The sequence below is a fragment of the Colletes gigas genome, unplaced genomic scaffold, assembly GCF_013123115.1.
Source record: "Colletes gigas isolate AHSC1104 unplaced genomic scaffold, ASM1312311v1 Colletes_gigas_Sc00013, whole genome shotgun sequence".
NCBI lineage: Eukaryota > Metazoa > Arthropoda > Insecta > Hymenoptera > Colletidae > Colletes > Colletes gigas.
In genome coordinates this window covers 68,854-213,032 of record NW_025106642.1, presented here as the reverse complement: position 1 = coordinate 213,032, position 144,179 = coordinate 68,854, and the positions used below count along the sequence as shown (strand labels likewise).

General features: G+C 42.4%; 6 protein-coding genes across 10 annotated transcripts; 2 read left to right on the top strand and 4 right to left on the bottom strand.

Moving 5' to 3' along the window:
• Window positions 1–6,724: 6,724 nt before the first annotated feature.
• Window positions 6,725–10,725, bottom strand: LOC122399362 (cysteine--tRNA ligase, cytoplasmic). The gene is made up of 10 exons (XM_043399999.1): window positions 10,411–10,725; window positions 10,125–10,310; window positions 9,684–10,026; window positions 9,436–9,576; window positions 9,140–9,350; window positions 8,612–9,081; window positions 8,081–8,225; window positions 7,811–8,019; window positions 7,369–7,743; window positions 6,725–7,027 (listed from the first exon to the last, which is right to left on the bottom strand). The coding sequence occupies exons 2-10, from the start codon at window positions 10,301–10,303 to the stop codon at window positions 6,899–6,901; spliced, it is 2,202 nt and encodes a 733-aa protein (XP_043255934.1). The 5' UTR covers window positions 10,304–10,310; window positions 10,411–10,725; the 3' UTR covers window positions 6,725–6,898.
• Window positions 10,726–11,864: 1,139 nt separating this feature from the next.
• On the bottom strand, window positions 11,865–21,064 carry LOC122399407 (carboxypeptidase D-like). Its single transcript, XM_043400075.1, has 15 exons — window positions 20,493–21,064; window positions 20,167–20,411; window positions 19,828–19,983; window positions 19,570–19,745; window positions 19,348–19,495; window positions 18,900–18,994; window positions 16,763–17,271; window positions 16,170–16,643; window positions 15,818–16,089; window positions 15,168–15,342; window positions 14,699–15,078; window positions 14,374–14,515; window positions 12,676–14,158; window positions 12,428–12,604; window positions 11,865–12,311 (listed from the first exon to the last, which is right to left on the bottom strand). Exons 1-15 carry the CDS (start codon window positions 20,949–20,951, stop codon window positions 12,175–12,177), a joined length of 5,028 nt encoding a protein of 1,675 aa, XP_043256010.1. The 5' UTR covers window positions 20,952–21,064; the 3' UTR covers window positions 11,865–12,174.
• Window positions 21,065–21,876: 812 nt separating this feature from the next.
• LOC122399527 (dosage compensation regulator) lies at window positions 21,877–27,424 on the bottom strand. Of its 5 annotated transcripts, XM_043400268.1 has the most exons (10): window positions 27,235–27,424; window positions 26,657–27,152; window positions 26,177–26,223; window positions 25,512–25,738; window positions 23,699–25,340; window positions 23,191–23,558; window positions 22,841–23,110; window positions 22,511–22,756; window positions 22,257–22,425; window positions 21,877–22,214 (listed from the first exon to the last, which is right to left on the bottom strand). In XM_043400268.1, exons 1-10 carry the CDS (start codon window positions 27,311–27,313, stop codon window positions 22,063–22,065), a joined length of 3,696 nt encoding a protein of 1,231 aa, XP_043256203.1. In that variant the 5' UTR covers window positions 27,314–27,424; the 3' UTR covers window positions 21,877–22,062. The 5 variants fall into 5 exon arrangements, with proteins under 5 accessions (XP_043256203.1, XP_043256202.1, XP_043256201.1 ...); XM_043400267.1 differs by having other exon boundaries at window positions 21,878–22,425; XM_043400266.1 differs by having other exon boundaries at window positions 21,879–22,425; window positions 25,506–25,738.
• Window positions 27,425–27,988: 564 nt separating this feature from the next.
• Window positions 27,989–30,080, bottom strand: LOC122399279 (protein regulator of cytokinesis 1-like). Its single transcript, XM_043399847.1, has one exon. The coding sequence runs from the start codon at window positions 29,961–29,963 to the stop codon at window positions 28,005–28,007; it is 1,959 nt and encodes a 652-aa protein (XP_043255782.1). The 5' UTR covers window positions 29,964–30,080; the 3' UTR covers window positions 27,989–28,004.
• Window positions 30,081–30,408: 328 nt separating this feature from the next.
• On the top strand, window positions 30,409–32,792 carry LOC122399280 (probable deoxyhypusine synthase). The gene is made up of 7 exons (XM_043399848.1): window positions 30,409–31,006; window positions 31,084–31,358; window positions 31,432–31,650; window positions 31,723–31,915; window positions 32,300–32,403; window positions 32,464–32,589; window positions 32,665–32,792. Exons 1-7 carry the CDS (start codon window positions 30,898–30,900, stop codon window positions 32,761–32,763), a joined length of 1,125 nt encoding a protein of 374 aa, XP_043255783.1. The 5' UTR covers window positions 30,409–30,897; the 3' UTR covers window positions 32,764–32,792.
• Window positions 32,793–47,982: 15,190 nt separating this feature from the next.
• On the top strand, window positions 47,983–136,439 carry LOC122399298 (ecdysone-induced protein 78C). The gene is made up of 7 exons (XM_043399886.1): window positions 47,983–48,265; window positions 113,287–113,411; window positions 133,545–133,686; window positions 134,632–135,023; window positions 135,268–135,567; window positions 135,672–136,068; window positions 136,363–136,439. The coding sequence occupies exons 1-6, from the start codon at window positions 47,983–47,985 to the stop codon at window positions 136,062–136,064; spliced, it is 1,635 nt and encodes a 544-aa protein (XP_043255821.1). The 3' UTR covers window positions 136,065–136,068; window positions 136,363–136,439.
• Window positions 136,440–144,179: the final 7,740 nt, after the last annotated feature.

Here is a 144,179-nt window from a genome sequence, read left to right as displayed (position 1 = left end):
AGCTCGCGAGGACGAGCGAACAGAGTCCGAACGAGAAGCCAATCAAATTAAGAAAAAACGAAAATCCGGGCAACGATCACGTTAGGTCGGAATAAAGAGGATCAGGGAGGCGTGTTTGCGTGGGGGGGAAAGCACGGCGTGATTGCCACTTTCCGCTGACCCAGCCGATTCTTCTACGACCTTTGCCGGGCCAATTGCCAGAACGAATAAAATTTAGATGAGTAACGAGGTCGACGACGCCATTTAACATTTTATAATCAGAAATACCACGGGAGGAGGGTGACTCGACCGCGAGAAGCGGAGGTGCCACCCTGTATTCTTCTCGGGCATCTATTCTCGGCAGAAAAAAAACTGCGCCCCCGCGGTATTTCATTCGCCAACCCCGCCGCGCACACCCCCTCGCCAAAGGTTCGTGACAGGTCTGAGCCAGTCAGGACCGTTAGCATCAGCGCCGAACCCGACGCTGGCGCTGCCGGCGCTGCCTCGCAAGTAATTTCGCTTAAAAACGTAATTAGTGTGCGTCGAGATGGGGTTGAGGAAAAAAAAATCGTTAGGGGTAGCGAAGTTTTTTTCATAGCGTGGGGTGCGGGTCGGGCCGGGCCGGGCCGGGCCGGGCCGGGCCGGGCGCTTCGCGGAGGGTGCCCTCGCTCCGTGCCGCTGGGGTCCCACCCTTGGCCCCTCGCTCCACCTTGCCGCCGCGCCGCGCCGCGGCGTATCTTTTTTTTTCCTGATCAAATCTTTGGGGTGGACTTCTCGAGTGCTCCGAGGCAACTCGGCCGTAGGGTATCGAGCCGTACATCTTCGCTGCTCCGAAGAAGTTGAAAGGATAAGGAAGAGGAAGGGTGAAGCGAGATGGCTCGCCCGGATTGATAGGCGAAGAGGGATCCAGTCGGTCGGCCAACACGGGGAACCCACGATTCCTTATATTTGACTTATACTTTTATAAAAAAAACCAAAATCTACGACCGCTCGTTCACATAATTGCACGACAATTAGAGGAGATGCGTATTGGTCTTGATCTGTATTTACAATTCTACTCGAACGACTATCTAGGTTGTTCGTTTGTAAAGGTTGCGCTGTAAAGGTAGACGTGGATAGTTGACGCATGTAGTCCTAACAGAATTTATACGCGTAGGAATAGACACCCTTTAACATCGTTTCTGAAACGCCCCAAGTGTTATGTATCCGTACACCGCCGTGACACCCTCGCTCAATCGAGTGCGGATCGATTTGACACAAAAAGCCTGATATCCTGTGAAAGCGTACACCTCTTGAAAGCCACCCTGAAATCATTTTCGTGACACTTCATCTCCATAACACGTGTCGATGCAGCTAATCGTGGACGCGGTACGCTCAGCTTGGATGGATTTATCGAAATACGAACGATCGCGCATTATAATACAAACGAAAATCCATTCACCGACGATCGTTGCGTTCGAATAAATACGAGACCTAACATGTCCTTCCCAAGAAAAAGTCCAACGGTTAACAGACTTGTTCTCTCGACTTGACCGGATCTTGCAAGAACAAAGACCAAAGTCCTTAAAAGTCTGAGAAATACCTAATTCCTGATACATCGTGGAATCGATAAATTTGCATTCTTGGCAACACTTTCCCATACAGTAGCGAGTAAAGTCGGTCGATCGAGCGAGCAACGAATACGGTGGATACGACAATTAAAAGTTGTATCGCTCTTATCAGTGAACCCTATACTTTTAACGCGTCCCTCCATCCTTCTCCCGTTTACAAGGCCCGTAAAATGCAAGGGGAAATAAATTTCGGTAAAAGCAAAGTGCCGGAGGCTTCCAGTATGAACATCCTGTCGGGTATGGAGCACCTGAGTCCAAGACTTAGATGCTCTCGTAGGGAAACGTTCTGTGGCTCTAACAGTGGATTTACCTACGCGTTCGTATCCTCCTCGATACACTTCTTCTCTCGGTAAATTCTAAAACGTGTTAATACCAATAAAGAAACTACGAAAGCCAAACGAAGAGGTATCGTGGATCGTATACTTGAGTTACAACTTTTTACGCGATCGCGATAAAGCATCGAAGGTTAAAAGAAAGGTTGCGCGTGTCTGGGGAGAAAGGTAGCGGGAAAGACGATGGAGGAAAAGCAAAGGAAAAGAGAGACTAGGCAAAGATGCGAACGCGAGGAAAGAGGTAGGATCGGAAAGAGGATGCGAGAACTGATTAGAAATTTATAAAGAAACATATCTCGCGACGCGTGCCTTCGCAAGAGGGGTCTGCCCTTTGGATTCACCTTCGACCTCACCCTATCGCTCGGAACGTTCTCGAGCTCGGGCTGCAGCGAAGGAAGCACAGAGAGGCGTAAGGAAAGGGAAGAAAAGGAAAAGGAGGAGACGAGATTCGCTACTCAACGGACGAGGAAGGAATGGAAAAGAGCGAAAAGAGGAGAAGGGATGGGCTGATTGAAGCGGGCATGATGTTTAATTCAAAGAAACTGAAGACACGCCCCGCTAACTGCGGAGCATAGCCGCGCCATCAACCACGAAGAAGACTGGACCAGAAGAGGGACAAAAAACTGAAAAAAGATGCCATGATCCTCTTTGCCCTCCTGAAATCTCCCTGGTAATTGCTTCCTTTCAACGCAATATGACTTTACGCGTACACGGTAGACACCATCGGCTATCAAACCATCTAATGTTTCTGAAATCAAACACGTGGAAGACCATTTTTCCAAGGTCAATCGGGTCCAAGACCTGTTCACAGCGTTACGTTGCCTCGGCGATCGATGATGACCGGTCGTGTTGCGTACAATTAATCGGTTTCAAATTGCACAGCAATTCCGCCATCGCTACGAACGTCTACCATTTTGTCTCCGGTGCAGCAATTACCGAGGTTGCATTGCAGACCTTCCTGTGCGCATGCCCTCGGGGCTAAAAGGGTTAAAGTCTGCCCACCCTTGGCTGGAAGGCAGGTCTTGGAGACCTATAATTTCTTCCTTACGTTCTCGTTGGCTCGTGAATTTTTGCTCTTAATACGATTGGAATGTTTCGCCTCTAGTCCATGTTTTCCACAAGCACATCGAAAGCGACATTAATCACTCGTTGATCACTTAACGACGACGTGGAATGCGTAATGAAACATTTCTTACGTTTTCCGGTTTCCGTTTTTCCTTGCATTTCGTCCTTGTATTATTTATAATTATACGTGTATATATTTCGATACGTGTAGTATTATCGATCGATCTGACTATCGAGACATCTAATGAAAATTTGTGAACGGTAACAAACGAAGATTGCTCGTGAAAGAGTTAAAGCGAGTAACCGCGGTTTGAGCAATCTCAAGGTTCCACTGTAATTGCATCGGTTACTTCATAAGAATCGCCATTTTACTCGTCCGTTTGTCAATTGCAGCACGGTGTAACGCGTTCCAGTGGCATAATCTTGTCACGCGGTCAATACAAAGGCCAACAAAAGAAAAAAAATGAAACGGAGCAAGCAACGCTCGTACAGTCACGTTATGATTAATCGGATAATACAACATCGTGAAGCGGAAGGGTGAACAAATTTGGCTGGCTGCTGCCAGAAGAGCGAATTACGGCGATTTGCAACCGCTTCGTCGACTCTCGCTTTTCATTAAGTCCACAATCTCTTTTTTTTTTCTTTCGTTTTTTAAGACGATCCTTACACTCCGGCCGGCGCGTGGTAACCTTGTTTTTCTCCCCTCCTTCGAAACGCAGGCCACGGCAAAAACTGACCCCCGGTTCGTCGTTGCGAATCGACAGACACACGTGGCTCGACCTATGCGCGTGCGTTTTGTTTTGTTCCAGCGCGGGTTAACAAAACGTACACGCGAACCCGCGAACGGAAAAAAGTGTTGGAAAAAACCGGCCGAGACAATACGCGTGCGCAGCTGGTTAAACGCGGAAGGGTTACCGATTAACATAAAAGGGTGCCATTACACGGCGCGGGACGCAATCGGATTCGGGCCACGCTTAACAAGCCATATTTATGCGCCGTTTTTGCGACAGAAAAACACACATGGGCGTGCCTCGCTCGCTGGATCAGCTACCCGCGATCAAACAGTTCTTCCGCGGAAGTAATTCGAGAGTGATTACCCAGCAAAGTACCGCGAGGCCCGTTTCTCCACTTTACAAGACACTGTGTATTTTTTCATTTATTTATTCACGATATACGTACATACTATACTATACTATCAACCTCGTATACGAGTCTCGTAAAAATTCGCTTTTTACAATTGTTACCAAACTCCAATGAAAATCGTGAACGCGACTGATAAAGACGCTTTCGTGAGCCGAGAAGAGTCGAATCGGCAATTTGTCATCGACTCTTGGAGCGTTTCAACGCGACCGTCGAACCGAAAGGGCGCAACAATAGCAATAATCGGTCGCCTGCCGGGAAAGTTTCGAAAAATCACTCCTCCGCGAGAGAAAATAAATCAAACAAAAGGATAAGAGCGCAGTGGAGTCTGCGGTGTAAATCGAAAACCGAAGAGAGGGGTAGCTGAAAATTGTCGATGGAGTTATAAAAGTGGGCACCCGCGGCCTCGTGCCACCCCACCGAACGCGTCCCGACGCCAGACACAGTGGTATAGGTGTCCTCCAATTGTGAACAATACATTATTTATGTCTGGTTCGACGATACCGAACGGCGGCATCCAAATTCCTTTGTAATGGAAACGCGTATCGTCGTTTCGTCCTCGACTAACGATATAATTTATCAAGGCTTGCATCGCTATATCTATACACAAATTAATCGAACTTTTAGTAATCGGTAGAACTTTTTTATAGTCGACAGAACTTAGGATTCGGAGTCACTTGTTCAATTGTCGATAATGCTTTAAGCAAATCATCGAATGTCTTTTTCGTTTTAACCCTGATTGAATTATAGAAGTGAGTTTTTAGTTAAAAAGAAAGAAAACATACGACATGGAGAGTATCTCGAAAGAAAAATAAGTTTCAACGAATACTTACCGAGCACAAGAAACCTCTTTTAATGGAACTTGCAAAACTTGTATGTTTGTTTCTCGCTCTCGTGTATCGTGTATGTACCTACCTTTCGTACGCAAAAAATCTGTCCTCTCCTCCTTTCTCCGATTTAACCGTTTCCCTGGTTCGAGTCGGGAACAGATTCGTTCGCACCGTATCTAGAAAAGACCGTTGCAACTTCTAACGTAACGTACTTGTTCGGATTACAGAGTCGAGGGTACTATTCTAATTTACTAGCAACGTATGCAGCTCTCGTTCGCTGCTGCGAATCGAACGGAATCTGTCGATACAGTGACGTTTCACCTTTCCCGCGTTTTGTGCACCGTTTTTTCCCGCGTTCTTTTTATCGACGTATGGTTATTCTGAAATGTACTGATCAGCAGCGCCGCGGAAACAGAAAAAAAAGAAAAAGGAAAATGAAAGTGCGAATGGAGGGAAGAAAAGGTGCGATACTTATACATATGCGCTGCTGGTTCGCGGTAATACAAGTAAAAAGTGGTGCTCGTTAAATTACAACAGTTACAGAACTACGAGTCCGGATAAAGGAAAGCTAGTGAACGAAACGAAGCCGCAATCGGGAGAGACAGAAGGCGGCCTTATATGCATACGAGATCATTCAGATGTCAATCAAGAATCGAGACCTTTCAACTTTGGGGTGAGGAAATCGAACTTTTTCCGAAAAAATTTACGTATTCATTCACGCGAACCACCACCGTGTCGCGAGTATATAGAAACACGGGGTGAGAGAAAGAGAGAAAGAGGGAAAGAGGGTGGAAAAGAGAAAAGGAACTCGAGCGAAAAGTCTGTTTGCTTTTTTTACCTCTCTTGACTTCATATTTGAGGGCATATTTTTTGCGCCAACCGTCACGCATTGTTAACGTCAACTTGCGTTTTTTTTCGTGTGTCGCCAACGCGTCACCGTGAAAGAAAAAACGTCGAATAAAATGAAATGTACGGGCAACTCGAATTCTGCGGTTTTCTCGCCGTTCGATCGCATACTACATTAATTACATAATTACGTTCACCGCGTTTAAATCTTACGTAAGATATTCGCATGAAATTTTGTAACTTTAATTACTCGGGATAATATGTACATATATGTATGTATACATATTGAGTATTGGTTCGCATTGGACGATAAAATACGAGAATAGAATTCGAAGAGGTATTTGTTAATAATTTTGTCGCGGGTTTTTGGGACGAGACATTATCGGACCGTGTATTTTCCACAATTGGAAAAGCGCGTGATACACGACCAGTTCGCTCTCGTCTCGTGTTTTCACAGTTCCTGAATGCGGGATGAATATATCGGTCTGCTTCACCACAAGTCAGCCATTATATCGCTTTTACGTTTATAAAGCTGTCACTGTCGGCTCGCGCGTCATTGTGAAAGGTGTATTATGCTTTAATAATGAACAGCATCGCGCGTCAGATTCATCCGGGAGGTATAGAAACGTACCAAGTTTATTTTGTTTCTGGACACTCGAAACCGATGCCGACGCGCGAAATGACATCATGGATGAGAATCATAATTTTATGGTCCAAGTAATAGCATTCTACATTCATATTTTAAACACCGAATCAAAAATTTATTCCAATTGAATTTAATCGTTCACATTTTTAGAGAAATACAATAGTACAATAAATAACATTACAAATGTATAAGTAAGATAGCTATACATTTGTTATTTATATGATTTTAGAAAAATATAAAATCAAAGTAACATTACTTTGTTCAATTAAGTACCGTACAAATATAAGCATCAACATAAATATTGCATAGACAATAATAAATTAATAAGTGATGCAATGGAGCGAAAGTAAGGTGAAAATAAATATCTCAGGCCCATGAAAACAATATAATAGTTTTCTTGAGCGATTATGTTCTTAACGCGCAAAATTAATACTATGTTAGAAAAGATTGTTATGCACCGTTTTGCATAGAAGTAACGTATTCGTTATATTTTTTCTCTTGCGCTTGCTGCAATTTTTGCAGTTTCTTCATTTGTCCTTTGCTAAGTTCTTTACCATTGATATCATGCGTTGGTATACCCTAAACATAACATTTTATTGATATAGTAATAAAAAAACTATAGAGTAAATCCTCAAGTTATGTTGATTTTAATCGCACAACTCAAGGACTTACTGCATACACCGGGCCTGACGAATTGACCTGACGCAATTGGTCCTTCCCCTCCCCCTCGCACAAGATACTGAGCCCCTTTCTTATACTCGCCATAGTTGTATCTCGCACGCACTCTTGCGCAGGCTCTTGTCCCTGGCATTCTTGATGGTGGGGGGAATCTCCTAGCCGAAGCAATAGTTGTGTGGCCCACAGCAGAGTAGTTCGTCAGACCTGGTATACATCGATTACCAACATGTAACTTTACTCACGTTACTATCAAATTGAGAATATTTATCCTTTTCTAACTTAAACATCTCTGAGGGAGGAATTTTTCTTTGTGCTTCTTTTGCTGCAGCTGCCGCGGCAGCTTCCGTCTTCCGTTTTTCTTTTTCCAGTGATTTTTCAAGTTCAAGTCTCTGTTTGCATTCCCTCTCCTTTAAAAGTTCCTCTCTGTTTACTAGTTTAACCGAACAGTTTTCTTCGTTGCTATCTTCCAAACGTACTCCGATATTTGGTAAAGTCTCGTCACGTAATTTATCACACTCCTCAAGAATACTACTGGCTTTCAAAATTTTAGCTTCGTTTCTTACTTCTTGTCGGAAATTTGCCAGAATTTCAAGATATGGCATAACAACATCTTCAACCTGATTCGGTAAAACTTGTAAATAATCATTTATCTATGCGGTGAATATAAAAGATCATGAAACATACGTTCACATCTGCAATCTTATCATCAAGTGGGAATCCAATAGTATCATGCGAAGATGATATTGCACCAAATATAGTAAATATTTTTGTAATATAAACCGCAACGTCCCTAAGCAACAGTGTGTTAGGCTGTTTACTTTGGTTCATATAAATGTTGCAGTGTGTCACTAGATCTCTGATTGCATCAAGCGCGCTCCTTGTATCAATATTATCTGTAATTAAATGTATAACGATTGGATATATTTAACATGGTGCAATTAGTTCTAAACTTACCACACAGTGCATTATGTACAGAATCCTTAGCGTTACAGAACTTTGCATTTAATTCCATTTCGGAATTTCTCCATTTAGTAAAAGTATTAATATTTGTTCCCGTGCTCAAACATCTAATTTTACACTTTACGTTTAAAAAGAATTCCTGTCATAAAAATGACGAGTTTTAAATTACATGTATAATATACGTAGTGTTTCAAGGAGATGCAACAAGTGAAAATATATAAATCCCTTGCGCGTAAAGAAATCAAAATTGTTTGCCAGTTTGCAATCTGATGACTTTTGGTGTATGTTATTTATATCCAAGCTGATCGCGCGTACTTACTGTACACGCGATAAACACGCGTCGATGACGTTCGCACGCAGTAAAAACAATAAAATCTTTCCCTTTTTCTACCTCGAAAACCAAATTTCAGATCGCAAAATGGTAAAAGTTTATTTCGATTTGATTTCGCACGAGGAATTTATATATTTTCGCTTGTTCTATTACAATATAATATAATCATATTACAGAACAAACGTTCGACCTACATTTAAGAATTTTTCATATTGAATCGCCATGTGCATGGTGTTATCGCTATAATCTAACGTATCTTTCCACGAATGTAGAAGGAACGCAAGTCTGAGCTGCCTTGCCGAATGTTTCTTTAATGCATCTTGTATAGTAATAAAATTTTTTAGAGATTTTGACATTTTACAACCTGCTATGGTCAGATGACCAGAATGCAAAAAATATCTAACCCAATTAGAATTATCAAAGTATGCTTCTGCTTGTGCTATTTCATTATCATGATGCGGAAATTTTAGATCCACCCCTCCGGTGTGAATGTCTAAACTATCTCCACAAATGATAGATGCCATAACTGAACACTCTATATGCCAACCAGGTCGTCCATTACCCCAAGGACTTTCCCACCATGGTTCTCCTTCTTTTGAATGTTTCCAAAGTGCAAAATCTATCGGTGACTTTTTTTCAGATGACTCGGAGGCGGTCAAGTCTCCTAATTAAAATATCGAATAAAAATGTTATGTAAGCATTTGAAAGAAATCAACCATTACCTTCTCCTTCTTGTAAACTTGACGTATCACCATATGCCTCTGGTACAAGTTTAGCGTAGTAATGTTTCTCTTGCTTATCAAACATAGCAACGTCAAAGTACACGGAACCATTACTCTCATATGCGTGTCCGTTTTCTATAATTTTTTCAATGAATGCTACAATCTCGGGAACATATTCGCTAACTCTTGTCAAAACATTTGGTCTTAATACCTAAGGAAAATTATTTTGTTCCCAGTTTCTTTCAACTTTAAGTCTAAATTAAAATAATTAAATTCATAATTATTTTTAATCTTACATTTAGAGCATCCATATCTTTATGAAACTCTGATTCCCAATGTTGGGACAGTTTGTTGAATATAGAGTGTTCTGTAACTGTAACTCCTTTTTTTTTATCCAACCAGTCTGCCAAAGGATCTCGTGCTTCTTTTAACAACAACTACATTTATAGAAATTAAAAACATAGTATCGTTACATAATACGTACGTATAAGGTAACTAAATATTTACAGATAACAAATTAACGATACAAATAGAATGCACGTACTTCTTGGGATTCCTTCATTTTGTTTTCATCTTCGAGTTTCACTGCATTTTCAAGACTTTCAATGGCCTTTTCCACATTATTCAACATTTTTTGTAGCATACACTTCTTATCCGTATCGTGTGTAGTTTTCACTGTTTCTTCAAAGGTACGCATCACGCTTTTCGCGTCATCCAGAATTTCATCAAGGGTATGAGTTTCTTCTATATATTTCTCGTACAAATAAGTTTGCCTGGCTCTTTTTATAATTTTATCATCTATGTCGGTAATATTCATCACATATAAAATATCATATCCAAAGTAATCGGATAAGACACGTCTTAGTATGTCAAAAGATATATATGATCTACAATATGAAAGGAAATAATATGGTAACATACCAAAACATATATCGATATATGTATATGTAATATTTAAATATAATTATTATAAGCATTTAGTTACCTGGCATGTCCCATATGTGATGCATCATAGACAGTGGGTCCACAACTATACCACAATATGCGATTTCCAAACTGTGGAACAAATATTTCTTTGTCTCTAGTTAAACTATTATACAATTTAAGAACCACGGTATTTTTTCTTTGTGGTGGAACCCAAGGTGACTGCACTCTCTTTGCCATTTTTAAACTATGAAATTAAGAAATACCCGATAAGAATAAACTAAATGACATACTACTTTAACATGTGTGAAAATATTTGAAATAAAAAATCACAGAGTAAAACTTACCTCTTTCAAAATTCTTAATAATGCCAGTTTGTTTAAAAATCGATACACCTTGAAGAACAGAATTCACGTGGCTGGAATTATCGAATCATGTTCGAAAATCGGACAATCAAAACTGACGTTAGTATGTTCTTTTTAGTTGTACTAAGTAAAACATTATACTGTATCACTAAATTCTTAAGCAACGTGCGGATAATGTTATAAAATTTCAAATTTGCATCATCAATCTCTCTAACCTAAATAAAGTTTTAATTTGAATAATATAACCACGAACCAACACGGACGTACTTAGTAATACGTGGACTGGGCATAAAATTCGTCAATGGTTGAAGGGATAATCTGAGCTTCGCAGTAAAGAAAGAATTATGTAGTTCGCCATGTTAAGACCAATGATAATTAAACTACGAGAAGCTTATATGTTCATGCGCGGGCATTTTAGGAGTACAACAACGTAGCTTTAGGAATAATGAATAAAAATTTTCGATAATTCGAAAACTAACTTCTGTTTAAATTTCATTCGTTCATTAGAATTAGAGATCTTTCAGGTAGTTAATATAAACCTATTATAAAGGTAGCACAAGTCACGAAACCAAAAAGATTGAGAACAAACTTTTTGCCTATAATGTGTTATTCGCCAAGATATTGGTATAAAAAATCCTTTAATGAATTTAATTTACGAATAAATTTGCAAATGTTAGTTTTAAAAGCCCATTATTATCGTTGTTTATTAAAAATTAGCACTTTACGACACTAAAATAAACAATTTATATCGGTCTAACTGGACCCGAAGTCCGAACATTAATAATTCGTGCAGAGATTTTGTAATAAGAAACAATCTTTTGCTTCCCTACGTTATTTTTATTCCAAGTTTCAAATCTCTTACATAAAAATTACAAGCGTGTTATCATACATATACAGATCATAAAACATCACAACCCTACAATATTAAACATTACTTGCTGAGAAAATAATATTTTTTTGCCTTAATTTGCTAAAAGTATGAGTTTCATTACAAATGTCGCGTTCACAAGTTTCCGTAAAATTTCTCCTTTTTAAATTAAGTCGTATGTTTTGGAAACAACATACAATAAAATTTCAATACTTTGAGCAACTAAAGTGTAGATATACATATGTATATACACAACAAAATTGGATTACAATTGAATTGCTTATATATTTTTAATGAAATATGCAATGTGTATTGTTTCAATAAATATTCTTTATTAATATTAAGAATGTAAATAGTATTAAGTAGAAATTAGTAAAGATGTTCGTAAGTACATTTAAAAATTCTTATAATATGCATCAAAATATTATCTCTGTATATGTATATTTAGTACTGTGATTTTTTTTTAAACATAATAGTCAATATTCATAAAAGATATAAGTTTTATATATTTAAAATTTATAGTAATTTGATATACTAAACATATTCAAAATTGCATATAAATAACATGTAAAAAATTCTGGAATGTATATTGCATTTTCGCTTGTGAAATATTTGTTCTGTTTCGTATATAAAAATACTAATTACATTTTTAAGACATACCTATCTTTTGTATTTTTTGTAAAAGTATTTCTCTATTTTTTGTTCGTTCCTTTTATCCTGATCTAATTAATAAATAACTTCGATTAACAGATTTGTTGTCACTGGATAATTATCATGTAACAGATAAATGCAATAACTGAATGCAACTAATTTCTTAAACTGCTATACTTTTTCTATAATTTAACCTGAATGAAAAGCTTTGTAATTTATTAAGAGCACTATCTAATTTCGGATAATATTTTATCTTTCCAATCTTGACTCGGTTTGATAAATTCTAAATCACTAGCATCATCAGAACTTGACATATTATCGTCATCAAAGTATGGCTTTGTAATTTCATCTTCAGGCACATGTCCTGAAAAATACACAATTTTTACATTAAAAAGTATAATATTTTTGGTATTGATAAGTTACACTAACAATTATTCTAAAAATATAAATATACAATTTTTCAATACCAATAACATTTACCTTTTAATGGTCTTCTAAATATTTCAATTTCTTTTTCGTCGTCGTCGAAGAAACTTGTACCGTCTTTAAGTAAACTAAATGCATATCCTCTCCAATTATTTGTTTTCGGTTGTTCAAAAGACTGACAATTGGCACAAATAAATACGCCACATGCAATAATTCCTAAACATACAGTACCTGTAAAAATATGATTCATAATTAATTTCCCAGCGATATAGTATATTACTCGAGAATATGTGATATCTTACTTATTAGTATAATAAAAACAATTCTAGGCATTCCCAGGAACTTGTCGTTAAATCGTAATTTAAATATTAAATTTGAAATATTATGCACATCCGTTGTGGCCAAAACTTTCGTCTGCTGAATATATCCAGGAGCTTTGACACTTATAACATGAGTACCAGGTTGAAGTAAAAGCCAATAAGCTCCGTTTGTTCCACTATTAACACGGTGCATTGATTTGTTGCATGATAATATAGCATTTTCTACTGGTTCGTTATTTTTATTAAGAACATATCCTTTTATTCCATCATTAAGCTTCTCTACCATAGCTAATAAACCAGCTTTGTTATTTTCCCATACAATTCTTGAATCATCTGTGTTACAACAACTAACATATGCATCTACCATTAAAGTACTTGTATTTAAATAAAGATAATCCATTAAGGAATGTTCTCTGCTCCCGCTAATACCCTTTCCAGCATGAACAATTCCATTTCTATTTATATCTAAATCATGATTGCAATATGAATTTAAAGAGGTCATATGGATATTGTTTTTCATATATACCGATGCCAAGTCTTGCAATATATCATCTTCGTCAGTTTCGTATACTTGTTCGGGTGTTTTCCCATATTTTCCCGCAAAAGGAATTTCAATATGTTGCGAACCAATATTCAAATTTATTGCTAACATTGCGTTCATTTTTTTAAACCAATTAATTATCATACTTGCTTCACTAGTTAATGAAGAGTTAACGGGGAATTGTAAATCATCTACAATAAATGAAGAACAAGATTGATTACCATTGAAATTGTTAGTTAAATCTGGAGCAATGTATATTGTAAATTTATCTAAGTAATTGGTAATCCTAGTATCTTTTCTATAATGATCTAACAAAAATGTGGCAAAATGTAGTAAGACTTTAGCAGTTACAGGTACACCATTAGTTACACCAGCCACAAAAACAATAGATGGTCGACCTATTTGTTTATTATTATTTTCAGCTCCAATCTCTAAACACATTATTCGAGTACCCTTTCGTGATTTGCCAATAGTATGTAAAATGGATAATTGTGAATATTTATCATTCAGATCAGTTAAAATTTGGTTCACAACGTTTAGTTCACGATCTACACTATACTCTTGATGTTCTGCTTTATCTATATGACCTTTGATCATTGTAATATTCAGGTCTGTTATGATTTCGTCTTTCACGTGAACTTTTATAGATTGTTCCATGTAACCTTCGGAGGACAATGTTAGCGTATAATCGCCAGGAAGAAGAATAATTTTTAAATAAGCCATATTCTTCGAGACATGATAACTTTTCATTCCGATCTTAATTACAGCCTCTCTTAAAGGCATGTTATCGGTATTTGTTACTACTGCGCGAACACCAGTTGTTAAGCCGTGAATAAGTTGCATCAGCGGTAACAAATTTTCACGCCAAATAATTGGAATCAATTCTCCGGATGGATATTTACAGCAAGATAAGTTGATGTTTATCTGAAAGAGAACATTTAATTGTGAAAATATTAAATAATATGCATGATGATTCCAGAAACTAGAACAAGCTGCTGCAGCTTTCTTCCGAGTGAAGATACAAAAAGATTCAATGTTTCTAGTATCACTCTGGATACTATAGTAATAAATTCTTACGAAATAATATTGAAGTATTTTAATAAAAAATATCATATTTTCCACAACAATATATTACTTACTACAGGTATGTTATATTCATTTTGAATATAATTTTCTACTTCCTTAACTTCATTATTAAGAAAATTACACGTCCCTCTATGCATTGAACGTTCATAATTTTCAGCAAGACGTTTATATACATTCAAATTATTGTCTGTATAACTAAAAAAAAAAAAAAAAAAATATGAAACATAAATTACTTTCTTGAATGATGAAAATGTTTGATATAATTAAGACGAAGAATACAGTCAGTAGTACCCACTTAAGTGAGCAAAAGTGCGGTCACTTAAGTGGCCACTACTGTACGTGTTATAAAATTTATTTAAAAAGTGAACATTTTATTACCTAACTTTAGGTGCTCCACTTCCAAACATGATAATTACATCGTACCCTTCATTGGCTAACATTTCTTTGAATGCTTTAGCAATTACATTTATTTTATCAGAGCTAATACTGTTTTTTTGTAATAGTTTTTCACCCACTTCACCTCTCACGATAGGATTACAGTTTTGATTATCTGATATATTATCAAAACCTGGATCTACACCAGGAACAAAATGCAAAACAGTATTATTCAATATCCTCTGTATAGGAGGATCTCCAATTTGATTTCCCATAAGAATGTGGGTTGCTAATCGTAGTAGAATTTCTCTACCCACAGGTTGTGAAGCAAATAGTCCTCCGATTAAACCAATATGAAATTTAGTTTCTTCTGGTGCTCCCATCTATAAAAAATTATTGAATTTTCAATGTTCTACATAGACCTGATATATAAATAATTATAAATATAGAATTCCTCCGACCGAGCACTCACGTCATGTGTAATCTTTAAAGAATGAATGGCCATACTGGCTAATGACTCCCCAGCTTGAAATTCTGCAACGTTTGGTTGATGATTTTCTAATTGACTAAATCTAGCATTTAACTCTGCATTTTTTAAGTAAACGTTTTGTAAATTTGCTATTAAGTGAAAATCATATGCGGATGACCTGAAATTGATATATATATATATATATATATATATATATTTTTATTTAGCTATATCATTTCTTCCGAATACATACATTTATCAATTTAAATGTAAAAATTAGAACTTTAAAAAAAGTTTATATTTTTTTATTCAATGTAAAAATATGAACATTTTCCAAAATAGTTAAAAAATAATACAGAAAAATGAAATAATTATCTAATAAAAAAGCACATCTTAGTAATCATATTATACTCTACTGTCACACTAACAGTGTATACTTTACGAGATGTTAAAATATTTACTTAATGTCTTGCGGAGCTTTTAAATTTCTTCGTAAAACGAAATTCTTATCATTCCTTATAAAATATGATCCCTTTTAACATTCAACGACATATAAATATCATTATTCTGGAAATGTTAATTTTTATAAAAATTATGTTCATATATTCCCTACTTTTACGACTACAAAGAAAGTATCCATTATATGATTATACCAGTGTTGAGGATCGTCTCGCATTAGTATGAAATCCAACGTTATTTCTCCTTCGCCAATATTATTACCGTCTGGTACAACTACACTTTGCATCTGTGATTCATATCCTACAGCGCTAACTGTAACGTTATATTTTCCAGGAACCAAAAGGCGCCAATAATCTCCACCTTGAGCTGCATAAATATCATGCTCAATTCCCTCCACAGATATTTTAGCCCGGGGTACGGGAGTACTGATAGACGAACGTACTACGCCGTGTATTCCTTTGCGAGACTGTGCACAATAAACAACAGTAATTATTATGGCACGTTTCTATTACTATATGTATATTATATTAACAGAAATATAAATACCATTTCGATAAGATGCAGGAGTGGTTCTCTATTTTGTAACCAGTATTTTGGTAATTCAGTTGTATTTGGAAATTTTGTACACCCTACTTCCACTGTAATTTCAAAATCGTTACTATGAACGTAATTATAATCTTGCATGCCTCCGCTCACAGAATACCAAGCAGCTCCATTAGTTATGCCATTTTGAAAGCGTTCTTCGAGCACATTTTGCATATTTAATCGTTCGTTTGGAAGCGGAGGGCATGGCTCTCCCAGATGCATACGAGGATGAGCATTCGAGTATGCTGATGCTAGTGCTTTAAAAACTTGATCGTCCGGACTTAGATTTGGACCATTAGGTGTATACTGCGGTCCATTATCGTATGGATAATTTGCTACTAATGTTCCTCCATGAAAATTAGCAGACAGCACAAATGGAATTCTTGCAATCCAATCCATTATTGCTTTTGTTTCGGGTTCTTGCCGTTTATTGTACTGTAATATAGGAAAAGTAATAATAATAATAATAATAATTAAAGTTAATAAACGATGAATGAAGGAAAATATATTAAACGTATTAAAGATTAAAGTAATTAACGAATTAAAATCCATACATCATTTGTTTCATATTGATCGGGAAAATTTCTGTTCAGATCAACACCCTTGGCATTACTTCTCCCCCATGCTCCATATATATCTCCTTCTTTAGAAATTTCATAGCCATCGGGATTCATACTTGGCAGTACATGCAATCTAACATTCTTAAGTATACTTGTAACTCTATTGTTGATTCCATAGTTTTCACAGAGATATTTTAACAACAATAATAAGATTTCTTTGCCAACTACTTCATTTCCATGCATATTTCCTATATACTTTACTTCTGGTTTATTCGCACTATGTTTTCCAGGATTTTCTGTTATTTCCATTACGTACATTTGACGCCCCTTAACAGACTGTCCTATACTATAGAGTCTCGTAATATTTGGATAATTTGAATTTAATTCCTTCAGATATTTTTCCATAGCTACATAATTATGATGTTTGAATTTCATATTGTGAAAAAATCCGTATTCATCTTCGGGCCTTACAATTTCTTCAACTTTATCCGAATGAAATTGTCCTATATTGAAACACATACAACATTACAGAGAACAGAAATAGAATATATTGTTTATTAAAATTAAAACTGACATGCTGTGTAAACAAATTATTAGTGTTTAAATAAGTAGTAGATTTAAATATACTTGAGGGAAAGTTAGAATTAAATTATAAAAATCATAAAATTAATAGTGGAAAACATACATACATACATACATACATATGTATATTACAACACAAGGTACAGAGAAAAAATAAAAATTCTACATATAAATAGAAAAAACAATAAAATGTATTTAACAATAATTGTACTACTTCATGGATCAAAACTTATATAGGAGAAGGCTGGAAAATATTTAAGTAAACTAACTAACACTGTTTGAGGCAAATATAATAGTTTATTATGTGAATTCCAGATATCATACATTTAGTTCAAATATATTATGTTATACATCAAATTACAAACATGAACGTAAACATCACTCACTGTTTTACATTTTTCTGACACTGTTAATAAAATTACATAACAAATGTTTATATAATATGTCTTGTACCAAAAATGTTTAGAAACTTCATACATTTTTCTAGTACTATTGAAATAAAAATTTATTTGCTCAAATATTTAAAAACATAATCGATAAAAATGTCACAAAATGTATGTAAAATAAAAAAAATGTTGTTCCGTTCATTTATCAAAAAATCATTTACTATATTATCTGCACATTTAAACATTGATTAATAGAAAAGTTACGCATTTTACACAAGAGAGCATTCAAATTAAAAATAAATCACAGTTTACAATTTGTTCGATAACATAACTAGCGTTTAATTAAACATATTTTAAATACTCTATGGCAAGAAGATGATAATAGTTGATGTTTTAAGAAGATATGTTGAATTTCCTATTAATGTTCATTCTATATTATATAATATGATCCCGATTTGCATACTGTATAAAGTACTTGAACCAATTATGTAAAAATATTGTAAATTCAACATTCTATATGATAATATAAGACTTGTTTAAAAATATTTGTTTCTCGTATACATATAACTTAGAATACATAACAAACAGGTTTGAGATTAAATTGTAAAAAAATAGAAAAACGGCAAAAAAATGGTATGAAAAAGTTGGAAAATTTTTAACATCTTTTACTTAATTCTATACTTGAAAGACTTTGTCAGATAAGTCAATAATATTCAATGCAAATAATTATTTTCCTGTAGGTCACAAATTTTGATATAGTGTTTCTCCATACCTTGTGTATATTTTTTTATACTTGTTCGAGCTAATAAAAATATAAACTATGGTAAAGTGTATAAGCATGACAGGTAGTATCGAATAATCTGGTGTTGTTATATTATCGTATCAGTGCTGTAAAATGAAAATGATAACACGTGATTCATAAAAATAATAAATTTAAACATACCCGCGAAAAGAAAATAAGTCTCAAAACATGATATTGCTAAGAAATAAATAATAAAGCGTAGTAAAAAAAAATAACAAACAAAAAGAAAATAAAACAATTGCATGAATTTTATATAAACATAATTAGTACTCCATATTGTCGTAAGTGAGAATTAATTTGTAAGATGCTGGGTATCGATTAGAGAATGGTAGCATTTGAGGAATATCTATATATTGATTACCTTGGTCATCAAAGGCGTCTTGTTTTAAAGTAAAATTGACAATGGTGGGTTGCCCTGGTTCTACGGCAACATTTATTGGTTCGCTCGGTTGATATCTAAAATTGAAAAAAAAATATAATACATATAAAGCATACTTTATTTAATTAAACAAAATTAATGAGAATATTGTATCTACAGTAGTGCCCACTTAGGTGTTCGCGCACTTAAGCGGGCATGGTTACTTCTCAGAATTGAACGGAGATAAGGAATGAGGATAACTGCGAGTGAGATAGAATATAGCTGGCACCACCGAAACCATATACATATGTATAGAATGTATCGATAATGACCGGCGTCAAGTTACGCTTGACAAGCTCGATGTTCGAAGCCGCTTAACTTCCAAGAATTGGTGGGGATAACCGCCGTACATTTAAGTGGGCACTATACTGTATTACTAAAGCATACTTACCCCCATGCTTCTGCACGAATGAAATATTTTCCAGGGAGCAACAAACGCCAATATTCCCCGCGATGAGTAGTTGAAATATTATGATCTATTCCATCCACAACAATAGTTGCTGCTTCTATTGGTTGACCGTACGTGTCTCTTACAAGTCCTATAATTGAAATGCAGATTAGTACATCTTATTTTTATTAAATAGTAAATTATACGTAATAAATATCTAATAACCTTTCACACCGATATGTGCTTGCTCAAGATATTTTATTAGAGATTCCTTATTTAACATCCAATACTCTGGCATCGTCGAAGCATTTGGATATTTGCAACAGCTAAGTTCAAATGTTATTTCAAATGCATTAGAGCGAACATAATTAAAATCTTGCATTCCACCAATAACTTCGTACCTAAAACACATAAACTTCAATGAGATTTTCTAATAAATTAGAATGTTACTTAGATGTTACAAAGTTAAATATTTCTACCGACCAAAATGCTCCGTTTGTAACACCTCCTTCAAAAGTATCTAAAGGACATGTATTGCCTGCACGCATTTGTGGATGATTATCTGCATACGTATGAGCTAAATATTTGAACAGCTCGTTATCTGGACTTTTACTTTCGAGGCAGCAACTTTTTGAAATTCTAAGAAAGAACATTTATACATGTATTGTATAACCGCCGTATTACCAATAAAGAAATCTTTTCCTTATCTCTGTTCAATTCTGAGAAGTAACCATGCCCGCATGAATGACCGCGGCTGGTCCCAAGCATGGTCACTCATACGGGTATGTACTACTGTACATGGAAATATCATCAAGTTATTACCCAGAATCATATGGATAACTGGCTACAACAGCACCTCCGTGAAGATTTCCCGATAATACAAATGGTTCTGTAGCGATCCATGTCATCATAGCTATTGTTTCATTTTGGCGTCCATCTAGTATGTTACTGCCTTTCTGCAGTTGACTGGTTCGTCTATCAAATTGATCTGGAAAATCTCTATTTAAATCTATATGATTTGCATTTTCTCGTCCCGAGAAATCTTTCTTCGACTCGCATTTTCCTTCCTGAAAGGTAAAATATTGAATCGATATACTATGTAGAGCCTTAAATCATAAAGACAAAGACTAACAAATTTAAAGTATTACTTCTGATTTTTCAAAACCATCAGGATTCATAGACGGCATAAGGAAGATATCGGTATTATTCACTAGATTTGTAATTCTTTTATCTTTTCCATAATTGTATAAAAGATACTGGCTTAAATAAACCAACAATTCTCTGCCAACAGCTTCATCACCATGCATATTTGCAACATATTTAACCATTGGTTCACCCAGTTTTCGTTCTTTGACATTTTCCGAAATTTCAAGAACCAACAAATCTCTGCCTTCTACAGACTTTCCAATCGAGAACACCTTTGCCAAATTAGGATATTTGTCGACCAGCGAATCATATAACTGTTTAAGTTCTTCATAATGCGTGTAGTGTGGAGTGATAAAATCCTCCACTAACTTTCCCTCGGATTTTATCGCAAGACCATTATTAATCTCAATAAAGGAGCAAACAAATAGCACAATACTATACGCAATACCGATTTTTACCATATTTGAAAATATATTTGTACAATAGCGTAATAAATTTTTTATTTTCAACAAGCCATTCTACACGATCCGATATATACAACGTCGATATAGCATACTGATGACGATGACGTCCGCAAGTATGTACTTAGGTAAGTACCTATATACATACATACGAGCGTGGGCAGAGTAGGGTAGGAAATTACATTAAGCGATACGCGTCATGTATCCTTCTATTCATATCACAAAAAAAGATTCTTTTCTTTCTGCCTGTTAAAAATAATTCTCAAAGTATTCTCAATTTTGTTTATCTATCATTTGACTTTTAACTAGTTTGTTAGCCTTTAAAGCTACTGTTTTTTTAAACATCGTAATGGTTATGTAAAGTATCATGGACGCTTGATGTACGTACTACGTGCATTGTGTATATGTGTATACATTATACTATATAATGTTCTAAATACTGATAATATTTTGCTTTAAAATTTTTTTAATCCAAACGATCTATGTAAGTACACAGGATGATTCACGTTCTTGTACACTCGACGCCGATCGATTCAGAGTGCAGTTTTTTCGTTGGTTAAGAGATTGCATCGTTATCGCTTGAAACACCTAAGTACTTACGTTAGTGACGATAAGTCACTCATGTCGATAAACGTAACATTGAAATTATAGGAAGTAAATTTTCAAATCATAAAGCAAAATTATTCGTTAACAAATATATAATTTACATAATTATTGTTCGACTCTGAAATGAACGTTCTTAATAAGGTTATTGACGTCATTCATTCATTCTCCTCGTCGATTTATCAGTCAATACATCAATACAATCTTTGATAAATAATTAAACTGTTATTCCACTATACTTGGAAAATATGATGGACATTAATAACAATACACATAAGTTGTATCATGTTTAAAAGCTTTATTTGTACCATTCCTTACATAAATAACATTAAGAATTGTTGCATTTGAAAAAATTGGTAACCTTTTAAAGGAAAGATATAAAAGAAACGAAAATGTATTTTGCATTTCCATTTAAAAGATAATACATGAGTAGTTTATGTAATACATCAACTACACATTGCAGTTAATTTTCGACTATTACCACCTTGAGAATCATCAAAACCCATATTTAATAATAGCCGTGAAAACCTCTACCGCCCCAGTTTCCGCCACCTCGCCTATGTGAATTCATTCCATATCCCCTATTTCTACCACCTCTGTATCCACGGTAATCATTATTTCTTGAAAAGTTACCCCCCCCATCATTTCCAAAACTACCACCTCCGCCAGCATTACCAAAACCACCGGCACGAGGAGCGCCGCGAAAACCACCACCAACCCGCATAAATTTCGCAGGGTTACCGGCATCCGAATTGAAACCAGTCGAGTGACCTCTTGGTGGTCTTCGTGATTGAAAACCACCACCTGTAATCTGTTCTAATTCGTAACGACAGGCATTCATTCCGCATAATGATTTAATTAAACTTAATACCTACAAACAAGAAAACCATATTTGTTAATTTCTGCTATTTTTAATTGTAGAATTTTTTTTCTTTTAAATTATCATAGAACAGTACTTTTTCTTCGATAGGACTTAATTCCAAAATAGTTTCCGGTTCTTTCGCAGCTTTTACAACAAGACTTTCCAAGGCAGGCCGTAAGGCTACTATTGCTGCTGCGTGATTTGGATTCATGTCTAAATTAATCCAATTGTCCAGTCTCACTACATTATCAACGTATTCGACTTTTCGAGAACCAAATAACAAGAGATGTACCGGGGATACCATAGTCATTTGCTTGCAAGATATTGCTCTTGTGCGGATCTACAAGAAAGAATAAAAGTTGAAAAGTCGAAGCGCGATTAGAGATATGAAAGAAGAGTTCTAACCACATGCAACACATTTTACCTTTTCTCCAAATACGAAAAATGGGAATGGAAAATTTTGTTCAAAATTACTGCAGTTCACCGATGTTTTATGGATCAGCGCTCCTTTAGATTCAGTAGTAAGAACCTTTCTTTTTTCTTTATGATAACAAACATTTGGATAAAGGCCCATACATAATAAAGCAGTAATCGTATCAAGACGAACATCCGCGCCGGCTTGATAATTTAATGGTGTAGGACAGAGAGTTTCTTCCGGAAATCCAGCACTTTGTAGAAGTGCTTGCAACTGATTCTATAAATGGAAAATATTATAAACACGCAATTTATGCATAGGAAAATTGTAAACTAATATGTGTATCGAAACGTACGTACCTTAGCTTCCCATGTAACCCTTAATGTCGGTATACTTAAATTTTTTGACTCGCAAAATGATTGCTCCGCATATTCGCCACCGCATCTAGCTTCTTCCCATGCTTGAAACGCGTGTAACATCGCCACATGATCACTATACCTTGCACCGGCAAACCATTTTTGTTGTGCTGTCAATCGTCTGGATTCAGGTCCCATATTATATACTTCTGGAAATGTCGTACTATTTGCAGCCATCGTAGACAGTGCATCGCCAACACGAAATATGCAACCCAGAATCATCATTTTGCCTAACCGTGGCTCTATAGGTAAACGGGCCAATATTTTACCAAGCGGTGTCAATTCATCATTTTTATCTAAACACTTCATCTCTAAAATTAAAGATCGGTTGTTATAATAATAGTACAAGTATCCTTAAATATATGTATAGAGAGAGAGAGAGAGAGAGAGAGAGAGAGAGTAAGAGAAAGGTTAAAAAAAAAAGAAAAGAAAAGAAAAGAAAAACACGTACCACGTAATATGACCTCCGCTTCGATTACAGCATCTATCGGTGGCGGTTCAATTGCCTTTGACAAAAACTTTCCAATACTGCCTAATCGTAGCAACTTAATACTCAACGCTAACTCGTGTAAAGGTGTTCTAAACATCTCGGGAGTCATGTGTTCGTCCATTTTATTGAAACGTGCTTTGGAGCATAAGTGGAAACAAAATCCTGGTCTAACGCGACCTGCTCGACCTTTCCTCTGTTCTAAATTTGTTTTACTGGCCCACACAGTGGCGTAGTTTGTCATGTTATTGTGAGAAGTAAAGAGCTTCATTTTGGCTTTACACGAATCTATTACATACACTACATCATTAATCGTAATGGATGTTTCAGCTATATTTGTGGCTAAAATAATTTTCGTTATTCCTGGCGGTACAGGGTCGAAAACTTTACGCTGATCTTCTCTAGGTAACTGAGAATGCAATGGTATAATTACGTAACCCGAACCTCCATAAATCGGATGCTGTTGTAAATGTTTCATCAATGCAAATATTAAATTCCATCCAGGTAAAAATACTAATACGGCACCTGGAATACCTTGGTCCTTGACATATTTCAAAAGAGCCTCTATAAGTTCAAAACTTATCTCCTTCTCGGTAAGTTGCGCCATAGCGTTCCTTGTTTGTACGGAATAGCCTTCGCTAATAACCTTATTCAAATTTTCATCTGGTTCTCCTTCTGCTGGTATATCATCCGAATCACGACTTTTACGTTTTTTGGAATCCATAGGTGGTACAAAATTCGTTAATTGTATACAATCTTCTAAGAAGTATTGTTGCACAGGATATGACCGGCCCGGTATTTCTATTACTGGACAGTTATTGAAATAATTACTGAACAACGTTGTATCGATCGTAGCTGACATTAGAATGATTCGTAAATCTGGATATAGATGAATCATATCGCGAAGAACCACCATAATGAAATCAGAATTTACATCTCGTTCATGAATTTCGTCGACTATAACGTGCGAAACACCTCTTAAGCCACCTTCCAGTTTCTTCAAAAGTACACCAACAGTGCAGAACATTATGCTGCCGTAAGGTCTTGGCAAACAAGATTCAAATCGTACGGAATAACCAACAGACTCTCCTAAACTTTCGCATCTTTCTACAGCAACTCGATCGGCTACAGACACAGCACTTATTCTTCTGGGCTGTGTAATTGCAATACTGCAAAATCCACCTTGACCCGATGCAATGTAATCATCCAAAATGAATTGACATACTTGAGTTGTTTTACCACAGCCTGTATTTCCTCGAATAATTATTATTGGATTTTCGTTTATAGCATTCATTATTTCCCCCTTTTTCAAGAAAACTGGCAAAGCCGATCTTTCTTTAATACTTTTTTGCATACTATCATCTTGTTGCAATCTTTCTCGTTGTTCGTTTTGCAAATCTTCCGACATTTGTTCTAAAGTCATGATGGCTAACGGTCCTTCGTCTATATTACAACCTGTCCATGGATCCCAATTTTGCTGCGGCGGAGACCAACTTACTACTCCAGCAGGTTGTGGTACAGACGAAATAAAATCATCCAATACTTGATTTGTTACTAAAGAGACAGCAGTGCTAGATTGGGAATTTTCTAATTTCACAAGCGATGCCTATAATACAGATCTGTATCGTGAATATTATTTTCTTACGCTAAATAAGATCAACTTCAGTAGTGTCCACGTAAATGTCCGCGCGCTCGGGATCGGCCGCGGTCATTTAAATGGGCACTACCGAACTAACTTTAATAATTTCGTGCAACAGCTATATTCTATTACCTGGACTATAACAGGTTGTATATCTAAATTTGTTAAAACATCGTGAATTTGACTTTCCAGTTCTGGGGAAATTTTTACTGGATATGGCTTAATTTGTTCCGCTTCTTTATTTTTTTTCAAAGTACCGCTAAACGCCTCGATCACGCCAAGATGATATAATTGCCGAACAAGAGACAAAGCACAACTTTTCGATGCAGTTTGCTTATTAGAACCAGTTTCACGACCAGTAATACCTAAAATTTTTACCCGTAAAATCCATATATGTATTAGGTTTTCCCAGAAATAACGGAGGATCTATCAACAGGATTTAGAAATATTCCAACACACAAAATGTACAATATTTTCCATTGTGTTGTCATTTGACCAGAAGTAAATAAAAATCGGCCTCGGTCACTTTTATACGGGCATGGTGTTACTTCTCAGAATTGAACGGAGATAAGGAAAGAGGATAATTGCGAGTGAGATAGAATAGCTGGCACCACCGAAACCATATACATATGTATAGAATGTATCGATAATGACCGGCGTCAAGTTACACTCGACACGATAACTCTGGTCATTTATGCGGGCAAAAATCCGGTCACTTGTGTGGAGAATATTGTATTTCATTTTATACAAGTGTCATTACTTATGGGAAATACTAATAAAAATAGTTGAATAACTCAACCTACTTCTTCCAAGTTGTTGCACATAAAATGACAATTCAGCCATGAAACTCCTAAAAAGAAGAATGTACATTTTTATTATGGATATTTTATAATTAATTATAATGTATCTAATAGAGAATTATTGCAACATAAATTTAACTTACCACTTGAAAATGTCCAAGACCACATTGGAGCACATTTTATTAAGTTTGTATAATTGGCTGCACCAAAACCGTTATTGAATCATTTCAATAAAAGTTGTGGTTAAACTTCATCTCTATCTGTGCACAAGAGAAAACAATCTTTTCTCTTGTACCAGCATCGAGCACAAGTAAATAGCGTACTCCAGAATGGTCTTGTTGAATTTCAAGTAGTACAAAAATCACTCGTATGATTTCTTCGTATCATTTTAATGGAATCCGGGACTTGAAATAGTATCAGGATATTGTAGTAATAAGTCAGATCCGATGGAAAAATAAACGGCTACATTGACACAACCCATACCTCGTATGATCTGGACCCAGCGGGGTATATTTGTAATCTGCATTAATTTTGCTAGATTGCATAAATTGATGAAGTTTTGATTTAGCATTTTCTATTGTCCAATTCCCATGAATTCCAGAATTTACATCGACGTCTTCCGCATCCTCAACTTTTTTCTGATCTGCTATTCTGTCCATATAAGTGTAATTGCCATGACCATGTTCATTGTATGGTCTATATGCAGGACCTATATCATTCGGTCCCATTCCATCTTGAAACACCGACTTTGACGGGCCGACAGATTCCTGATTACTAGGTTCTGTATTCTGCGGCTGAATATTGCCCGCATCTTTTGGAACATCGTTAGAATTCACATGTCCTGTTCGGACTAAATAATTAATAAAATCTCTAGCTGCATTGCCTTGTGCATCTTTTTTGTTGGTTGAATTTCCTGCACCAACATAATCAAATCCAGGTACGCGTAGTTCGCAAAGAAAACGCTGTCGATGTTTCAGCCCTAAATAAATTACAATATTTTAAATACGCTGTCGAATATTCGTATAATTTTTAATTGAACGTAGAAAACAATTTTTTAATACCTGTTGGTCTCACATCAAACTGTGGTTCCTTGGTAGTTTTCGTGCACCATTGATGAAAAAATGATTTTATGTCACCCATTTTAAGATTCTAGCAATACATTTGCAATATGTATAGCGTATTTATTGAACAAAACCAGAATAACCTATATAGGGATCGAATGAACAAACAACTACCGTGCCTTTGGCGTGTTATAGCAACAACCGGAAATGGAGGTATCCCCACCCCATATTACACAGTGCCCACCTCATCACTTCGATTTATTTAATCTATCAAAGAATTTATATGGCATATAAAAAAAAAGTATTAGTTTTTATTAGAAAAATGTGTGACACGTATTACAAAAAGAGTATAAACAATTACGTGAAATATGTATAACGAAACGGTTCTCTTATAAATTGTGTGCGTACGTTTCGTTATTGCAGATATTAATATATTGTAACAATATCTTGTAATCAATTTTAAAATATGGTATTACAACCCTTATAGAAATGAAATTTTATTTACAACCTTACTTTATAGATATATGTACTTATATACGTATACAATAGATTGCAATTAAATAATAAAACGTGAAAGACATATTAACCAGCTAATATTATACACATAAAAAAATATCACCCTTTTAATTGCGCATACGTGCAGGTATCTATTGGAAATATGCGGTAAACAACTATTCTAATTAAGTATTAATTAAATTCTTTAAGCATTCAAGAGATATGTTCTACGAATAAAACTTTTAATTAGTTGAAATAATTTTTATTAAGCTATTTTAAAATATTATAGGCAATGGGGTTGATACTGTAGCGAGCCTCGATGATTGTGCAAATTTCGGACTGCGAGGCGATTTATGTAACTGTGATTGCATCGATTGAGGAGTCGTTGTTGTAGGTGTCATTACGGATGGTAAATTTTTTCGCAATGGTTTAACAGGGGTTCGCGTGGGTGTCTTTATTCTTGATTTAGTTGCATTTGTCAATACTTGTTCTGGTAATAAAGAACTTCTTAGTTCTCTTTTATCTTCTAAATGTTCTTTAAATTCGCTATACGTTGTATCAGTACCGGCTGAGTTTTGTAACACAACAGAATTTTCTTTTTGTTGGCTACCTTTGACTGTTTTCTTTCCAGACTGTAAGATTTTTCTAGCAGCTTTTACGCTTCTCCTTAGTCTAGATCCACCGACACCTCCACTAAGATTTCTACGTTTTGCCGATGCATTTGGAGACGGAGTAAATAATAACTTTCTCTTTGATGTACTCAACGGTGTATGCCGACGAGTAGTTAATATACCGGGTGTTCTCTTCGATGTATTTATAGCATTTCTTTTAGAAGCGCTCAATGTTATTTTTTTCACTGATTTATCTTTCGCCTCTTTTCTAGCTTTCTTTATTGTTTCTTTTTCTTTGTTGAGGTGTTCCCATGATTCTTTCAACAATTCCTCTATTGGAACTCCATTTATAGTGAACACCTTTTTATGCATATCCTCGTACTCTTTTATTAAACTCTTCAGTTGTTCTTCTATTTTTGGCAATTTTTTCTGAATCGTTTTACGCTCCTTTTCTTCCATTAATAATTGCCCACCACGATTATAGAAACGGTCTGGATCATCTGCTCGTTGCAACAGTTCTTTCATTTTTTTCCACAAGTTATCACGTTCTTCTAAAAGGTGGAATATAGGCTTAAAGTTTTTATAAAACTCCTGTACCCTTTTTACTTCAAGCTCGTGTAATGTCAATAAATCTTCTGTGTACGTTTGACAATGATAATAATGAAATTGTTCTCTCTGTTCTTCGCTAAATTTGCATAAATCCCATAAATTTGTCAATTCGGTTCTTACTTGTGACACGTACTTTGCAATATTTTGTTTTCTTTTCTCTTTACATCGTGCTAATTCTGCTTCTAAAGCATTTATAGTCGCCGCACTGTACCCTACGTAACTATTAAGAAACGACTGACAAATACGTTCGGGTTCGTTAAGATACTTCCACAGTGCATTTAACTCCTGTTTAATATCCTCTACGTGTTCTTTAGCTTTATCTACTTGATGTTTAAGCTCATCTTGAAATTCCCTCAACTTTGTCATATTATTGTTATTAAAAACAAAGTTTTCTGCATCTTTGTATATAAAATGCTCAAAATTTGTAATCGGAGGTATGCCCAAGTCATCCATCATTCTGACGATTGTTCTGCGCATTTCCTTAAAAACAGATTCTAACCGATTCTTCTCATCTTCTTGTTTCTCAAGATAAAGTTTGAAACTATTTAGTTGTTCCTCTGATGGCAATTCTTCCTTTATATTGATCGGTTGAGTACCCAGTACTTTGCAAAGAGCATTCTCCTTTTCAAGCAATTCCTTCAACAGTGTCAACCTCTGATCCTTACAATATTGTAACTTGTGTAAATCAGAGCGTAGCACTTGCTCTACCTGTTTCAATGAAAAATTTTCATACCCACTGGTATTTACCTCTCTTCCTAATTCCTTGCTTATTACGGAAATTTGGTCCATTAGTCTTGTAACATTGCTTAATATCGTTTCTTTTTTCTGTTCCGACTCTGAAACCATATCTTGTAAGAGATCACTTATGTGGCAAAATGCCTGTTCACAATATATATTACGGGCATCTTCCGTAAATCCTATCTCTTCCCATATTTTGTGTAATTGAGATAATGTATTTCGAAGTTTTACCATCGTTTTCTGTATCGTCGGTTCCCATTTAGACAAATCAATCATTTTTATATTTTCTTTATATACAATTTAAAGAACAATTACACGTTTAACGTTGAACAGAATGATTCTAACAAAAATACGTTGTACTATTTGTATTTTAATGAAGTATAAAACGTGTCGGTACGTGCTGTACGAAAACAAATTTTACTCGTCAGACAGGATTGACCGTTGTTCTTTTGAATTCATATTCTACAGCAACGCCATCGCGCATAAGTACTTACTTGTTCTTACTTTTTACTAGCTTACCCGCCTTTTACTATAGTTACATTGTGAACCGACATGGACGTTACCAACCCCTTTTTTAACCACGTCTTTCGGATTGGTCAAACATATATTACAGGTGAATAACGTAACAAAATTAAATACTTGTTTTAATTTAACAAGTGACTGAATATGATCGTTAAATTAAACAAAATCTTAGTAGTCGTGATAACTATTTAGAAGAAGTCATAGTTTAGTAATCATTCTAGAAATATTTTCGATATACATATGTATTCTGTTTAATTATAGTTGGAGAAATCAATATCAATATCATAGATCTATAAAATATATTCACGGTAGATGAAAACGTTTTTAATCAAAGTTTATAGGAAATATTTTTACGACTGTACATTGTACTTCATTCATATTACAATTTTATTCTTGCATTGTACACCTATATAGATTGCACGTCACGCTATATGTAGATTAATTGATATTAATAATAACGACTAAATAGTTTGAAGAAACAATACAACGTGTACATATATAATAATTAAATAAATAATGAATGAAGCGTTTATAACGACGTATTTATTATGAACAAGTTAAAGCACTCCGTTATAGTATGGTAGTTACGGCTTAGGTTAGAGTCGCTTGTAAATACCGTACTCGTAAAGCATTGTGTAAAAAGCACGATAGGAATTGACTAATCAGTCGAAATAAAATTAATTAAAACATGAACAATGATAATGAGGAAAATTCAGACAATGATGTCCTAAAACATGCCAAGAATGCTGTATTAGGACATAGTTCACGATTACCGAATGAAACACCTACGGTGCAAGGTTTCCAACTTTCTTACAATCTTTTAAATAATTGTAAATTTACAACGTTTTGCCAGAATAAGATTGATATGTTTCAGGATATGATTGGAACAAGGGAATTGATTATCATGCATTGTTACAAACATACAAAAATTCTGGATTCCAAGCAACAAATTTTGGTTTAGCGGTGGATGAAATTCAACAAATGATAAATGCTCGAAACATTCCTCTTGCAGATGATCAAATCGATCCGTCGGAAGACGATGAATTTATAAGGAGAAAGTCTTCGTGTACAGTATTTTTAGGATATACATCTAATATGGCTTCGTGCGGAATTCGAGATACTATAAGGTTTCTTGTACAACATAAAATGGTTAGTATAAACATTTAAATGTATTATTTTTCATTTTGTTTATATCTTACAGCGATATGTATCTATATTATAGGTAGATTGCATTGTTACTACAGCAGGTGGTGTGGAGGAAGATTTGATCAAATGTTTAGCACCAACTTATATAGGAGATTTTCATTTATCAGGAAGACATTTACGAAAACTTGGTATCAATAGAATAGGAAATTTATTAGTACCTAATGATAATTACTGTAAGTTTGAAGATTGGCTTATGCCTAAATTAGATGCAATGTTGGCGGAACAAAAAGAAAAAGTATGTATTTAAAAGAAGAAAATCAGGTATCCATTTTTCAAACAGGATATTACATCAGAGTATGATTTTCAGGGTATCCTATGGACACCATCAAAAGTAATAGCTAGATTAGGCGAAGAAATTTATAACGAAGATTCAATTTATTATTGGGCAGCAAAAAATAAAATTCCAGTGTTTAGTCCAGCTTTAACAGATGGTAGTCTCGGCGATATGATGTATTTCCATTCTTTTAAGAATCCAGGACTTGTTATAGATATAGTGTCAGGTGGCAATCTGTTATAAATTAAAATTTTCTTTAGCATTTAGTGTGTTGTCCACATAAGTGACCGCACTTTTGCCCGCTTAAGTGCCCGCGATTATCCCCACCAATTGTTGGAAGTAAAGCGGTTTCGAACATGGAGCGTGTCGAGCGTAACTTGACGCCGGTCGTTATCGATACATTGTATGTATATGTATATGTATATGTATATTGTATGGTTTCGGGTGCCAGCTATTGCATCTCACTTGCACTTATCCTCTTTCCTTTCCTTTTTCTCCGTTGAATTCTGAGAAGTAACCATGCCCGCATAAATGACCGCGACCGGTCCCGAGCGTGGTCACTTATGTGGCCACTACTGTATTTCATTGAACAATGTTTTCCACATTACAGATCTGAAACGATTAAATACAATGGCGATGAAAGCAGTAAAAAGTGGAATGATTATTGTAGGAGGTGGCATTATAAAACATCATATTTGTAATGCAAATTTAATGGTAACAGGAATACCGAAAGAAAGTTACCAATAGATTAATCAATAATAAACTTTATTTTAGAGAAATGGCGCTGACTATGCTGTATTTATAAATACAGCTTCAGAATTTGATGGAAGCGATAGCGGCGCTCGTCCGGACGAAGCCGTTTCGTGGGGGAAAATTCGTATAGATGCAAAACCAGTGAAAGTAAGGATTGTTTAGGAAAATTGATTTCTCATAGATACCTAATGTTTTTTATCTGTTCATGTACCACTCCACCAGGTTTATGCAGAAGCATCTCTGGTGTTTCCGCTACTTGTAGGTGAAACGTTTGCTCGACATTATCATTCCTCGAAAGAAAGAACTGTATCGGACGTCTAAGTAATAAAAATATTTAATTCTTAATAAACATAATATCACGGTTACTTTCTCTATCCTTCTTGTATACACTCGTCAAATATTCATCGAAGATAACTTTTGTTCTACGTTATTTCTATTTATCTGGTATTTGGTAAATTTGTAAAAATGATTGTTAGCACTTTGGCGGTATGACGCCTGCGCAACGGCAACATTTCCGCGAGACAGGTGTCGGCGGCGCAGGGTTGCAGGCGTTGCACGGTGGTTGCCGACGGTGGGGGTAAACTGGATTCTCAGTTGTTTTCCGTAAGTCCGCGCTCGTGGACGGGCGCTCGAAACCAACCCCCAACCCCTTGTCTAGCTCCCCGACTTTATGGTTTCTGTTCCCGCGGGGTCGGACGTCGAGAGGGCCGGCGGGCCTCACAAATCAGCCATCCTCCGTTCGCCATATCCCTCCTATTCTCATTCTCGTTGCCGCCGTTAAAATAATTCTCCGTTATTTCTGACGTTCACACTGACCCGTCGTCGTCGTTGTCGTCGTCGTCGTCGTCGTCGTCGTCCTCGTCGTCCTCGGTATGAATGATGATGGACGTGGAGGAAACCAATACCGCCTCCAACGCGAGTTCCTCACCAAGACCCTCCAGTCCTGCGGCAGATTCAACTTTCATCAGGTAAGGATTAGAAAGTTCCGTGTCTCGTTGTCAGGGGTTAGGGTGCGCGTGATTCGAACGACGGGTAAATAGGAACAGAGACGACTCGGTTGTTACTGGAAGTATTTGGACAATTTTATTATTCCGTTTAAACTGTCCTTTGCATACATCGTATAAAAAGTTGTAAAACGTTTCTGCTATTCCGAGAGATAGAAACATACATTAGGAGTGTAAGGTATAAGCATAATCTACATCGAAAGGTTTAGAACTCAACGATGGTAATTTTTGAAAGAAATCAATATTTACTTTGTTTACTAGTTTCGAGAATTTTAGTTTAAATTCATTCGCAATTACTTGGACAATTTATTTTCTATTCCATGTATCTGCCCACGAAAAAGATCAACTCTAGATCGGGAAGACTCTCTATAGTTGCTTATTACAAGAACGTAGATTTCTCTCTGTAACGGTACTCTTTTCTTCCGCTGCACCTTCTCTGAATTATCAACCTATTTCTACCAGCATCCCCTTCTTCGTTTTTTCGCTACACGAAAATCCATTTCCATATCTTTCCGTGCCATCTCCACCCGCTCATCGTACAATCTTTATTTCAAAATGAAAGTTTTCTCCCGCGGCGCGAGCACGAGGTGTATTTACTATATTGCCAACGTCTTTTCCTCTTTACGCGCATACTTTCGACGCACGTAATTACTGTTAACTATGTATCTAGGCAGAGAACTTGCGCGAGATTCTCTATTTTCGTACTTCCCTCTGCAAAGTGTAGCAACCGTTCATTGTGGTCTTCTATTATAATTTATTAACGTAGATTAAAACATTCATGCCGAGCTTCATACTTTTGCGTTTATTTACGCAGCATGCAACGTAAGACTTTGCTATACACTGGATTCATTATTCATGAAATTATTTGTTCGTTTGAGAAACGGATATTTTCTTTGCCATTGCATTGTTCATATATTCTTTTGGTGGGGAAGAGGCTTGGAATTTGTGAGGTAATTTTTTCAGGGGGTATTAACGTGGCATAATTTGTGAACGGACCCTCGTGATATTTCCATACATAATATGCCATCTTTGGTCAATACATAATACCGTTTGCCTTTCCCTGCGATTCAAGGCACTGGAACGTTACATGTACATATGTAACAATAAAGTCGTTCAGATTCGCTGGAAGAAAATTGTAGCTATCTCGGTAGTAACTGAAATCGATGACAGTAATCGCATCGAACTTCAGCAGTAGTTACCAAGATTTAAAAATACTGAAAATGTTATCTGGTATTTGTAACGTGTTTGGTATTGGCGCGTAACACCACAGTGCATACTAGAGAAGAAAAAAAATTCTTAAGCGATTACTGTTGCGCAACTATTGCGCATCATCAAACGTATTTTTGCATCCTTTTTCAAATCGTAAGTGTTTTATTGTTGTTTCGTGGACGAGTTTACACGAACTGATCGTCGTTCGAAAATTCTTTTCCCATTGAATCGTCCATTAAATTAAATCGTATATTTGAAATGTACGGTTCCGGTAGAATAAATTATGCTCGATCTTAGAGATGCAGCTCACGTTTCTGATTACGTTCCAATTCGTCTCTATTCCCCTGTCGAACTTGCGGATCCTCCGAATACATTTATTTGCAGATTGGGGTAGCGCGGCACGCGCGATTCACCACCTTTGGTCACGGATATTTTCGGCCGACCCCTTTTCTTCTACTTGATCGAGGATAGTAATTATCGACGCCACTCGGAATAACGAGACTTGGATGTTTCGTACCGATAGTGTCTGTCATCGTCGCAAGTAAAAGTGCTAGTGGCATCGGTTTGCCGCTCGATAATACGTACTTCGGCTTCCGAAATAGGATATCTATTCATAGAGGGACTGGGTTCCCCTCCAGATGCCGAGGGTGTCGATCCGTGTCTCATCCTCTTAGATCTATCGGTTATTGATGGACCTTCGATCCTCTTTGAAGAAGCCTCAAAGACGCCAGGGAAATATTTGCCCCAAGAATTTTCCAATCTGTCGACTCGGGGATCTTAGGTCGTCAACGTGAATGTGAATGGCTTTCGAAACGCGACGGCTCACTGTATTACGATCCCATGTTATTTTTTATAGCGTGATCCCGGTACCATACCGGCAATCAGAAAATAATGATTCCAACTCGTTGACATGGTATTTTTACCCACTAGTGGGAGACTAGATTCGTTGTTTATCGTTAGCATGATACAAGATGATTAGCTGGATGCAAGTGTATCAACCATACGTCGTCGTGGTCGTTTAGCATCGTTTAATCTTCATAGACGACACGGCGCGGTGCGGCGCGGTGCGGCGCGGTGCGGCGTTGAGAAACCATTAGTATCTAAGAAAAAAGAGCAAGACCAGACTGCGGATCGATCGATGTAATTTATATTAGATCGCATCTGATTGGGCAAGTGGGGAGAAATGTGAAAAACGTATCGGTAGGAGATATCGTTAAAGTTAAAATTGATGCGGACGTGACGGTGCGCAACGACACATCTTCTTCTCGTCGAGGTCGTCGCGTAAAACGTACAATTTAGACCCGAAACAATTAATCCTCGATTTTTTCCCATCCATTCATTTCCCGTTTCGGCCGGCTTAAGCGAAATAAGCGCCTTCGCGGTGCAAATTGAACTGAAAACTGGGGCAACCCTGATTGCTCGGATCGAGTCAGGGCCGTAGTCAAAGGACCTCTTCTACGCGCAAACAGACCCCCACACGATAAGGAGGGATCCACGAACAAAATGATTCGGAGGACTGTACGACCCTGGCTCGAGGACTCGATCGTGATCTCGATCTTGGACTACTTTCGGCTGATTTCCACTTCCCCTTTACCCCCTTCGATCGAATACATAATAGATGTTTCCATTTCAGTGTGAAGAGGGAGCCGAGCACGGAAGAACCCAGCAGCCCTCTCGAGGCAACGAGTCCCGGTTCCATCCTGCGCAACAACAACGGTGAGTCTTTATTATAAACGATCTCGTCGGCACTCCGGTCCAATTTGCGCAAGCGAGCTGCCCTTGCGAAACGAACGGTGACTCGTGCCGAACTTATCCGATATTCTTCGAACGAAGGGAACATTGTTCCCAACGAGTCTTAACAAGACAATGTCACTTGTTGCACTTTCATTAACAACAACTACTTCTCTTGTTGTCTACGTCAGACCGAGAATAATAATTACAAGCGAAGCTTCGTTGAAACAATTATTATCCTGTTTCAACAAATGGCGCCACTAGTTTGTATGAAAAAAGTTTGCTACTTTTGGGACAAATCGTCTGTTTTCGTCGGGTGTAGCGAGAATATTGGCAAACACTTATCGACTTTTCTTCGCGAGAAACTTTTGTTTCCGTCGTCAGGCATACTACATATACTACCGACGTTGACACGATTCTCAACCGACAAGTTCTATTATTATTCCCGACGAAAGGTTTCGTGTTCGTTTCGCCGTTTCTTGATCTCTCGAAATCGACAATTTTCGCGTCCGACGATCGCACGAACTGCCCCAAACTAGGACAATTGGATCCAACGCGTTGGAATCGCGATCGCTATCAATAGGCAGGCAGGCAGGCAGGCAGGCAGGCAGGCAGGCAGGCAGGCCCTATCGTTCAAAATAAATAATCAAGAAAATTGTATGCTCTTGTAATAATGAGTTTATGCTTTGGCGATGGAATAAACAAGAGCAGACGGAGCACGTTAGTAACCAAGTGGCGTAGTATTTTCTCGATCTCTGAGAGAACGTATCGATAGAAATCGGTCTTGAATCGGTATTCAAGTTAATGAAATGCTCGAGAAAATCCGATTTTCTACATGTCGGCCGGCTAATAACTGCAGAATTTTGATTGATCGTACGGGCTAGGAGGAATCGAGGCTCGCGATAGGAGGTTGACGAATTAATAACCGGCCGCGCGCGTTTGAGCCGTTCGGGATAACAAGTGTCCTCAAAGCTCGTTCACCCGTACTTGACACGTACATGCCTAGCACGAGCCTCCGACCCACGACCCAGTTTACCCCCGGGGAGTTTGGTCTCTCGACAATGTTAATGCCGGCGTTAATCTAAATCCAATCGCAGCTACGTCCTTCCATGTATCCACGATAATCTTTCGCGCAGCGATAAGTGCGGAGGGGTAGAGAAACGGGGAGAGCTGAATGAGAACCGCTGACCAAACCCCAGTGGGATGAGACTCCAGCTGTAGCCGGCGTTGGATCGATTCAAAAGCGGCAGCAAAGCGCCCCACCCTATTATGTGTTTTCTTCAACCTCCCCATCCCCCTCTCGCCATCCACCTCCCCCTCTCCCACCTCCCACCTCCCACCTCCCTCCCACCTCCCTCCTCCTGCACCCTGGTATCCTAGCTCTGCTACTTCTCGCGCTAAACCACCCGGCTGCCTCCTCCCAGTTTCCACATCCAACCCCGCTTCGCCGTGACACGTACCTTTCCCCTGAACTTTCTTCCTGCCTCCCGCCTCCACCCCATCCTCCTTTCTTTACCCTTCCTTTTATGCCGGAACGGTTTACGCCGAGCCGGAAGATCCCGGCGACCGGAAGTTCCGCTCTCGCCGTTTCACCCCGCGGTAATTGAATCCCAGCATTTTTTCCTCCCCTAAAACTGCCTTTAACGCCGCCTCGAGTATCCAACTCTTTCTACTTGACAATGAAACATCGTTCATTCACAGGAATTGTACGGTTCGCGGAGCAAAGGGACGCGCATCCAGAAAATTCACCATTACGATTACGATTACGATTACGAGAATTTTAATCAAGGGAAAGAGGGTCCTCGTTCGCCCGGAGAAGCGATGGAGTAGCATGGGCGCCTCTGTCGCGTCCGTAGAACGGTCGGGGATCGATCATTCGAATTTATTTGCTTCGATTCATGGACGGCTAAATTAGGATAATTTTGTACATACTAGACGCGTGCCAAGTTAATACGTATATCTGTGTTAAAATGGTTACGATCTCGTGGCTCGTCGAATAAATGATCGATTGTTACATCTTCTTTGCGTTTTTGGATCGTTCAGCGACAGGTATTTTCTTTTTCCGAGTTGCGAGAGACACGCGGCAAATTTATTTTTACCGCGCGTACACAGTACGAAGCCGGAGTAATTGAATATGAATAAAGTAAATTTAGTGTGACCGTGCCAGATGCGCAGCTGCATTATTACTTTTTCAATGGTTACCTCGGAAATGCAGGAACTGTATCCGGAGGGTGAAAGCTGCACGGATGAATCCGCGAGAGAATACGAATGTTCAAGCTCGAAATTGTGCAGCATTTTTGGGTTCTCTTCCATGCATCAAAGGTGAATACTCCGAAGTAAACGGGCGGTCATTTCCGGTACGGAAATTAGAAACGTTGCTATCTCGTAGCATCCTTCTGATACGAGAACAGTCCGAGTATTCGAAATGTTCGTGTCTTTAAAATATACTTGTGCTTATTATACCCAACTTGATAATTGGGCTAACGTCAGCTGCGTAGCAGACGACGTACAATACAATACTTACCTTATCCAAAGCTTTAGGTAAACGTGAAAACGAAAAAATGAACTTTTCAAAGCTTTGGACCGGAATACCCCGTTAATTGGCCGGGAAGCATAGGTAACGGGCAGCAACTGGTGCGGCAGCCATGCCAAATGGCACCTAATCGAAATTCCTCTGTCGCGAATCAACGACAAACCTCTCCGACTTCTCGTTGACGATTCGCTGTAATGTCCGATAGCTCGATCGCGGGTAGTAGCAGTCCGCGTAATGTAACGTAAGTACAAGCCGAACCGAACTGTATATATACACGCGCGGATGTAACCGGTTTCCCAGGTTCATTACACCGAGTTGCGCATCTCCTTTCCCGACAAGTGTGCGGCCGTGTGGTCACCGGCAGTCGACAGACTTACTTACACGGGGACTTGATCCCTTTCTCGTAAACGCTGCCCGTGGTCGTTCCTCTGGCCCGGCCATCTTCTTCGATCCAGCTCGTTGCTTCGATCAGGAAACACACAGTCGTTGCGTTGCACGAACGAGATAAGTCATCGAACCGATCAGCCTAACTCGATCGCTCGCGTCGATACGCCGTGGCTTTCCATGTTGGCTAGATCCGATAACATCGATCTAATGGTCTATCGGCGATCGATCGGTTTCTTCCAGCAATCTGTTCCCCGGAGGTCGACAATCGGCGACACGAGCGTATCGCGAGCAAACCGATCGATAGTATACCCGATAGTTTTATGATTTGACCGATGATAATAGAGTTCCCAGCGCGTCGCCGCGGTGTCTTTCGTCTCTTTGATACTTGTATCTATTCCGGATAATCTGTTCCGCGAAGCTTTATCGACTCGGGTGTTGCAAAGTTGCCCAGCAAACCGTGCTTCCATCGAGCGCGTTCTTCGACAACTTGGACGTTAACGACGAAACGAACGTAACTCGACAAACTTTGCGTTAACTCGGTTAATTACGTACGTTACGTTACGGTTATAATTACGTTCGACGACTCGGTGTCGCTGGCTGGTTCACCCTAACGAGTACGCATACCTTCTCCGTGTATCTCCGTGCGACGATTAAAATCGAATCGAGATACCAGGAAACGGCGTGGCGCGGCGTGGCGTGGCGTGGCGCGGCGCGGCGCGGCGCGGCGCAGCACAGCGGCGGTCTTCGCCAGGCGCGTACTCGCCTAATTGAATTGTCAGAATTTCCAAACGCGCTGCAGCTTACGTACGAATCGTAACCACCGCTCGTCCCTGTTTTTCTTCAACCTTCGGCCATTCTCCTTCACCGAAATTCTTGCAACCCCGTTTCCCGCTCATCGTGCTCTTTCGAACGTCGCGCAGCCAATCAAGCCTGCCCCCTCTCCGTACCCGTATGGCTCGTTCAGTCGCGTCAACTCTTCCTGTGCATCGCGAAATTTTCCCTGTTTCCCTCTCTTTGTCTCATCTTGGTTCGCTCTACCTCCCGCATCCTCCTCTACCCCCCCCACACACACACACGTTCGGTTCGTCCATCTCGGTCTGTTCCTTGAGTCGCGCGTAGATGAGACGCATAAAGTGCCGGTACAAATTCTGTTTTAGCAGCGGGTCGAACACGGCCGACCGTTCGGTTCTCCCGGCACTTCTCGGTCAATGAACCGCGGGTTGCTGGCGAACCCAGTTGGTCCACTCGTATCCCCCACTCGCCAGTCCACGGTGTGCCCCCTCCTCCTCCTCCTCCTCCTCCTCCTCCCCTACCGTAGTTGCCAGCGTGCCATGGTCCACGCTACCCCCACCGGACGATACAAACGACACGGCTCACCTCCAACTTCAAGCTCCCCTCCCCCCGCCCGCCTCTGTCTGCCCCCCATCCCCCATCCCTCATCCTCCACCCCCCACCGCACCCTTCGATACCACATCCCCTACCATCTCCAGGACTCACCTCCGACCCAGTCGCTTAATTCTCCCTCCCCCCTGACCCCCTGTCCCCCCTGCCCCCCTGCCCCCCTGCCCCCCTCCCCCTCCTCGGCCTCGTCTCTCCCTCTCCCTGTAATGCTCCGCGGCTCTCTTCACCCCTGTTGCTGCATTACCATCGTTACCACCTCTTACTTCTCTACCACCGTACTACCACCACCTCCACCTCCTCCTTCTCCTCTACCCTTTTACTTGCCCCCTCCTCCACCTCCACCTCCACCTCCACCTCCTCCTCCTCCTCCTCCTTGACGATGCTGTCTCCCTTCCGCCCGCGTCGCCGGCAGTCCGCGGAACCCCGCGTAATGGCAGAGCGAGCGAGGGGCTACGGAGTCGGGCGAGTCGCGCAATGCCGTAACACGTAAGTAAGTACGACGGAACGCCGGTTTTACTTACCTCACAGGTAAGATGGGACTCTCTCTCGCGCGCGCGCCGCCGCCCCTCGAGCGAGAGAGACGACCGACCGGCTGGCTGGGCGAGAGACGTACTTACACGAGCTTGTGCGAACAAGAGAGAGTAGTCCGACCGAGAGTGGAAGGAAAATAGAGGAGCGCGAGGATAGCGCGAGAGAGCCAGAGCATCGCGGGACGTGCGCGAGAGAGAAAGAGAGACAGCCGGTTCGCGGAGACGAAGACGGAGCATCGAGAAACACACAGAGAGAACTCGCTCTCGGCACTCGCGCGAGAGCGAGCGAGTCGGCTCCGTATACACCACCGCGACTCGTGACAAACGCACGTGATCGTAATAGGGCAGCTCGCGGCTATTTGCCCGGTTCCATCCCCTTTTTCGATCGCGTCCGGTCCGTTTACAACCCTGTCCGCTGCGTTTGTTCGAGATATTCGCGCGTCGCCTCAGCCTTCGCTCTGCTGTCGTCGCGTCCTCCTCGTCGTCGTTGTCGTCTCTGTACGATAACCGCGGACGTTTTCAACCGTCCGTCGACGGGACACCGGAGGACACTCGCCGATCATCGATACGTACCCGGTGGAATCGAGCCGAGCCGAGCCGAGCCGAGCCGCGCCGCGCCGCGCCGCGCCACGCCACGCCACGACGCGCGGAGGGCACGATCGAGCAGGGATCCAGCGCGTCGGCGTGACGGCGATCGAGCGTCCTCGTGGTCGTCGACGTTACGCGGTTTCCCTCGTGCACGGACAATGATCCCAGTGGACGAGATCGTTACGGGGCTCGAGTGACGTTCAGTGCGCCGTGCCGAGTTGATCCAAGTGGGACGATCGATTCGAATGACCGCGTCGAATCCCGCGTCGAATCCCGCGTCCTGTCGACGGGACGCGGTTCCCCCGGTACTCTCGTAACCGCCCGGAACCAAAAGTTTCGACCAACGCAACGACTCGACGGATAAAGGAGAGAAGGATCTCGGTTGGTGGTGAAACCCGCGAGGTGTGAACGAGCCTTTAAACGGAACCAGTCACGGTACGCGATTTCTGGCGTCGTCGCGCTCCACACGCGGTGCCATCGTCCTGTTATCCTGGAAGGACGAGGCTTAACCTCGCCGCTTGACCCGCCAACAAAGTGCGAACGGAAAACGTGCCTGGATGCCGGGGCGTGTTTTCAGCAACGACTCGTGCAGGTAAAACCGCGTCGATCGTGGCTCGCGCCTCTTCCCTTTATTCTCTACGAATCGCATGTCGCGCGCCGCAGATTATTGCCGAGATAGTTGCAAAAGCTCACTGTGCCCTCGCCACCACCCACCCACCTATCTTTCGTTCTTTCGTTCGGCGAGACAAAAATAAAGAAACGTCGACGAATTTTTAACGCGCGGCAGAAAGATCAACCTCCCTCCAGGAGAAATTACAAACTTTCGTGTACTATTGCGTGACCGGTTACGTTCATTTCTATACAGACCATTCTATCGCGATGGAACTTTTAATTGATGTACGGGGTGTTTACAAACTCGGCGCAAACTTTGCATAAACTACTCGTCCTAATAAACGGACAAGCGTTAGTAAACATACGTATAGAACATTTCTGTTAAACCTTCGTCATTGGTGATCGATTGGTTTTCTGTCCAGCGATCGCGATCGATCGACCTTGAAGAAAAATTCTGTGCTTCGATTTTTCTAAGGATACCTTTCCTGTCACCGATACAGGACTGAAAACTTGGGTAATCGGTCAATTTTCTATTCGTATATGCTCTTATGACGATGAATTTCCGAACACCCGGTATAACTCTTGCGCAACTCTATTATAGTATATCGTATCGGGTAAAAACACCAGGAAGCTCGCGTTACATTCCATCGATCGCCGCGGCGACGTAAAACGTGATATTTAAATCGCGGAAAAAAGAATTTCCGGAAGGCGAGTGTTTCGGAACTTGATTCTCTTGATTAAATCTGTTGCCGATGACGAAAGGTTCCTCGTTGTTTCTTCGGTACATATATCGAATAATTGGGGTATCGATAGCAGCATCTCTAGGCTGGATAACCGAAAGTATACTGTAAAAAATCAGTTTTCCACGGGCTGTGGAGCACGTGGCGCGACCAGGATCGAACAATCCAATGTCGGTGTGTATCGGTTCGAATCCGATTTTGATAACTCGAGGCAAGGTGAACGCACTGACTTGTGACGCGGATGGAACGCGGAACCAGGCAGGCGTTGCGGGAGACAAATGACCGTCTGCGAGGCCGCGAAACCGCCATTCGGGCCAGCCTCTCTTTAAGCCTCGCGGTTCGCGCGACCGATTTGTCGGACAAGGGCTTTGCCATTGCCCCGTTCCTTCGATGCAAATGCTAATTCGCGATTACCGTTTTTGCCTCGTGCCAAATCGTGATTCACTCGATTTATAAATCATTCGCGGCGGATTATACCGCGGGGTAATATATATCCCGCGGCGCGCTACGCCTCTCGTAGTACGGCTCGAGCGAGACTTTGAATCATAGCCTGTGGTGTGTGCTGTGTGCTCGCGTGATTTCGCCCTTTGCCAACCGGCGCGGCGCGGCGGCCTGATCCGTACTCCAACGGTTGAAAAACCCGATTGTTGAAACACGCTCGTCGGCGAAGCGCAAAGTAGTCGTAATGCAGCGTCATGGTGCTCGTTCGAAACGGTCTTACTCGAGGTGTTCTATTGACCACCCGAGAACGAGAGTGGCGCTAGTCAATTTCATCACGTTTTCAGGAAATCCATTCTAGTTGAAACACACCACTAGAGGGTAATTCGAATTCGAGGCGTTATATATTATTTCTTCTTCTTCTTCTTCTTCTTCTTCTTCTTTCTCTTACTCCTCTTCTTTATACCTTGATGGAAAAGTCAATTTTTTATTTCAAAACAAGGCCCTAATTTTCCACTTTGAGGCTAGTCATCGTTGGTTAGGTTAAGGAATTGTCTCCTTTGCAACGTGGGAAAACACTGTGTAAAACAAGTTTTCTGCAAGCGAAGCGAAAATCGAACGTTTACCCCGTCCATAGTTCGCAAATTTTATAGGCCGTTTAAATGCCGCGCGAGAACTAGTTTCGCTATTATTCATAGGTACACGTCCGATAAATTCCAATCCTGTCGATAAATATTATGTAAACAGAAGTTGCGATCGAAACATTTAGATTATACGTGGACGCATTTCTTTATAACTGGTATTTCGTTGGTAAAACGCGTCCAGAAGCGTGACTTATTTTAATTAGAAATTTGTATTCCGGCCAAAGCCAGGTTCGTTTAAACTCGGAGCCCGAGATCGGAAGGAACTTATCCAACAAGCTAATAATCCTAATTCTGTCGTAAGGATCGCTCCGTGGCGGACCTTCGAGTTAATTCTTAACCGTCTGTCCTTACATTTTTAATGAGTTCTATAGCCCAAGGGAGTCGGTGGATGCTCATTTCGAATTCATGGCGTAGTTCCGCGACGATTGTGTCAGATTGCTCGCTCGGGCACAATGTACTATTTCGTAATACATATATGTATATCGGCGTTGCTTTCGATCGTTGTTCGTTAAAATCGCCGATCGACGAGGAACTGTTTCGCGCGCGAATTGCCTCGCCAAAAAAATTTGGAACTTTACAAGCGTCTTTGCGTAACGACCGACAGAGACGGCTATAAAGGGTAGAGCAGGCTAAGAGAGGAAACGTGGAAGCGAGACGCAGGTAGAGAATCGCTTAGGAGAACGCGCAGGTGAGAAGGAGAGGACAAAGAGAACGACTCGAAAGCGGGGGGTGAGGAGAGGGTTACGTGTTGTTGGAGGGGGCTTGCGACCAAGAGGAAGGAGGGACGAGCCAGGAGGAAGTCAACGTCCGAAGATTACGGCAATGACATTCGCTTTTTCTCACTCTCCTCCTCGTGTTCCTCTCGGGGCCCGCTGTCTTTTTCCTTTCGCGATCTTTTCCTCTCTTTCGAGTTCGCCGCTCGCCACGTCGTCGTTCCCGTTTCTCTCGTTACGCGGAAAAACACGGGCGAAACAAATTCTATTGATATTCGGCGATCGGCCGTCGAATCGCTCACGGATAACGTGTTCCTTTTCTTATCGGCCGTCGATCTGATTCGTAAGTAATCGATGCCTCGTACGCTCCTGGTAATCTATTTCTCTTACCGAGTCACAAAGTTATTGGCACAAATTTCTGCGAGAACGTAGGCGTGATTTTTTTCATTCCTGGTTCTTTGATCGACGTTATAGTACGGTCGTTGAATTCGCTCTGCGCTACGATGCTGCGTTAAGAGACACGTGTTGGTGCGCAAACTAAATGGCTATGACCAAAATTTTCTAAAAGGGCACCGATGATATACGCAAGTAGCGCGAGCGATCGTGAAATACCGTACACTTTCTTTATTTACCTAATAAACCAATACAATAGTAATAATAGTAATAATAATAATAATAATAATAATAATAATAATAATAATAATAATAATTATAGACCAAGAACCGGTCCTGAAACCGAAATTCTCTTCCGATCGAACCACGCGGTTACAGACGTCTTTCGTTCATAGAAAACAGCTTCGAGATCGAAAACGATGGAACGATCGGCGTAAGTTGCCGCATGCTCGAGATTTTCGTTTCTTTCCGTTGACCGAGTTCGAAGTCGTGCGTTTGCCTCTTTTGTTTCTGATTTTCCTTTCGTTTTGATTTCTCTTTCAGCGATGGATCACGTGAAAAGCCATGGGACGTCGGATCCACTGAAAATCGGCGGAAAAGACCGCGCTTGCGTTACACGAAAAAAGCTTACTACCCCGTAGAGCGTTTCTCCGCGCCACGGGGCAACGCGGATTACAGAAAAAGTCTAACGTAACGCGAACAACGATCGAGATCGAGATCGAGAGCGAGAGAGAGAGAGAGAGAGAGAGAGAGAGAGAGAGAGAGAGAGAGAGAGAGAGAGAGAGAGAGAGAGAGAGAAAGAAAGAGAGAGAGGGGGGAGAGGGAGAGAAAATTGAAGGTGAGCGTAGCGCGGTGACTGATCGCGATCACGAACGAAAAATATAATGGGTTGAACCCCCGTGTGGTTGTTTTTTTTTTTTTTATTTTACAAGCGGAAACCCGGAGAGAGAACACGAGGAAAACACGAGGGGAGGATAACGAGACACCGACGAGAACATGCTCGCGCACGAAGACGATATCGCGCGCGTCTTCTTCTTGAACAATGCTGAGCCCTTTCGGAGACCGCGATCCCACGGATTTTCGCAGCCCACGGGCACGAAAGCTAACGAGAAGGGTCTCGTTTTGCAGAAAGTTGTGACACGGTGCCAGTGAAGTGCGACATTTTTCTCGTTCGTGATCGCACGGTGGTGCTCGAAAGTTGTTCCACGTTTCAGCCGACACCGAGGATCCGACGACAATTCGGTATCGTGCTCTCGTACAGGTTCCCTTCGTCCCCTGAACGTTTACTTTCGATTCCTCGGTTTCTTTCGGGCTCCAACAACCGCGAACTACTCATCGATCGTGTTCGCGTTCGCGTTCGCGTTCGTGCACGTCGAGAAGGGAACAGCCTGTTGATCGATCGTGTAACGGGATTAAAGGAAAGAGTTGGAGTGCTCGCGAACGCGTCGATAGTTTTCGTCCACGTTACTATCGTTCGATACCATATCGAGAGGATAGAAACGTCTCTCGTGGCCGTTGGTAATAAAGCGTCCGCGCTCGTAATCGTATCGGATTGAATAACACGCTGGCCCAAGGCCATCGACGTCGAAAAGCATTGCCCCCGGGGTCCCGTGTCTGGGAAGAACGAGAATCGCATAAACGGGAGCAGAACGGGGCCAACGCGACGGGTTTCGGGGTCTTTCGAAGACTGACAGATGAAGAGATAGAACGGCGGTTGTTGGGCCAGCGAGACGCGTAAAAATCGTTTCACGGTTGTCCGCGGACAGTTTCATTGAGAAATCTCGGCGAAGAGGAAACGGCCAGTGACCTCGGTTAAACCGCGCTCGCGCCGTTCGAAAGGAATGCTTCCTCGAAACGGTAGCATCGCGAGGGCCGACGATCTCTTTGAGAAAACGTGGTCGTCCGGGTGGTCGGGGCGGCCGAGGCGGCCGGCGGTTGATGATCGGTTCGCGACAGAACGCAGGATGCGCTCGAAAATCGTTGGCGCGTAAAACTGTTGCGGGGACGAACGAGCCTGACGGGTCGATCGGCGAATCGGGCGTGCGCGTCAAGTTCTCCGTTAAGTTTTCGACAACCGATACTGCCGCGAGAACCCAACGACAACGGAACGGCTACTTTGTTACGCTCGTGCCACGAACCACCGATGAAAAGGTAACGAATTGAGAACGCGAATGTGCATCGTTTCGTGGACTGCACGTTCCAACGGTCGTAAATAAGTGAGCACCCGGTGAATACCAAGGTGACACGCGATTCGTGGATCGTTTCCTCATGAAGAAACGCCCCGAAGACTACTGTCGCGACGTCGCCGTTCGCATGGATCTACGGTTCGATCGCTTCTCCGTTGTGCGACGAATCTTCAAGTTCGTACTATCTAGGGATTGATGGCGAACACCGTGAATCTGGAACGGTAACGACAACAGTGTTGGTTGGTTGGTTGGATTTCGTAAGAGCAGGACACGTTCGCACGGCGGCAAGGAGCTGCCACGGGAGCCGAATATCAACAGTTATGGGAAGCCGAGCGGACCAACGTCGAGACGCGAATCGATCAGAGTAGTGCGGAGTATACGCGAATGGTGACCGTGTTGCACCATCGCCGTCATCATTTTCTTTTCGTACAATGGACGTTTTCAAAATCGACCAGTCGCTCAGCGCGGGTCTGGGTAGCGCCCCGGCGCCAGACACGCTTACGCCGGAAGTGTCCTTCGACGCAGGTAGTGAGTTCAATCTGAGCTTCTTCGACGGACCGGAGGAGAACAGCACCCAAGGCTTCAGCGATCCCGGTTCCGTGGGTAGCGCCAGCGCATCACCACCGCCAGGAACACCCGCCAGCATCCCCGTTAACCCCCCGAACGCCGCCCTACCGATAGTCCAAGTGCCCTCCGGCATCGTCATTAAGCAAGGTTTGTTTCATTTTTCTTTTGCTTTCGCTTTTACCACCCGCGACCATTTACCCACCGCCTCGATTTACACCGACTCCCAGTCAAAATTACATTTCGCATCTAATCATTTACTCTTTCTTATTCGGTAACAATTTAATTATTAAATAACAAAAGGAAAGATCGGTTTCGAGTTAAGGGGAACGCGGTAGCGCGATACGTCTCGAGTTTTCGAAACTTTACCGCAAACTCTACTCTATTTCGAGCGAAAGATTTATGGCCAGAGATTGGCAAACAACATTAAACAACATTATTATGAATTTTAAGAAAGTGCAGGGGAAAGAAATTGTAGATGTTTGATGACTGATACGAAACGCGATCGATTTTGACTGCGAGCCTCTGTACTACCTTTTCCTGGATCTTCTGATTTTCTCATTTCTTCTTCTTCTTCTTCTTCTTCTTCTTCTTCTTCTTCTTCTTCTTCTGTTCTCTGATTTCACTTTACGTTTGCTTTTATTACTACCATCGTTTCTTGCGTCTACGCGAGATACATTGTCGCGGAATGTCGTAACGTTTCCGTGTCATTGTTACGTCTCGCGCTGTTTGGTAACGCGCTCGATTTACCGTGTGGACGGGCGTTATGAAAGCGAACGTGATAAAAAGTTGCAATTTCCTCGGGATTTCTATACGGAAAGGAGTAATCAATCGATCGATTTAATTTCATTTCGTTAACGATTCTGACGTTGCGTTTTATTGCTAGAAACGGATTTGGTTGAAAATCTCTGGTCTCGTTGCGAGTGAAAATTTCAATCTAGCAAGAAAGAGGTACATATAATGCATAATCATTATGGATACGCCGCGGAAAACTTTGACCAAAAACTGTTCTTAAGTTCGTAAGCGCGGATATTCGGGGCCATATTTCAGCAGTTTGCACAGGTGGTTCTGGTGCCCGAAAGTTTTCAGTTGTTCCAACGATATCCATTTCCAGCTTTACGAGGTACAATTGGCGAACGTGGCCTGTGTTTATCCGCTTCCATCGTTCAGGTTCCCTCAGCTGTCGCCAAGACGGACAGCTCGCGTTCGTCTAGCCTCTTCGTAAAGGTTACGATACAAATTGGAAAGGTCGTCGAGCGTTTTGCAATACTCGCAATTCGTCCTGCGGGCCGCACAATGCTATCGGCACTACGCTACGGTGCAATAGAAATCTATAGCGCACGCGCCGCCACCTTCGGCCTACCGATTTCTCTTTCAATTGAGTTTTCTTTCCCATTGTCTGGAGGAAATATCGGATCGAGAACTGGTTTCTTACGTCTACGTTGTGAATCCAGCCTCGTAGCTAAACCCCCTTCTCTCCTCTCTATTTGCAAAGAGATCGGAGCGGGCTGACATTTCACTCGAACGGAGAGTGTACGATCGAGACACGTTTCGTCTTCGGATCACCATAATGCAAGTCTCCTATTCGTTTACGCGAGCAAGATGCGAAGGAATAGGGAATAAGACTGATGAAAAACTGTACCTTCGAAAAAAATCAGGCTCCAGTGAAAGTGAAAATATAACTTGGGTCGTACTTTATTACCTCTGAGTCGAAAGAGTTTAAATTTTAAAGACACGATATCAGTATTATGAAACTGTAGGCGTGCAAAACTGTGCCTGCAAGCTACAGTGTGACATACAGCAGTATGTAGTATCATAATGGGAGTGCTCTAAGCGTTGTAAGATATACATATTTCAATGCATGAAACGATATTACGGGATCGACTACACTCCCTTCATTTCCATATATAATACATAGGTAAATATTTGGTAACCTGTAATCGCATAATAGTACTGTAGTTTCCTGGTCATCGATAAGCTTTACACGTGTCTAACCTTTGACAAATAAAAAGGCAAGTACAATAGGATGGATATTGATTATTGGAAATAGCAAGGTACGAGACATTTCCGATAACCGATCCATAGAAAGAAAATGGGAAATTTGTGGCAGGTGTATTGTTGATCGTTTAGTTTGTTTTTATTACTTTCTGGAAGAAGCGAAAAACGATTCCCGCGACACGCATGGAATCGCTTTCTCATCGACTAGCGTCGAAAAGCATCCAGGTCCATGCTAGAGGTCGTCGTTTAAATTATACATTCGTCTAAGTCTGAAAGGTCCGTGGCGTCGATCTGATGGCAGTTCCCGAAAATCCAACTTTGAATTTCAATCTCGAAGCGGTCAAGGTCTGGCGCGCATGATTCTATTCAGGACTATGAAGTCTCCTTGGAGGACGCGTTAATATACACGGTCCTCGGACACACCACCCCGGATCGTGGTGCGAGAAATACCTTTTCCTCGCGTCACGCGTTGTCAATAACTTTCTCACGGCGGTGAATTTTCTCTAAAAGCCATGGGGCTGTCATCCGGGGTCCGAGGGGATTCGCGGAAAAGCTGCAGCTTATTTCCGTGGACTTCCATCTGCGTAATTCGTTCGTTCGGAGCGCGCCCTCGCGTTCACTCCTTCCTCCCCCGAAACTTTGCAAGAAACTTCGACCCGCTCTCCCGTGAACAATGAACGTTCATCCTTTTATGAAAGTCGAGAATTCACTTAATCATCCCGTGATTCGCCCGGTCTCGGCGATCCTTTTTAATTCCTCCGTCCGAGCACGATTCCCAAAGCAACGGAAATATTTCGAGTTTCCTTGGAAGTAAAATGTTGTTGCGAAACTGACGTTTATTGGTGGTTTCGACGGGCACGGGGAACCGGAATGACGATATTAATGAACGTTCTTTCGTTGAATTTTTCTGGGCCGTTTTGCTCCTCGGGCAATGAAAGGATCGACTTTAAATGCTCGAATCAGACCGTGTAATCGAGATCAAGAGAAGAAAGTCAATTATGAGTTAGAGTGCTTCTAGCGATCTTTTATTTTCTTCTGCTATTCTAGCTAAACTCTCTGAATATGAAGTTTACCATAAAAATTCTCTTTGGTCTGACAGTGAACGCGTCAAGGAGACGCGTATGGAGGGCCAAAAAATAGAAAATAACGTAGCTGAAATTATCAGCCACGCCCATATTATTAGGAACCAGTTTTGCTATTTTTACGGCATTACGTAATCCTTTCACCAATGCGTTCGAAACAATTCAGTTTGAGAAGCAGATTTGCTGGTGTACGGTTCGGTCTGGCTGAGTGTCGCCGAGTGGCGCGATTGATGCGTATTCGCAGCAATTTGTCGAAAGGAGAGGCGTCGCTCGGACGTGGAACCGGCGATGACCGTTCGCAGTCATTGGCGTCCTGCTCGTGTCACGTAAATCGTCTTCCTGGAACGAAGGCCACGAGAAAGTTCGTGCCGCTGGTTCAGTGCCACGGTCACGCTACGTGCGTGGCATCGACACCGACGAAAGTAAACTAAATCCAAGGGATTACGCAACCCCGTTTTAAAAGTCACTTAATGTACGTCGCTGACCGCCTTCTTCTTTCTCAGACTTCCCCTCTTACCGGCCGTTTTGTTCGAGCTACTTTTCCTCGGTCCAACTTGGACACTATTTTACCATACATGTACCAATGTCCCAGCCCAGCCCAGCCCAGCCCAGCCTAGCCAAACTTCACACCGCCGGAGTGGCAATAATTTCAATTATACGACTCGAACGATTTATGCTCGAATCTACACTGTTCCTTACCTCTGGTGCTCGGTTTCAACCCCTTATTATACGTACCGTATATCGCGGAAATCTGTACAATCGCGAAACTGTACCATTAAAATAATCAGAGCAGATTAATCAACGCTATTTCTACCGTGGTTTTTTCATACATACATACGGTAGCATCAATGTTTCCAATTGTTTTCTATCTTTTTCTCACGACACCTTTCTACCGCGTTAAGTTTAATTATTTAAAAAAACGCGAGAATGCGTAACGCGAGCGTTTAGATATTTAAAGAATTCGTTAGAAATGTTCGGCCGTTTAAACGGATAGGGAGATATTGCATAAATGCTCGGTTATTTAAAGGAATCGGAGACTTTCAGCGTGGTCGTGCGTTTTGAATAATCGTCGACTACTTCCGAGAGTAATATAAGCACGCCGGAGTCGTGTGTCGAGTTAACGTGCTTTATTAATATTCATGTAACCAGATACGCGTTTCTTGTCTTCGTATGGCGTTCACCTTTTCGATACGTTTCCGGATTTTTAGCGTTGATCGGCGTCGCGCGCATGTAGCCACCGTGTTTTGATATTCCAGTTTCTCTGTAAAAACCGATAAGACCGCTTTCAAATTTATCACCGACGCACGTTCGAACTTGATATAGTGTTTCGCGACTAATCGCGTAGATTCGAAAAGCAGGTTTAGCTTGAATCGCAGAAGATGAACGGCCAGAAAAATCAACGCGATCTGTGTTAATGCAGTTTCACAGGCGAGTCGAAAAATATTAGGTTGATGCATACGAAATGTCTGCCTTCACCAGCGAGTAAAATGATATAATAAAATTGTTATAAGAATGCCCGTTTCGTGGGCACCGATCGAATAATTCTCTACAAACAAATTCATTCTACTTGCGCGGATTTCACTTTCCATTCTCGTTCGCGTACGCATTGTACATATGTATGTATGTATGTATGTATGTATAACTTGGCGGGTTCTCGAAGCTTAATTTGGAATTTTGAAATTGGTCGTGCAAACATATTGTTTGTCACCGAGCGGCAAATACAATTCGAAACCTCGAATTTCATTTATTCGCGATTACTCGTTAATCGCATTCCAGCGCACGGTTAACTAAACGAAATTACGGCGCTTCTATAAATTGTCCGCTGATGCTTTTGTTTGCGTTCGAACTATAAACGGTGGAAGAGCATTACATATTCTCATTTCGTTGTGTAATTAGTAGTCGCTGAATAATTATTTAACCATCGTGTGATCAGACGCCGAGGATCGAGCGGGCAGCAATGGCCACGTACGAGAAGAAAAACATCCCGTGATTTATTATTACGGTCGAAGGATGCAGTCTGGTATTTCCAGCCAAAAATTGGGACTTTTTTATAATTTGTTTGTCTAGGAAGAAATAAGCGTATCGGAATGAAAATCAGCAGACAGGAAATATTTTAATTTCGTGAGTTGTGCTTGGAATTAAAGGAATCTCGAAACGAGACAATACGATTTATCGCACTGTAAATATTCAGTGTGTACTCTTTGGTTTCCTACTCTTCTCGGTGCTGTGTGAACTCGATATATTTGTGTAGGAAGATACGTATCGGTCGCTTGTTAATTTTCGGGCATTGTTCCGTGTACGAGAGGCAGGCAAGTTTACACCGATCAACAGCAAATATGTATCCACTATCGAAACGATCGATTCCAGTAAATGGAAGTTGAATTAAAATTCTAGTTTCTCCAAAGACCAACATCGAAGCGCAGGCGGCTTTGTGGAAATTTCGGGCAGCGTATTGGCGTGAGTCGCGCAACAGTGCGTACCGCGATTAGATACGTACCTGGCGCAGGTACGAAGAAAGGAGTGAGGGTAGAGCGCGGATATTAACGCGAGGAGATATTCCGTGCACCGGCAAAAAGTGACGCGGTATTCCATTATCCTCGTCGGCACGATGCAAAACCGGTCGAAATGATTGGATTTTTATCTTCCATCTCGCTCGGTAACGCGGCCGCTGTCTCCGTCGATGGTGTACGCGGGGCAACCGTGCTCCGGCGTTTCTTTCTTTCTGTCGCGCGGCGAGCAACGAGGAGACGCCTGGCGTCGGAGCGAGACGCGAGACGCGAGACGCGAGACGCGAGACGCGAGAACCGAGCGAGCGCGCGCGCGAGCGCACACGAGAGCGAATCGCGCGTGGAGACGCATGTGCGTACGCGAATGTGTGCGCTGTTACCGTGTGACTCATCCAGGTACATTGCACCCGGTACGTGTCCGGTACAAGCACGAGTCGGTACGCTCGACGAGCAACCGCGTCCAATATTTCCCGACTTTTCATCGCGGGCATTGTGGTTTCGATTCGTCGTTCCCGCGGCGACCACCGGCTGCACCGTCTCGCCCCGAACGAATCGTCCGTTGCGAAGCAAACTTGGCTCTTGTCATCGGATAAAATCCTGGTAGGCAAACTTTACGGAAACACGTTCTTAAACGAGTCGGAAGTAAGCGTTGGAAAGTTTACCCCCCGTTAACCCGTTCGGCACGAGGTTTTGAGATTTACTCAGTTTGGAGCCACTACTGCACTCGGTTGTACGTCGTGCGCGCGACGCTGATTTACGTCTACTGTTTCGAAATTCGCTTCTACACGTAACGCTGACAAGTTTCAATTATTGATATTTTTTTGCCAACGTTACATGTACAAGTTTCCATCCACCGTATGTATCATCATCGGTTGGCGGAGAGAGATGTTTTCAAGGCGGTTTCTACGGTTAGGATCGCAGTGTCTCTCGAGGAAAATGCAGTTTAGTCGGATTACGGGGCGTAATGTATCGTTACGTTAACGCGAAACTGGTGCTCCCCGCGGGTATACGTTTAATTAGCCCGATCGCATCCTATCGGCCTTGTCATTTCGTCCGAGCGTGCGCGCGAATTGAGAAAACGAAGCCATCGAGAGTGGTTGACTCGACTCGAAGCGTTGGCGCGTTGGGAATCGCGTGCGAATTATTAAGAGTCGCCGAGGCGTGTGGTAAATACTCCTCGATCCGTCTTTCTCGCTTCTCCTTTAACTTCTCGGCCCTCCTTAAGCGTGTCTTTTTCCCCTCTCCGTTTCGTAGCCCCGTCCCTCTCTCGTTCTTTCCCTTTCGTCTTCCGTGGCGTGCGTCTTCCTTCGTTTGTAACCGCGCGTCCCGCTTCGTATCGCGGCATGCTGGCTCGCGTCTCGTTCTATCGTTTCCACTCGCTCGAACTTACGCACGGATTCGCGGCGTTCTTCGTTGCACCTCAAGAGCAATGAACTCTCGGTAGGGTATATCATCAGCGAAGTGATGCTACCAGTGCGCGCGTGCGCACCGCGTGCATCAGCTCGAGGCTCGTCTGTCTGTGCCCACCGGTCACCACCAACACAATCGTACACCGCGTTTCCATCGCACCTTTTCTCTTCCTTTCTTTTTCGCTGTATACGCGTCGAATAAAATGAAATCACGGCGCGGCGTACGGGATACGCGCGCGATGCGGCGCCCTAAGATCGGTGCACGCGCCTCGCACACGGCCACGTGCACACCGCATACATCGACCACCGCGCCGCGCCACGCCACGCTGCTATGCGATGCGATGCGATGCATCTCTGCCCGCTTTGTTGTCACGAAACGATTGACCTTCCGGGTACATTTTAACGAGCAAACAGTTTCGCGGCTCGTAATCGAAAAGGGAATTTTATTCGTTGGCTCCGATATTAAATCGCGCGGCAATCTCCTCGCGAACAGCCTCGCTTTCAAGTTACCGGGTCCGGAAACCGGAATCTGCTTCCCGATTTGCGCAATCCGTTCCGATCCTACGTGTCGAACTCCGGGAAATCTGTACCGCTCGTCGAATAAATCAACCACGAAGATTGGTGAGAAAATTTTCCACTCGACTATCGATTGTTCGCTGGAAAAATATATGTGCGAAATTCCTCGCGCCCATTTATATTACAAGATGCCGGTGCGCTAAGAAAGTTTTAAACAACCGTACTAAAAGCGTGGCACATTACGTAAACGTAAAGTAATTACTTTATTCATAGAGTTTCCAATAAAAACGAGAGTTGCGCGAGTATCGAGAAAATTGATCTACGATTCGAACAATAATTCTGTGCATCGCACGTGGCTTAACAAGTGACGATGCTAATGGCGATTTAAGTTGTGGCTGAGAACTCTTTAAGGGAAGAGGGAGAATCAGATTGCTGTCGGTAGTGTAGCGCCATTGAACTGCCTACTATGTGGTACGAAGTGGTCATGCAACGGTAAAATTAAGGGAAATTGATTAAGATCGGTTGTTTCAAGTGTATCTGATCAAAGTTGTACGTTCTGACTTCCTGGTACGGGAACAGCACATGTTTAACGCGAATTCTGCTACGTACAGTTTGCACCAAAACGTAGTGTAATGTATGCTACATAATTCGTGCGCATGTTCTAGAAAATTAATTCGATTCGTTATATTTTCGGTCAAGATTTTGTTCAAAAACTAAAATACGCATGTTTCTTGCAACCGGCCATAGAATTCAGGTTTTTTTCCCGTTAAAAGAGCTTTGTAACGACCGGAATAGGTGATAATCGGAAGGTGCTAAGTTAGGTGAATAGAGTAGGCTAGGCAGGACATCCCAGACCAAACTGTACCAACTTCTAACGGGTCTGTAAGATGTTGCTTGCATCTTGGATGCTAAAATAATGTATTTAAAAATCATCGAAATCGACGAGGAGAGGTAGCTTTTCTAGAGCTCTTCTCTGTGTTTTACGGAGCATGGATTTAATGCCAGTGTACGTGGAATGTTGCGACTAGGTGTACTACGTAGACTCTTACGTATACATACATATATTCCCATGAGCATAGTCGTTCTTCCCGCAATGGGATCGTTATTCACGAGATAGAAGGCTCTAGCGTGGTTACCGCGAAGCGATTTCGTTGCATCAACGAAACTCGTTCGACGCACAAATAAGCAGGTCGTAATCGCACGTGCATTTCAGCTTGTGTACGTTACATCATACATATTACGTGTCATCCATCGTCACACGTGTACATGTGCATACGCGTCCGTCGACGCGTTAAACGCACACGAAGAGTGATTATTTCCTTTCTTGCTGACCTGCTGTAGTCTTGTCCGTTGTACACTTGTTTTTGCGCGTACCAACCTACACTCTCCTACACGACGTCACTTACACGCGCACGTTGGACCACCTTCCAACGTATCTTCGTACATGTCGTGCACCAATACGCGGTCAACCGGCATACGAGAAACGAGAAAGAGATAAATGTACGTGTACGGGATCACTGTGAGCGAATGCTAATAATATTCACTTCCTGTAACTCGGTTATATTAAATCACAGCAACTGCCTCTCCCGCTTTTCTGCGTTATTATACCGTTTTCCTCCACGCATTCCCATTACCTGCACACGCGCGCGCTTCAAAACGCAGAAGAAATCCCCTAGTCCTCTGGCCGTCTTTTTCTCCCATGCATGCCATGTCGTACTTACGTTGCCCGTTGCTTTTCGTTATTCGGGCTACTACTATATCGTCGATCGAATTCACCAACTTTATTGCCACGCTCTACATGCTTGCTACTCGGAACATGCCACGTAATGAAGCAATTTGTGAAAATAATGTCTCGCGTTTTCGTCTTTAGACAGAGAGAGAGAGAGAGAGAGAGAGAGAGAGAGAGAGAGAGAGAGAGAGAGAGAGAGAGAGAGAGAGAGAGTGTGTGTTTGGGGGAAAAATATCGAAATACCTGCGCCAAATAGGATAATAAATGGATCTTGTTCCATTTCACATTCCAGCGAGTCCTCTGGTTACACGGATCTGCAGCGGTTGTATCCGCGCTTATGCCCTTATAGGGAACAGTGGGACAAAATTAACTGCTTTCGCTTGAATTGTGGCTTCGGGAGCGATATAGCAAATTCGCTGAGGCGTTTAACACTAAGTTTACGTTAATTTCACGAGTTCCAGATTCCATATTTTTTGTTAGCGAAACAAAGCGAAAATAAAGAATAAAATTTGTTCATTCGAGGCTTCGTTTTCGAGATGGATTGAGTTTGAAAATTTGTCGGATAGGCGCGCGGTCTAGTACTTACTTACTTACTTACTTACTTACTTACTTACGAGTCACGCTGCTCCGTCTGTCCATTACCCACTGTTTCTACTTGACGGATTACGCAACAACCAACAGACTGATATAATACATACATACATATGTATAAGCAGAAATCGACTTTCTCTCGTCTTAATCGTCTTTAGCTATAAATACCGATGAAACAATTATCAGATCTTTACATCTTGGTACAATATTATTTATAAACAAAAGTAGATGTAACGGTATTGAAAGTATTCTATGTCGAGGAGAACTCGCGAGGCCGCAAAGAGGGACAAGCAGCTATTATTATTACGATTTATAGTACAGTACCGATATAAAAATTCTCTTGCGTGTACGATGTGTTTCGAAACAGAGTACGCAATGGCGGATTTTGTGGACACAGGGCAGTGGTAGCTGGTTTGTTTCCTTTTACATTTACTTTTCCCCTTTCTTTACATATTTTGTGGCTATAGTTCACCTCCGAAACTTGTAAAGCAGTATCGGTGGTAATTTTGGTGGATTTTTAACGGCATTTCAAGCTCCATAAATCACGTGACTATCACGAGCTTCGCGGCCTCTTTACCCAAAACGAGCAGCCGCAATCAGATTTTAAATTCACGATTAGCCACCCCCCATTAGCATTTCCGGGCAATCTGGTTCCGCGTACCGGTCCACCCACCGACGCTCGACTTTATTCCTCGTCTCGTGCAAATTCGATAACGTCTGACTGTTATTCTTTCGCCTGACAGCCTCGCCCTCCTTTCCGCGTACGCGAACTCCTTGCCAGGGGGTGTCGGTGTGTTTGTGCGCGCACGTAAGTACCTACACGGTACACGTATCTAGCGGTAAGGACGCAGGCCTTGACCATGAATACGAGTTGGTGGATTGCATAACTATAGTTATGTGCGGTGGCACGGCGGTGGCTCTCCCTGCGACTGTAAAACGTGCCGTGCCACGCACATGCCACTCCCCTGGTGTGAGTGTTGCCGCGCACACGTGGATCGATCGGCCGACGAGTTCTCCTCGTACGTACACGGTTATTCGTGGTGTGCACGCGAAACGATGCGTGTTCTGTTGCACGCAACAGAATACGAGAGGTGTGCGAGCCACTGGTCGCGGATACGCGTCGCGCCGCCAAGCCGCCAAGCCGCCAAGCCGCCAAGCCGCCAAGCCGCCGCGAAGTGCACTGCACTCTCGATGCACGCGAGTGTGCACGTATACGCGAATGCACGCACTTTGGTCTCACACACGCAGAAACGACCGGCATTGCGTACGCAGACGTAAGGCTGCGACCTTGCCTTTAAGCTTCAAACAGCTGTTCGAGGCGGTGTTTTGAGCCTTCATCAAATGGAACATGTTGAAACGCCGACGGGGGATGGGGCGTGGGGAGTCGGCGGCGAGGACGTCGTATTCCGCGGCCTCGAGATCGCGCTCGTAGGAGGATAGTCGGAGGAAGTCAGTAGGGTCGACGTATTTTCACGGTGAATTCACGCGCACGATGTCCGACGCGTCGCCTCGGGGCATTGATTTTTCGAGATCGAGGATCCAGACGGAGATTAATGCGATCCGAGTCGTTCCAGCCCGCTGAATTCGAATGTAATTACAACCGGTAAGAACGTAATCGATTTTCAATTTTGAGGACTCGAGTCAACGTAGAACTTTCGAAATTTGACTCGTTTTATTTATCACGAGGTGCACCGCGGTATCGAGGGGAATTTATTGAACAGCGTTGCGGCGAGAAAGCTGCTTTCAGTTCGCGTACTCGACAAGCATTTAACAAGGCAGTGACGTATAACATCTTCGGCATGCCGAGAAAGGGTTCTTATTCATTTTGAATACTACGCGCAGAATACGACCTCTCTTCGGTGTACCTTCCACCTTCTACCTTTTCACGTTACTCCAAGTACTTTTAGCTCGACGTTCCTAGGCGCTCTTATTTTCTCATTTTCACAAATGCCCGTTTTCCTGGCGCGAGTTGGCGCGAGTTGGCGCACCTCTGCACGGATCATTACGTTCCTTCGAGTAACTAACTCTTCATACATCACCGTGGCAGCTGACGGGACATTTTCAAAGATCAGAGAATCACAATTATCGTTGATATTTCTTCGCGTCATCGGCGACATGCATAATTTATGCAACAGCATTCTAGAATGTATCGCGGACACGAGCGTGCCTTAATGAGTTTAAACTAGAATTTCTGTTAACGCACGAAACGTAAATACGCTTCTACTTTTCACTTTTCCTTTTGAAAAATACTCTGTTCGAAGCTTTATGCCGCGGGACGGAAATTACGAACGAGTGTCAGTCGACGCGAATTACCAACGCAAATTACACGGTATCGCGTCACCTTCGTCCGCTGATTCTCACGCATGGTTCCTCGAAAAAATCCCGAGGAAAAGTCGCCCCTAGTTTTCTGCTAAGCGGCGTGAGTTATCGGTAGTACCACCCACCGGCTCTGATTTTCCACCCACTTGAACGGCACCTTGGACCTGCCCCCGCATAAATCCACTCTCTCCCTGATTCTTATCTACAGGATGTTACAGGCTGGAGTTGTGCAGGCCGAACGAAGAGTATCCAGAGTAAAAGAGAAAGTTGCCTTAAATTAAGACGTTCCTGTTAAGACCTTGCTGTTCGTGCAATTATATTTCACTTAACGCTCGATGCCTGATCAATATTAATTTACCGGCTTGCCTTCGAACGGTAACCAGCTGTAACCTCTATTAAGACTCGAGCCGCGACCATTGACTTTTATGATTGGTGAACGTAAACGGAGTTTCGGCAAATCTCTTATATGCATGGTGTCTGATATAGGTCAGTCTTCTCTCGTTCGGTTTTCTCAATTTCAGTCTTTATGCTATCATCTTTCTATACTATCTTGAGTACTTGTTGCTTTAGATCTTGCATCTAAATTACCTAGGATTTTTTCTAATTTTTTTTATATACGTATAACTTCATTAGCACTATAACGTTCTTTGTGATTAATCTCTTAAGAATCCAGCACACCTGACAGTCACGGACTGGCGCGGTTCATTTGCGTACTGGCATACGATATACGATATGTTAGGATAGTTTATTTCGTTATGGAAACGTGCAAAATATACTTCCAGCTGTTCGTTCTACTTGTCCTCTCATTTTGACTCGAGACGATAGGATCGTAACCGTTTCTTTTCCTGTGTTATCAAATTTCGAGTCACACTTTCAAACACTCGTCACTGCCGCGTATAGAGAATATTTAAACTTTAAGCAGTTGACAGTTGCTTTGGACATCGTTATTGCATTAGTCATTCAAGCACCGTATCTTTGTCAGTTAATTTCCAGGTCGATAATTCAATCACTGTATCGTTACCAGTTCGTTACCAGTAGCATCGTTGCTACTTAGTTTGAATATCGACATTGTATAATCGTTCAGGCGCTGTTATCGTTATCGCTCGTTACAAAATAAAGACCGTCTTCAAGACCGTCCACGGTGTGTTAACGGATGATTCGTATAAACATCGGTCCAGAAACTCTTCCTTTCCGAGATACCCCAGCACGTTTTAATTTCGATGGAATGGCTTGCTTAAAGAACTTGAATGCCTTTACATCGACTTTTCAGAGGCTGTCGAAGATGTTTAAAAATTCTCTGTGTATCGCGTACGTTACCGCAGGCGAAAAGGAAAGGTTTCTCTGTTCAGACTCTACCCACGCTATATTAGACGAAACCATCCTAGCAAGTCTTAACTACATATGTATATCGAATTCTTCTTACGATATAAGCTGATTTTAATATCAGGATCTTTCTAATAACATAAGAGACCACGTTCTCGAAACATTTTTTTCTTTAGAGTACGAATCTCTGGAATAGGATATGAAAGTTTGTTGACCCATTTCCGAGGCACCCTGTACGCCACGAAATAGTCGAGGGTTATAATTCACGGTATCGTCGGAGCCCGCTGATTTTCCACCTGCACGCACACGGTTCGAGCCGGCGCGGCGCGGCTCACATAAATTTGCCCCACCCTGTCTCACGATGATTATCAACGGGAAGTTATTCGACGCAGTTTCACCTACGAAGAGCCGCGATTACTTCGTCGCGGAGCAACACGGCACGGCGCAGGAATCGTTTTCACGTGTCGGTGGAACGATACGATGGGAACGGGACAGCTTTTGATCGTTCGATTCGTCCAAGGATCGAGTTATCCGGGTGGGGAAAAGGTGGGCTTGTCCGCGAAGTCGGTTCTGTTGCGTCCAAGGAGAAGGGAAGGCTCATCAAAGAGGCATTGAACTCGAGATTCCGTGCGAGGACCACCGTGGAATAAGAAGCCGACGACTGTTGCGATTCGTTGATTCGAGGGACGTGCGAATCACCGGGTTTTCGCGCGCGCCTCGTTCACCGTCTACGCGGACGGTCGAGGACCTTCGTTTCGCAGGATGGTAACACCACGCGGACGGTTCTTCCGCTTCGCGTTTGATGGACGTTGATGTATCAAAGGGTTCAACGGACGGACGGGAAACGCGAATTCTCTCGTAGGAGATATTCTCTTTCTGCTCGGAACGTGAGACTGTTTCCTTTCTATTGTGGACCCGTTTCCGGTTTCGTCAGAGGAATTTGTGTCTCGGGTATTGGTAGCCCCGGCCGTGTCTCTGCAACGATACGTGTTACGAAACCTATCAGTTTCCTATCAGTTTCCTATCAGTTTCCTATCAGTTTCCTATCAGTTTCCTATCAGTTTCCTGGCTAGTACTATATTAAACGGTCTTGTACAATGGCGAAGAATGTCCCAAAAATACCACTTAATTATGTGTCAGCCATCGAAAGTGAAGTTCCTCTTTGAAGAGCAAATAGGCTGCATATCCGCACAGTGTGCCCTCTTTTCACTTTTACGCGTTTTCTTTTCAAACAGCCTTCGCACTCGATGGTACAATGTTATGCATAGCAGTTTTATGGGCCGTTTGGAATACAAAGGGGAAGGCGTGCTGATTCAAATTGTTATACACGATGACCGAAAGCCCAAACAGGCGAATCACGTAGTTCTCGAATCAAGTATTCTCGGTACGCCACGCTGGACTTTGGGGCGTAGAGGTTTCCTGCTAATTTAACGCATTTCATAGACCCATGACACTCGAAACTTGAACCCTTTGGGGTTGCAGCGATTTCAAATATGATTACGAGTTTTGACGAAACGGATCTCAAAGTTGGCCGCGTGAAAATAATACATACGTATGCAAGAGTTCCTTTCGATGGCTGTCCGCGTTATAACTATTCAACTATTGCTTAAAATATGTCATTTCTCCAAGTTGCGTGGTACGGCAACCTGTGCAACGTAAACGGAAAAGGTTAGAATCCCGCGGTAGCCGCGTCGGGACGCAGACAGGAACAAAGAGGTAAATCATGCACCTGTCGTGACGTTGGTTGGTCACTGGCCAATGCACTCGATGCATTATTATCCAACTAACGAGCGAACGTAAGCGAACCTTCGACTTTTATTCGATTCCCCTTTTCGGGGCTGTCTGTGTCCGTCCTTGCCCGGTCGCTCGTTCACTCGGAACTACGACCGAAGAATCGATCGGTCGAAAGTACACCTTTGTCGTGGCTCGGAGCATCGACTTTATCTCTAGCACGGCGAACAAACCTCGCCAAGACGGTTCGTTGCTGATCGGTGTGACGCAATTTTCGTGCGCGGGAGGATAACGAGCGGAGAGGTCGGCTCGTGATATCTCTGCTCTCGCTGGAAACGTGGATTTAGAGAAAGGTCGGCAGAAAGGCGTGCAAGAGGAAAAGTTATCAGACTCGGATAAAAAAATTCGGACCGGTTGGTCCGGTTACACATAGATAACCGATCGCGGTGCTGTTAACAATGATCGTTCCAAGTCGTTCCTACGTGACTCGTTTCTATTTCAGCCGTTGCAGTGATCTCGTTCGGATGAAATGCCGGCGAAACGATTGCCGAACCAAGTATCGAAACGATGGGGATACGCGAAAACTCGTTCCTAGGAGAAATTCGAGCGTATCGTATCACGAATTTTTCCCTCGGCGTCTTACAAAACTGGATTTTAATTTGAATGGAATTCCTGAGATTTGCGTTAGATCGGGTTCCTCTGTACGACTGTTGGAGACTTCCGGGTAATTGGTTAGCCCTTTGGAAAGTAATCGTTAATATTTTAACCGTTACAACTTGTGGAAATAAAACCGAAACCGAGCACAGAGAACCACAATGTGTGTTAAGAACAGTTTCCGTTTGACGTTGAGTGTAACACGCAGCACTTGTCGACGGATTAATTATTCCAAGTTTGCTCGGTCAGTTAGGCGGTTAGAACGCGACAACGCGTCACGGCGGCGCGGCGGTAACTTTAACAAAATTGGTACAACTCGTAGACGAATCACGAATCACGACGCATTTTACTTTATAAATCAGAAACGATACATATTTCTCTATTTTACCTTACACGTGTGCGACGCAACAGCTTGTAATTAGTACTCGAAAAAACATACAAATTTAATTAACGCCATGTGCCGCAAAAGGGAAAAGCACGCGGCAATACGCAACCAATTAAAGTTAACATTCCAGGAGCAGCTCTCGTTTGCTTTTCAGTTCTTTAGAAATCTTGATTTCTATCAAAGCAAAACAAAGCTGGAAAATTCCGCGCTAAATCTCGTAGACGATAAAAGATTATCTTGTTTCGCAGATCACGAGTTGCCCGGTTGGCAAAACCGTAACGACGTCGCGATACTTTTCCATCGATTCGGTAATTTCACCATATTATTTCTTGGCAAAGTAAAAAGAGGAGCATAGGAATTTCTCTTTTCAGGCAACGAGATCGATCCAGGTGTGCCGGGCCAGGTATTGCGATAAAGGAACTAGTTTCGCGGATTAGCGTGTACGCGCGACAATTCGTTACGCAACATCGTCTAAGCGAATCCGTGACTTTCACGCGGTGGCATCTGCTGTTCAGGCAGACTCTCGCCGCGTCGCAGCTGATTAAAGAGCCGAAAAAGACGTCGGTGACGTCTGCTCGAGGCTAGTCACCACGCACGCACCAACTGCCTTAATATGGTTACGTAAGAAAAGAGACAGCGTTACTCTGCCGGGCTTTCAGCGAGCTATGCATATACGATCGCAGAGTATAAGCCATAAGCGGTTGCGCGAACACGGAAGAGAGCTTGCGTGCGTCTCCTTTACACTCCTTCTGTCGTCTCTTTCTCCCGATTTCCTCCTCTTTCAACGACCGGTAGGTAAGCGATCGGAGAAAAGACACGCTTCGAAAATCAATTCCGATCGGTTGTTGAACCGCCCTTGGCACGGACATTTTTAATTGGATCCTAATGTACCTACATACGATGGCGCATTTGACTGATCGGGCTCCATCGAGATCGAGGTCTAGGGGAAGAAATTCGATTTTAGAAAGAACGTTCGATGATCGTAGGAAGGGTTCGATGTCCGGTTCAGGCGCCTAAATATTCCGAGAACGTCATACCTCGTGGCATTCCATTCGATCCCATTGATCGATTCGGTGCGGCAGCAGCGACGAATCCCGAGCAGTTTCAAAACAGATTTTACGCGCATCGAATTCTTCGAACAGACGATATCTTGGAAGCCTGAACTTTTATCATTTTTGCGACCGAAGCCCGCTCGCTGTCAAACGGTTCTCTAAAGCCGATTAGTCACTGCGCCCGGTACCCTTTGTGCTCTGTTCATCCATTAGCGAAGGATTCAAACCGATTCGTTGGTATCGCGTAAAGTCTCCGTAGCTCCGTAGTTCGAGTAGTCCCGCGGACGTATAAGGTATCCCGACATTAGCAGCGGTGGAAACGCGAATCCATCAAGGTATCCATCTAAGAAACGTCTGGTATCCCATTTCTGCCATTCGTTCTACGCCGTAGGAACGTATATTTCAGTAGCGTATCATCTTGTACTAATGCAGAAGCCACTTGCCGCTTTTACTCCTTCAAGAGCTCACGTAACGCATTCTCTCTCTCTCTCTCTCTCTCTCTCTCTCCTTCTCTCCTTCGTTTTCCATTTAGCCCTCCGTCCCGCGGTTCCCTCGCGAGGCCTGGCCTCCCTATCTCGCTCCCTGCTTCCTTACTCTCCATTCCCTCGGTCTTACCCTTTTTTCCTTTCCTCCTTTTTCCGCGCGCTCTGTAACAAGGGTGTGCAGGTGTGCAAAGCTTTCTATCTTTGCTCGCTTCCACACACGCACACGGCCGTGCCTCTCCCGAACACTCGCGGATTCATACACGGTGTATGCCGCGGAATTGCACGCGATGATAGCTGCTGCTGCTGCTGTTGCTGCTGCTGCTGCTGCTGCTGCTTCTGCCGCTGTTGCTGGGTCTCTCGATCTCTTGATAACGTTGGAACCTCGCGCGGCAAACATGGAATTAATCCTGCTCGCGTTTGCTCCACGATAACATCTTTGCTCGCTGTTTTCGCATTTTCCAATTCAAGTTCCGCGGAAAAGGTTTAATATTTCAGGCCTCCGGCGTCGAACGAGAAATTGTTTGCCTCCACGACCACCATCGCGTTGTTCCTGCTCCAAAGATTAAGGAGATTGCTCGTTTTCTCTCTACGATGCAATACAGCAACACTGGATGGTTAATATCGTGGCATAGCTAAAATTAAAGTCTTCTTGAAATTGGCGTTATTGGCCATTCGTAATTTTGTGACACGAGCATCGGACAACGAGTCTCGAAAAATATTACTCCGCGTCTTCGTTGCGCTACATGCTTACAATTACAATTATCGCGATACGCGATTGTAAAAAATAAAACGAGAAATGACTGAACACGTAAGAGACGAGGCGCAATTAAAATACTGTTGTTAAAATTCAACTTTGATCGTGAAACGAACGATGCAAAGACGAGCCTTGACACGGCTGTTATTAAGCCTCGGCCAACGTTAATCCTAATAAGCAAGTACGGTAATGTTGAAAAAGTCCGTACGTAACACGCGATGGATACGGTATCCGTATAATTCTATATAAAAATAACGCGTGGAATGCCGCGGAACGGTCCAAAGGCTGCCTTTCGGCACAATCTTGATTCATATTTCGGTAAAGCTAAGTGAGCTTCGGCGGGCGTAGCGGGAAGGGCCAAGGCGCCAGAAGCGAAAACCAGAAACCTTTGCGAGATCAAAGTGCATAGGGTGTTTCGTAATTGTAAACCATGTTTGAAAAGCGTCGCGTTGGCGCGTCACACCCTGTACATTGAGAGAAACGAGCCAGCGCGCGTAAGTAGGTACACAGGCGCGCGAGTGATTAGTGTCCCTGTGCGTCGTCTGCGAGCTTACGTCGTGATCCATGGCCTGTCCCAATCTATGCTGCTAAGGCAAAAGGAAGCAAAGCAAAACGCGGGCAAACACTCGGCTTAACCCAGTGAGGGGGCCTCGGCTACCCAGAATAACTTGTTCCGCATTGCATTATTAGACGGTTATTTCGGAGCGCGTCTCACGACGCCTCCTTCGAGACAGGACCTCGCCTTTCTTTCCTCACGTCCTTCGTGAGACCGTAAGTACTTTCTCTCCGGAGAGCTCTCTAATGGAATTTCTCCGCGAAAGTTTTTTCAACGACTGTTAGACGGCTGGGTCACAATGGGGCACGAGAAGGTCGAGAGCCGAGAAAACGAAGGGTTAACGAAACGCGTTCGATCTAACAAGTTACCGGGTTGCGCCGAAACTTTTCCCCGATTGCGAGAATAACCAGCGATTTCATCTTTACAAGCGATTTCGGTACTTTTTATTCGATTGCTTGTTCGAGTATACTTTCTTCCATTATTTACGGCATTCGAAAACATCTGAAATTCTTCTAGCGTGGGTAAACAAGTACCTACCTGAGAAGCTGTCCATTAAAATTTTACAAGGCATTTTCCAGGCTACTCGCATCATGCACTTCCCAGTAACTCCATATTTAATCACCTGCCTGACAACGCCTGAATTATATGAATCTCCAGGTCAAGTGCAAGTTCTTGTTCATTTTTCTTGGACATTTTTCACAACCGATATCCTTACACGAAATTCGGCAGAATTTCTACATTAAAAATATCCATAAGATCACGGTAAATCTTCCAACAAAGATGGCTGGGACAATAAGGTTATTCTAGTATGAAATGAACGATAACACTATCGGCAAAATGAAAAGCAGAGCGAAAAGACAAAGTTTTCGCTCATTCCGGAAATAACTAAATCGACGAATGTATTCAACGATACAGGTCGAAATACTGCAAAGCACGCGAACGGTATTCAAACGATACGAAGTTAAGAATAATTGAACTTTTTAAACGAGATAATGCGCAAAGAAAAATTGCAAATTATGGAGTGCCGTCAAGGTACTGTTAATTATGTAAACAGGAAGTTTGAAACAACGGGAAGCGTATTCAATTATAAAAGCTTTTAACGTCCCTCTGGAGCACAAGATAGAGCGGAATATTAAGTTTACTAGCTATTTTAAAAATTTCTCATTTTATAACCCTCTGATACAAAACTTTCTTTCGAAAGAGCGTAAGAAAAGACTGAAATGTACTAACGTTAGTTACTATTTCTTTGCTCTTCTATCGATATTTTACACCTTTAAGGTATAATTGCTTTTAATTGGCCTCGCGTTGCTCTGTCTGGTGAAACATGTTCCGCCAAAGGTTGTAGATGGTTGTAGGGAACGTTTCGAGGGGGGAAAAAAGTCTTCTTTCCTTGCTACTTCGAGAACTATTCAAACTTCTCCAAACATTCGACGACAGCTTACAACGTGTAAAAAAAGTTTGTTGCACTTTGGGTTTTGCGATAGACGTTCGTTCGTACGAGCGTCTTCTCTTTGTTCCCAGAGTGTGTTCCGTGCAGCGCAACCGCGGCATAACGCGCTTTAATGTTAAGCTCCGTCGGTAGAATACATGGGCGTGGCTGCCGCGAATCTATGGGAAATGGCAGAGGTTAGAAATCGTGTGCATAGAGGTTCGAGCAGCTCGCACACGTATGCAACGGATCTGATACACTCGCGGTTACCAGTATGTATACATATAGCATTGCACGGTATCTAAGGTACTTACCGCGGGCAAAGGTCAATTCGAGCATAGGCACGACGAGCGCGAACCCTCCTCTTCGTCTTCTTCTGGAGCAACCAACAAGAGACGAGAAAGTCCGACTTTCCCATAGACACGATCTCTACGCGACCGTCTCGACAGAATTTACTTCTGATTAATCGATCGACCGTGTTGCGTCGTTTATATTACATACGGTGCTCCATAATATCGCATTATACAACTTCTATAACGTTCTACAAGCCAGTGGTTATCACATTTCCACGTAACGACGTTTTATTAAATATCCCGACGTTGAATATTACAAGAAACAATAAAATTGAACGTAGGGTGAACCAATCAAATTCCATAGAATTTGAAATCAGGCTGAGAATATTATGAAACAAGTGATTTTAATATCTTCTATATCGTGTTACTACATTCCTTGCCACGGTACACAAAGGATTCCTTTCTGTCGCTTAACGTCGTTCGCCTTTATCGAGCGAAATAAATTTCGTAAACGAGGCAGACAGACGTCGCCGTCGCTGCGGAATAGTTCGTTCCTAATTCCACGGCTTTTCATGTATCTGTAGCCCGCGGCCCCGTCAACCCTCTTAATACGCTGATACTTTGTACACGGCCGGCACTTTGTGCCGCGGTATTTCCTCAGGGCGAAAAGGGCTCTTTGAATACCGACCTCAAGAAACGTCGGGCGCCTCCTCGTTCCTGAATTCTCCTCTCTCACCTCTGCCCGTGATAAACTCGAGCTTTTGCAGCTCGCGAATTAGCCGCTTACCCCTTCGTTCAGCCTAATTCGCCGGGGACACAATGGGAGCCGTGAAAGCGAGATTCGCGACGCGCTTTTTCTTCCCCCGAGATCCGCGAGATAAACGTGTTTCTGTTAGAACGGAAGAACACTTGTGTCTTGGAATTAATCAACGCTAAGAAATACAATACATTATTTTTCCTTGTACAAGACGGGGCTGAACAGCCTTACATTTTCAAATACCAGTACATAATACGTTTCTTCAAATTAAATTTACGCGTAAGTTATATTTAGTAGTGTAGTCGGTACCTTTGAAACTGTCAGAGGTGAGGGGCTCGTCCAACCCATCGATCACAAGTTCTCCATTCGATATATGTATCCTCTGTGCCCGTGTATTTCAGAATTGCTGGATCGATAGCGAAATGTTCGTAGCGCGAGGTAATAAAATTATATTCAGAAAGGAAAACGGCACGGTCACGGCATTGTTGCATAGTTACCGTGAAAGTTTCGTTTTAAATTGAAATCGACGTGCTCTATCCGATTTACGTAACGCAGGATGTCAAACGGGTTAACGAGGATTAATTAACGTAACTCTGGATAATGGTTGGATTCGACTCAATAGGCTGAAGCATTCATTCCAAGATTCTGAACGCCATACAATTTCTGTGATTTCACTTTTCCCTCAGTTTTATTTTCGCGGCTGAAAGTCGTCCTTTTCACGTCGATGTCCCGTTTGTTACGCAAAGGGACTGTTTTCTCGCCTACGATAACTTTATTTCCAATCGATCAAATCGATTTATTCACTTTCGTTTCTCTCACTGTGCGTTACTATTATTGTGATTTATAGTATAACGAATCTAAATCGATTTAATCTGCTTCTCAAATTAATAACAACGATACAAGTTTAAGCAGAACCGTGTATCGTCATATGTACATATGTATGTATGTATGTATGTATGTATGTATGTATGTACGTGTATCACACGCGACGTAAAACATCCAGCGAAACTTTTTCCAATAATTTATTCGATTGGCTGCTCAAGACGTAAGACGTAAGACAAGAATCAAGGTTCAAGAAGGTATAAATAAATTCCTTCTCTCTTGGTATCTTCGAGCGGTGGACTTTTCAAAGGAACGTTTAAATGAAATTCCTAATTCCGCGTCGTTTGCTCTCTTTTCTGATCACGCCTGATCGAGCCTCAACAAGAATATACGTATAAATACATATGTATGACTACTCGTAGATAATGGTAGTGTGTTCATAGTTCACCTTCGGCATCTTCGTAACGCTTGACAAAAAATCATTTCGTACCATTTACGTAAAAGTAGTCGAGGAAACTGTCTGGCTGACTGAATACTTAAAGCCGTAGGAACGAGTCCACGATTAGGAGAATATCGTGAGCGTAAACGTCGTGTTGTGACCCGTTGCACCGGAAACGGCGGGTTTCACGCAGGGTCGCGTTCAAATCGTTTCCCAGTCAAGCAGCCATCCACATCTCTCGGTACGCTCTTAACACGCTCAACGCGTGTTAAACGCGCATCCGATCCGCTTAACGACTTTGTCATCGTCGGGACAGGTACACGCAGCAACGTTTAGCCTAAGTCGAGTGTACGTTTTCAATGCGCGAGGCTCGCCGCCTATCGCGGGCTGCATTTAATAAATCGACGTCGTGGCGCACGTTCGTGGCACGGGAGCCGAACCCGGAAATCAAGACGATCTCGTGTTCACGGTGGGTCCTTCACGTGACGTCACGGACTGGTTCTACATGTTTCGCGTGTGTGGTGCGTACCTGCAGCTCCCACACACCGTATCGTCCGGGTGCCAGCGATCCAGGAAACTAACTGCAGCTGCAGCCAACCGCTAGACCGGTCATCGAACGACAACACCGGCGACGATGTCGCTGACCAAACGTAAATCCTGCCAGGTGAAATATAGACAAACCTGGGATACGAACAGGAAACACCTGAAGGAAAGCCTGCTGATTCCTGGGGGGGGTGGGGTGGTGGTGATTTATTGAGGCGCTAGCAAAAGAGACGTCGGAATAATACTTGGTACTTGTCACCGGCACCACCGGTTGCTTCGGTCATGTTTATGCCACTGATCACGGAACAGCCGATGCAACGGATCTTATTCGTTTAATAAGAAACTCGTCCGAGCCACAGATATTCGACACATATTTCACCCTTGAAGAATTCAAAGAGGTCCGTCAATTTTTGTTGGATGTATGTATGCCATTGTATGGAAATCTGCAACCCGTCAGGTACTAAAAATTGATCATTGTTTGACATCTCTTAAAACAATTGCCAGTATAAGTCACGGGTTTCCTTTTGAAAGACTCGCGATAGTAAATGGTTTCCCTTCTCGCACCTGTGACTTTATGATTAAAACACGCTAAAGAATCATTAACGTTTTCTCGAAGAGGAACATAAATGTAATAATGGTCCCTTGTTCTTTATCTTGATTTACGACGCTTGAAAATGTCTGATAATTTACATAATTATACTTGGCTTAAATTAACTTTGCGCTCATAGGGAAGAGTTGCTTTAATCAGACTGTTGCATACGTTGATTCTCAATGTTTTAGTTTGGGATTTAGGGAGAATTTGTCTCCGATAAACAATACAAATTGCTTACGTTGGTAAATACATAAATGAAACTACTTGATTCGCAGCTGAGAGAGTTGGCGGATATACACGAAACTTTATCTAAATAAGAGACGAATAAAATCGTTCGTTATCTTTCGTCCAGTTATGAATTTTGCCTACCTCTGGTTATCGATCAAATATTTGCGCAACAGATCGAAAGATTGATCGACCGTAGGCAGTTCTGCTGTAATAAATCATTCTATTGTCTAATTTGTTTTAAATATTTCTTGAAAACTTAAAACGACAGGTCCTTAATTGCGACTGAAAGAAACCACGTACTCGAACGACCATTTCCTGTTAACGAAGATCCACTTAACGGAGATGCCCATCTTCGGAGGGAAATTGTCTGCAGCGATCGGTCAGCATTCCCTCCTTTTTCCTACCACTCGAGATTCCCCGGTTCGATGCGATGGGGAGGAGGCGAACCGAACGAAAGCGTTGAAAGGGAGAAAACGAAAGGGTGGCAAAAGAAAGAGAGGAAGCGGCCACCGGCCGTGGCATTCGTCCCGCAAGCGGCACAAAGAAACTCTCCAGTCGATTTAAAGCGTCCGACGAATCCGACGAATCCGACGAATCCGACGAATCCGACGAATCCGACGAATCCGACGTAACGCGAGAGGAAAAACGCGAACGAAAGCGTTCCTCTCTCTCTCTCTCTCTCTCGAGAGAGAGAGAGAGAAGCGGTTGTCGCAGGGGAAGGAACCTCGAACGGTTCCGTGACGGAGAGACGAAGACCGAGATAGGGGAGGGGGGTGGGACCTCGTGGTAAAAGGAACGAGCGAGCGAATGTTCTTCTCTGAAAGAAGCGTTACGTAATGCTGGGTTGCAAGGGATAGATATAACGAGTTAATTACGCGACTGCGTTGCATTGATCTGGGATCAATGCACCGAGAAGAAAGAGACAAAAGCGAGGATAAGGAAGAGCAGAAGGAGGAGGGATCGAGCCAGACCGGATCGACGATCGAACGCGAGGCCAATCGATGATGGGACGCGTCGCGCGTACAACCAACAAGCAGCTCCTCGTAAGTACCTACGATCCACGCTGCTGTTCGCGAGCTTAAATCCGGGGATTAATGGACCGAATACCCCCTCGGTCCCCTCCTTGGGATTTCAGGGTGATTTCGACGCGGTGTGTCGAGGCCGATGACTCGGAACTTTGACACGAGAACCTCTCGGTGAGAGATCTCGGAAAAGCTCCAAGGAAGGAAACTCTGGAGCGAACTCGAAATCAATTTTAGAACGTTTATCGGAGTTTCGACGTGAGCGTAGGGTGGTTTCGAACATTCCAAGAGTCAACGTGGATGCTGGTCTCTCGTTCGTTTACAAATTGCTAACTATTGACGATTTCGTCGTTCACTGTTAAACATCGGGTCTGGGACTTGCGAGGAAATTGTTATTAAAAATAAAACCGGACCGGAGAAGGATATGAGAAGATTTAGGTGGTTTTGTACGACGCAGGGTAGTATACGGATGACACGGTGTTTGCAGGTGAGAAGTCACGCGTAAATTAGGGCGAGCACATTACAGTATTTTATTTCTGGAAGGGAAAAATGTAGCGTCGAGCTACAAGCAAGATTTGTGGATGCGCACCGCACATTTCGTTCAAGCATATGCGAGCAATTATTTCTCGACTGCTACGGACGCAAAAAAAAAGTACGTGTAAAAGTTATTCCTTTCTTTGTGGGTACACGCTATCGATGGACGGCTTAACATTTCATCGACGTGCATTTCTGATCGATCTACATTGCGCGTGGATTACATCGATACTAAATGAAAACATAAATAATACAACAGTTTTCCGTTGATCCGAATCCGTCGGAGGAGATAAGCCGACCCAGATAACCGGAACGTCCTTATAATAGGAGTTTATTGATTCACCATCCATCGATGATTTCTCGTTCAGATAATAGGAGCTCACGTTCGGACGACTAGATTCGAGGATCTCGATTCAGTTTGCGTAAGCTAATATTATGAAACTAGATCTACAGGTGAAATTTCCAGAATTACAGTCTAATATTTACCGTATCTTCAACATATTGATCATCGTTTTATATCCCACATTAGAACCGATATTCGTCCATTATCGTTGCATTTACTTTCCGACCTCCTCCAAGTACTCAAAGCATTGTAATCGAAACTGGTTTTCACCAGAAATATTATATATGTATATGATTGATTCTGAGCATTCAAATAATGATAAATAATAATAATTATTATCTAACGAATCTGGCGAATAACCGCGGGTAATATAAATCGATTTTTTGCTGGAAGAATTTATAGGAACTGATGATTACTCGAGCCCGTATCTCGAGCGTACTCGCATTACCAGGAAAATACTCGAAGCCAACGAGGTAAACGATCTATCATGATGAAAGAAATACTCGTTGCTGGTTCGTCCGACGTACCCGCGAATGTTAACTTCGCTGCACGAAATTGTCCCGAAAGACACACACAGTGTAACGAGAAGCATAAATTCCGTCGGGATGGGTTACTGGAAAATTGCAAGGAAACATCCGTACGCGCGTTGCGCGCTCAGGTGTATCGATACTACACGTACTTACATACATACATACATACACTTGATCTCTTTGCCGCGTGGTAAACGTGCTGCACACACCGTGCTCGGCCAAGTTTGTGTGTATTTTATTGAGATAGAGCAATTTCGAACGCCCGTTACCAGATGCACGCGGAACTATGCAATTTGCAAATGAAACGCATCAGGTTTGAAGCAGTTGTGCCGGTTAGCTTTGTAAAGTGCTTATTTAACCCTCTAGTGATCGCGTCGAATTACTTTTATTCCGATACGCGTACGAGCCGACGCGACGGAACGAGCGAAGCTGCGATTTCCACATCATCGGGATTTCTCTATTCAACATTTTGTTACGCGTTCACGAAACATCTGCCAACATACGAACGCTTTAATCTTTAAACTTTAACAACATTCTTATTCCCACCGATATCCCGTCGTTTGCTCTCTGCATCAAAGTGTCGAGCAGAGTCGGTTTATTTCTCCTTGGCACTCGAACGGTTTGGCATGAAACCCCGCGTCCAAAATATTGACCAGTGTCGTCTGCATTGCGGTGCTCGGTATGCAGCATCTCCAACGTTTTTCAATTCCCATGAATCTCTCCTCGACGATTACCATCCAGAAATCGTAAAATAACATTTAACAACTTTACTATCGTCTTCGTTGCCAACGAGCATGCTCTTCGTGCTGTGCCTGTTACGACTACATATAGCGTTCGTGTTACCCTGCCATTTTCTTCGACGCTACCGACTAACACCATTCGCTTATTTAGCTTTTACGGTTCTACACTCTCGCGTTAAAATTGATAAGATCGACATCTGCGATAGCAGAATCGCCGATGCAACGTCGCCTCGGCGGTTTTACTTCTGTTTTTAATTTCCAACATGGAATTACCGATCTTGGAAGAAAGTATAGTTGTACGTTGATATCGCGTCAACGATTGGAAATTAATATTTACAATAACTTTCTTCCACGACTTATCGCGGAATCAATCTGCCTACTATCGTGCACCATCCATGTACCTACAAGATTTCTACGTTGCATTACCCACGAGAAATGTCTTGATGCTTTCACTTCTGGAATCGGTATACGGTTCTGTACGTCGTTTTCAAATAAATTTTATATCCTTATTTTTATACGGGTCCCTTTCCCGGCTCTAGAGAAGTAAATAAATAATTCGCAGAACTCCTTCTATTCATCGTGGCCGCCCGTCTAACATTCCTGCGCACAATATGTACCAGGATAAATTCTGTGCGTCTCAAGTTTAAAGAAGACAAAGATGCTCCATCGATTGTTACGGGTTGGTTATTATGGGCAAACACGCGAACAACTCCGCGAGTTCCGTGTGCAAACGGTTCGCGAACACCCTGTGCATAGGTTCGCGGGGATGCGCGTTGCCGCGGGCGCCATATGTGCAAACGATTTTCTGTTGAACGCGTCCCGCGGGGATTTGACTTACGTTCCAGGCAGCCCCTGTTCATAAATCTGCGCCGTGTAATGCCCGATGCGCAATCGCAATCACTTTGTGGACGGGGCTCGCGGAATGCTTTACGTACGGTCGAGTTAATGCCGATATCAGGTATCCGGCTGCACACCAAACCAACTACATATCTCACCCGCGGGATCTGTCTCGCGTTAGTTAATTTAATTTTCCACCTTTTCTTTTTATTCCCTCGCGATGGAAACGCATCGCCGACTCCGATGTCCGTTTCTTTTCGAAGATCGATCCTCGTTCGTCGCAGCGCGTCGTTACGAGTTGGTAAAACTTTCATTTACCAACAGCGAACAAAAATCTTGGACACCGTAATGCGAATTGCAGCGATCCAAAGATCGCACGTGTCCGAACCCACTGACCTACATTTAAACCAATTAACAAGTACAAGTTCCTTCCACGCATTAAAAAATGTAAACACATCTCGTTAGAGTATCGCTTCTCCAACATGCTTTTATTTTTAGGCGATCGTTAATCTAACTTTTAAAACTGAAGAAAGTGCTTTCCAAAGAACAGCCGTTTGTTTGCATTGCAAAGTGGAGCAAGGCAGGCCGCACGTTCACGCAACGTTCCCTGGAAATAGCTCTCCGTATTAACTTTTTAATGTTGGAATACTGGAAAGCGACGAGAGATTAATTTTTAATCGACAGCCGTGTTTAAGCATTTTTATATGTATAGTTTTAGTTTTCCTTGTTGGGCTCGTCGAGGCGTGCACGGTGACATTGAGAAAAACTATTTACAACCGTCACTGAACGCGAATCGATCGTACTCGTCAATAAGGTTATCAATATTTATAGAGAGTAGAGCGCCGCAAAGGGAAACGGAATCTTCTAAACTCGATTCGTTAATGTCGCCGAGAGGCCCTCGCCGAAAGGTTCTCGCGGTGCTGCGGTATCCGGCACCGGAAGTAAAATTAATCGTGAATTTAAACATGTTAGAAACACGTCCCGTAGCCAGGCCTCGAACTTGCTTCGACGCTTAATAATTATGTGTACACATGGTTCTGAACAGGACCAAGTAAATATACTCGATGCATTCACGGCGCGCGCGTGTACGCGTACACGCGGAATAAGTTTGCAATTAATCGCCTCCGCTTGAAAGCCGGTCGACCGGCCGAACCAAGCGGATCGCGCTAATAGTTGCGGATCTCGCGAATAAAGGCTTTTTTTTTCAAACGTTTCGCCTGTTGCTCTCTCGCATCATTTAATTAGAAACTTTTTACACGCGCTTTGCTCTTGAATATTTCAACGGGAAGGTCGTGCACACTTCGCATCATCGAGTTCGATCGTGTAGGAAGTTGTGTCGTGGTCACGAACCGTGCGGTTCGGCTCGGCTCGGCTCGGCTCGGCTCGGCTCGGCTCGGCTCGGCTCGGCTCGGCTCGGCTCCTTTTTCTCTACGTTTCTCACGTTCGATTATACCTACCGACTGTACAACTTTGTATCCGTTATTAGTTTTCGTAACTCCTTTCTAAATCTCGTACATTTTATTAGAATAAAATCCTCTCAGGGGCTGAAATTTGTTTCGTTCAACGTTTTAGCGACGATTCGAAGAAAGTAAAACAACGATCGAATCCCACGAAGGAAAATTGATAATTTTAAAGGGAAATATATTTGCTTTCTACTATAAAAGTAAATAAACTAGCAACCTTGTCCTGTAGTATGACTCCGGCAAAACTTTTCCCATCGGTGTACAACTGAACTTGTTACCTTTCAGTGTCGCAGATACGGGCGTTACAAAAGTTTTGCCCGTGCAAACCTCTCGATGCCGAATCGATATTAAAGTAGTTGCATTTCCTGCACCGGTAGTAGTCGTACACCGAGGGAGATCGTGTCAATGAGCAATTATACGTATAGACACGCTCGAGAGACATTGAATAACGTTGTTCTCGGTTATTTACTCGTCGAATCATTTTTCATCCAACAATTTCTATCGAGCAGTAATTCGCTAGATCGGAACTTTCGAACGGTTAAGAAATACATAAACAGTATTTTGCTTATTTTCTATTTAACGCGAACAAAGTTCCAGCGTGAAATCCGATATACTGTATTATTTATATCAAAGAGTTTGCGTACAATGGAAGCGGAAAAAAAATATGTTATCTAGTTTTTTGAATTTGCATCCGTTGTGCGGCCACAGAATCGTGTGTTTCATAAAATATAGGACAGAGCCAGCACATGTTTACCACTCGTATAGTATTGTACATATCGTTGTGCTTTCCAACATACATAACGAGCCATCATTCTATGGATCACAACGATCACAATTATGGCCCAATTCGGAAACAGCTGAACGCGAATAGTAGGGAAAACAAGTATTGAATTTGGCATTCTCTTTGAAAGTGATTTAGTGAGTGACCTAATTATGGAACCACCAGTGGTCCTTGAAGCCATCGATCAACTTTAATGTTCCAATTACGAAGATCCAGCTGCTATCCTTTGCTCGAATCAAATATACCTACTCTGTCAAGCTCAATTTTCTTTTACCGCAACTATGGTTGTATACGCGTTGCAAAAGTAAACATAAAACGGCTGGAAATAAACAGTGCAAAGGCTCTGAAATGTTTAAATATTTCCAACACTACCGAAGCGTTGAAGAGTTTAAAAATGTTCCGAATGTTAGTCCGAAGGGGGTCTGAAAGCGACGATCCAAAGCTCGAGATTCTTGACTCGATTGAAAATTTGCAAGCACGCGAGCAAGTATGTTTACATATACTACTGATTGAAGTTCCATTAGGAACCCTCGCCTCGGTTGCAGAATCGATCCTCCGGGTGACGCTCGCGGGAATTTCGCATTATCTCTGCAGCTGGTTTTGCAGGTTGTAAACAGGAGGAAGGAAATAAATGGCTGTGTGCGGTTAGTATCCTTCATGCTAGTGGGCTATAAACGAAAAATTCGAATTTCTATAGAACGGCATGCTATTGCGGCGCGACGCGATTAATATTTACCATTTATTTGCACCGAGTTGTTTGAAATCACACCCGCTAGCTGACTCGGTAACCTACCTATGGTATATTTTGTTTCTATTTGCTTTTACAAACAGGGATAAAGAGGTGGTTTGGTTTCCTTTGACATCGAGACAGATCGGGAAATTGCTCGATTTCTACACCATTGTCCTTTCGAGGGACGGACTCTAACCGTTCCGTTTCCGGTATGGATCTCGAATTAGAAAGTGTTTTAACACCACTCTCATCGTGCATCGTCCTCTCGTGAGATCGTTTAACGCCTTATGCTACGAATGCCGATTGCCGTGCCGCGGTAACCGCAAATTATACGAACGTTACTGAACTTTACGAGCCAGCGAGCGCGGCACCGCGAGTAGAAAGTCCCTGTCGTTATGCCAGAATCGCGATCGATCCTCCTCGCCTAAGCGCGCTGGAACGGCCGGCCAGCCGGGCCGAATCAAAAGTTTCTCCCCCTCTCTGTTTCTTTCTCTCTGTTACATAACGCTAGAGAGATAAGGGAACACGTTTAGCACGAGTCGAGGGGGAAAAACGTGGCCGGCTATCTGCAGGGAATCGAACAATAGCGCTGTTAAAGCGAGATCTCGAACCTTAACGTAATACATATCGAGTTCTCTGCATAAATAATAACCGCTCGTCTGGCATGGTCCGTGCACGGAAGAGGTATTGTGCATATGTGTACGAGTAGTAGACCTTAGACCTTATGGACTTTCGTGGCCCAGTCAGAACTGCCGGACCGATCTGAAAATACGAACCTGTTTTCAGCGGGCTGGGTGGAAAAATAAAAATATTTCAAATCATTCTAAAAAAAATTATTTTTAGCTGCAGGGCTCGATTGTAATAATTTTCGGTTAACGGACACACCCCCGAAATCCTACCCCCACTTTCGAGACAAAAATTCGACCAGGCGTGAAATTTTTCGGCAAAATTAAAAAATTTCATATCGTTCTGAAAAAATTATTTTCGGTTGCAAGGGTCAATTGCCAATCATTTCGAGTAAATACACGTACCCTCGAAATCTTATCCATTTTCGAGAAAAAACTTCCTTACCGAAAATGTAACGTGTGGCCAGAAATGTTTCCCGGGGATTTCATGCGTATCGATCTTTTGCATTTTTCTCGAAATGTATTGGCGCGTTGTTTCGAAATCTTGTTTCATTATTTCAACGTAATTCTTAAATGTCTTTTCGGCGTTGCATGACGCTTATTGGTGGCATGGTGAAAGTTGACAAGCGGCAAAACATTTAACGACGATAAAAGCTTTCCTCCTGTTCATAATATTGGTCTTTAAATAGACTTGTAATTACATTTTAACGCATGTACTGCCAGCTGCGAAAGTCTATGTACATGTTCTATATACAAGTTACAATATTATGGACGCTAGGAAAGTTTCGAGTTTCGATAATACCGTCGATACACAACCTTTTGCATTTATTAAACTCTGTTGATGGAAGAAAACGACGGATTCAAAATGCAATATTACGGAATTTATTCGCCGAATAAAACAAAATATGTTTTACGATCTAACCCAAATGAAATTTGAATCGTGAATATCATTCCTGAAACCTGAAACGCCAATCGATAAAGGGAATCGATTCATTCGATCGATTCTCTGTTATAAATATAAACATTTCTATAGCAGTATTCTTGCTTTGAAATTAAATACACCGACGAACTAGAAAGGGAACAAGTTTTACCTCGTTAAACGTATTTTTGCAACATTTTACGATGCGCAATAGCATTTGTTGATAATGGAGTTTCGTGAAGTCAAGCCAAGTATTTTATGTTACGAGTGGTGATGAATCATCGACGGTTAAATCGATATGTAATTGCATATAAACTTATCTGTATATTTGTTTGACGAGTAAGAGGAGAATTGCAAAAGGGAAGTTGAGGTAACGGGGAAATTTATTTAACCGATGAGGAATATCGATCGTAGGGTGCGTGAAGAGCGCTCGATAAACCTCCGACGTTAAAACAAAGTGCTAATTGATTATTTTCTTCTTCCAGCGTTATACGGGTAATTTATTCAACCCTATATAATTCGCTGTAAATTCCAAGAAACGTTCAATGGTTCTCTATGCTCGTAAATTTTTTAAGTTTCATTTTCCGCTCTCAAAACATACGAGTGGTCGTGCTTAAAAAAAAGGTTGCGATGGTGCTCAACTTTAGGTTCTTTTTCTCTTTAAGCATACTTTTACACGGTACCTTTAACCTTACGCAACCGCTTTAAATTGTACAAAGTATGGACACGTATGTATACATATGTATACAGTCGGCCGATTTCAGCCTACGCATTCTGTTATTTTTAACTAAAATAAAAACATTTTTATCGAGCCTGTTAAGAGTGGTTTTTAATCGTTCGTACAGCAACTAATTAAAACGTATCGTTATTAATTTATAAGATACATGAAATGGCACTTTTCTATCGATCAACTTACAGAACGTACAGTTTCTCAAACTTGGTATAGAATTAGTGGCGTGTATAATAAAATCTGGGGTCATGATTCGCATCCAGACGGTCTTAAATTCTTTATGGATTTTCAAATATTTAACAAGTCTACAACACAAATACGTTTATAGATTAAAGAATTCTTTTCATTAACTTTTATTTTAACGGTGTGATCAGAGTCGGAGTCGATAAACTCTGTAAAAATGTTGAAAATATTGGTCAGAGGCTGTGTGTACTTGCTCATAGTTGGTTAGAGCGAAGGGATTACATATACCCTATTTTCAGCTATTCGAAAACCCCGCGTTTCAATAAGTCGCGGATGTTTCTTGTCGAAGCCGCGTGTATGGTATGGATGGTATTTACATACATATGTATATCCGTTTGAATAATTCCAGTTAGTTATCGAATTCGTGGCTTCGGCAAGGATCGCCGGCATCGATAGAAAAATATCGGCGATAAATCGCATAGTCAGTCTCTCGCTCCTGTCCGTGATAAATCATCGTTAAACGGGGCGCGTTATTGGTGCCGTGGTTGCTTGCCTCCGTCGCGTATCCTTTTCCGCGTCGGGCGATCGTTGCTGTCCCGGGCAGCAATTAATTCTTACCGTTGCGCCGCGGCGCTTTGTAATCAGTCCTTAATAGACGCGACGGTATTTATCGCCGGTCGGTTTATAATTAAACACCGTCCGCGGGACGATCGTTCGCTTAATGCAAGTCGACGGGACGTGATGTATTTATTGCCGCCGATTTTGCGACGCCACCGACTCGTTGCGATCTCGCGGCACCGAGAATGCACCCGACGCGCGATATTCTTCATCATGTTTCACGAGCACGAGGAACTTTACATTCCGAAAATCAATTGATTTCAGCTTCTTGAATAATCGCGATGCACCGGACGACGACCAACGGATCTTCACGTTTCGGAATAAGAAAGTCGAGGATGGTCGCGACGCTTCCTTATTTTCACGAACAGACAATGACGATTAGTGTGTTGCGTGTTTCATTTGCCTCCGCATCTCGTTTATCTGTTCGATTAAAATAGTATTTAAGCGAGCTTTGGAACGTGACGACGTATCCGGTATCTGTTAATTTTTCGAGTACATATTTCGTATTGTGTTGTGGCGGCCAAGGCACCACATACGCCTTAGCCGTTCGAAGCCGCTACAATGTATGGTTGCACACGAGACGATGGTTGCACACGAGACGATGGTTGCACACGAGACGACCAGAGCCGCGTGAGCCGAAAAGCCGTTGTCGTCGTCTCTGACCGTCTTTTGTTTTTGAAGGCCTCTTGGTACGGTGGCGATGATCGTACCAGAGAGTCGAGCGTAACCCGCACCACGAGTCACGTCGTTGTACGACAGCAACAATAAAATTGTGCGGAACGGAACAGAGCGGAGTCATTATCTTCCCGATCCCACATTGGTGACCCCGACGTGATCTCGCCGCGCAAGTAAAGTTTTTTTTAAGAAAATTTGGACATTTTTTGTATACGGACAATATTAGTTAGTGTAGAGAAATAAGTGTATAGTGTTAAGGACATAAGAAAAGGACACGGTCTGACAAATAGTAAGCGCGGTGTGTGTGTGCGGTGAAACTATTTTTTTTTGTGACTAAGACTGGTAAAATGACTGACCCTAACGTTAACGCAGGGACATCCGCGGGTGTGCCGTTGGCAGTTGATCGCGTCGCTGTACGGATACCCGAGTTTTGTCCGGGAGACCCGGAGATGTGGTTTTCAATGGTAGAGAGAAGTTTTGAGGTATCCAATGTAACGTCGGAGACCACGAAATTCGGGTACATTCTCGGCGCGTTAAGTGCGCGACACGCCGCGGAAGTAAGAGACATTATCATGAATCCCCCGGCCACGGATCCGTACACGACGCTAAAAAATGAGTTCATTCGCCGGCTTAGTGCGTCGCAGGAACAGAAAACGCGGCGGTTATTGGAACACGAGGAAATCGGGGACAGAAAACCGTCCCAATTTCTTCGTCACCTGCGCGGATTGGCCGGTACGGCTTTTTCGGACGGTGTATTGCGGACGCTTTGGATGGGCCGACTACCTGCTAATATGCAGGTGATTTTAGCCACGCAGCGGGACACCCCGCTGGATAAGGTGGCAGAGTTGGCAGACGCTGTTGCGGATACGATGACACCGCGGGTACACGTCACGGAGGCCGCGATTACGGGCGTATCTACATCCTGCCAAATACCCCCGCCGGGCCCGAGCATCGAGGCCATGTTAAACATTAAGATGTCACAATTGGCTCTTTCCTTGAGGCAGGAAATTTCTGCCATCCGTGAATCCTTGGTGGACCAGGGGCAATCTTCCCGTCGCAGGTGGACCCACCGAAATCATCCAAACTCGCGCTACCGCAGACGATCTCTATCGCGATCGCGAGAGCGGCCCGCGGGAGGACAAATGGACCATCAAGGGAAATGCTGGTACCATTGGCGGTTCGGTCCGGCCGCGCAGAGGTGCGTTGCACCGTGCAATTGGAACGCCACGGATCAGGGAAACGACCTGGGGAGTCGTTGATGGCGGCCAGCGACACAAATCCAGCATCACGCCGCCTCTTCATCTTAGACAACAGCTCGAAGACGGAATTTTTAGTGGATACCGGGGCCGATTTGTGCGTTTTTCCGCGCCGCCTGCTAGGCGGATTGCGAGAAAGATCGGAGTACCAGCTGGCGGCGGCGAATGGGAGTGTAATTAACACCTACGGGACAGTGTCGTTAAACCTGCACCTCGGCCTACGACGGGATTTCGTGTGGCGATTCGTGGTTGCGGATGTTACAAAACCCATAATCGGGGTAGACTTTCTCGATCACTTCGATCTTATGGTGGACATCCGCAATCGTCGCCTCGTCGATCGGACCACGTCGTTAACGGTCCGCGGAACACGAGCCGAGGATGAAACGCCGTCGGTGAAGACAGTAGCAGGGACTACCGTTTACCACCAGCTCCTGATGCAGATGCCGGAACTTACACGGCCTAGCGGCACCCCGATGAGGACTACGCACCAAACGGTGCATTACATCGAGACAACCCCTGGACCACCCGTTTCCAGCAAGCCGCGGCGGCTTGCACCGGACCGGCTCAGGGCTGCCCAGAAGGAGTTCGACGCGATGGTGAAGATGGGCATCGCTTGTCCTTCGAAGAGCGCGTGGTCAGCACCCCTTCATATGGTTCCGAAGAAGGGCGAAGAAGCTTGGAGGCCTTGCGGTGACTATAGAGCGTTAAACGCACGGACAATTCCCGACCGATACCCCGTGCGTCACATTGAGGATTTTGCGCAACAACTGAGTGGCAAAAAGGTATTTTCCACAATAGATCTCGTCCGAGCTTATAATCAGATACCGGTTGCATCGGAAGACGTCGGAAAAACGGCCATTACAACGCCGTTTGGGCTTTTTGAATTCCCGTACATGTCGTTCGGGTTACGAAATGCCGCGCAAACATTTCAGCGCTTTATCGACGAAATTTTACGCGGTTTCGATTTTTGTTACGCGTATATAGACGACATTTTGGTCGCCTCAGAATCCCAAGCCGATCACCTGCGCCATTTAGAATTATTATTTAAACGATTAAAAGATTATGGCATTGTTGTTAATCCGAATAAATGCACGTTCGGACAGGAAGAAGTTAAATTTCTAGGCTATCGGGTAAATGAAAGTGGCACTCAACCTTTGCCCGGCAAGGTACAAGCCATAAAGTCATTTCCCCTTCCGAAAAACGCGAAGGATTTGAGGCAGTACTTGGGAATGCTTAATTTTTACCGCCGTTTTATCCCAGATGCCGCTCGCTTTCAAGCACCCTTGAACGACCTTCTAGCCGGCAATTTAAAGGGCAAGACCTCGATAGCCTGGACTTCGGAAGCGCGTCAGGCTTTCGAAAATACCAAAAATAGTTTAGCAAACGCAACCCTGCTTTCTCATCCTGCGGTCAACGCTCCATTGTCGGTTACCTGCGATGCTTCTGATTACACCGTAGGAGCTGTTTTACATCAGTACGTCGGCAACGAACGACAACCATTAGCATTCTTTTCTAAGAAATTAGGATCTGCCGAAAAGAAGTATTCAGCTTACGACCGGGAACTACTTTCTATCTATTTAGCAATAAAACATTTCAAACATATGCTCGAAGGCAGACATTTCACGATTTTTACAGACCATAAACCCATAACTTTCGCTTTCAAACAGAAATTAGATAAATGCTCTCCTCGACAATTCCGATACCTAGATTACATTGCGCAATTCTCTACAGATATTCAACATATTTCCGGTAAAGACAACGTCGTTGCCGATGCACTGTCCAGAGTGGAAACGGTTAACCACTCGATTAATTTCGAAGAATTGGCAAAATCGCAAGCCCAGGATGAGGAGTTGCAGCGGTTGTTGAATAGCGAATCTAGCCTGCAATTACGCAAAGTCTCGTTGCCTGGCACGTCTTCCAAAATTTTTTGCGATATTTCGACTAAGAATGTAAGACCTTATGTCACCCCTCCTTTCCGACGTGCAGTTTTTAATATGTTACATGTATTATCACATCCAGGTATTAACGCGACGATCAAGCTCATAACGCAACGTTATGTTTGGCCGTCGATTAAAAGAGATGTTCGCACGTGGACACGTTGCTGTATACCGTGCCAAAGATCAAAAATTTCCCGTCATGTGACTGCACCATTGGCTACATTTGTTAAACCTTCTGCGCGATTCGAACACATTCATTTAGACATAGTAATTTTACCGGTGTCCGAAGGTTTCAGGTATTGTCTGACCTGTGTAGACAGATATACGCGGTGGCCGGAAGCCTTCCCCATGGTCGATCAGGAGGCCCAAACCGTAGCTCGAACCTTTTATGACGGTTGGGTAGCGCGGTTTGGTGCTCCCGTACGGATTACCACCGATCAGGGTAGGCAGTTCGAATCCAAATTATTTTTTGCGCTGAACAATTTAATTGGATCCACACGCCTTCGCACAACGGCGTATCACCCAGCGGCCAATGGGATGGTAGAGCGTTTTCACCGACAGCTCAAGTCGGCTATAAGGTGCCACGGATCCGACAAGTGGACAGAAATACTTCCGACGGTTCTACTCGGTATTCGTTCCGCCTGGAAAGAAGACCTCGGCGCTACCTCAGCGGAATTAGTTTATGGCGAGCCATTAAGATTACCGGGAGAGTTCTTGTCTTCGCATTCAGCGGAAGGCACAGAAAATGCTTCCGATTTTACTAATAGACTACGCAACCATTTTTCTAAATTGAGTCCCTCTAATGCATCACGCCATTCCGTTAATCGTACATTCGTTTTCAAAGATCTTAGCAGTTCAACACATGTTTTCATCCGAACAGATTCAGCCAAAACTATTTTACAACCCGCTTATGAAGGTCCATACGCCGTAGTGCGCCGAGGCGAAAAAACATTTACAATAAACATTAGAGGTAAGGAAATAAATATATCAATTGAAAGGCTAAAGCCTGCTTATATGCTAGCAGAAAACAGACCGGATCCCGTGAGCATAGAAAATCAGCCGGTCACACAAACAAACGTACCTGACAATGCGCCGGTTATACAGCAACGTGTTACGCGTTCAGGTAGACGCGTACGTTTTCCCGAGCGATTTCAAATTACGCGGTAGTACTTAAGGCTTGCGCATTATTATAATAAGTATCATATACCATTTATTTTTTTCCATCACTTTTATGTACTTTCATGTATTTTTAGGTATTACGTATTATATATTAAACTCCATGTAAATTCCTTTTTTTTTCAACTCTGTTCAAATACTGTAATGTAAATCTTAGTTAGGATAACGTATTTTATATAATAGAGTAAATGGTAGTGGTAATGTAGTCGGTCAATTTTTCGTAATTGTGCCAATTACTGGCAGGGGGGTAGTGTGGCGGCCAAGGCACCACATACGCCTTAGCCGTTCGAAGCCGCTACAATGTATGGTTGCACACGAGACGATGGTTGCACACGAGACGATGGTTGCACACGAGACGACCAGAGCCGCGTGAGCCGAAAAGCCGTTGTCGTCGTCTCTGACCGTCTTTTGTTTTTGAAGGCCTCTTGGTACGGTGGCGATGATCGTACCAGAGAGTCGAGCGTAACCCGCACCACGAGTCACGTCGTTGTACGACAGCAACAATAAAATTGTGCGGAACGGAACAGAGCGGAGTCATTATCTTCCCGATCCCACAGTGTAAACAGCGAAATCGTCACGCGATCCACGAATCGTTTGCGTTTGTCCATCGGCCGGAGCGGTGGCTCGGGTGTCGAGTGTAGGACGACGATACGGAACATGAATAACGGGAATTCGAAGGTGAATGCTCGGGCAAATTGCGAATTACGATACGCAGCGTCGCGGCGTGCGTTGTATCTTTCTGCACTCGGGCGCAGCACGCATCGGCGAGTAACCGAGTGTAACCAGTAATTGACTTGGTACGAGACCGGGGTCTCGAATGTGTACGCAAACCAGGCCCACGGGTGGCGGAGTGCCGGAGTGGCAGAGTGGCAGAGTGGCAGTGTGGCGGGAACGTGATCGAGGAGAGGGCGATAAGACGTGGCCCGATAGAGCCGAATAAAAATTTCCAGCAAGGTTTCGCCGGTCGTCGAGGAATTTCGAGCGAGCGCCGGGAAACGCGGCCTAACAGCGCCTGCTAAGAATAAATTCGCGATCAACAGTACCGCGTGGGGGAGCACGAGGAATCTGTAATTTTCGTCGGGGTAGATCGGCCTAATGGCTTTTCTCGCAACCAACGCCGACCCGTACCTTCGATAGAATTTTTTCTTTTTCTCTTTCTTTTCATCGTCAGGGGCACCCAAGAACCGGAACATTTCTTTATGCCAGACTGTTGCCACTTGTGAGAACTTTGATGAAGATTGATGCCCCCCCCCCCCTCTGCGCTCCTCGAAGGGAGTAGAATGATGCAAACGCGTCGGTCATTTCTGCGGTTCGTTGCCCCGTAATAATTATGCTATACTTTGGAGACGTTTCTCGAAATTGAACGTACTTGCCAATACCCTGAACGTTAAGGAAACGTGAAAGAGAATTTATTTTTAAAACCTTGTCAAATGTTAGGATCGTATTAAGAGCGTTTCGCAATCGTGGGTAGCGTGTGTACTCATCGAACGCGTGATCTGCAAAAGCGGAAACAGTCGGGAAAAACAAAATTGCAACCGTGGAGGTGTGCCGGGGCGTCGAGCACAATAAAACCGATAATCCTGGTTCGCACGAGCAATACAACTCGCGACGTACATAGTACATATGTATATTGCATTCCGTAATGCGGAGGGTGTACGCGTGGACGGGACTCGCACAATGGAAACGGAACGAAGTCTCTAATTCCATGCTCTGATTCCATGTTTAATGGGGATTACAGTGTCAGGGTCGTTTTCTCTTTACCCTCTTCTGTGCTCTTCATTGGAAAACAAACTCGGTCTGTCGATCTGCACGCGAGTGGATTCGAGTTGTCGGATGCTTTATCAAGTACTTACTTACTGGCTTCGTTCATTGGTTTTTTTTCGATTCACCAAACGCTTTTCAAATATCGTATTTCGAGCCATGTGAAATTTCCCGGCGTACATATTGTACATGGAATTTTTAAACCGGCGAATTTCTTTATTTTAACGACGGTGATCATATTTTGTGGTAAACTTGCGAGACGGGAAAATCGAGCAAACGGGATACCTTGCAATTAAATTTGTTTCAGTTTCACTTAAATTTCGAGGAAGCGAGGAGCAATTTGATCGTAATTACACGGTAATTTAGCAACAGTCAACAACAACCGCCTTTGTATACCGTTTTAATCGTTCGCATTTATTCTGTAATTGTAAGTAAAAGGAATAAGCTCGTTGTTATGTTCGTCGGATTATTACTAGCAATTACTTACGATGCCGGTTTCTATTTTCCTCGGAAAGCCTTTTCAGAGCATTATCTGATAGCTCGACCGCGCATAAACGCGATACCATTGCGTTTAATCATAATTCTTGGCTGGATAAAAATTACAAAGGTAATAGGATCGCGGAAACTGTTCGTTGTTCAAACAGTTTGAAAGTAATTATAATATAGAGAGTGTTTCTATACGATTATCTCTATCTATAGAGATAATAGAAGAAATTCTAATTAAAAATAAAACGAAATTAAACTTAAGATCTCTGTAATGATTTTACGTAGAAAATATATTAGTTTCCACCGCTCAAAGTCTCTTTCGAAATTGGAATTCTGCTCGACCAACTTCGCTTTAACGATTAGAATTGCACGATTAATAATTCACCTGCTCTAACGCTTAGTTCTGTAACGGGCCTTTCGTTCCCAAAACGATCAATAAAATGAAAAATTCATGATTTCTGGTTCACCTCGCATATCGTATAATTACACGCACTCGCGTAGCATACGTACCGTATTTCATACGAAATGTTTCGCCGCGATACGTCTTCACGCCTTGGGAATGATCTGATCGGTCACTTGTACACGCGAACAGCGTGAAATTAATCACGCGATACGATTCCAAGTTTGGTTGAAAGTAGGACCATACGTAACGCGAGTTTCTTTTAGTCTCTGTTGCTCGACGAAGCCAGAGAAAACCGACAAATTCACGAGCTACCCGTCCAGTCAAGGCAGTCTCGTTATTTTTGTTCTTTCAAGGGCCGTTCTCGCTTCGTTCGTAACTCGTCCCATTTTCGTAATTCTTTAATTGGCCCACTTTATTTTCTCGCTCGAAATCGTTGCATTCGCGCGGGTCCAATTTCCAAGCGTATCGGAAATTTCTAAAATCCCAGAGCTCCGTGTTTTCGTTCGAAAGCACACCCACATCGCGGAACCGTTCATCAAATATCGACGGGAATGCTGATGAAATATTACAAGCTGTGAGAAAATAATGCGAGCAAACGTTTTTTCCAACCACACTGTATTTATACGAACCATACGACAAAAATAACAATTCACCAAATAAATTAGTTCGGTCTGACGTCGTATTCCTATACATATGTATTCCGATATTGAAACACGTCAGTGATGGTTGCCCCTCGGGTGAATAAATTAAAGAACAGTTTTAACCAAGGTATTGTTTATTGGTGACGCGAATGTGATTTCAGAATTAAATTAAAATAGTAGTAATAAATGTAGAGTAAAAATTGTTGAAACGATGCTGCGCGTGTAATCAAGTCGGTACAAGTGGAAACAGCGAATAATAGAGAGACGCGTCAGCCACATTGTGCTCGATCACACTTACTTCGTGGTTATCTCAACGGTCATGTATCTATCCAACAGTATGAAAAGATCATCAAAGTTTAAAGATACCAGTTTGCAATACGTTTTGTACTTGAAAGTGAAATGATTCGATGCACGTGGAACGCGTGTGCATAGAGTTGGGCTGAATTGCCAGAGAGTAGTAATTTTGGCAGTGAAGTTCGCATTGCGGAGGATGCCGGGTAACTGGCCAGCAAACTCTGTTCGTTGCTTCCGGTCGCAGACGGAACCGGAACTTAATTAATGCGGGCTCGTTACGCGGCACGAATATACACCGGGGTTTCCAGAATTTCAGATTAAACCTAACTGGGAGCCTATACTTTCCTGGGGGAGTTCCAACTTGTCGCGATAACGCTAGACTCCTTTGGCGGCTCTGATTAATTGCAAAATACGGCTCGGAATAGACGAGCGAGCGAGAAACTCGCGCGTGTATCGATAATTGGACGATCTTACAATATCGTTGCGAACAATATAAATATATCCATCCGTGAGATAGGGAGTAGGTTTCGGAAAAAAGTTCGGAAAAAGTTTGCAATCGCGTGGCGAATAGGAGATAAGCCCGCGATAAGCGTGATCGTGAAAGCGCTGGCTGGCGACATGGTTTGCACGAAATAAACGAGGCGTACGCGTGAAAGCAACAACAGAAACGGAAACGGAAACGGAAACGGACTGCTTAAAGTGTTACACGTTCATAGAGAGCCACGTGTCGATAATTTATATGGAAATTAAACCACTGATAATAATGTACAAGCAGACGACACCAGCAGGTGATTCTTTAAATACGAATTTTAATGTCATTGCAGGGTATCTATCTTGTAGTTTAGTAAGCAACGCTTCTTTCTACCGTTTACAATACCGAAAGCAATAAAATGGAACGCTCTGTACGTGGAATTCCATTTTCCACTTTGCGCCAATTAAATTAGCGACAAGGTTAAATGTTTAGTAAGGCAATCGCATAAGATTGCAAGGTAAACGACGATCGAGGCAATTTATACGAGTTTGAAACGAGGAACGAAACGTTAGTGATAAACCCCGTACGAAGTTACCGTTGAATTTGCCTTTTATTTTGTTCACGAGAATTTCACAGACCCCGGCATGGTGTCCATGAAATTCTCTCAAGCGCTTTTTACGAGGGGATAGGTTGTTAAATAACATTTCTGGAGCTTTATCGTAACGGCGAGCAATAAAAACTACTACAATTGTGTCTGGCACAGCGCGGTGTACATACATAAAAGGTATACTTCTTCGAGATCTTCGCATTCCTAGCAATACCACGGATTCCAGCTTTTCCGTTAATGAGAATAATTAGCAGCCGGGGTCGTTGTACTTATTGCGCATACGGCTTAAGGTCGTGCTAAAGTCTCCATTGAATCGAACGTGGGACTCGGCGTGCTTTTAGTTTCCGGGATCTTTCGGATTAAACTAACGCAACTCGTACCGGACCATCATGAGCAAAACTCCGTCTCCTTTAATTACCATCGTTCGTTATTCTTCTTTACACTTTACAAACGAAACTTTATCGTGAAACTTTTCTTACGCAACGAGGATCGATTCAACTTTGTACAAGTTGGCAATTAATTATTATTACCAACACGGATTTTCCATTGCTATGCGCTTATTTTTCGAATTCGTGGATAGTCCAATTCGAAGATACGTACTTACATACATATGTATATTCGCGAAGAAATGAAAGCAGCGCGTCGGTTTACTTCTCCACGTTACTTTTCCCAGTTTTCCTCTCTATTAATTAACGTTTCTGGAAGAACAATAAATTACCCACGTTTTTTTTTATCAATCCTACGGTATTCTCTTCCCAACGCTTGCATATTCTTCCCTTTCTATTGCTATAAATGGGTTCTACGTAGGAAGAAATCGTCGAGAGGAATTCGTCTCAGAATATGCATAAGCCCGAGAAAATTGATCCAGCGAGCGCAACTCGTGTCGACACCAGAGGTCGTTTAATTGGCAGGTCGGCAATTAGGCGATTAATTAAACGCGATTAAGGCGTAACAGGAGGAACGAACGGTAGACTCTTGTTGCGTAATAATGCTGGTGGCAGTGAACCTGAAGCCAAGGCACTCGGTTTCTCACGTTTGCCGCGAGAAGAGTGTACAGGCGGAAAAACATCGACCTCGCGAGTCCGCGTAAACAATCCAACGCATAAAACGAAACTAAAAAGGTGTAAATATCTCTTTCGATCGATAGAGAATAGAAGAATTCTTTGGAAAATAAAATTGAAATAATAACGATACTACGCGGGTAAATATTCTTTTGAAAAATAAAAATCCTCGTGAACACTTATCCTGCCACACACACTTTCGATAGACAATTCGCATTACGTATTCGCAAATATCATTTTACCTTTTCCTTTCGGGCCGATCTCTCTCGCTTTCTGTTTCCCTCTGTTCCTTGTCCCGCGTTCGATCCACTTCGTTCCATCGTCGAAACGATCAGTTTCGACATTGTTTCGCCTTTATGTTCTGGGCCAACCGACGCGGCTATTTTTCCGCTTTCCTTTTCTTTTTTCCGTTTTTCCGTTTTTCCTTTTTTTCTTTTTTTCTTTTTTTCGGATACGGGTATTCCGATGGTTGCGTACGTACTGAAACGAAGCAGGATTGTTCGAGCGGTTGTTTACCGATCGAAGGAGGATTGATTCGAGCGCAGTGGCCCACATTCCGATTCTAGTTCAAATTCAATGGAGCCTGGTGTGGATTCTGGAATTTTCGAAAGCAAACGTTCCGCGCTCGTATGTTTGTTTCTGTTCATTTTTATGAGGTCGATCCTCGATGGGAAATTCACCGCGATGGAAATACTCGTACGAATCGTGCTCTTCGTAGGGTTCGCCCGTTACGTAATTTAGTTATCAGATATTTATTATGTAATTTATTAAGACACGCCTGACAGGCACACTTATGCAACTCCTCGTACGATGTTTGATTCGCTGTGCGAATCACGCGCACGAGTTCGCTCTAGGACATTTTAATATCCCGACGCGCGTTAATCTCTTCTTTCTTTTTTATCGTAATTAAACGAGCGGTATGTTTGTAGAAAAAAACGTGTAATTCCTGCTCTACGATCCTTTTAAAGAACGTCCAAGTAATAAAAAACGTTCGTAGACACTTTGATCTCGTAGTTTATTGTAAATCCAGTTTGTTTAATTTTTGCTTTCAGCCACTTTGGCTGAAATCGTCCCCATTGAAATCGTAGACAGAAATTTCCATCGAAACGCGAAATTTTACTCGAAAAACGTTCGCAAATATTTTTCCAGCACTCCGTTTCGTTGCTCGTCCATTTTCATCCCGCGACCACTTGGATTTGTTTAGGAATCTTTCGCAAACAGTATATCTGTTGTTTACTTTAGAACGTACGCTTGGCAGTTACGTTGGCTTTGTGTTGCGACGCGAATCAAGGCACGAAACGGACTGATTGCCACTATTCGCTGCCCTGAATTTTTTTCCTCCCTTTGTCAGTCCCAGTTGCAGTTCCACTTTCCATGTATCGTTCAACAGTCGCTCACCCTTGGCATTGCATTGTCACGGTATCAGCTTCCCTCTCTCGTTTCTCTGTCCAGTTTTATCGTCGTACTTGGCCAACGAACCTCGAAACTTTCAGCAAATTCTCTTTTCCGATCCTGTTTCCTCCAACGACTTCTTTATACATATAATAAAGAAGTTTTCGTATAACTCTCCCATTCGCGTATTAAGTTTAATTACCGCGATAAAATGTAGATCGTTGTAACGCATTGGTCACACAAGTCGCATTTCGAGACTTTCCCCGTTAGTATCTAATTGTAAGAGAGCGTTTCCATCGACTTTTCCCTTTGTTTCTTTACAACGCTTAATACCCACGCAATTAACACGCCGCGCACTCGGTGCATCCTAGGTACATTTACAACGATTTATTCACCGTGCACAATACCACGTAGCAGCCCAATGCAATGGTGCCCCGCGCTAGTCGATGCATAAACGTACGCGCCTATACTCGGCTTCCTTCCCATTTCATTATCACCATCGTGATTTCAAACAACACTTGATAGGAATGTCTTGTAATTTCTAAAAAATTCAGAAACCTACCCCTCTGTCACAAACACAATATGCGCTTCGTTAAAGAACTCGAAACACATGAAATGTTCAGCGGAGCCTTTGAAAATTGTTTTGTCGTAACAGAGTAGCAATACTTGCGAGGAAGATTAAGGGTCTCGTTCGATCGCAATCTTGTGCCGCAACAATACTGTTCGAGGCTTTTAGACGTGTCGTCTTGCTGGAAGAAATATAGCGAGGTCGTGAAAGCAGTAGGGGGTGGAAACAGTAGCATACTCGAGGGGCGTTGGAAATCATGATCCCAAAGATGAACGTATTGATATATTTTTGAAACGGTACGTGTACTCGAGATCTATCGATTTCAGACCAGACGTACCAGAATATTTTTATTTGAAAAATTCATTGCCGTCTCTACTTGTATTATTTCAAATAACCAAGACGGTATATCCGATTTCGAGTTTCCGCGCTCGATCCGATCAGCCAGATACTTTTTCTCCCTGCAACCGATATTTCGGGAAATGAAATTTCCTGCGCACGTAAACGGATCGTCTATATTTACGTATGTATATTAATTGTCTGTAGAGACTCCAAGCGCCATAATACACCTCGCTAGCCGATTTCACCGATGCTTGTTCGTCGATCGTGCCGCGCGCGAGATTTTCAAATCTCTCGCGATACACCTCGCGAACGACGATCGATTTCTCATTAATGCATAAGCGCGGTTCCGATCGGAACGTAAACACTCGCGGGATGAGAGTCACGATCGAAACCCGAGAAAGCGTATCATCGTGATCGGCGGCGAGAGGAGGGGGATTTATCTCTTCTCGTCCGATGAATTGGCGCCAGGTTTATTTGAAATATCATGGGAGCCGTGGTTTTTTCTTCTATTCCTCGACGAGGAAACGCTTATAAAATCTCCGAGTGTCCTGCGTGCCGTGGCATGCATGCAAAAATATTTCTGCGTATTCTAACGGGAAGAAACGGGCATGCAACTATAATAATATCAGCGGACGTTGGGTAATTTTTAAAATACTGCCGACACGGTGGCCAGACTTGTTCATTTTTTTCTATTTTTAGCACAAGGCATAAACTGTTATGTGCTCATAGAGTCCACAAACTGTTCTCTCGAAGCAAATATCACTCGTCGTGTTATTGGTGATCGTTTTAATTTCACGTACAATGTACATCGGAATAAAATAATGAGCACCGGATAATCTTTTGTAGTGTTAATTTTCTTTCGTCCAGCAATTATTTCCTCGGCAACGAGATTTTCGCAAAGTTCGCGGGAAGAGCCGGTGGAGATGTTCCAGCGGTGGCGAGTCAACGGTGCGGTGCGGTGCGGTGCGGTGCGGTGCGGTGCGGCGCGGCGTTTCCACGCCTAGAGAGATATATCCAAGCGCATTAGTGACATAATTTTCCCGGTGTATTTCTGTAACGTGCCAGGGAAACGGGTGGAGATGAAAGGGGAGGGTAAGTGAGAGTCTGGCGACGCCGGTCGTCTGGGGCTCTCTCGCTTAGGCGAGTTTATCGACATTGCATTTCCGCGTTTTCGTTGCACAACACCTGTCCGCTGCTGCCCATATAATCACCCCTCCCACGCGTTCGGATCTCGAATGTCTATAAAATCGACCGGACAAATCATCGGCTGTATCCTCTTGCCGCGGTTCTTTCAGAGCCACTTTTCCATCGATTCGTCGCGGTAAAACGCGGTTTGATCATTTTAAGCGTCGAGCAACGGATTCACGGTGTTCGAAAACGCCCAAAAGCTGGCCATTATCAACGATAGTCTGTAGATGGCTGGTACCGCGACAACCTCAATCAGATATGCATCGAGCGTATGGTTAAAGAAAAAAGATCTGCACCCAGAAACGGAAGCTTACGTGATTGCGATTTATGTCCCGGCCATAAACACTAGAAATGACAGAAAATCCTATGTACGATAAAAGAGCCCGTGTAAAAAAAAAAGTGACCGACGTGGAATACGCAATGGGATGTCAGAAACAAATCAACGTATGAGAGGTGTATGCGCAGCAATAGCCGCAACAGAATAGAAACGTAGACATGATCAACTGGCGAACGTCGTCACACACAAGCAACCAGCAACAGGATGCGGAATCAGTGACAGAATACACCCCGTATTAGAGATTAAAGCCTTGTAAATATTGGAGAGAAAGGACTGATCCCGATATACGAGACACGGGAAAGAGAAGCATTTGGTAAAATGAATCCTAAACGATAGGGTGGATCGGGTGTTGTCCGGAAGGAACAAACGTTCGTGTATTTCATTGGTATCGCGAGCAGATTACAGCCGGCGAAATGGTGCACGCACGCACGTCCAGTAATCGATGCTATCCAGGCGGTTTGCGGCTAGGAAAACTGAAAATTACCGTGGCCACCCGGTAAATGGTTCCACGCGTGAGACCGCCCGAAGATATTCCTGAAGCAACCATATATCTTTGGAATTGCGTAACGTGCGCCGACACGGCAGAAAGAGAGAAAAAGGCGAAACGAGGAGCGAAGCGAAGAGACAGAGAGGCAGAGAGGCAGTGAGGCAGAGAGGCGGAGAGGGATAGAGAGAAAGTAGGAATCGCGGAGAGGAGTGAAGAGGAGATAGAGAACGAACCCGAAGCGAGCGCACTCGTTGCAACGAGAGATTGGCCGTAGAAAGTGCATTGGGAAAGCGAACGGCCGAGCGCATAAACGCGACCATAAATTATTTGTCTCGCGGAATGCATCCCGCGTCTATCCCTTTCTGCTCGGATCAGATTAGCCTGGCTCGTCCTTTAACGATCGCTGCTCCTCTTATTAAGGTTACCTCGCGTCGATTCGAATATCGAGATTCGAAAGCACCGAACCGAGGTTTCACCAGGCCAAACCGAGATCTATCGATCTTCGGATTTACGCCTTCGCGACAGCGATAGCCGACGAAAGTCGGGGGATTCGATCGATAAGAGAACAGTGCCGATTCGCGAAGGATTATTTGTCCCCTAGGATGCTCGGTTGGCACTTGGGTTACGATAGAACGTTAATATCAGCACCGTGGGAAAGGGGATTCGACCTATTAACGATGCATTATCGTAATAAGCACTCCTGGCAATAGTTCGTTACCGAGTACATATTCCTGTTCCGTAGCGCGTCTACGTACCCGGAGAGAAGAGACACGCGTCCCTGTAATACCGATCTAATGCCGATATATGTATAATGCGATGCAGCACGACACGCGATGCATTACGCTGCGAATTGCGAATCGCGAATCGCATCACGGAAATTTCAGAAATTTTCAGGAAACGCCTACGCAGGGTGTGGCCACGATCGAGAAAATTCCTCGTATAGAAATAAGTCGAAAGTGGAATATAATAGTTTCTTCGTACCCCGGGGGGTCTTGGATCCGGGAAAATCGGCTTGTAAAGTTCGCCGAATACGCGCGCATATGTTCCAAGTATTCCTAACGATGTCGAGAGGCTACATTTTTTTCTTAAGTACGGTCTTACGGATGAAAATTACTCGAGGATTTTGTTAGGCTAAATCTCGAACTGCAAGCTAAAAGATCCACGAATATCGATATTATTCCGCAGTGTATCGTTGACAGAAAACAACGATCAATTTCCACCACTCGTACAGCTTTGCGCCACAAACCTTTCTCCGAAATTGATGCATCGTTTCAAGCGTCCTTGATAACCATCGATGCTCTATCGATCATATTCTGCGAAATAACATCAAATTCCTATTGGATCCTAGCTGGTAATTAATCAAGGCAAAAAAAAAAACCTTTTTTCCGCTTAATAAAATTTACGTACGTTATTTACTCTTTCACGTATTGACTTCCAACTGAAAACAGCCGTTTGAAGGAAGAATACAAATCAGCGTGCATCAGAGAATCGAATATTTAGTCATAAAAAGAGAAAATACGTATTAAGTTATCTAGCAGCCAGTGCTAATAATAATAATAATAATAATAAAACATGTGTCAATACGTTTTCTGTAAAAGGATCGTGTCCGGGGGAACGATTAGGGGCGATTATACGCCGATGCCGCTTCTACTTTTCAAACTTGGTAATATTCCCTCCGCGGGGAATGGAATAATGATCTTGCGGAAAAAGTTCCGCAGAATGGAAATTTCTAAACGCTTTCAAGGTGGAACGTACCGTATAGGGGTGAGTAAACCCCGAGCTACGAAGGGAGAAATTCACTTTGCGTAGTTTTCATTGAACCATCGATAGTGGAGTTTGACAACTTTCTACATATGTATATTTCTATAATAATGACTATCGTATTTACACGCGACAAACGGTGTATTTCAATTACAGAATCGTTCGAACGATCCCCATCGTTGGTAAGTAGTACAAATTCACCGATACGCGTTCGAAAGGCTTTCGAAATCATTAGCGGTAAGAAGATCGTTGATCCGCGAAGCACGCGGGTCACGATAGATCCGGCACCATGAAACCGCAACCTCGGACTGGCCTGAAATAATGAAATTAACGATGGCCTGGCTATGGGCTGGCAGTAAACTGACAATATAGCAGAACCCAGGCGGGTCGAGTTACTCCTGTTGGGAGTTGGAGGCAGGAACAGAACGGCCAATTGTTGGAGAAGTTTGGAACGCGGCCTCGACCCGAGTCGAGCAGCCACTTCACGGCATTTATCAGCCCTTGTTTACAAGGAAGCGGCGCGCATCGCATATATTTACTCGGGTCACAGCATTCGTATTCCAACCGGCTGTGTGTCCGTCCGTCCGTCCGTCCGCCCATCCGTCCATCCGTCCATTCCTACTCCGCCATGCAGAAGTGCAGTGTGCGAGTGTGCCTCTAGTGCCGATACGTGCTGGTATGACGATGAGCGATTCCAGGGCCGGCCTCTCCGAGAAACCGTCCTTTACGAGCATCCTCTCGCCGTTCAACGATATTCTACGCCCGTTTTCAACCAACGATCACGCTGCTCGGATTCAACAATATCTGGACCTCCATTTTTTTTTTTTTTTATTTGCTTATTTATTTGATTAAGAATGCCGGTGTATATGCATCATTCGTTACGGGATGCATTTGCTTGTCGAGAGGCGACTCGAGGAAGCAAACGAAAGTGCCCGCAATCAGACTTCCCAATTTATCGTTAATTACGACGAGGTATCGAAGAAATGCCCTCGTCGCGACAATTATTTTCAAGGATCGGAAGCTCGAGTAACGTGGAATTAATTAGGCAGAGTTCCTCGAGCGGTCGTACTTTTCTCAAAGTCGTACGGATCTCGTTTAACGAGTCGACGTCAATTTCGTCGCCGTATTTTCCGATTCGACCCAATTCTTTCCACGGTCTTCGAATTATAAATCGGGACGTATGTGTGTCAAGCCCCTACGGATCGATAATGTTAACAGACCCACGGTATAATATTCGGCAATTAATTTCGAGTCTCGCAACAACGATGACCAATAACAGCTAGCGTTAAATATTAATTGTAATTGTGTAGCTATATCGAGCATCGATGTGCAGTCTCGTGATAACGCGTGTACGATCGACCGAATGATTTCGTAACAATTAGAACCGGTGCTCGCGAAATTATGAATTCTCGTTAGGGTAGCGAACGAGTTACAAACCAGAGATGGATCTATTTTTTCGTGCGCTCGTTGCTCGTCGAAAACAAATAATCCCAGCGAAACTGCCACGATTACCACGCACGCAATATACATAGAGTGATCTTTTAATTACCGAAGAAGAACCAGTAAACACCAAGTCTTACCAGAGATTTCATCCGATGATCGAACTTGCCAGTCTGTTATTCGGGGTAAGACAAAGTATAAGAACATTTTTGTTGCTCCAAGTGACGGCATCATTGTTCCATATTCCCGTCGCGTTTGCTGGTCTCCGCAACGGCGAGCCATTCCGAGCTTCCATTCAGCGCACCTTTTGGCTATCTTATCCACTTCGAATCCGCAATGGGCTCCCATTATTTAATCAACGAAACGTCTCGTTAGCGATGTGGGTCACACACGAGCACGTTTCCCGGTGTTTCACGGTGTTTCACGGTGCAAACGTAAATCTCGACCGCGCGTGTTTCTGCTCCTCCTCGATCACGCTCTCTCCTTTCATCTTCGCCTTGCTTCCGGAGTGTCTGGGCATCGCGGAGCGAGCGCGCATCGCTGCTCCCCGACAATGGCTCGTCTTCGATAGCTTTCGTGTACGCCGTAGATTACCGTGACCGATAACGCACCGCGTCGCCTATACAACACTTTTCCATTCTGACGGCAATCCGGTGGTATCGCTGCAACATATCAACACCCCCCTCCCACCAAATAATTTATCTTTTATCATTCCCGCTCGTTCCTTCTTCCCTCTTTATTCGTTTGGCTTTCTAGGTACCTACTTTCGTCGAAGATCGTAAACGGGTACCTATTCGCGAAACTCGTCACAGACCGGGCAAACCTCTTTGCCCGACAAATTAACGCGGACGATTCTTTCCAACGCGCCATTTCGATGATACATCGACCCGTTCGTTTCTCCATCACACGCATGAACTTTTCAACTAAACAAATTCGTTCCCAAGTTTTCTCATTAAGGATGAGAATAGAACGATGCGTGAAATTATTCGAGCCAATAAATAAATCAATTAGGAATTAATATTCAGATTGCACAACATAAATTTCATAAAAAAGCAGTAGCAACGGTAATTTAGTTAACTTTATACAGATAAACGTATAAGGGAATACACGAAGCATATAATCGTATTAGTCTGTGAATAACCGAAATGAACTGTCGAAAATCCACTGAACCGAAGATTATACATATAATAGTAGTATATGTACATATGTATGTACATACATACATATATGGCTTGAGCAATTGATGTATTTAATTAAATTACTCAACGTAATTAATTTGCAAGAGGAATCTGGTACCTCGAAAATGTTCCCATGAGCGCACCAGTTCTATCAGTGGTCCATTAATTACCGTGGTCCTTAATTAATTAGCATCTTGATGCGATAGTTCTCGCTACCTCGACCATACGTCTCGCCCGAGTACATACACAGCAAGAAGCACGATGGCCGTTTTCTCCGAGGTAGAAATGTGTTTCGCGACAAAATGTTTAGTATAATTTTACCATAAAAAGGATACATTTACGAAATGAAATTCCACGTTACGAACGACGAATCGGTTTCGCTGCCATTTAATAAAGTCCTTCGGACTGAAAGGGATTCTTATCCGTCATTTTCAGATTACGGTAATAAGAAACGACCTGGAAAGAAAGGGAAAAAGCCTTGGCTGGTGACGAAACAAACACTCGGATGAAATGTGTCTGGGTTACAGCACCTGTTAACTGTAATCTACGCGTTAAAGGCTGAACTTACGACGCTTCAAAGGCGCGAATATTGCTTTTTACTGGAATAATCCCCATAATATGGGAAGTCTGGCTTGAATTCGCAACGAAACGAGAAATCAAAATTCGGAAACTCACTCACTCGGTAATTTTCACGCAATTTTCACGTAATTTTTCTTCGTTGGTGGTAATAATTGACGATACGGTTCCATGAAACGAGTCCCGCTCGCGAAATTCCCCGCTAAACAGGCAGGAAACGAGCCCGCATAACGATAGAAATCGATAACATCCGACGTGATAATATCGTCGGTATCCCGTGGCAGCGTTTATTCAAACGCGGCGGTGCTTTCGCCGCACGGCTGGTTTCGAAACAAAGCCGAACGGAGCCGCGATAGTGTCATCGATTTATTATTGCTTTGATGGATTATGGAATCCATTGTGGCCAGATCTGGCCGCTTTTCAACGCGAAAATTCTATTATTCTTCGTCGGATCGCGTGGTCACGCGCGAACCGAATTTACAAAGGGGGGAGGAGTTGCTGGTTGCAAAAAATTTGTAGGGTGCCGGGGGCAGTTGGAAAAGCTTACGGAGAACTGTTCGAAACTTGGATAGAGGAAACGTAGGTAGGGGAATTAAAATTGTCGATGACTATCGGATCTTGTGAGCCGAGCAGAGTCCTCTTGGAGCACAAGTTCGATCTGCGATCAGCATCGAAGCTTTATCAGGACTTTGAGGACCCACCGACGTTATACGGTATCGGTACCAACTAGCTGTAACTTCGCACAGTAGGAAGCCTTTGTTCTTCCGTTACGATTTAATATTCTTTAATAACCATTGTAAAACAGCCTTGAATGGGCACTTGAAAGAAATGGCTCGCTAGACACGCTTCAAAGACCCAGCGTACCCAGTCACCGAAGGTTATTTCGAAATTGTTTAATCTTGATCTTCGAGTCTTTCTTAATTAGAGTTTTAGCTTTACGCAAATCTCAATCAACATTTTACTAGTTTTAAACCTACCTCGAACTATCATTCTACTAAATTCATTTACAGCCAACAGCCTCGAACTATTTTCATTGCAAAAACTGAAGCCGTGAAAGCTTCAAGGATCTCGCCGTAGTAAGGTTTCGTAGTAATCAGCAACATCGGGGATGCGAACTGATACGACGACGGATTTAGAAAATTTTCGATCGAATTAATCGGCCAGACGTTTCCAAAGACGTTCTTAAAAAGATCCGTGTTTACATCTGTTTTTATCAGCGTGAAATTTCTGCCTGGTGGACATACTCGTCTCTGGTTTTTCCAAAGTTGATAAAACTGTATGGAACGCGATGAATAAACCAGCCCCGGTTAAAGCGGTATTTCGGTCCAAATACACCCGACGATAGGAATAATGCTTGTATTTCCGACGCATTAAATGAAATTACCTACACTCTGTTAAACTCGTTAAATTCGTATTCAAGCGCTGCTGTGTTTCTTAACGATTTCTTGCCGCGGGAAATTATATAATCCCTGAAAAAGAAACTCCGCGCAGAAATACATAATTCTGTGTTCCTTTCTAGAATACGATCCGCGGGTATTAATTAACCACGTTTCTAAAACCTTCGAAACCATCAATTAACCGTATCGTATTTTTCGATACATTTGCGGTTGTCCGCGTCGCGGCTGACAGCACAATAAATGCAATATCTATGTTTCTAGTCTTCGCATGCCGAATCAGCTGAATTATCCTTTCGGTATTCCTACATTTATCGTTTATTTATCGATATCTCATCGAATTGAAACCAGATGGTGTCAGGGCATATGTAGATCACACTGCGAGTGAAACGGTTAACGGATATCGTTGGCTAAAGGAGAAACGATTATCGTGCTTCGAAAACGAGAAAATGGACGGTTTTAGGTACGCGATGCGTAATCGAACGTGCCATCGGGACGAAGGAAGAGGAGTATCGTTGCACCGATACCGAAAGCGAGTCCGCGCGTTTGCAACGCGGGCCCGTGACCGCCTCGGGTGTAATTAAACGCGGTGGCGGCGGCGGCGGCGGCGGCGGCGGCGGCGGCGGCGGCGGCGGCGGCAAATTGCATTCGTTGTCGGCACTGTGCAGAGAGCCGGGGGCCTTCGGCCCGTTTGTATTCGACAGCCTAGCCATGCCTCCTAACAGACGCCAGACACCCATCCACCAACACGCGTCTATCGATAGATCGATAGACACACCGTTAATCACAAGTATTAATCCACGAGTAAGAATTATTTGAACGAGAATGCCAAGAAATTGGAGTAACGCTTGTATCGGGTATGCGGCAAAACCAGAAATCAACCGGACGCTTTGATACCAAATATCGCAACGAGTTAAATTAAAATGTCAGTCAAGGGAGAAAAGGCAAGGGAATGGAATGGAATGGAATAAACACGAAGAAGGGCATCCGCGTAAATAAAAAAGCAAAGGCGTAAGAAAATAGAGGGAAGAGCTCGACGGACGGAAATAAGGATAAAACGACGGGGACGAATAAAAAGGGGTAGCCGGCGAGACGTAAAGAAAAAGGGTAAGGGAAAGTCGAGACGCGGCAATAAGAAAATAAAGAGATAGATAAAAATAGGAAGAAACAGCGTGCAAAACACCGATGTTAAAGAACTTGTGTAAAGAGGGGAAATCAAGTCGTCTGCGAAACCATAGATTAAAGCGTTTGATGCGACGACAAGAAGAAAAAGAAAATGTTGAAAAGTGTTTTCAGTATTATATCCATAGTTTCTAAAACCAGACTGTTCCCTTATTTGCACGATCGAAGAACGGTATTGTGTCTCGTATACACTTTGATATGAAACATTGAGCGTTTAAACGACCGAATAAATTACAAGGGGGTGTATTTGTACGTTTCTGTATCGTTGATTGAGGCTCGTGTGCGGGTAACGACGTCGGAACGCAGAACAAAATGCACGCGATAATTGGAACATTTACACGGAATACTTTTCCTCGTGATAACAATGGAAAAGGGTGGTACGAGTACTGTTCTGGTTTCCTACGTCGCGAATGAGAATTTCATTTTCACCGTTCTTGAAAGGCTAGTTCAAAATGGCCGCTCGTTAACGCGGTCAGTTTCATTGACCGTAGAGCGATCGCTATTCCTCGTTAGTAGCCTGACAAGCCGTTTTGCCAATGATTCGTAAACACGTTGCTGTGTAAGAAATCGTGGAAAGTACCAAGAAACAATGCGTGCATAATCGAGATATCCGCGCAAATGATGGGTTAACGTGTACAATGATTGATAGTTGAAGCACGAAAGAGAGGGTTTATCGAGAAAGATTATTATCGCGTTAGGAGGGCTCGAAATCGGTGCGTGGCAAGTGAGGCGGTCCTCTTTTAAGAGTAACCGTACAATCATCCGCTACAAGCTAACGTATCGCGAGCGTGACTCTAGTCACGATCCGTTTGCGATCCGGGATCGAAGGGTCTATTAAAGAAGGTGTTGAAACACGAACGTTCATCGAACACGTTTGTAAGAATTGTTTCAAGGGCAGAAATGTATGCGCGACACGATCAAACCGCAAAACAAGCAGAATTTCTTCGACCAACAAAACCGACAGAGGGGCGAAAAAACCGTTTAGAAACTTGTCGAAAAAAAGCGTGCTCGTTTGCGAGAAGAGAAAAAAGAACGAAACGTCGCGTAGGGAAGAAGGGAATCGAGAGACGAAACGATCGTCCATTGGATCGCGTTTCCGAACGTGAACACGCGAAAAGGCCGCGACAATTGATTCGTTACGCCGCGGCGCGAGGTGGGGCATTGCTCGGGCCCGTGAGAAGGTTCCTCGTAAGCAGATGCTGTCCCCCCAGACCTAACCCAGAAAAACGGAATCACCGAGCTCGTCGAAGGGACGAGAAGAAATTTTCCGGAACGTCTGGCTCGAGGAAACGCTCGTTTTACTGTTCCGTACTCCAATCGCCGCGTTGCCCGTTGCCCGTTGCCCGTTGCCCGTTGCTTCTGGCTGGCCAGTAAAATCCCCAAGTGCTGGGAAACGCGTAAAATAAGTTTCAAAGGCTTGCACCGTAGGGAAGAGAGGTGCATAAAAGAGAACTGTTTACGCGTATACGTGCCCTCCGCGCAGGATACACCGGCGAAATTCCATATCACCTCCGGCTGCGACTCTTCGGGGCTGAATAGACGAAATCGAGCTTCCGCGAAACCTCGTTTCTTCGCAAACACCGCCGCGACGCGCCGCGACGCGCCGCGCCCGCTGAAATGTCGAGCAGCTTTCACTTGTTACGTAATGAGTTCGCGAGAACTGTACGATGCAGCCCGCCATCCTAGCTTCGCTACGCACAACGTTTCGGTTAATAAATAAACCAAGTGGTTTCGAAAACGTCTCTATAAACGTTTGCAAACTGACGAACGCTCCGAGACTTTCAGTAAGCAAAGATCAAGATCACCGAATTTGTTTGTTCGTTCTGTTTCCTAGCATGCTAATAAAGCGTGCCAATTTCGAAACAACGATACTGGAGAAATTCAACGTAATTCAAAGATCGATACGTCGACTCGCGTTGCGTTGCGTTGCCAGCGGCAAAAGACGAGCAAACACCCGAGACATAGCAATTACTACTGCCGGAATAATGAAAATACGATGCGATGGATAACGACGTTGGTTGGTTGTCGAACGTGTATGTATATCGAGCGCAGGATAAAACGCTGGAATATGATTAATTTAGCAGGTTTCAGCCCCGATCTCGATAACCTGTGCACGACGCGATGCGAGGCGACGCGACGGCCAGGCCAGCTTCGCACGGTCGCGGTCGCTTTGGGTTACTCGTTTTAATGCATATTCGATGTCGGAGCGACACACAGTGCCGCATATAAGAGAATAGGTGTTGCACCGGGGTCACACACACATCGATTCGTCCGCGTGCTCGAGCAATTCGTTCGCTTGTTTACCCAGGCCGGAAACTGCTGTATTCTTGCAAGCAACAGCTGCTTCCTGACGCGAAAGATCGCTTTCGACGACGATACGCCGCGCCACGCCGGCGATTCTTCGCCGTGTGAACAGAAATTCTGGGTCTGGTTAACCGAGTCGCTTTTGCACGACCATTACGAGTACAAAATGCGTCCAATAAATGTAAACCGCGCATTCCATTATACGTACTTACTTATGTATTTTCGACTTTACCGACCGTATAAAGTAAGCATAGATTCCCGAGTTACGAATATCGGAGGAAAGTATAGGATGTAGGTTGTCGTAGTTAAATGTTTCCTCAATGTTCTTATGGAAAAATCGATAAAATTCACTCGAGGTATTCCACCACTCACGTAATGATCGACACGTAATACATAATTGTATAATGTCGAACGAGTTTAGATGCCGGCTTGTGAAAGTGCGATCATATCGACGTTGGGAATTGAACGTATTAAAGTTACGTTTCTGTATCTAATTCGCTGCGATATTATGTAATGAATTAGAATGTAACGAGGCATTAGTCCGCAGCCAGGAAATCCTGCCTCCGTTTCTTCCAACGTCGTGCTACACCCATCGTCAATCGTGACGCGAGGCCGGCGTGCTTCTACTTTTCCACCATGTTTTCGATTTATTTTTAATCGCCTTCTCGTCGACTGTATTTCCGCGGTTACGCTTTCGATGGGAGAGGGAAGAAGAAACTCGTCGTCGTCGTCGTCGTCGTCAAATATCGTACGGTGCGACGCAGCGTCGCGTTATCGAGGATCCGGCGGTTTTCGTCGTCGATCGTTCAAGAGAAATATTATTTTCCCCGGCACATACGCTCGGCAAACAGCACAGCGCGACCAAGTTTTCCTTCCTCGGGAATATGATACATAAATTTTGCGAGAGTGCTTGCATATATTCAAGAGCGCTTTGAGCGGCCGAGTTCGAAAGCTTACTCGGAACCCGCGGAGCAAAGTAAGCTCGGCCCGTTTCTCCCCAGCTTCTCTCGTTCGGTTTCCCTCTTGTTCCGTTCATGATCTCCGGTTTCTATCTACCAAGTAGGTCCTAATGGTAGGTAGTACCACCACTCCTTTTCGACCAACACTAGTTCTTCGTACACTAGTTTCCTCGGTATACGTATGTACTCGTGTTCGCGTCTACGTGTCCATAGTTTCCTTCCTCCTTCTCCTTCTTCCGCTCGTCTTTTGCATTATCGAGCTGCCCCGGGTGATCCGTTTTCCGTAATACGCAAACGCAACGCGACCGAGTCATCCAACCGACTAATTGCCTACCAAGAACTTGAAAACGAGATTTCGGTAACAAAATTTCTACTCGGGCAATGGAAGGGCATCGTGTTTTACCTAGACCTGACCATAATAACTACCCTTAAACGGACTTCCATCGGAAATGTTAAAAAAGAAATCTCTCGTCGTCGGATGATAAGTATTAATAAATTACGTATCACGAAACGTATACGTGTTAATAATGTTTAACAGAAAATATCGGCAAGTAAAATACGTTTGACATTTCTTAGAAGCTACGGAACGAATTTACGGAGAAGGAGTCAGGCTGTAATTAAGGACGCGTCGATAAAAATTAATGAAGGCTGAAACGTTCGCATCTGCTGGCCGCTCGATCGGTTCGAAACACCTACAGGTGGCAGATAAATTTGTCTTCCTGCATCCTCCTGTTTCCGTTCTTCGGATAATCTACAGTTATGGCAGGCGAATTTCAGCGCGTTAATAGCAGCCGCGTAAAACGAGCGATCGACCGACCGATGGTTGACGAACAATTAACGTCGCGTCTCGGATTATTTATTGCTCGACAAACGGCACATTTATCTCGTGAGAATTGCACGAAGATCGCCTTGGACAGGTGAACCGTAAAGAGACTACGACGATCTTCTTCTTCTTCTTCCTCGTTTGTACGCTCAAAGCTTTTTTGCCACAGGGACAAGTCGGGCGTAGTAACGGAGCTTTCCATTCTCTGTTTCCCAATTGTTCACGTTCAGAACAGTTACAATTAATAGGTAATTCTTGAAAACGTTACGAACGGCGTGAAAATTTCTCGATTACGTTTCATCTAAAGGTGTTGTATTTATTTTTGAGGGGGCTTTTCTCACCAAGTGGATTCAGTTGGAGTCTCTTTATCTTAACCCGCGAGGTTTCTCACTGGAAGCAGAATGAAATATACCCGACCGTTTCGTGCTCACGTACACCGTGTCCATCAATTCAAAGTGCTCCCGCGAGGAGAAAGTTCGCTTCGCTCGAGCGGAATTTATAAGCAGAAATAGAAACTGTGGCTCTGTTCCGCGGAATAACACCGACGCAGAGTAAAGTGAAATGTTAAGCACTGTATGATTACGAATAGAATATACGACGGACTGTAAAAGATTTACGGTCACGGCGTGGCGCGGCGCGGCGCGGCACGGCGCGGCACGGCGCGGCACGGCGCGGCACGGCGCGGCGCAACCCCGACGGGCAATCATCGCGCGTGAAAGTACGACGCGTCGCGACGCCAAACCAACGTACAGAACCGCTCGACGCTTTGCATTTCGATGCTGAATGGAAAATACGGGGGATAGAAAAACGCAGATAAGAGTACATATATGTATAACGGTGAGAAAACTGCACGAAACGCGTTAGGATTTATGGGATAGTTTTCGTACGAGATAGATTAGAAATTGTATGGCGCGAAGAAAGCTAAATTTATGAAATTGAAATACTTTCCATAAAGGATGGTAGAAATCTGACGCGATAAGTTCCTCGTTCCAACTTCTTTTTACTACGGAGAGTAATTGTAGAAACTGGGTCGAGCCATAACTCTTTCTCGGGCGATGGTAGAGTAAATTGGTACGGATAAATGTTGTAAGCGTATTGTAGAATCTTAATTAAACGTAAAAGTAAAAACGAAACTATTCTGTTATTCCGAGATATATGTTTATACTTTGTGCAGCACGATTTATTGCAAGGGAATACACGATACAGAATCTGTAGCCGGTTGGCGTGACGCGGAAGTATGTACATATGTAGTTATCACGCGGTTGCTTTTTTCGGCGCGATTGCTTGAAATTACCAAACGTTTGGTGTAAAGACCCGCGCAGAGAACCATTTATTATCGATCGATACGAGAAACATAAATATTGTTCGGTCGTAGAATGTACGAATCTTCTTCGAATTATACGTTTCTTCTGATCTACTATGATTACAATTATTTTCTCTACCCTGTATTTAAATCTTGGATTTCAGCTGCTTTACGGGTAATCGTTCCTACGCGATTACAAGGAATAGAAAAGCATGCAAAAATTCAAGATGCGTCAGCAAGATTAGCTGTTGAATAGAATTGGCGCACCCACTAATGCAATCAAAACTGCAACTCATGCGAGATTATTGATTCTTTTTGCACTGCCTACGCAAAGTCATAATCGCTAGCACCAATCCGAGTGGTGATCAAACGTTTCCCTTTACAACTTGGATTTCTTACGCGAATGTAAAAATGAAAAGGATCGAAGGACGTTACGTTTCGATTCTAAATTTCGCCTAGATAGAAGTTATTATCGCGTATTTAGATGGTACACGTTCCCCGTCGAAGCGCTCGTTGTTAAAGGCGGAAACGAGCGCGCGAATAAAAAAGTTCGGAACGCGAGAAAATTTATTCGTGCACGAGCGTTTAAGGCGTCGTTAATACGGTACGGCCTTAACGAATTCCCATGAAGAAGCACCGAAAAACTTGGGCTCACCGTCGAACGGTCACCGTGTACATCATTACGCGGCGCGCTTCCGCCTTCGTCTCTTGAAATTACAGACCGTTCGGGAGCCCAATAAATTACAATATATCGGCGTGCGAACGCGCCCCTCACCCATTGTTGAATCGTTTAACAGAACAGCCCTAATTATCCAGCCAGTTTCGCTGAATACATTTCGCGCGCAAAGAAAGCAAACGGCTAATGACGGTCCCTACAGATTTTTATCTGGTAACCAGCGCCGGAGATCGAGACCGATTTTCACGCGATCGATACATCGTCGCGTTTGGAATTGCTAATTATCCCCTATCGTATAGTTTCAAAGCGTGATTAACGAACGTTTGATAATTAAGTATATATGCATATTTAACGTTACCGGTTGCCGAACATCGATATCATTCCCATAACCCGGTGCATCGAGAAGCCAACTGAAACGTAGATGCGGAAAAATCGCTCCAAGCTTCGACGTGAATTCGCGGCCCGGAGGAAAGGGAGCAAAAACGGAGCCCAAAGCCAAGGAATTCGTGTACACGGTTTACCGTCGAGTTTCTTGCCGAGGTATAGAATCGACACGGAAATCTCGAGCGATCGTGGAAGCGTCGCGCCCCGTCGCGCCCCGTCGCGCCCCGTCGCGCCCCGTCGCGCCCCGTCGCGTCGTGCTGAGAAAAACCAGCAGCGTATTCTTATCGTGCGAATGCATTTCCGGCGCTGCTCTGACCGGAAATGGAAACGGAGGAGGATAGACCCGCGAAGAAATGCCGGCGTAACGGGGTACGTAAACGTCCCTCGTCGTTGTCGCTGATGTGCTGCTTAACGCCAAGTACCGTTCGATCTCGGCCACGTTACCGGGTGTCATAAAATCAAATCGGTGGTCGGTGTTGTATTCGTAGGAGCGTGTTCCGTTTACAGACGCTCCCCTCCTTCGTCTCCGTTGATCCTTCTCACGGTCGTTGGTGGTACCGTGTAACTCCCTTTACACGATTTTTTCATGCCGATCGGAAATATTTCGAAATGGAGAACAACTTCCACATTGTTTTGGTCAAGTGGGTTCGAATATTCCGGATAGACGATGGGCCCCGGTAAAATCTCGTAGTCGCAAGATGGGGCCTCGTTTCCTGACGCTCGAATCAACCACACTGGACTCTCTCTCTCTCTCTCTCTCTGTTTTTCTCGTGGTGTTCTCTTTTCCACTCGGCTAGTCGCGTATCCTTCCCATGGTCGCTGGTACACCTTGGTCTCGTCTCGTCTCGTCTCGTCTCGTCTCGTTCTTCGTCTAACCAGCGGCACACGTAACGACGTCTTCTGGCAGGGGTTTCACGAGACTCGAACGGTATACGTATATGTATAATGTTGCAGACTACTCCTATACGGTTCCCTCTGCTCTCCCTTTGCGGGCGGCCCCGTTTCGCCTTTTTCCTCTTCCTTTTTCTTTCCGTCCCTCGTTCCTGCCGCTGATGCTGATGCTGATGCTGATGCTGCTCTTGCTTCGCAGCCGATCCTTCCTCCCGCTTCTTCCCTGGTTCTGTAACGGTGACGCGAGCCTTTCCGTTACACGAACCACCGTGTACCGAGGTTGTTCCAGCCTTTTACCTTCCTCGGCTGCTCCGTGTTCTCGTCCGTCGTTGCATTATGGATGCAACGGGTTACCCGTGGACGAATGAAAGAAGCCGCCGTGACCGAACGTGTCCCTCGCCACCGAGAGAACCGCACACCACCTTCCTTCGTGCCTTTCCGCGATCTTCTCGTTCCTTCGAGCCGCTTCTGTTGTCTCTCTGCGCCATCCGCTCTATTTGGATCCACTCTTTTTCCTCGTCTTCTTCTTTCTTGCCGTTCCGTCTACGCGTAACCGTTTCCATCGAACCACGGTGCCGTTAACTCCCATACGATGTGTTTTTCGTTCTTACCGAACAAGGAATATCTACATATGTACTAGTAGTATATCTCATCTGCTGCTATTCGATCGCGTCCGATCGAATTTTATCTGTTTAAAATAGCTATGGCTGACGATTGTCGAGCACGCGTTCTACATTATTTATTTTTTTTACCAACAATACGTGTACGCATCGTCCAAGGATCGTCTTGTAAGATATTTAAATAGAAAGAACGATGAAGGTGTGTGTTGCGTTTGGGATCGCTATGTTAAGCGTTTCCATGTGGGTTTCTTGGTTCAGCGAAGAGGCTGGGAGTGTTTTAGCTCAACGTTTACCTAGTTGTACGGATGTCGATCACGTTACGTAACGTAGCTGCCTGTTTTGTTTTCCAGAACAACACTACGCGGCCGCCGATTCGAACAGTTCGACGCCCGCGAAGAGTTTCGTGGCCTGTAGAGTTTGCGGTGACAAAGCGAGCGGTTATCATTACGGCGTGACCAGCTGCGAGGGTTGCAAAGTGAGTATGGAATTTGAAAATGTTCCTTCATTGTTTCGTAAAAGTAGCCGTAATGATGAATATGGATTAAATTAATCTCGTTGTTAATTTACTTTCGAACGATTTACGATTTTCTCTTTTGATCGATCGGACACGAGACAGATCGTATCTCGAATTTCTATTACGACTTTTACGCGACAAAGTTTCGTTCAAGTATACGAAGCACCACCGTTCACTTTTCCCTCCAAGACCACGGAGTTGGAAAACTCCGTAGAATACATAGAAACTTAACTACGAAATCGCGAGTAGATATGTACGTGCTGTCTACGTCCAAGTTCGAGAGATACTTTAACGGAACTTTCTATACCGGGAAACGTAAGTAATTATATGTATACCGTAAAGTTTTCTTTATCTCGAAATGTTCCCCGAACAAGATGATCCCCTTCGACGCATCGTTTCCTGCGAGAAAGTTGCGCCGCTGTTATAAGTACAATTTTTCTTTCTCATCGAGTCTGCGCATTACCGGCTTCTTCGACTACTTTCGATCGCTCTCTCGCTTCTGCTCTTCTTTCCCCTTAGTTTTCTCTGTCGCCTCACTCTCTCTTATTCTTTGCCCGCCTCGTCTTATTCCCTCGCTCTCTCGTGTTTTCTCGACAACCGTGTATCGCACAGAAAGCATCGATTCTCTAGTTTTCATTCTCCGCGATATCCTTTATTCCAATCATTTCCATTCCTTTCTCGCATCAACTAACCCTCGATCAACAATTTACAAAATCTACTTTTACCCATTTTAAATGTTTATTTCAAAGTCGTCGACGTTTAGTTTTTAATACTATTGGACGAGAACGACTCGTTTGATCAAACGATCGTGATCAATATACGTCCAAGCTTTAATTGTCCTTTCTTAAAAAACCGTACCGAAGAAGAATATTTGCAAAATCAACGACGACGTCTTCAAACTATTCTTCTTCGATGATGAAAGAGAAAATACCATGCTGTAACGATTGCTTTTCACTCGTGAAAAATGAATCCGATTTTATTGTTAAATGCAATCGCTGGCATATACGATATGAAATCTGTAAAATGTGTTAGTTTCTTCGAGTCGTAAAGCCGAGTATGTATTGTCCAGCTCCGTTATTTATCGTGTATGTCACGCATCTTGACTAACGTCCGACTCCCTAATCAACGTTACCCACATTGTTGATCGGACAGTCGAACAGAAACAAATTGCTTTAGTGGCGACAGTTTGCGAAATACACGATTGTCTATGAGCACACTGGCCACCCTACAAATCGTTTATACGTCGTTCAAGGCGTGGCAATAATATTTCATTACGTATGCCAGATATTAATGGTAGAACGCGATACACAATTTCTGCAACGTGAAAATAACGCGATTATACAAATACCGTGTTACACGCGTACCGCGCGCGTTACTCAAGTACCGTGTCATACAAACCGCGTTTCTACGAGTACTGCTCCATTTTAATACCCTATTATCGGAGTATCGTGTTATTCGAGCTGTTGTAACTATTAATAGATACGCTCGTTCGTTTAATACAATTAAACTTATCGTGCAATCTGCGTTGCGATTTCAGGTACAGCAATGCACGTTGTCTTGAACTTGAGAAACATGAAATTCAAATAGCTTGAGAATATTTAGGCTCGTTTAGGCAACCGCGCACCACCTTGTGCACATACAAGATATCCAACATCATTCTCCGTTTCCCAAGAGTCGTTGGATCTATGCGAGGCAACATGAATTCGTAATTATGTATGACGTGTTGCTGGAACAGAACGAGACTCCGCACGAACGATAACAAACTGAAGGAATTCAAGTTACGCTTTCTCGATGAACTTGTTAAAATAAAAATACCAGCTTGTCGTATCGGAAAGAGAACCGCATATCGATGAATCTGACCAGGCGAACCGAAACAAGGTGATCCGAGTGACTCGAATAAAAGAAAAAAACAACGGTTATGCGAAATCGTTGGTTCGTTTCGTATTTCCCGACGGACCACGTTTCCCGGTGAAGAACTGCACTCTTGGGGTCTGCTTTCGCTATACGTGCCTTAATCTTCGCGCGAGATGCGCATCCGCCGGTGCTACACACCTGAGATTGAAACACGGAAGCCCTAAGGCCACAGTTAACGGTGAATTGGTACATTCTCGCGCTCCCACCGACAGCGCCAGCTGCACGCACGCTCGCACACCTACACACACGCACACACGCACACACGCACACACGCACACACGCACGCTTCTTTCCGATATAGCAAAATTAATTTCCCGACTGGGAAATGAATGTGCGTTCGTTGCCCCGTCGCATCTCGGTATCTCCGCGATTCAGATACGCGACGCTCTTTGCGAACAATCCGAAGAAATCAGAGACGCTCGAAATCTCTCGAGAACATTAAACATATGTTTCGATCAAAAGTAGGAAATAAAAAAGTGTAAATGTCTTGTGCCGATTATCCACAATGTCCGAATTATTCTTGCAGAAAGAAAAAATGCCACGTGTGTCTGACTATACCGAAGGGCGTTACTACTGCGACACGTTTATCACTGGCAATCTATAAAAATGTTTCCACCGATAGATCCAAAGTGCTTGGATCGAATTTACCATTGCATGCAACCAGTTAATCGCCGTAAACGTACATATTTCATAAAGAGAATTTTTAACGAATCGTTTCATGCTAGGACAGGCGTGTAATTAATATTAAAAGACGCATTATTATGATTCACGTAGCGAACGTTGCTCGAGCAAAACAGTGGAAAGTATAAACACAGACGAGGTACATATACGAATATGTAGACCTTTTTCACCTAATGTAATTTTTCGGCCCGAGTTTCTGGGCTCCCGGAACCCCATTACCATTTTCCTCTCACTCGCAACGTTATCAACAGATTCAGAAATTAACACAACAGGAAGCGAGACAGAAAATAAAATTACATAAATTTTATTATTTTTTAACGGGATGAAAGCTGTATAGTCCAGAATTGAGCATCGATCGATTAATTTCATTGGAATAACCAATCGATCGATATTATTATTTAAAGATTTCAAAATTATTAAAATACGTAAGGATCTCATCGATAAATACACCGCAAATCTTCTATTTTTTATTTTAAATTGTAATATATTATTTATTTAAAAACTAACTCGGCAACAAACGTATTATTAGACCGCACACCAGGATACAAACTAGCTATGTGGAACTATAAGAAGAACGCAGCCATTAGCTCATATTATTTACTATGTAATTAATAATTATATTAATTATATAGTAAATAATATGACCCGGGTCTCACCACGTGGAGGTTGCTGCGACTGGAGACCCACCCTAGCCTCGCCCCAACCACCCTTCCTTCCTTTGGCGAGGAATTCCAATACCTATCGAATACCTATCTGATGGAGAAGCTATCGAAAAGTTAGAAATGAGCTAGAAAAGGAGAGTTCTTAAAAGAACTGCCCAATCAAGGGACGAAGAACCTAACAAAATGTCAATACATGTGAGATGATACCACATGTTTTCGAAAAACGAAATTTAAATGTGCAACTGCACGCACGAACTCTGACCGATCAAGAGATGAAAAACCTAACAAAATGTTGATACGTGTGAAATAATCCATCACATGTTTTCTAGAAACGAAATTGGAATGTGCAACTGCACGTACGAATCCTGGTTACTAAAGTATCAATATGTACTTTATTATTAATTGTTCCTTCTTAAATAAATACTTGGATTTATGACAGTGCCTAACAAGACACTCGTACAAAACGAAGAAAGGATCCTGAAGATCCAACCAGAAATGTGCAACTGCACGTATGGACCTTGCATATTCGAATACTAATATGTATCATAATATTAATCATTTCCACTTAAATTTACGCACACGTTTCGGTAATATTTCAGAAACGGCAGGAGAACGCTTTTTTATCTTATAATCGTATACATATACATTTGTACTTATATTCGAACGCAATCTGTAGAAACACGAAGAAATATGTGGAAATATTTTCTTCTTGGTGTCTTCGTCGATCCCACGATGTTTTTCTAAAACAAAAACTCATATCCAATAAAATATATAACTCGTATAAAACAAATAAATATGAAAAAATATTTCTTCTTGGCGTCTTGATTAATCCCACGATGATATGTTTCCCTGAAACATAAATCAGACGATAAATAAAAATGTATGAAATATTTCTCCAAGAGCGATCAAAATGGAATCCGTGTACCATTTCCAATTCCATTCTTCGATGATTCTATATTCTGTAACAAGAACTTGTTCAAAGGATTAAAAGCTGAAACGAAAGTGTATCAACGAACACAGAAAAAAATAATTATACATATACCGTCAAGATAGACTAATGGTAATCGATCATAGAAAAAATGATATTATGAAATTAATATTTGAGCTTCCACTCATCAAAAATTGATATTAAAAAGTTTAAAAACATAAATATTACGTGAAATTGAATGAAAATTCGCCTCGGTGTTAAGATAAATACGAAATAGATTGAAAATTTTATTCATTCGTTACCCGTAGATTTCATTTTTCGTTTCCTTTATGAAATAAACAATTTTTCAAGACGTATACATTGCAATAATTATATTTTACTGTATTCAAAGCTAAATTAGATTCATAGAGAAAAAGCAATAGCTAACGAAAATGTCGATTCTACGCGGCAATTAACTCTCAATATGAATTATCGAATTGCAATTTGCATACCCTTTTGATGCAAGCATTCTATTTTCCATCGATTAAAACAATGATCGCGAACAAACTTTCATTTATGCAAAGAATACAGAATGTTTATAAAAAATTCGCTATTTATAAATAACAATTGGATCGCAAACGTTATTATATCCCGTAAAAATGACCAACTCTAAGAATGAATATACATAGATATATTACATATATTACAGATTTTAACACGTTACGAAGAATAAAACAATTGGTCTATTCACAGCAGTACTTTCAAGCAGTATTTCTTTTGAGAATGAACTCATAATTGGAATAAACGTCCACTCGTCTGAAATTCAAACAACCCGTGAGTGGACAATTCTTTCTTTCGCAACGCTAATTTATAAAATAAAAAAGTATACGCGAACGGTGCTTGTTATTCGTAAAATGAACCATACAGGGTTCCTTTATTAATTAAATCGCGTGCACCCATATTCGATCATGCGCAACACTAATTTTAATAACGATGTTGAGCCATTCGAGGCTTTGCAGAATCTTAGCTTGCTTCTCGATGATCCTGGTGCAGTGGCCAGTGCTTTGGCCAGCTTTTGGGCATTGGATCGCAACTCTAATTAATAAAAACGCGACAAGTCAAGATCGCAACGCTAATTTATAATAGAAAAATTCCAAACGCGATTTCTAACAATAAAAGCAACCGCGAATGGTGATTATTCGCAACGCTACCCTGAAAAGTAAACGCGAAAGATAGTAATTCGCAACGCTAAGAACAAACCGATCGGTACGTTCGCAACGCTATTCTTAAATAACGATAAAAGCAACCGCGAATGGTGATTATTCGCAACGCTACCCTGAAAAAGAAACGCGAAAAATAGGAATTCGCAACTCTACGAGCAAACGCGATTATTGTTTTATGTATACGCAACTCTATCTTTAATGGAAATACATTTATGTTTCGCAACGCTAATGCAAATCGCGTTACCCAAAAACGCTGGATCAGGTGCTGGCGTCTTCGGTTGTAGTTACAAACATAACATGCACGAAATAAACTAACTACATCAAGCTACTTCAAACTACGATAGAGTGGCACATATGGGGATGAAGTTTTAAATATCGCAACACTAAAGGGGCAACAACGCGATAAATCAACAATCGCAACGCTAATTTATAATAGAAAAAATACGAAACGCGACTTGTAAGAATAAAAACAACCCGCGAATGGTAATTATTCGCAACGCTACCCTGAAAAACAAACGCGAAAAATAGTAATTCGCAACTCTAATTCGCAATCGCGTTTACTAATAATTCGAAACGCTATTTTTAAAGCAAACGCCCGGTTTCTAGGTTTGCATAAAGACAATCGCGAATCGTATTTATTCGCAACACTGATACATATATCAACGCGATAAATATTTGTTCGCAACTCTACGAGCAAACGCGAACATTGTATATTATTCGCAACTCTAACTTTAATCAGGTGCTATTGGTACATGTACATAGACATGTACTGGCCACAAAATAAACTAACTACTACTGGTACTACAATCGGGGTAGAATTTGGGCATTGAAAATATCGCAACGCTAAATAAAAAATCGCACGATTGATCAAGATCGCAACGCTAATTTATAGTATGAAAATTACAAACGCGGTTGACATCCACTATTATGTATAATATATAAAAGAGTAAAAAAGCAACGCGAATCGTGATTGTTCGCAACACTACCCTGAAAAGCAAACGCGAAAAATAGTATTTCGCAACTCTACGAGCAATCGCGTTTATCGATAATTCGCAACGCTATTTTTAAGCAAACATTCGGTACCTAAGTTTGCAAAAAAGCAATCGCGTATCGTGTCAAGGCGCAACACTACCCTGAAAAGGAAACGCGAAAAACAGTGATTCGCAACTCTACAAGCAAACGCGATTATTGCATATTCGCTACTCTATGTATATCATAACCGCGAGTTATAGGGAGGGATGGCTGGCATGTATGGTGCAATTCATGTACCATCAGGTACATGCATACGTGAGCCAGTCAGAAAAATAAACTAACTACATACAACTACGGACGAGTTAAGTGACAAAGTAGTAACAGGAATGACTTTCCATTTTCATCCGAGGATGAAGATGAAAAGCCATTTTGTTGCAGCCCACTCTTGAAACAGTTTGTCAGGGCCTCTTCGGCTCATCGAGAGCCTTTTCTTTCTTCGGCGGTCCTGCCGATGCCTGAAACTTACGAAAGACCGGGCTCGAGATTTCGTGCAATACGTACTCTTCCAACAATATACGAATTGTTGAAAGAGCATACGTGGTGCATCTCGAGGGGGACGAACGTTTCGAAAGGGGCCTGATCACGACCGCGAGCGCGAGAGAGCGACTTTAAGAGTCGCGCGATTCGAGGAGTCGAAAATAAAGCCGAAACAAACAGCACAACTGCACCGTTTGAATCAGCAAAATTTCTACTCTCGAAATCGTAACTACAGGAACAGAACTGCCACGCGAAAACGCGCCTACCCGAGTAACTAATGTGGACAGTCCTGCCCTGACCCTACCTACTTACGTTTAAACACACATACCAGAGAATAAGTTACCTACCTACCTAACCCTATATTTAAAAAAAATGCAAAACTCAGTCTCTCGAACAAACACTCCACGGTTCTCATTCGGAATGTCCGGGCGCGACCTAAACTAGAGAGGACTCCCCGGGGTTCCTCCGACACCCGGACACAACCTCATTCATACTCTAATTGTGTACGTACCAGTTTTTGCAGTCGACTGACAAAGCTAGTGCCCATTGCGTAACTTTTATTATTTATGTAAAACATTTTAATATATTTGATATAGTCTTTATTAAAATATACTCTATATAAGATTGAAAAGCTAATTCATTATGCATTTTACAATATTATCGACGTGTATGCAATACGAACAATTGCCAAGTAAATAATAACTATAAGTTTAATATTATTATCGTGACTGATATGAATCTAATGTGAAAAAATTCTGTATCTGAATTGTAATAAACTTTTGAAACGATGCACTTCCACATCCTAACCACAAACACACATATGTGGACAGTACATCGTGCACGATACACTAGCAATGTCAGTCGCACGGATAAATTATTATTATAAATGTTAGAAACTAAGTCATCGTGCCCCGTTGCCTTCGCTCGTGCAAATAACACTTGGGCATGTGCATGAACTTAGGCAACGAACACGGAAAAGTATCCTGAAAATCCTCACTAGAACAACTGGTTATTAATAATCAACTAAACGGTATCTATTCTCAGTTAAAATGACTCGACTTGTTATATGTGATATATCAACAACAGAGTACGTTAATATTGAAAAATATTATTTTGTAACTGAGATTTAATTGTTCAAAATGGAAGACTTTAATAAAGATATCATAATAAAATAATTTACTTTGCAAATTGAAATAAGTTTGTTAAATTATTATTAAAAATATTCAATTATCCCTGGTCGATTCTGTCGTCAAAGTAAATTGTTTAAAAGATGAAACTAACATGCATGTTCCTTTGAGTTGAGAAACGACCAGTCGCGAAACGCCTTCTTGCACGTGAAATACATCATATGATGTATTAATCGATCAAACGAATATTTAATAATTATGTCAATGTTGTAAGATATTCTACTGGATCATATGATCGATATAATGCTTTCGCATTATATTAATTCGTATTCTACTCAATTATATAATTCATATGAAGTTGTGTAACATTTATTGGTAAGATTAAAAAACGCGAGTGCAAGAAGACCCTAGCCTGCGCTAAAAAAATATAACAATTCATGTTGCTACTCACGGGTATTTCTCATACCCGCGGTCACTTGACTCGTGAAAAATACCAAGTATACAACTGGTCACCCGTGTTGATTCGGATCTTTCATCCTACAACATGGTTGGGGACCAGAGGAACACAAATAGCATGCGACTCACCAATGATGAACTTGTGCCTTTGGGATCACTGCATAATGATGATGCTGCTGCCCAGTGGAAGTCATCAAAGCCCCCTGCATGCTCCTGCTATAAAGAATAAGAAAGCAATTATAATCTATTGTTAAAATTATAGAGATTTTTATGTAATAAATTTCAAAGTATAAATTTATACTTACGTTGTTCGCTCGTGGTCCAGCGCCCGATACCCCCCGGGTACTGCTGCTGCATACCAAGATCAGGTTCAAAAACTGTAAGAAAACTGTAAGAAAACTGTAAATTAGAATATATATTGTCAAAACTGTAGAGATTTTTAATTAAAAATTCCAAAGTATAAATTTATACTTACATTGTTTGCTCGTGGAGCATCGGCCAATAGTCCTATTCGGTGATGCACTGACTCTAATTCCGGTAACGAGGAGTTTAAAATTTAAATTGAAAAAATAATTAATTTGATCGAAAAGTATGAAATTAGATTACCGCGACCGAAGATTGAAATCGGCGAACAAATGACTCTATTATCGCGATTCAGAAAACAAGGAGAGCCACGATGCTCTGTAAATAATTTAATACCGCGTAAGAAACACTGCTTCTATTCTCGCGTTTCCCTAACACGTAAACGACTCGGGGTCACTTTGCCCCGAGAAACAAACTTGTTGCTACGTACGATCACTGAATCTACCGGCCGCATTGCGCGCGGCCAACAAATTTCCTGGAAAGAAAAGAGCTGAAAAGAAAGGGACAGGAGACAAGAAACACAACAAGCACATCTGTGCTTAGCCTATCGATTTTCTTTTTTCTTCTTACAAGAGTTCGTCAACAGAAATACATACTGCTTTACTTAGCACTGCTGTATATGTACATAGTTTGACATGATCAATGCCACGAAGGCGAAATATTCTCAATCAATGAGAATTTCAACGATAAAATATTATCTAGGAAAATAATTACGTACAAGTAATTATTCAATTTATAAATATTATATCACTAAATTTCATCGTTAGAGTTGTAAGCATGATTATGTTTACTTCATCGAATGTGAGAATATCCGATAATTTTTATAAATACATATCCCGAAATTTGCAAAAATTAAAGTTCGTTAATTATTTATGCTTTGATAGCATATTCCAACTACGTGGTTTCTACGTTTTCTTAAACTTGCATCGAAATATATATGCAAATTGCAATTACAACAATTCATAAAGTAATATAAACGATCAATTAAATAAATAACACTCGGAGATATTAAATCGCGATCAGAATACAGTTAAATGTAAACTATTCCAATCTACCGACGCCATTTCTGTATACTTCGATATACATATATGTATGTACGTATATCGAAGTGGATAAAAAGTTTGTCAAAGATTTTCATAATTTATGTTAACAATGGCCGATTATAAAATTATAATCATACTTGCAACGAATAACGTAATATAAGAGATAAAAATATATAAATATTGACGAGGATATTAATTTTTGTTATAATTGTTTACAAGTTACCAATATTCCTTCCAAACTTTGTCGATTCGTCTGCCATCTGTTATGGTGTCGTTTACGCGCCTATGAAACTTTCCATGGCGTCGAATTTCAATCAGAGACTGCAACAGAAATGAAATAGAAATTAAATCATAATTAAACAATAATTGATAATAATGAAGAAATATTAAAAGGTTAGAAAGACGTATGTAGTTACTTACTTACCTCGTTGGTCGCGAAACGCCGACACGTCTTATTATTTCTTAATTTCCAATTCCAATAAGAGCCTGTAACAGAAACGAAATATGTAACGATGCATTAAAGTACGCAAACGATTATTAGAATTAAGTAATGATTAAATCGAAACCGTATTGCAAGAGATCGTAAGTACTTAGTAATACGCGTGTAGTAATAGTGGAAGGATAAAGAGGGTTAGAAATACGCACCTCGGCCGCGAAACGCCGATACGTCTCGACACGTCTTGCTATGTTTATTTACAAAGTATGAATGATGGCCGTCCGCTGCGCTCGGCAACGCTCGCGAATTAGGCGGCGGGATGGGGGGAGGTCCGATGTCTCGCGAAGCTTGTTTACGAACCCGAGGGATACCTCGGATAGAAACCGCGGATAGACTGATTTTTAGTAAATTATTCACAACTTTAACTAGCGAAGGAATCGCGAATCATTTACACGCGCTAGCTGCTGCCTATCACACTAATTCAGTGAGTTTCTCAACTGACCGTCATCCATGAGAAGAGGCCGCTAAAATCACCACCGAATTGTGAGGTCGGTATGGCAGTCAGATTCGGCCACGATGTCGACGGTCCATAATGTGAAAGGTCTACTCGCATACCTCGTCTGTGGTATAAATATATCTGGATTACCGATAAAACGTAATTACCAACCGAGTCGAATCCAAAATTAAATTGCCAGCATTAATTTCGTAGTCATTTTCTGGATTATGTAGTGCCGTTACGTACAGATTATGTAAATAAATTCATTAATCCGACAGGGGAACTATACATATAATATAGAATAATTTCATATTCACGAGTACCACAAAGCTTCGAATTCATGACTTCTCTGCTCCACGAAAGGCTAACAGTACGATTAACAGTTGGATGGAACTACTACTTGTACTATTTTCTTATTAGAACAAAAATGATTTATGGCATAATCCTCCCCTATTTGCCAGCAAATTGTTAAAGGTTATATTATCAACTTGTCCGGTTAAACGTAAGCGTTTCTACTGATTACGGACGCTGGCTTCTTTTAAGTCTGATTTATTTCACGACGTTCTCCTGCCCGACTTATTCGCCGACTTATTTTCTCCTGCGAATTAATCGATACTCTTTACCGCAGCAATTCGTAATCAAAGATTCTCGCTTCGTTGGACAATTTTGTTGCTTTTATATCTGCATTTCCACGTTGCGTGATACAAATGTACAAAGCTTGGGAATTACAAGCCGTTATTCAACGAATCAAGCTACATATAATAAAGCCCATGCACAACCTTTTGGAAATTAACGAGGTTCTCGTCGGAATAAAATTGTTATCGAATGCAGAAAATTCAGACTTATTCCGTTGTTCGCAGAAACGTTTCATTATTTTTCGTAAAACTTTATAAAGAATCTTGATAAACTTACACAACTGATCCGAAATTTCTAAAGCCTTTGTATTATTCTTTCAATGATTATTTCTTAACTGTATATTTATTATTTATATTATTTTATATTTTATTGTTATCATTTCTATTCCAAGTTTTCTCGTGCTCAGAAAATCTAACACGCAAGTGCCTGCACCTTATCGTAATATAATGACTCTGATCAGGTCACAACCATTTTTCTATCCTATTTATTTACTACCACACCTCTTTTTACTCGGTGCAATGACCTCCAAGTATTAATAAAATATTAGATTAGGTTAATAACGGCATGCTTCGTTTACTCCTTCGATTCATACGAACCTGCTGAAAGAGGTGAAAATTGTCAATAAATAGCAGGGCTTACACCCTCGTGAAATCGAAGAAGAGAATCAGCAAGGTGGTTCGCAAAGATAAACGAAACTGAGAAAAGGGAGCAATATAAAAATATACCTGCGAGAGGAAATAAAATTTGTTAGCTCTTTGAAAAAATGAACGAGATGGTTCGTTATGCAAAACCAGGGTCGTAAAGCTCGGTGGAATGCTCGAGGCGTGCAGATGCGGAGCACGCCGCGTCTCGCCCCCTCCAACACACGGACACTAACAATAAGAACAAGAGTGTTTTCGTTGGTTGTTCAACCACGGAACGGAAGTGTTTATTATTTTCCAGCGTTGTTGCAATGCCGTTGGAAGTGCAAGCTGATACAACGTCACGTATCGATTTTAGCAACGAGCCGAGGTCGGGACGCGGCGCGGTATCGAATGCTGGTATTATTGACTGTTAACGTACAACTGGTCGCTTTCTAGCCCCCGTTTCAGGATATCGGTCAACGGATATGCATCAACGTCCTGGCGTTGTCGCGTATGGCTTTCATTAATTAATACGATCAGTAATAGAGCAATAAACCGACATGTTCGCTCGCAACGACAGCTCAGGACGAACAAGCCCCTGTCTGCGCGTCTCGTTCATCGTCGAGTCACGGAAGAACCGTTAGCTCGTTTATTATTTTTAACGTGTACCTCGCATTTCTCAACTTTTATATTACATTTTCTAGAAATACTATACCGGTACAGCGAGTACCGTGTAATCGTTTCAGGCTATAACAACATTGTGCGAAACAATGTTTTTTGAATAAATGTTGGACAGAGAGTGCCTAGATCCGAGGAACACAGCAACGATCGATAACTTCTCGATGCGGTTTATTAATTTTTTAACAACGTCGTTCAAATAACCCGAGGTGAACGTTATCCTTACGAGAAAACACTCGTCACTTCCTATGAAACGATTTTCGGCCATTTTCTATCAAAGCGTTTCATTGGTTGATCTCCTACGCGATCTAAACGTGCGATACCTTTAAACCACGTCACCGATTATCGTTTTATTCCGAGATAAGCTCCTCTCGAGAAGCTAAAACGATAACGAACAAATATACGATTCAAGGCATCACGCTGTCCTAAAACGAACTAGATCGAGAGCTTATTTTAAGGACACTTTGTATCTCTGTTACCAAGAATCAACGTTGCTAGTTCCGAGACTCGATAACATCGAATCTATTATTTTTCTCCCCATTCTAAAATAGACCCTCGTGCTCCAACGAAAATAAAGCCGTGCGCCTGATGCATTCTTATGCATTAATAATTGGCTGCATTTTAATAACGATAGTTCTCCAAGTTGATCCGGATCGTGTAAATTATTAAGTGTAACGGGTCTGGAGCAGCGCAGATCGCGTCTCTGAAATCCATTCCCACGATATCGAGGGAGGTTCCATAATAGGTTCGCTATCCCGAGTTCCTGCTTTCGGGATTGTCAATCTCGTGTCTCTTGGATCCGGAAGCTTTTGTATAGACTTCCGTAGATCCAAGGACGTCAGACCTACTATGCTAATAGCCGTCCCTATTATATTCTCTCGGAGACGGATCAATCAACGTGTATCTGATCAGGGATGGAAGGATAGAACGCGAATCAGAACGGTCGAAAATAAGGCACGTTTATTTGCTTGGAAAGACAGAGCTGGTTCGCGGCACCGCGCCGCGCCGCGCCGCGCCGCGCCGCGCCGCGCCGTGGCGTTAGTCGAAACGTCCTGGGAACGCGTGACCAATAACGAACGAACGGCCAGCATTTATGTACCTAACCCACGGCGTCTCTCGGAAAAAAGGATTTCGCAACGATTTTCTGTCGAATTAATCCGAAACCAGGTCATCGAGAAGAGGAACTCGATTTTGGCCCGAAAGCTCGCCCTACGGTTTTCCCCTTTTGTCGAGGCAGCAAAGCGCGCAGCTGGGACAGCTATTATCCGACTGCGGAGACAAACCACGCAACTTGAACCCGATAATGAACCAGCCACCCTGTTAAAACGCTGTTTTTCTTTTTTTCGATTGTCAACTCCACGTATTCGGCACATTTATCTCCGACCTATTTACGCCGTTTGCTCTCTTAATCGGGCTTCGGTGCTGATCGGTTCGGAATCCGAGCAATCTCACGATGCACGCGAATTGATTGGCAAAATTCTCCAACGGTTATCGATGGATCAACTTCCTCATCGAATTCGTGCGACTGCTCTAGCTGTGTTGCAATCTTGCGCCAAATCAGACCGTTTTGTCTCTTTATTTAACGGTGAAACGACCCTCCTCGTACGACATCTAGTCGTTATTTTCCATCTATTAAATATTTCATCCAACGAACAATGGTTCTATTTGCAGGTTGCGAGCACTTTAATTCTAGATGAAACCCTCAGCTTCCAGCCCCTGTCACCCCCACCCTTCTTTCGCAAGTGATCGACTAATAATAGGTCGGGGCGACGTAAATTTATTACCTTTTAACCGTGGGCAAGTTTTCCAGGACGAAGTAACCCTTTGTAAGCATCGGTTTTATCGAAGAAAACAACTTTCCGCGGCACGTGGATCGCGTTTAAAATAACAACTGGTGCTAGATTGGGACATCGCGACGGAATACGGACGCAAAACCCGAAGAAATCGGCAATTATTTATTCGATGGACGTGCGAGAAATAAAGCTGGGTCACGTTGAAGTTTCCAATCTACAAATAGCCACGAGAATATTGGAGCTTTCGAGCGAAACGACCGAACCCAAATTGACGGTACTCGTGGTACGATTTATAAATTTCATTTAATCGACACAATTTATAAAACGAATACGAAGATAAACATTAAAGCGTATTTTCAGTTTATACACGACGAGGGCTGATTACCGAATTAAAATTATCGACCGTACTAAATAATTTGTTCGATATTTTTCATACTTTTATCGAATCTAAATTTCAGATTGTTCGAGAATCCATTTTCTCTTCTCTTTTCTTTCGAGTAATATTTTCGTACGTGGCCCATTTTTCATCTCTCGCGATCAGTTTATCCAAAAATTGTTTATTTCTATTCGGAAAGGGAAACGAAACAAAGACCGGTTCTTGTTTTTCTCAGTCAAATAGGAATTGAGAATAATCAATTTTCGATCGAGTCAACGTCAGTTTAATATAAATGTACGAACAAGGATATAATGTTTAACGGGTAAATCGTACGTGAATTTCTCGAGCGATCAGTTGCATTAGGTTATTATTCGAAGAAATTCCATCAGACGTTGTACGTCGCGTGTGATTTATGGGTGACGGCGTACCGATACATTTCATCCGGACAGTCGTTGAACGAACGATTTTCTAACAGATGATTAGGTCATGCGGGATATATTGCCCGATCTCCTCGTTATCCGATATTCAAATCCGCTGAATTTATTTTCTCGACCGCACAAAACCATTTGTTTTTTAGTTGATCGTTCAGGAATTGGATCTTTCATCCTCCGAGAACTCTGCGTACAGCGAAATTAAATATCGTATCTCGCGCGCAGAGTAATGCCGAAATACTATGGAAGCTGTTTACGGGTTTGAATTTGATGAAAATTACCGCGAGACTCGCGCGGGTCTCGATTCGCGGACGCGTTGCAACACTTTGGCACCAGCTTTTCTCCATTATCGAGCATTAATCTAAATGGTGTATGGTTGGCCTGTTTGTGCTTGGTAAAATGTACACATACAGGTCGAGTCGTACGAAAGTTCTGGGTCGTTTCTACGCGGCGCGCATTAATCATAATACGTCGCTTATTAAACGAGCCGTCCCGTTGGTCGCGGCAACGAGGTCAACCCCGACACACGACGAAACGCAACAACCCCCAACCGACCCTCGGTTAATTTCGAGGCAACTTGCGCGTCCGTGTGTGTGTGCATATTCCGAGTGCATTACGCGCCGCGCCACGCGTGCATGCCAGTTACAATAAAGCGGAGAGCTTGGAACGATGCGCGGCCGACGAAATGCTCCAGCTAATTTTTATACGCGACTCGGACCGAGAAACGCTTCAATTAATTCCCAGTGTCATGGCTAAAAGTTCTCGAAAAGCTTCAAGATTTGGAACTTTGACATTGGACCGTTCCGAGCGAACATCTTGAAACTTTTCAACAACTTAATTAGTCGTAACGAATTTCAATGGCTCGCAACTTTTAAAGAGTTTCGAAAGTCTTGAAAAGCCTGCAAGTCTCGAAAGATTTCAAAGCTTTCCAACGATTCAACGACCAGGAAAGCTTGACAAAATTTCGAAAAACTTGACAAGCTGCGAGAACGTCTTTACGGATAGGAAAATGCTCGAGGCGTTGAAAGGCTCCAGGCAGGCGTTGGGAAAGGTTGCAAGGTTTTGAAAGGCTTGAAAGAATCAAAGTGCTCGAAGGGCTCGAAAGGTTTAAGGGATTTAAAAGTTTCGTTAAACTTGAACATCTTTGATGTTCTTTCGAGTCTGGAAAGGTACAAAGGTTTCGAGTGCCGAAAGAATTTAAAAGAACCGAAGGGCACCAAATGGCAAGGTAGAAAAAAGTCGCGATCGTGCAGGAAACCCTTGGATCGAGAAACGGATCAAGCTGTGGAAATAAGGGACGGGTGAAGGTTAAGAACGCGACGACGAATTGCTAAAACAATTTTCGATAACGTTGCGAGTAAAGAAGAGTAGGAGAGTAAAATGTCGCTCGAAGCCGACATCGATCTAGCTTTCAAGGATACCGAATACTCGCCCGATCGGCGATTAATTCTGCCCGTCACAACCTGGATTTAGGGCTCGTAAAAATGTCGTTTGCGGAGAAAAACGATAGGAAAAAAACGAGTTTTCCAAAGCGCCAAGATAGTCCTGTATAGTAATTACGACAGCATTTCTGGAACCCGGTATCCCCACTGATTCATGTGGATCGATCCGTTTATCGCGATCTTTATTTAAACGTTTGGTAAATAAAACATTGGAATTACCGGAACTTGAAACGATCCGAGACGTATTGCGTGGCCAAAGTTTCACTTTATCGCAGGAGCGAATGTATTATTTCTGTTTTATGTACCATAGGGAGTTGAACCCCGTTGACCAAATAAATAAATAAATAACCTCCGTTATTATTTTCAATGCGTGCTCGAAAAGCTTTACGCTAGAAAAGGGACGAACAAAGAGTCAATTTTGGCCCTTTCATTTTCCGAATACAGTTTTTCCAAATACGTGCATTGTCTCTACCGTTTTATTGTTTACCTGCTGTGCCTCGACTCTGCATGTATCGAATCAGTTTTCCTTTCGGAATATGTTCGAAATTAAAAATTTCCTTTCAGGAAACATTTTTTGAACTGTTTGGTTGGTTGAACGGTCCGGTCCGGTCCGGTCCGGTCCGGTCCGCCTCCATACATAAATCACAGGCCAAGCACAACATCTAACGAAACTCCCAATAATTTCTGCAATTAATTACTCAAGAAAGTGACTTAATCTCCCATTAAGGAAAGCACACGCTTCTGTTGGCAAATTAATAATAACTGGCAAAGCCCCACACGATCAAATACGTAAACTACCACACCCACTTTCTATGCCCAACATCTTTTCCTTATCTGACTCGCCAGAGGAACAATTTCTCCTATGTATCTGAAGTCGCATTTCTCTTAATCAGTTTCGCACCCTAATACGGCCACACACACACACACACACACACACACACACACAGAGATAAGAGTATGTCGGCAACCGGTGTAATTACAAGATACCCAGTGGAACAACGGTTATCTGTCCCGCCAGACACTGCCAGTAGGTACTTATGTATACATATACGACGTCAAGGATCAATAAGCCGAGAAAAGTTTCGAAAGTGGACGTAAGAGAAACGTTATCAAGCTCGCAGCTTCTGTGCGCGCTAGAAGAAAGAAAAATGTCGAAGAATGATCGGGGCGAGAGTTCCTAGTCGCGTGCTCGCGAGTATGAGTCAGAACGGCGACCGATATCCTGGCGTCAGGTAGCTCCGGAGAGGTCGGACAGTGCTTAATCTGCACCGAGTAGGAAGCGAATCTCGCGTAATTAATTTTAAGCCACGACTGCAACGCCGCTGCACAACCGAGCCCGTCCCTTTCATTTCTGAGTCGATTACCATCCCAGCCGCGTACGATCTCAATTATCTCGAGTGTTTCCTGCCTGACGAATTTCCAGATAACATCGTATTCCTTTCCCGCGAACGCGTCTCAAGGGAATGGGAAATTAAAGACGAAACGAAGCTACTGGCTCGTAAAATTGACCATCGTTCGAAATCGTGCAACCACATGTCACGCGATCCACATTCTTTCCAAGTCTGATCTGTTTCATTGTTAGACGCAAAGTCATCCCTGTCTAGACCAAATGATACTATTTGTTGACGGGTAACGGTGACGTTTTCCGGAGAACATCGCTTTTCCCCTTCGAAAGATTACGTCGCCTATCGATCGCGTGAGATTTCCAAATCGGTGTCGAACTACATACGTATGTATGTTCAATTATTTCTCGCAGCAGTCTCTTTCTTGGCAGAATTCTCTCTGGGTCGACGATGCGATGCATAATTCAATTTATTCGCCTAATAATCACGGTCGGGATATCATTTTTCTCCTCCCCCTGCCTGCCACCTCTATCGAAATCCCATTTCTTTGATCCCGAGTGAAACAAGAGAAATCGAAACTACTGATCGTGGTCCGTTTGCAAAGCGTTCGAAAACTGCGATTAATTTACAGTAATATTCATCGATGAACTATAAACCGTTCTCGAATACTTAGCACCGAGCAATTTCAAATGGATGACTTCCGACAGCTAGTAGAACTCCGGTAGGATTGACTGACGTTTATAGGACAAAGCGAGGCAAGGATGCTAGGAATATGATTACAAGGAACTATCGAAGAAACCTTACAAGTTGAGCGAGTTGTTAACATTCGTCGAGCGTAGAATTATTCCAAAATAAATTCAACCAGGTAAAATACTTGATTACATTTCCCACGATTATGTCTACAGAGTTATCGCCTGTTATCGGACGATAATTACACGGTAATCGTACGATTTATCGATGTACAGCTCTGGTCTATCGCAGACAGTTCTACTGCAAAGAGTTTACGTTCGATGCTCTGCCTCGACGTAACGTTTGTCAGATTTATGGAAGTAATATTGTTCGATGAAAGAGAATTTCTCTTCCCCTTGGAAAAGGAATAAGTCGAGTCGAGGCTGGTGAATTGGGTTCCCCCGATGCTTTATAGACCGCCTTTGATGCAAGTTCGCGGTAGCTTTCAACTTTCCACCTTGCTTCAACGCGTTAATGTTCATCGACGATATTTTTTAGCGTCCTAAGGTGTCGTGCCGTTGTCGATTATTACCGTTGTTTGTGCTACCAGACGTTGAAATTACCGTGTTCAACACCTGTTACTCGATCTGGAAATGAAAAGTACCAGCGATAAACAAGCAAAGGACAACAGTGTCTCAAGAATGGTTAATCTCACGCGTCGAAAAACGAACCTGTAGAAATGTTCGTAGCGTAGCTAAAGGAGGCGGAGAGGGAGGCAGTTTTGGTCTATCTATCACGGCGAGCAGAAAGTTATTTCGTTTTCGTTGGACGCAACATTGGAGAGAAACGCTGCCTGCATACAAGCGTCTATAGATAACGATCGCGATTTCTCTCGCAGTTGTTAGTGTTGCTGGATATGGGAAAAGTTTTTCTACGCCAAAACGGATAAAGAATTACGTAAGATGTACAATAAACACCTTGCGATTGAAAAATAATTCGTTCTTCGCTTCGGAAGTAACACATGGTATCCCAATTTTCTTACTTTCTTTATACGTTGTTTCGTTTATCTCTTTTTCTTTAACAAACTTTTATACGTATTATGTTGTATTTCTTTTTTCGTAGAGGAGGAGAAAGAGGAGAAAGGCGGTCGTAAACTGAAAGATCGCCCCCGGGCGGCACAGACTCTCGCTACGCCACTGTGTGCGTGTGCAACGAGTAGATTGTAGGAAATGGATTTTTTGTTGTTGTACAGTGGTTGTTACCACGATGGTTGTTTTCTTTTGCAGGGCTTCTTCAGGAGGAGCATTCAGAAGCAGATAGAGTACAGGTGCCTGAGGGACGGCAAGTGTCTCGTCATCAGATTAAATCGGAACCGCTGTCAGTACTGCAGATTTAAGAAGTGCCTAGCTGTCGGCATGTCCAGGGATTGTAAGTAAAGATTTATTTTGTACCCGAGATCGCACAGTGCTGCACAAAGGACACGAATAATTTTTAACGTACGATTTTATAATAAAAGACAACCTCGACGCAACGGTTGCACTATCGGTTGTATTTATTTTTTCTATTTTTCTTCGTTCCCGACCAACTTCAACTCGTGCTATGGGAATAAATACATAGCTGCGTTGTCTTTTCCTTTACGGAATTTCCGTTCTCCGGAGTAACAACGGAGTTGGTTAAAGCAAACTGAAGCGAAGTTGCGCGCATAATTAAACGTCAAAGTTCCACGGTGCAATTCGCAGCAGTGTGTAATAGGAAGAACCCCCGGAGCTTCCCACTCGCATTGTCGGCGAAATCGTAATAAGCTTTCGAAACGTTGCGATCCGCCTCGAAATGAATGTACATATTAGATTACAGGTAATAAAGATGTCAGAAAGCTGCATTCGCTACCGTTCAATGCGATTATCTCGAACGCGATACGTGTTAATCTTTTTAACCGTGTAACTGTTTTAGAGGGAGCTCTTTTCGAAACAATGTCGAGAAAATAAAAACTCTGTAATAGAAAATAGTATTCACGTTTCGTTCGGGCATTTGTTGATCAATTCGTCGGTAAAGCTGACACAACAAACCATGCCGTAAACAAGACCAAGCAGAGTACTTCAATCAATCCTTTAGCAGCGAGCTAATCATTCAATCAAAGATCATCTGGTGACGAATATATCTAATAGAATGGCCTCAAGTCGCTGCTAAATGTTTGATTGAAGTTAATCTACATATCTAGAGCCCGAGTTGGTCAAATCTTAATTCTAGGGTAAAGATTGCTGGGTCAGCGTTATTAACGAGTCCTTGGTCCCCTATCTTCTTTACACTTAAATAGGATCCATATTTTTCACTAACGTTACCGTACAGTTTAATCATGGAACGCGTTTCTTGCAGCTGTAAGATACGGCAGGGTGCCAAAGCGTTCAAGGGAACGCGGCCCCGACGACGCAGTGCCGACTACAACAACAACGACGACAACGACCACCGGTGTGCAACAGCTCACGTCTCCCGGCTCTGGAAACAACAACAACAACAACAACAACAACAACAACAACAACAACAACAACAACAACAACAGCCAAAATAATAACAACAATAGCCAGGGTCAGAACACCATAGCCTGCGTGGCACCAGCTGCGGTTGTTGAAGCGGATCAGTCGGACGCGGACGTGAAACAATTGGCCGTGTACGACGTGATACTCCAAGTGTCTCAGGCGCATCATGCTCACTGTGGCTTCACCGAGGAATCAACGAGGGGCATAGTTCGGAAACCGATGATAATACCGGTGAGTTCGACGGCAATTTACAAACAAACTTTCCATGGTAAAATTTCATGCAGAATTCCTTGTCGAAAGTTGCGTAAACTTGGTCCCAAACTATCCGACCTTTCGGGGTTCGAAGAGTATGATTTCTCGTATTGTCTTCCGAGTCGTAATTAACAATAGAGTCGCATTAGTATCTCCTGCTGGAACCGGCAGCAACGGCTGTTTCTTTTGCAATCCCGTTGATCAGGCGAGTGCTTCTTCGCAGCCCGCCAGTCCCGAGGACCCAGAGGCGGCATCCTCCACGGCGGAAACAGTTGAGTCGCAGAGGATCTGGCTCTGGCAACAATTCGCCACCAGAGTAACACCGTCGGTGCAAAGGGTGGTGGAGTTTGCCAAAAGGGTGCCAGGATTTTGCGATCTCTCGCAAGACGATCAGTTGATACTGATTAAGGTCGGTTTCTTTGAGGTCTGGCTCAGCCATATCTCAAAGATGACCACTGACAGTTCGATGACTTTCGAGGATGGTACTTATATCACTAGGCAGCAAATGGAATTGATGTACGAGGTAAGAACGCATCTACTATCTTCGATAACCGTCGAAGCGTAAATCAGTTCGGAGAACAAGTATCGTCGACACTTTGTTAATTGATTTATCGTGAAACAAAACAGCTAGATTTCGTGTCCGCTTTGATGCAATTCACATCGGCACTAAACGGCCACCAACTGTCGGACACGGAATTGGGCCTGTTTTCCGGCGCTGTTCTGCTCGGCGAAAGGCCAGGCCTGAACGACGTAAAGGCGGTGCAGAGGCTTCAGGATCGTCTTCTGGAGGCGCTCAAGGTGCAAGCGTTGCGGAATCACACGGTCCCGAGCGAGACAACCTCGGCTGGTGGTTGTTCCAGCATCTCGAGCGTTTCCCAAAGGATACCAGAATTAAGGGCTCTGGGTGCCAGACACGCGAATCTTCTCGATTGGTTCAGGAGGAACTGGACCAAGCTCAAACTACCGCCCCTCTTTGCCGAGATATTCGACATTCCCAAGTGCGAGGAAGATCTTCAGTGAAGAGGTAAATGTTGTTGTATTCTTCGTATCGAATACACCTCGCTCAGTCCCAGTTCTTCTCAGGTTGTTGTTCTGTACTGTTCCGGAAACGCGTAAAGATAGGTATTCCAACGGTAACGTAAATTTCTTTTCCCACTTCCTATAACACGTTCCGCCATTGTAATTCAACGCGTGCCCCATACATCCACGTTTGCATTTTAATCACCGTCCCGTGAAATCCAGCTCAATTTTCAATTCGATACATCCATAAACCCGACGACAGCCGGTTCGATTTCTAATCGGCGGATCATTTTTAAAGAATGTTTCAGAGTACATCGAGTTTATTCGAGGAAAAGGAACGGCTCTGCCGTGGGAGAATCTTCTAATTGCCAGGCGCCTCATCGCACAAACGCGACTCGGACTTGGAGGACGATTTGTTTTCGGTGGCAACCGGTGGTGTAGATGGGGCTCGACACGCGTCGAAAGACGCGCGAAGATCGCCGCTGATCTATCGCCTCTGGGGCGGGATCGATCTCTTCTGCGGATCCTGTCGTACGCTGTTCGTTTCATTGACGCACGAACGGAAGATGGATCGTTTCGTGGCGAAGGGTACAGATTATCGATCGAAACGCTCTTGGCACGATAGAAAAGGGAGAAAATTTTATTCGATCAACGACGAGGGATGAACTGAATCACGCGATAAGTCCAAGCTTCTTCCGATTCGATGACTCTTACGAAATTCCTCGAGCTTCGAGAGAAGAAAAGAAATAGAAATTCTGTCTCTGTATAAAAAGAAAATATAACAACGGACGATTCTTCTGTCTAGCGGGGAGAAACGTAAACGCAAACGGAATTTAAATTGGACGAGGTTTGTACCGTTTGCTACGCAGCGTCTCTGCGCCTAGCGAAAGCATTTAAATACTCAATCGACGAGGAGGAGAATAAGTTTTTCGCGTGGTTGGTCTCGCGCATATCGTTGTTGCAATAATGCGGCGCAGTGATCGAACACGCGCCGCACCAAAATGGATAGCACAAAACCGCGATCAATTTACGGCACCGGGTTTTATTACGGTGATGTAAAAATTCTCGAACGTAACTCTTCTTCGAAACCGCGATAGAAAAGAGGAAAAGAAAAAAAGGAGCAAGCAATCGAAGGGAGAAAGAGAGAAGATCAGCCTTGGAAGGAATGGCGAGTAGTATTGGACGTTTTGGTCAGCCTTCGATATGCCTGCAACAGTTTTTAATCAACACAACACTGTCCGCGCGCGTTCCGCTTGTTCCACGACCGGATCTTTCCTTCCTCCTACAATAGAGCATAGATGGGCAAACTTCTGAGCAAACGTTCAACAACATTCTCTCTGATATTATAAAAGAATCACTGCTATTTTCAATTACAAAGTGTAATTATATTCAAAGTCGAACGAGTAAAAACTTTTTCCAATAACCGTTCCATGTTTTGTAAGGGCGATTTCGTTGAAGATTTTACCCATCTCTGCAACAGAACGAAGGGACGAACGTTTCGCGGGCAGAGCTTTATCGAAACAGTTTCGAATCTCTGGCGAACACGTTCGTGCCAGATCGCGAAGGGCTCGCGAAACTCGCAGGCATATCGAAAGTGTGGAGTGTATTATTTTCTTGTCCGTAGAACTACCGGAACGATCTTTCCATCCCTCACGTAGTAAAGCTGTAAATTCGACAGAGAACCGCGCGCGTGATCGCGTGATCGCGTGACAGCTGCAAACTCTTACTTATACATATTATACAGATCTATACAAATAAAAAAGAAGAAGAGTTTCACGCTACAAAGCTCAAGAAGAGGAAATCTTTATAGGACGTATCTCACTAGGATGCATCCGCTACGAATCTCAATCTATGCAATCTCTATTTTTATTACTTGACAAGTAGTATAGTGGATTTATCTTTATAGATATTGTTGCATCGCTTCAGGATCATCCGCGGAAAACGTCAAATTTACGTGTTCGAACGAACCTTGATGTTCTTTCGTTTAATCATCGGATCCACGAATAGCGGACCGATATTGATCGACGATTATCGGTGTAAAAAGAGGACAGAAATTCTACAATGTGCACAGTAATCCCTCGCTTAAAGACGAAAAATCAAGTCTGCCGCTTGAATAAAGGTAAACGGATATTGTGACGCGCGAGAGTGAAAAGATAAATCGAGTCGAACCGTTATGTATCGTATAATAAATATTTGTTCCGTTGAGCTGTGTTGCATTTATTGTTATTGATTCGATCGATCGACTATCATTGGCGAACAATCACGGACGAGAAAATGTTTCCCGCGTTATCGAAGGAATCCTGAAGCGAGCATGTTTGAAATCTTCGAACTCTTGAACACTAATAACACTCTCTGACAATGACTAGCATATAACGCGTATCGATATGTAATATATATATATATATACATACATACATATACATATACATTCATCGTGTGAGAAACGGGGAGGGAAGGGGGGGTGGGGTGGGGTGGGATGGGGTTGGGATGGGGTTGGGATGGGGAAATAAAAACTAAGTTTATCACTAGAGAAATTAATGTTTTATCTAGCGTCGTACTTAAATTAAAATAATGTAACGTCGGTACATTCGCTATCGCTGCAAGGGAAGAAAATTTGAAATAAAGACTATATTCGCGGTACTAGAAGGAAAAGAGAATTCCAACTCTAAGCGCTCACATCAAGTTGTGAATAAACATATCATACCTAATTAATATATTGAACAAAGAAGGGATATCATCGTTTAATATAATATAAATATGAATCTATATATATATTACAAAAAAAAAAAAATATATATATATATAAAGATTATAAATCTATATGCAAGAAGAATAGTTATTAAACGTATTATGTCGACGGTGCGTAGATCTAACCAATGGTAGGCCACCTCTCGAAAACCTACACGCGCCCGCGCGAGAATATAACAAAAATTCAGCGTCCTTTTTTCTCAATTTTCATTCCTATATTTAAAAGAAAGAGAAAGAAGAGAAGTAACTAAAAACCGAATGGTCCTCGACACTCGTACAATCTACCAAAACAGATCTGCGCCAAAAAGTGACGTAATAAAGAGAGAAAAAAAGGAGAAAGATGAGAATCACGCGCAGCGAATCGTCTCTAGCTGAATATCTTTAAATTATTACTATTCTCGTCCTGTTGGTCGCGAGACGTACAGGGAGGAAAATCTCAAATAAAATGTAAATCGAGTCACTTGGTATATGTATAATGTATGTATGAGAATTTTTATGCTCGTGTACATAAATTCTGTAATTCGAACGATCTAGTGGCTGTCCTAATAATCTTCGTTGACTAGAAGCGAAAAAAGAAAATAATATGAAGAATGAGAGTGTGAAAAGTCGCGACATTTTCCTCCTGTGATATTTGAATTGCGATTCGTTTTTCAAAATTTCTAGTCCCCACGACTTATTCGCCGAGCTATAGCAATCGCGTATTCTACGATATTCTCGTGAACGTTGAATGGAACACGTTTATTGAAACGGCCAAATACTTAATAACGATATTAATTGTAATATAATGATTACTCGATCACGCCGGTCGATCGCCTTTCGCGGCTTTCTCGCGTGTCTCGTAAGAAAGGAAAATGCTGTTCCTAAAATTTTTATGGAAATACATATGAAAATTCAAGGTCGTTCCAATGCGATTGCAAGTCAATGGAAAGTCAGTTTATTTGCAAACGAATCACTTTTATGTCCAAAGTGACCAGTGTATATAAAAATGTTCTCTGTGATAACACATACGAATAATAAAATTGACAAAACAGTGTTGCTAGAGCTCGTTTGTCTTTCAAACGAATGTTTGCTTTCTGACCCGTACTTTCGTAGAATAAACAGGAAAGCGATCGATCGACCGGCGTAATGAAAACAAAGCTATAAGAATGATAATTGAGGTAGTATCCTTTAAACTGAAGCGTAACGCGTCCCTCTTCTTCTTTCCCTCCTCTCGTGTTCCGACCGAAGCGCAACATCGCCCTTCTCCCAATCATGCTTTCCTTCCCAGTGCCCAAAAAACAATCTTCTTTCCTTTTTCCCCGATACCATCCGCTCTTCGCCTCGTCTAATGTTATTTTTTAACCTTGAGATTTCGGTCATGGTGCTATAATACGTGTACATATACTGTGGGAATCGTTGCGTAATCAATGTACCATTATTATTAACATTATACGAGCTAATCGTATCCCGTATTATGATTACAATTATTATTATTTTATTATTTTGTTATCACACTGAATATGTATCGATTATTGTCGATCGGCGTTACGTTTAATTTTTCTGCGTCGAGCTTAATTCGTCTCGCGGTTTACGCGTTCAATTGGGAAACGCTAACAAAGAAAAAGAGGCGGTTCCTTAAACTTTTTTTTCCAGAGATAAATATATACATATATACGTGTGTATATAGTATATGTACACACACACACATATATATATATATATATATATATATATTCCGCCCGTAAGACAGGACTCTGCAATAATCACGATTTTGTTTGATATTGATTCTATGATTGTATATTTATACATAAGTTGTGCTCAAGCGTGCATCTCGTTGCGTACGCTCTATCGCATATACATATTATACGTACTCTTCTTTTTTATATAGACGAAATATCGACTGCATACTATACCTATACCGGATGTTTTATAAATCGCAAAGCAGCCAACAATGGTGAATTTCCCGGCCGGACGTGAAACGATTTCGTGAACAAGAAAACATTGTAGGAATCGAAATGTTGTGTATATCGATTCCGAATGCGAAACGACCAGCTGAATTTTTAACAGAATCGTAGTTCGAGAAGGTCGTTCTACGCCCGGCCTGGAATCTCCGCTTTTCTTCTGATCGATTACTAATTTTACGAAACAGCCTATGTAACACGATGTATCGAGATGATAAAAGATGACGATGACGATGGATGATGGATGCCGTGCCAAGCGAGGCGGGAATTGTTCTTAAAAAAAAAAAAAAAAAAATATGAAAGAAAACAAAAAATATAATATTACATATATGTATATGTATAAAATAATATAAACGACGATAATGATATTAAGGTAAATAAGTACGACAAAACGACTGCTCTATACTGCTAAAGTACAAATGTTTCATTTTAATTGTTTTATAAAAGAAAAAAAACGATATCGATTTGTTAGAGATTAGGTTTAATGCGTGCACGCTCGCTCGCGATGTACGTGTAATTATATTTATTTGTTAATCTCTCTATCAGCATAATAACGTGGCCCCTTCATATATCACGTGTCACAGACGCGTAATACGTAAAACGTGACACGTTCACGCTCGCTCACTTCGCCACACACGACACAACCATCACACACAACAACAACACGCATCTTTCCTGCCGTACTTATGTAAGCCGTGTAATATAGGGGATGAAGCGCATAACTTGCAAAAGCCTCGTTATTTAAATTTCGTTCGTCTCGGATAATTCATTCCGAAGGGACATTCCACTACACGTTTCTATTTTCAATTATACATATGTAAGTATGTATTTATTCTTTTCGACTACCTGTTAGCGATCGTTCAACAGGCTCGAGGAAATGTACATTTTTTCAGTCCGATGTAAAGATACGGCAGAAAATACTATTCAAGAGGAAAGCTATTTTGTACAAACTTTACTACATTGTTGTGCGATTAATATTAATCGTCTTTACCTTATCGCTGACAACTATTTTATATTCAAGTTTCGCGACATTTGTGAAACATTTTTCTGCTGTATATTAAAACGATATTCGCGTAAAAATTCGTATCGAAACGAAGCGAGTTGTCGATAGTCTCGCAATTACTATTACAAAAACTATTGGCCCTCTTTGAATAAAATTATCCGAGACAAAAGGAATTCATATTGAAACGTAATCAGAGTGAATAAGTAGTTGTGCGGTTCAGCCTGTATATTTCGTCTCACCGATACACACATACATACACGCGCGTACAGGTGTACAGAATGAAATTCGTCGTTTTCGTCGTTTTCGTCGTAACACGCACAGATTTCCAACAGTCTCCGATCACACTTTTTGATGGACAATCACCTCGATGGTGTCTGATGATCGATGCTGAACGGGGCACAGAACTTGTAAACGATGGCAGACGGAGATAAGGATTGATTTGTTTGTACAGCGTTTCCCAATTGTTTTTACTTTCGCTACTTTCATTGATTAGTACATATGTAGCGGTGCATGATTATTCTCCTGATCGTTTGCTCTCATCAACGAAGCTATTAACGATCGTTAATTCTCTAGAAACGATTTCGCTCTGTTTATATCGTGTAGATGCAAAGCGATTCAGCAACACTTTTAGGATACGTTTTCAAAGAGAATTTCTGTAAAATAAGAAAAATCTTAATATGGACCTGCGAACTGCCTTTCGACATAATATTAGCTATTTATCGAACGGCTGCTTGACTCTTTCTAAGCAGACACTGCTAAAGTAAGAAAACTTTTCTACGAAGGGAAATCCTTTTTTAAAATATTCTTGCAACTTATAGATTGGGAAACGTTGATTTATTCGATCGAGACACGACAATGATATACGCATGTATCGTTCAACCATGAAATAGTGAATTGTTAGAGAAATGTACAAAATTGTAATAACGTATGTATTTCGCTACCTTTGTTCCTAAAAGAAAGTACATATTCGATACGCTACCTTTGTCAATATACATATACATAACGTGTTTCGATTCACTTGTGCTCAATATGTTGAAAATGATCCGTCGATTTCAACGATTATTATATTTTAATTTAAAAAGTTTCTTAAACAGAGTCAAAGAGAGGAATGTAAAATATTTTTCTAATAAAAAATCGCACTACTTTTAATACGACCCACCAAGCATACTTGAGAACATCTAGAAGGTATCGTTAGAAACAATGTTGTTGAGCAAAGGTGAATTAAAGAACGATAATGGAACATTAATTGTATTGCTATTTCAATAAATGCGTTATTGTTGTCGTTGCTTGGTTCGACTACACATTCAGCGATGTATTTTCATTTCATTCATCAACATTTATTAAACATTATTTCCTCTTTTACATAATGTTATACTTGCGAACGTACTTAATCACGCATACACACACACACACACACACACACACACACACACACACACACCAGTATCGTTTCATCCGATTGCCAGAATTGGTTCGAGACATTTCATGACATATCCGACAAATCTGTCAGCGAATACGATCGATACTTGATCCTCTCGCGGTCCAATACATAAGTATGTATGTTCCCTCTATTTCCCGTCATACATCAATTCCAACGAAATGCTTCGCGTTAAATTAATGCACGTCTCTGAATATGCCAATAAATATCTGTTGCCGCGAACTATTTTTTATCGCGTATAAATAATTTTTAAGGAATATATACATATATCATGTTTTGGTTTACAAATAAACGTAAACATGGTAAAGTACGATATCAAAATGAACCGACGAGGGAACACTGTCAACTGTCGGATTCCAATTTCAGTCCAATATCTTTTAAAGTCGAAAATTAACAACAATGAAATTCCATACACATATGTACCTTGAATTGGATCAATGAAGATTGTTTGGCAGTTATCGGTGTCCCCTTATGAGCGTAGCACCGCGAAAAAATTTAAACATCATATCCGAACGTTTCACAATCGTAAACTATTCACCGGCAGGGAAATCAACGAGAATAAAGTTAACTGGAAAGAAAAAGAATTTAATCCGAATCGGATCGATCGCAACGATGATTCCCAAAATCATAATCCGGACTTTAATGCAACGGGAGATAGATAGGTTTCGTCATGTGTCGCGATTTAAATTGATACACGAGAAACGAAAAAAGAGCTAAATACATACATATATCTCTCTATTCATGCATATCGTCGCAATAACCGATCAATATTTTATATTTTCTCCTGTAAGGCAAAAGTTTGTCCTTGCTTTGGCTATTTGCGAACGCGCGCATCGATCCTCGATCGCTATTTTTCCAAGTCCGCTGTAAATCGATTTCTTGTAAGCTGTCCGATGGGAACGTTTCGCCGTAAAGTCGCACTAGAAAAGCAAAACGGTTCGCAGAAAGTTAAAACTACTTGGACAACGTTTGTCGACGATAGGACG

Coding starts and splice junctions, on each gene's coding strand:
- LOC122399362 (XM_043399999.1), bottom strand. CDS start 10,303: ATGGCAAAGAGAGTGCAGTCACCTTGGGTTCCACCACAAAGAAAAAAT. Junction 9,577..9,683: donor AAATGAAGGAATCCCAAGAA/GTACGTGCATTC, acceptor CTATAAATGTAG/TTGTTGTTAAAAGAAGCACG. Junction 9,351..9,435: donor AAGATATGGATGCTCTAAAT/GTAAGATTAAAA, acceptor AATTTTCCTTAG/GTATTAAGACCAAATGTTTT.
- LOC122399407 (XM_043400075.1), bottom strand. CDS start 20,951: ATGGTAAAAATCGGTATTGCGTATAGTATTGTGCTATTTGTTTGCTCC. Junction 19,496..19,569: donor AGCACATATCGGTGTGAAAG/GTTATTAGATAT, acceptor TTTCAATTATAG/GACTTGTAAGAGACACGTAC. Junction 12,605..12,675: donor TGTTTTTATTATACTAATAA/GTAAGATATCAC, acceptor ATATTTTTACAG/GTACTGTATGTTTAGGAATT.
- LOC122399527 (XM_043400266.1), bottom strand. CDS start 27,313: ATGGGTGACATAAAATCATTTTTTCATCAATGGTGCACGAAAACTACC. Junction 23,559..23,698: donor AGCGGAGGTCATATTACGTG/GTACGTGTTTTT, acceptor CTTTAATTTTAG/AGATGAAGTGTTTAGATAAA. Junction 22,757..22,840: donor TTTTCGTATTTGGAGAAAAG/GTAAAATGTGTT, acceptor TCTTTCTTGTAG/ATCCGCACAAGAGCAATATC.
- LOC122399279 (XM_043399847.1), bottom strand. CDS start 29,963: ATGATTGATTTGTCTAAATGGGAACCGACGATACAGAAAACGATGGTA.
- LOC122399280 (XM_043399848.1), top strand. CDS start 30,898: ATGAACAATGATAATGAGGAAAATTCAGACAATGATGTCCTAAAACAT. Junction 31,359..31,431: donor TTCTTGTACAACATAAAATG/GTTAGTATAAAC, acceptor TCTATATTATAG/GTAGATTGCATTGTTACTAC. Junction 31,916..32,299: donor TGTTATAGATATAGTGTCAG/GTGGCAATCTGT, acceptor TCCACATTACAG/ATCTGAAACGATTAAATACA.
- LOC122399298 (XM_043399886.1), top strand. CDS start 47,983: ATGGACGTTTTCAAAATCGACCAGTCGCTCAGCGCGGGTCTGGGTAGC. Junction 48,266..113,286: donor CGGCATCGTCATTAAGCAAG/GTTTGTTTCATT, acceptor TTTGTTTTCCAG/AACAACACTACGCGGCCGCC. Junction 133,687..134,631: donor TGTCGGCATGTCCAGGGATT/GTAAGTAAAGAT, acceptor CGTTTCTTGCAG/CTGTAAGATACGGCAGGGTG.